At 42.1% G+C, this 109,070-nt stretch overlaps 9 protein-coding genes across 10 annotated transcripts in view; 5 read left to right on the top strand and 4 right to left on the bottom strand.

Moving 5' to 3' along the window:
* Window positions 1-7,070: 7,070 nt before the first annotated feature.
* Window positions 7,071-12,852, bottom strand: unm_hu7912 (un-named hu7912). Its single transcript, XM_080765360.1, has 2 exons — window positions 12,757-12,852; window positions 7,071-10,400 (listed from the first exon to the last, which is right to left on the bottom strand). The coding sequence occupies exon 2, from the start codon at window positions 10,346-10,348 to the stop codon at window positions 7,136-7,138; it is 3,213 nt and encodes a 1,070-aa protein (XP_080621486.1). The 5' UTR covers window positions 10,349-10,400; window positions 12,757-12,852; the 3' UTR covers window positions 7,071-7,135.
* A 10,760-nt stretch (window positions 12,853-23,612) lies between these two features.
* Window positions 23,613-33,614, bottom strand: syn1 (synapsin I). Its single transcript, XM_080764941.1, has 14 exons — window positions 33,519-33,614; window positions 32,611-33,065; window positions 31,048-31,105; window positions 29,702-29,796; window positions 29,436-29,592; window positions 28,993-29,082; window positions 28,394-28,456; window positions 28,139-28,281; window positions 27,962-28,036; window positions 27,340-27,442; window positions 26,873-27,022; window positions 25,730-25,796; window positions 25,046-25,592; window positions 23,613-23,875 (listed from the first exon to the last, which is right to left on the bottom strand). The coding sequence occupies exons 2-14, from the start codon at window positions 32,958-32,960 to the stop codon at window positions 23,740-23,742; spliced, it is 2,034 nt and encodes a 677-aa protein (XP_080621067.1). The 5' UTR covers window positions 32,961-33,065; window positions 33,519-33,614; the 3' UTR covers window positions 23,613-23,739.
* Window positions 33,615-35,958: 2,344 nt separating this feature from the next.
* vgll4l (vestigial like 4 like) lies at window positions 35,959-40,714 on the top strand. Its single transcript, XM_080765039.1, has 5 exons — window positions 35,959-36,151; window positions 37,997-38,120; window positions 38,245-38,494; window positions 39,321-39,402; window positions 39,652-40,714. Exons 1-5 carry the CDS (start codon window positions 36,085-36,087, stop codon window positions 39,966-39,968), a joined length of 840 nt encoding a protein of 279 aa, XP_080621165.1. The 5' UTR covers window positions 35,959-36,084; the 3' UTR covers window positions 39,969-40,714.
* Window positions 40,715-46,306: 5,592 nt separating this feature from the next.
* On the top strand, window positions 46,307-53,630 carry slc20a1a (solute carrier family 20 member 1a). The gene is made up of 11 exons (XM_080765568.1): window positions 46,307-46,484; window positions 47,063-47,628; window positions 47,982-48,122; window positions 48,240-48,325; window positions 48,410-48,506; window positions 50,093-50,212; window positions 51,191-51,400; window positions 51,552-52,026; window positions 52,280-52,465; window positions 52,792-52,876; window positions 53,045-53,630. Exons 2-11 carry the CDS (start codon window positions 47,283-47,285, stop codon window positions 53,198-53,200), a joined length of 1,902 nt encoding a protein of 633 aa, XP_080621694.1. The 5' UTR covers window positions 46,307-46,484; window positions 47,063-47,282; the 3' UTR covers window positions 53,201-53,630.
* A 3,684-nt stretch (window positions 53,631-57,314) lies between these two features.
* Window positions 57,315-78,197, top strand: snrnp200 (small nuclear ribonucleoprotein 200 (U5)). The gene is made up of 44 exons (XM_080766762.1): window positions 57,315-57,578; window positions 58,678-58,841; window positions 58,933-59,104; window positions 59,230-59,422; window positions 60,093-60,148; window positions 60,280-60,378; window positions 60,486-60,638; window positions 60,737-60,836; window positions 60,947-61,083; window positions 61,189-61,266; window positions 64,625-64,798; window positions 65,029-65,166; window positions 65,333-65,488; window positions 65,639-65,809; window positions 65,949-66,142; window positions 66,255-66,378; window positions 66,569-66,718; window positions 67,027-67,269; window positions 67,610-67,798; window positions 68,339-68,536; window positions 68,661-68,813; window positions 68,908-68,988; window positions 69,281-69,364; window positions 69,444-69,550; window positions 69,673-69,791; window positions 69,944-70,098; window positions 70,336-70,525; window positions 70,721-70,894; window positions 71,050-71,210; window positions 71,428-71,655; window positions 71,786-71,977; window positions 72,135-72,313; window positions 72,429-72,580; window positions 72,742-72,850; window positions 73,239-73,347; window positions 73,804-73,993; window positions 74,345-74,509; window positions 74,640-74,761; window positions 74,890-75,033; window positions 75,589-75,765; window positions 76,006-76,166; window positions 76,497-76,578; window positions 76,671-76,763; window positions 77,313-78,197. The coding sequence occupies exons 1-44, from the start codon at window positions 57,534-57,536 to the stop codon at window positions 77,457-77,459; spliced, it is 6,408 nt and encodes a 2,135-aa protein (XP_080622888.1). The 5' UTR covers window positions 57,315-57,533; the 3' UTR covers window positions 77,460-78,197.
* Window positions 78,198-78,352: 155 nt separating this feature from the next.
* On the bottom strand, window positions 78,353-86,798 carry ciao1 (cytosolic iron-sulfur assembly component 1). Its single transcript, XM_080766763.1, has 7 exons — window positions 86,421-86,798; window positions 80,671-80,819; window positions 80,445-80,556; window positions 80,212-80,300; window positions 79,888-80,080; window positions 79,714-79,792; window positions 78,353-78,842 (listed from the first exon to the last, which is right to left on the bottom strand). The coding sequence occupies exons 1-7, from the start codon at window positions 86,557-86,559 to the stop codon at window positions 78,608-78,610; spliced, it is 996 nt and encodes a 331-aa protein (XP_080622889.1). The 5' UTR covers window positions 86,560-86,798; the 3' UTR covers window positions 78,353-78,607.
* A 1,848-nt stretch (window positions 86,799-88,646) lies between these two features.
* Window positions 88,647-92,700, top strand: saxo2 (stabilizer of axonemal microtubules 2). The gene is made up of 8 exons (XM_080765763.1): window positions 88,647-88,696; window positions 89,195-89,383; window positions 89,491-89,693; window positions 89,870-90,231; window positions 90,337-90,561; window positions 91,827-91,949; window positions 92,111-92,232; window positions 92,354-92,700. The coding sequence occupies exons 1-8, from the start codon at window positions 88,659-88,661 to the stop codon at window positions 92,514-92,516; spliced, it is 1,425 nt and encodes a 474-aa protein (XP_080621889.1). The 5' UTR covers window positions 88,647-88,658; the 3' UTR covers window positions 92,517-92,700.
* Window positions 92,701-94,968: 2,268 nt separating this feature from the next.
* On the top strand, window positions 94,969-99,823 carry tmem127 (transmembrane protein 127). Its single transcript, XM_080765194.1, has 3 exons — window positions 94,969-95,797; window positions 96,827-96,991; window positions 98,274-99,823. Exons 1-3 carry the CDS (start codon window positions 95,554-95,556, stop codon window positions 98,582-98,584), a joined length of 720 nt encoding a protein of 239 aa, XP_080621320.1. The 5' UTR covers window positions 94,969-95,553; the 3' UTR covers window positions 98,585-99,823.
* Window positions 99,824-101,269: 1,446 nt separating this feature from the next.
* igsf9b (immunoglobulin superfamily, member 9b) overlaps window positions 101,270-109,070 on the bottom strand; it is a 38,943-nt gene continuing 31,142 nt past the window's right edge. The window contains exons 18-22 of one of the 2 annotated variants that reach the window (XM_080766704.1): window positions 108,417-108,453; window positions 104,812-108,237; window positions 104,141-104,298; window positions 103,226-103,437; window positions 101,270-102,977 (exon numbers count right to left, since the gene is read on the bottom strand). In XM_080766704.1, the coding sequence (XP_080622830.1) occupies window positions 103,238-103,437; window positions 104,141-104,298; window positions 104,812-108,237; window positions 108,417-108,453 (3,821 nt within the window). In that variant the 3' untranslated portion in view covers window positions 101,270-102,977; window positions 103,226-103,237. The remainder of the gene's footprint in view (window positions 102,978-103,225; window positions 103,438-104,140; window positions 104,299-104,811; window positions 108,238-108,416; window positions 108,454-109,070) is intronic. The other variant, XM_080766705.1, reaches the window with a different exon arrangement.

Below are 109,070 nucleotides of genomic sequence, written 5' to 3'. Positions count from 1 at the left end.
TGTACATTTAAGGACGTCATAAACCAAGCCATGAGAAGCTGTTGTCTGTGACCTGTGACATGTGTGGTTCTGAAGGGGTCTTCTGATGTCATGTATACAAGACCCACCCACCCCGGGGGGGGGGGGGTAATAATGTATTTAAGCTAAAGCCTGACTGAGATGTGTTGAGTCAGTACGGTGTTCCATTGTAACGCGTCACTGCTGTCTCCGTATTCGAATACATTCTATTCCAATACTCTGAAACTCTGAATTGTGTCTGTCTCATTATTGTTGTTTCAACTATGTTATAAGTGCTCACCAACAGATTTCTTTAACATGTCATATATCTGTAAATATTCATTATTTTCTTGTTAATAAATTATTGCATTTATACCCGGGTGTCCGTTATGTGTCCATTACCCTTAGATCGCGCCGCTGCGGATTTATTTATTTCCCAAATGGTCTAAAAATGAGTTATTTAGCGTACTTTTACCAATTAATTAGCCTATACACAGACAACGACTGATTAGCCTATTTTGGACGATATGGGTCTTTTCTAGAGTCAGTGTGTTTAGTCTCACTATAGTCTGTGTAGATTACCCGGCGGTGTTGCTGCCCCTCCCGGGAGTCGCGGCTCATGGCTCTTCACAGACGGCACAGAGACAGCAGTCACTCCGCTGAACGTGTCAGTGTTGCTGCAGTGGTGTCAACTGTGAACCGTGCGGGCACTGGTGGTGGTGCTGAGTTCTGACAGCCGAGTCACAGCTTCTTCTTCTGAATTACTTTATCTTTGCCTTGGAAAATACATTTTGCGTTTTGCTGTTTCCCAAAACAAACCAGCGCGCGCTACTGTTTGCTACAAAGCGACTGGAAGCGGACGAGGTTTACAGACATACCAATAGTAGCCAATCATATGCTGATTAGGCCAGTTGCTGTATAGCCTACCTACCCGATCACCAGGGAGCAGCAACAACACACACACACACACACACACACACAATAGCCTTCTATATAATGCTGCGCACATATATTGTATATATTTAAAAAAATTAAATTAAATTAAACGAGGTAGGAAGAAGCGACATTTTTATTCAAACATAGATTAAAAATACTTAACGGCTTCCGCGACACAGGAGATTTTCTCAGAGGTATGTAAGGTACTTATAGTTCGCACATTCGTAAGCCAACACAGGTAAAAATGACGTAAAACCGCGCAGAATCTTTTCTCCTTACGTGTTTACATTGTATTTGTGTGTGCTTGTGTGTGCGTAACTGGTGGCAGCCCAGCGTGAACCAGGACCCAATGGGTAAAGTAATCAAAGTGTCAAACTTTACTACATTTGGGTTCTGCTTGTGGGGCTACCCTGCCACCTGGGTTACGTCGTTTCTGCGCCGTTTGAGGGCTTCTGAAATGTGTGATATTGACCGATTTGGTCGCTTTGATTCTTCTCTTCCTTCCTTATTCATTGACACCTCATTGTACCGCCTATCTGGCTAGCTAGTGGCTATAGCTATGACAGAGCAGATCAGAGGCAAGAACGTAGCCACGCACAAGCCAACCCCGCAGCGGGAGGCGGTACAATAAACGGTAAATAAACAAGGAAGGAAGAGAAGAATCAAAGAGACCAAATCGGTCAAACAAACAACACTTAACGGCTTCCATGGATATGCACGGCTTGGGATATCCGTGGATACGCACGGCTTCCCAAGCCGAGGAGGAAGAAATGCCACTTGACAGTTTTCAAATCAGCCTCATGGTGGTGCTACAACAGGCCAAGTTGCGTCTCACACACACACACACACACCACACACCACACACACACAAACCCAAACAAACATGTTTAAATTACTCCTAAACATTTTGCCAAACATCACACACAATTTCTGCATCTCTTAGGGCCCATTTAACCATATAATGCATTTGGATGGCAAAAATGGCAGATCTGCAAGTTCAGTGTCTTGAATGAGATTTTAGGATATCTCCAATCACACTGTCTACATTTTAGACAGTGTGATTGGAGATATCCTTTAGACTCTAAAACCTCTTTGAGAAAGGTGGTGGGAATTGTATCCAATGAACAGGAGGATGATGTCATCTGTGAACTCTGAAACTATTTCAATGAGTTTGCCACAAAAGATTAATTTCTTTCTTGCTTATTTTGGATAGAGACAGTGAACAGCGACAGGACAACGAAAGAAAGCATGCCATCCAACAGAAGAGCCTTGAATTGGATTTGAATCCAGACCAGCTGCAGGAAGGACTTCATGAAGTAGACCGCTATTACCAGTGAGCAATTTTGTTTCGTCACTTCTAATCTAATCTCTCTACAGATTATGCAAAATTGGTATCCTGACCTGAACTTTTATTTTATTTGACTAAAGACCAGGAAGAGATGGGAGATCTGCTATTGAACAAATAACAGTCAAAACAAATAGTCATAATTTTTCATTTTTAGATTAGCCTTAGCTAATCTAAAAATGATGACTTTTAAAATGATTTTGTTCAGCTTTTAGTGTATGTGCTAACACAAACTTTGTCCTATACAAACATTAAATGCCATTGACAATGAATGGACAATTTTGAGTGTTCGGACATTGCTTAACACAAACATTGAAGACGAAGGTGAGGACGCAAATTCTGATTGGCCGAAATGAGATGATGTACCATGATAAGATCGCCCCTCACTTCACACAGGTGTGATTTAAAAAAATATAGTGCACAAGCAGAGCGTGCAAGTACTGTCGACTGCTACAAACTGTCAAATCTCAGCTTCTCTGTGAAAGAACTTTCGATGGTGACGTATATGTCGATCAGTGTCGGGTGGATTAAAGGAAATGCCTCTATGTATATAATTTGTAAATTGATTAGCGGTATACTGTGGTTACTTTGCGCATGCCCCGTTTGATGCGTATGTATCGTAGCAGCATATGACGTCAGGGTATAACGGGTACAACTAGCTCTCAATGATGACGTAATAAAGATGTGGATTAAAAGGACCCAATGCTAGGGTCTAATTGGTTTTCGAAGGTGACGTAATGACGATATGTTTTAGTGTCGGGAGGATTAAAGGTAATGCCCCTATGTATACATGTATGTAATCTGACACCACTGCCATATCAAGCTCAAGTAGTATTTACGCCATACGCTGGCACGGCGCATACACATCAAACGGCGACATACGCATCGAAGCACTGGACGAATACTTTTACTTGCGCGCTCTGCTTGTGCAAGTACTTAGACCTCACCTGACTAATATTATGGAATAGCAGTTTCTTGAGCTGATGAGAACTCTGGCAAACACATGGACTTGTCGTCAGGTGTCTCTCAACTTGCCCGATCATGAAACACCTACACGGTGGGTCAGTGGTTCTCAAAGTGGAATCCATGAGGGGGTTCCAGCTAAAATTATCAATAGTTTGGAACCAAATGGATGCTTATGGGTCCATTTGGTTCTATTTGTACACTCAGAGTTATGGGGGTCTGTGGCCTAATTCTATAAACTGGTGGTCCTTGAAATTCACTGACCTACAGGTCATAGGGGAGAAAACTGTTACAGGTCATGTCCATGACCCTATTTTTGAGGGGCGCTAGTCATATGTGTCTGAGCAAATTTACATGTTACTGTACGTCATGATGATGTACGATGATAAGAGCACCCCCTCACTTCACACGGGTATTATTTTACAGTCTGTCTATGGTCATGACATTACTAACCTATAGGCCTATCCCTATTCCTAATCTTTCATTGGAACCTGAGTTCACATCCAGCTCATTTGAACCAAATCCTCCCTTTCATTCCATTTTTTGTTTTTAACTCAGCCAACAGAGTTGTGTGCTGACCTCATCACATTTGTGATGACGGCTATGGCTGTTTTCCTCCCAATGAGTGTTTTTTGTGCAAAACTAATGCTTGGAATGATTCATGAAAACCCCCTAGTTTCATATGTCACATGGCATGCTACCTAAAGAATGATGTAATTTTTGCCTTATACTATAGGATGTTAATGGTATGGTCACATATGTTAATAACTCAAATTGCTCAACGTGCAACTTTTAGCAACCAAGCTTAATCTCATCTGCTAAGCCTCTAGATGACATTTGAATCATAAAAGTTTACATTAAACAACATTTCTGGGTCTAATATGGGACCTATGGGGGCTTCCAGTATAGACTATAAAGACAAACATTAAACCTGTGTATAGGAGGGGCTAATGCCCCTCAAAAACACAGTCTCCTCACGTATTAGCATGACAATATATCAGTCACCACCAGAACAAAGAACAGGTGTTTTCGATGAATATAACATGGTTAAAATTGAGTTTATAGTTACAATATTGTGTTCTAGGAAGGACATGCTTCAACTGCAGCTTATAGTTAAAAAGACACATTTCTACCACTTGGGGGCAATGTTTATTCCTCTATACTCTCCTTCCTCTTAATTAATTGAGCAGTATGTGATTTAGAAGCACAACTAGCCTAAATGTAACTTTAACAGATGAAGGGAATTTAGATTATCTGAAAATCAGTAGGCCTTCTTCAGTATAGTAAAACACTTTGCTCAAACATTCTGACAATCAGTAGGCCTTCTTCAGTATCTAGTAAAACACTTTGCTCAAACATTCTCTGAAAATCAATCAGTAGGCCTTCTTCAGTATCTAGTAAAACACTTTGCTCAAACATTCTCTGAAAATCAATCAGTAGGCCTTCAGTATCTAGTAAAACACTTTGCTCAAACATTCTCTGAAAATCAGTGGGCCTTCTTCAGTATCTAGTAAAACACATTCTGACAATCCCTCAAAGAACAAATACCAACTGTTTGGTCTGCTTTTAAATTCCATGTATTTTATTTGGGTTATAAACATCACAAAATAGAAAGTTGAGGAAGGTCTTGCACAAAGATAAATAATGACGTAAAAGAGCAACCTTAGATTAATCAAGCTTTATAATGGAAATAAGCATATATATAAGCATATATATATATATATATATATATATATATATATATATATATATATATATATATATATATATATATATATATATATTGTTTAAGTGCTGTACTACAGAAACATTAGGAACATTCATTTTCTGTGATTTACATTTTAGTGCAAACAAAGTGTTTCTGGCTCATGGCCCAGAGGAATTTATCATTAATAAAATAGTTTATAGTAGATGGTAAGGTTGCTCTTTTTATCTTTTTATTGCATATTGTTTCGGAACATACATTATTAGTTACAATGATGTCTTAAAGTCATATCGTTAAACTAAAATAACAGATCTAATATTCAATATATATTTATAATATACATGTTACATTTCCAAGCATCAAATGGTATTCTATCTTTACCATAATTAACTTCATTATAAGCAATATCCATATTAAAATACCTGAATATAAATAACATGCTTTAAGCAAAATAATTGTTAATTTACAATGGTAGGTAAAATAACCCAAGTCAAAAGCAGTCAAGCCTTAGGAAATATAGCTAATTTATATAGATTGCTTTGTGCCTAATGCATTTCTTTTTTTCTTCTTTTGACTGAAGGCCACTTTCAAACAAAGCAAGTCCACAAGATTGACATTGAATCTGATAAAGTGATGATGCAGGTTGCAAATAAAAATCAGAATCGTGAGGAAAGGTTAATGAGAAGCTTGATTGTTTTTCTCTATTTCTATCAAACAAGAACTAATATATCAATAAGAAAAATAATCACCCACATAACTGTACTTCCGAAATAATACTAAGGTACTACTAAACAGTAGTGATATTACATCCACTGCAACAAGGTACAATATAAGTACTTGATATAATATTTGGTGGCGAAAACAGAAATTTAATGTAACAATATTAGACGTGGCGGTAAATGCTTAATTTATTGTCTGTCGTACGACGGTGTCATGTGGCAAAAATAGCCAATCTAGTTGATCTTTCAGCGTGTGTAAGCGTCGTACGCCAAAGTATAAATCAGGCTTCACTCATTTATAGAGACAGCATGTGTACTTTATAAATAGTATGTGCTTCAAACATTATTTGCACAAACTGCACATATCATACATTACATTTTCATATTTGGAACACCTGGATAACTGAGTTTGTATCTAGTCTACATGCAGGCAAATAACTGTTCAAGTGCAAGAGGATCAAAACAAGGCAAAAACAACAATGGGTAATGTTCAAGTCGTGTGTGTGTGTGTGTGTGTGTGTGTGTGTGTGTGTGTGTGTGTGTGTGTGTGTGTGTGTGTGTGTGTGTGTGTGTGTGTGTGTGTGTGTGTGTGTGTGTGTGTGTGTGTGTGTGTGTGTGTGTGTGTGTGTGTGTGTGTGTGTGTGTGTGTGCACGTGTGTGTGTGTGTGCACGTGTGTGTGTACACGTGTGTGTGTGTACATGTGTGTTCAGTGATATTAATAGGTTTTCAATATAATGGTTCCCAGGACCCAGGGGTGGTATTTTAGATGGGTCCCATGGACATTTTATGAGTCCTACTTCAACGACATTAGAGTACAGTACTGAGTACATTTTTGCATCCCAGGACCCCCGGAGGGTGACATGATGGCGTCCTTTCTGAATTTAGCGAGTCTAAGTATGCAGGCTATTTGCATCACTGTGTGTGTGTGTGTGTGTGTGTGTGTGTGTGTGTGTGTGTGTGTGTGTGTGTGTGTGTGTGTGTGTGTGTGTGTGTGTGTGTGTGTGTGTGTGTGTGTGTGTGCTGCGTGCGTGCGTGCTCGCAGTGTGTGTGTGCTCGCAGTGTGGTGTGCATTTGTGAGCTTGTACAGTGTATGTGTGGGACAGAGAAAGAGCAAGAGGTTTGCCTGAATTAAGTCTACAATTTTGCCATCAAATGAAATGTTCTGAATTTCCACTTCCTTAAAGGTATAACGAGTAGGATGTGTCAGTTGTGGTTCAAAGTTGGCCCCTACTCCTTGGCGCACACCTGGTTGATGCTGAGACATATTCTGAACAAGTAAAATAATAAATGCAGGCAGCGGGAACCGGGGAAAGTCTATGAAGATATAGACAGTGCCAAATACTGTGGGTCTTAAGTGATGATTGACACTAGGAAATTCCTGTTGTTTAATTTGCCACAGTACTCTAAAATATATACAGTATGTACATATAGTGTAACTGACATCATTATTGTTGCTGTGCAGCACTAGGCTATATAATATCATCCAGGAGATGTGGGGTGCCCACCCAGTCCAGAGTTCTTGGCTCTGATGCGGCCATGATCATACACATGAATTGTTTTCCTGTTCTTTTATCTATTGGGTATATGGTAGTAGGAGTGAACCTTTTGTTGCTCTCCACAAACTCACACAGCTGATTATAGACTTTGGGATACTCATGACGAAGGAAGACTCCCCTGGTCCTGAGCTCACGCTGGATATTGACAAAGCACACCTCTCTGGCTTTTCTGCCCTCCTCCCCCTCCTTATCAATATTAGGTGTGCCGGGAGGTGGAGTGAGGATGAGCGTTTCCATGTCATCATTCTTCCTGAATAGCTTTTTCTCTGGGCTGGAGGAGGCCAAGGACACCTTTGCATATTTCCGGACCGTTGGTGCTTGGACCCTTGGCGATGGTCTGTTAGGCACTAGTTCACCAACTGCTATGGATACATTCAAAAGGAAACATTCACTGGGGTCATATTCACTGCCTGCCTGTTGTAGTTCCTTGCAGTAATCACCTAGATTGTCCTTGAAACCATCCAGCTCTCTGAGAGACAAATATGTCGGAGACATGAGAAGGCTCTCAAGCCCAACCTGCAGGAAGTTGTCTGCTGTCCCGGGATTAGCAAAACCCAGGAAAAGAACACCTCTCCCTCTAGAGAGGTAGCCAGCTTTAGCAATTCGAGAGAAGGCTTTGTGGATCTCTGAACTCTCTCTGCAGAACTTCAAGGTGTGTCTACATACACTGCTGATGCGGCCGTACAGACAGTCCTCCTTGTGGATCTCCCAGTCGTCCCTGCGGCAGTTTCTGGAGCAATAGAAGGTATAACAGCTGTGACAAGACTTGAAGTACAGGCAGGCATTGAACAAAGTCTCTATACGCTTGCACTTTCTGTTTGCACAAACCATAGTGTCATCTTCATCCGTGCTGTGGTACGGAGAGCATTCTTCGGCACTCCTCTGTAAACCATCACAGCCGCTATCAGGGTCTTTGACTGTGTCAGGGCTGGATTTAGTGGATGGAAGTTGTGTGTTCAGTGGACCTAGATCCTCCAACTGTGTAGTTGCTCTTTCTTTTTCACCATCTTCACTGATCAATTGTTTTAGTTGATCCAACAGGCCTTCACTTGATTTCCTGCCAATTGGAGGTTTGTAATCAACGACCAGGTCAGCTAACAGTTCGTCCAGTTGTTCTAGACTCTGTTGCAGGGAGAAGTTATTGTTTATCCTGTCTTTGGTCATTTCTGCTGTGTCAGATGACTGCCCTTGGCGCATTACTCTGGGAGATGGTGACTTTTCCCTGTCAATGGCATCCCAGTTGTCTGAATGCACCTCACTCTGTTTGTTGTTGCCTGCACGTATATCATTGTCTGTTATGGTGATCTCAGGGGTTACGTACCACAGTCCACGCTTAGTGTTACTCCATGGATTGCTTGAACCCCTCTCTAGTGAGCTCTCAGAGAGGGACAGTGCAGCATATCGCCTTGGTGAACTGGAGAGGTTAAGTATCACTGGTTGTGGTGTAACATTGGATGCTGCCTGCCTGCCCTGGCAAAGCAGGTTCTCATAACTGCGTCCACGAGGAACTGCCTGCTGTCGCTCATGACGTGGATAAAGAATATTGTCCCAAGATTTGGAATGGTTTCTTACCTCTGCTCCTAGTCTGTTTGTCTCCATATAATTGTTGGCAAACCAGGGAGGCATAACGGGGTCTTGCCTTACTCTTGGCGGTGTATGTTGAGAGGACTGATTGGAATAACCAGATATACTTGAGCGATACCAGTCATCTGTAAAAGCCTGGGATATCTGTGGCCGTCGACGGCCCTCTGTGTGATATGCCCTTGATGGAACATATTGCTCTGCAGGAGAGTTATACGGCTTTGAGTAAACCACCCTGGAGCTATTTAAATTATATGGATAGGCTGGGTGGTCTTCTCCATAATAAGGTCTTGACAATGGAATTTGAGAATAGTATGATCCCGCCTCACTTGTGGAGTACGGTCTGCTGTAGACTGTCTGCATTGGATCATGGGGAGATGGATGGTCTGTGTAATATGACCTGACAGGAAGAGTGTGAGCCCAGCGAGTCCTTGGATCATACTGGCTTGTCATTGTGCTGCCATGGCTGGCCAGACTGGACTGATCATCCTGAAAGCATGTTCGAGAATATGGGTGGACGGGATATCTTACAGGGTCTTCAGTGTAGAAAAACTTTGTGGGTATGTTGGGATTTGAGTAAGCCCTCTGCTCCCTACTCAGATATGGCACTGTAGGAGAGGGCATTCTGTGTATGTCCAGAGGCTGATACGACGTTGGAGATATGCTGGTGGCGTAGTGATACCCTGGCCTAAAATCTGTACTATAACACTCACTTGCAGTGGGTGTCGGAGAGGAGACAATCTGGCGTGGCACATAAAGTCCTCTGCTGCTACTGGAGTGCGAGTATCTCTGCCATGGCTGCTCAGTCCGTACACTAGGGGGCTGCCTGGATGTGTGCTGTAACACAGCAGCATCTGGCTTGATGTCTACACGGCACCTAACATGAGGACTTGTGGCTGGTTTATCTGGTTTGTCCTCTTCAAAACAGTCTGAGACGTATAGGGGAGAATGTGGCTGCAGTTTGATAGGATGAACCTCGTTGAAAAAAGCCCTACTTGAGGTGTGGGGCTCCCGATGTGTTTCTGATGTCCTTAGAGGTTCTGACACAGCCTGAGGTGTGTCCCTGCCCTTCCTATTGCTTGGAGGAGCCACTGAGATCGGTACAGGGGTGAGAGTTGACTTGACTCGGGGAGCACTCTTGGATCTTGTTCTCTTTTTAGAATCAAACCACGTTAGATGGCTGGTCTTGTCTTGGCTGGTGTGCTGTTGAAGTTGTTTAGAATTAAACAAATCAGGGGAAGAGAAACGAAGGTACCCTGGCTGATTGAGTCCATTCCACATGACATCTTTTTCCAGCGTCTGATGCTCGGTCCTCTTGTAAGGGTAATCCATGGAGGAAGAGAAAGCCTGCGGGTCGTCCAGTGACTCGATGAAGTCAAAGCTACGACAGTGCCTTTTGTTGATGATTTCTGGTTTGTCAATCATTTGCAAGTCGCATCGTGGGGAGGACTGACCAGAAACAGAGTGCCCAGTGATGGGATTCAGACTAGTATTGTCCCGATATAATGTAGATTCCAGTATATCAGGTGGATGTGTTCGTGTCATCTTAAAGGAACTCCTCTGGTCCCTGTTCAGTGTGATTCACCATCAACACAACCTGTGAAAAGATTAAAAGAAACCCATTTAGAATACACACTTAAAATATCGTTTTGTATTTAGGTGGTTGGGGGAAACGACTAAGTAACTTCACACTGATACTTGTTCACATTCTTAATATGCTTAAGCCTGCAGTAAAAGCAGATTGTAGTTTTTGGTAACCCACCTTCTATACAGATTAATCAGTCATTTGGGCCACAGATTAACTGAACCTTGTAAAATTGGTTGTGCACCAATAAAATACGTGTCATAGAGTTACAGAAATATTATTACAATCATTACAATGCAAATTACTTTGACATTCAGGTTCCAATTGACCCTCAAATACGAATTAATAATTAATTAAGTATGGTGTGTGCGTGCGTGCGTGCGTGCATGCGTGCGTGCGTGTGTGTGCGTGCGTGCGTGTGTGCACTCGTGCGTGTGTGTAGGGAGCCTAAATAGAAAAAGGTTATATTGTTTTTCTCTTTCAGTATGTTTTGTTATACCCTTGCCTTGTTTCTAAAATAATAAATTATGAAAAAACCAAAACATGTTGGGTGGTTGGGGTGTGATACTGATGTATCATAATTGCCCTATAATACAGAAAAACAATCTATAAAAATCCACAGAAAACATTTATTTTGGCTGTTTACTCAACTACTATCAAACACTAGTGTTGACATATGATTTAATGGAGTACTTGACCGAATACGTCTTTCTATACTGCTTTGATGGATTTCTAATGTGTTCCCACTTCCTGATAGAGATTGTCATACGCACATGCACGCACGCACGCACGCACACACGCGCACACACACACACACACACACACACACACACAGAGGGTTCCTTGTTGGCTCATGAGCTAACCCTGAGTTACCATCTGTTCATCGTGATGAGAGATAACTGACCAACCATATCCCCATCATGTCTCCTCACATCTAGCCTCGATACCCAGGCTTTCATTTCGTATACTCACACCTAAATATCACTTCTGTTCAGAAACACGCAAACTTACATACATATCTTCATTTTGGTTGATTAAATTCCCCTTTCCCCCCATTTTTGACATGCAACTTTTGCATGACACCCACCGGCTATTTGTGAAATTGTGAATGTATATTGTAATTGTGTTGAATAACAAATGTTTTATCTGAATTTGTTGACTTGTAGTTAGAATTATATTGGAACTTGGATTTTCATGTGTGCGAGAAAATAGAAAGATAAATTCCGATAAGATTTTTAATAGGATTTAATATGCTCAGAATCCTATAGGATTTTTTGGCTAGGGGAAATAACAGGATAACAACAATATATCATGGGTAGCCTACTGGTTCCAAAATGGTTCACCATTTTGAGAAGAAGGTTGCAGAAATCTACCTCAATCTTCTGTTTTTCACGCAATGGGAATGTGGCCAGAGCCAGAGGGCAAGGTCACACTTTATTATTATTATTATTATTATTATTATTTGTGAGCAATGTCTTGATGGATAGTTTATTATTAGAGCATATCTTGATTAAGGACTATAGCTTGCAGGTCCTAAATACTATAAAATCCAAATGCTACATTATCTAATTGTTGGTTGGTATATATAGTCTCCTCTGGCAATTAGAAGGATATATCCCACTTTAAGATTTAGATCTAAGTAACTAAATAAAAATATATCAGACTGTTTGCAATGCTGTATTTTCTTTTAAAGTGGGCAACAAGAATCATTCCCATGCAATAGTGGGGCCACTTTGAACTAATCATTGATAGTTAGGGTGAGACCACATGCCACATAACTCTCGTCGCCTAGCTACAGCTCACAGCAGTGAAACCATGAAAACATTCTCCGAGTAGCAAAGTTAAGGGCAAAATCTTCATCCAAAAATGTGTCTAGGTAGGATACACTAGGCTACCGATCTAAACTTAAAGCTATAGACGTGCGTGGTTGATATAGGCCTACCTAATAGGTCTTTAATATGTCTGATGGTGATTTTATATGTCACTAATAAATAACTTCGCTGTCAGATACAAAAAAATAGGCCTATGCGCATGCTTATTCAAAACGTTCGATAAAATAATTCGCATGCAACAATTATGAACGAAGCTGCTTCAACGACGACAGGTCTCACTTAATAGCAATGGCGAAATTCATTTTGAAACAGTACCAAATCTTACACTTCAGTAGCCCTTTTATTTTGTTGCTGCGGCACGGCCCCTGCATCCTTTATGTGGCTGACCCAATGTCTTTGAGCCTCGATGACGACACCATGTTAATAAAGAAAACGCAGGTGCATATTAACTAAATCTCGCCACAATAGAGGCAAATGGCTTGCTTAACTTTTGATATAAGAGATTTCACATTGTAAAATAAAATAAAAGGCCTTACCGTATTATTGTCAAGATTGGTCGCAGGCATTTATCATGACCTATCACTGCAGCTTGCCTCCAGTCAGTCAGTGGGTTAGCTGCTCTGCACCAGCGGTTCCAGACTCAGCAGAGCCATCATCACGTCGTATTTCATCCCGCGCCGGGGTTACATGTTGTCCAGATCACTCAGCACAGTCAGCAGCACTCATCGGTGCCTCTTGTCCTTTATGGCTCTCTGTGATGGAGAGAGAGAGCGCACAGAGGAGGTGTGTCTGCGCTTTGCGAGAGGCGTAATAATACATGCGTGTCTCTGGGGGCGTGGCTGTGCATGCCGTGCGGCGGTGAGACTGAGAAGAGCCGGAGGGGCCGGCGAATATTCAGGCTTGAGAACAGCACTGCAGTCTCCAGTCCAATCAACGCCCAACTTTGATTTATGCCCCTGCCTGCCTTTCATTAATCCATCCTAATGGACAATCGCGGACACACCTGCTTATCAGTGTACGTCTGTCTGTTAGTGTGGGATAATCCTGTATTTTGTTATGCAAGCTATACAGTAGCCTAGCTATATCATCATTGGTTCTCAAGGGTCTCCAGATAAGATAAATGATGGATAGGCTATAGTTCTAGGAACCAAATCACACCCGTGTGAAATGAGTACAATATCAAAAAGGCTTGAACAGTATGCGTCCGCTTGAACAGTATGTTGGCCTCCAGTCGGGCACCCCATTATAAGCATACCACCCCAGATTTAAATACAATATGCAGGGCAGTATCACTTCCTTCCTTCGATGTTCTGGCAGGTAGGTCATAAAGAACTGAAGATCGAATCCCATGCCACCCCGTTGAGGGATGGGTATGACTATGGTTCTCCTGCATCTGTAGCACTGATGAAGATAGTGGTCCCAGTACTTCGGGGCTGGGCTGTACTAACATCTGACAGCCGGAACTGCCAGGACCATCAGGCCATGGTAGAGATAGTTGTCCTTGTCAATGGGTCAGAGTCAGCCACCCCATACAGTTCCAGAGGTAACACCCTCTCGACCAGGTCCCACAACTTCAGGACCCTGTGGTCCAACAACATGACAGCCAGCACCACCAGATCTGGCGGCAAGATGGGTCCCTCAATTTAGGGACCTTGCCGTCCAATAACATGAAGGCCAGGACCACTAGGCAAGCTAGCGACATTATCTTTAATCCTCCCGACACTAAAACATATCGTCATTACGTCACCATCGAAAACCAATTACACCCTGGCATTGGGTCCTTTAATCCACATCTTTATTACGTCATCATTGAGAGCTAGTTGTACCTGTTATACCTGACGTCATATGCTGCGCTACGATACATACGCATCAAACGGGGCATACGCAAAGTAACCACAGTATACCGCTAATCAATTAATATACATATACATAGAGGCATTTCCTTTAATCCACCCGACACTGATCGACATATACGTCACCATCGAAAGCCGTCACTCACCAGTCGCTTCATGTCCAGATTAGGCTTTAAACAATTAATCACAAATCCAACTACAGATTACGGAAGTATTTTAGATCATGTATATTTTAACAAATGTGAAAATATTATTACAGAAATGTAGAGACCTATTACTCTGACCATGATTTAGTATTGATATCACTATAGTCCAAAATTAAGTAAATTTAAAGCAATGTTGACAATTTAAAATAAATAATTAAATCATTATACTGTATCTCCAATTTACATACTTTTGTTTTTCATCAGATATCGATGATTTATTTTTCTTTGAGAAACTAAAAAGGGATCCAGGACACTTCTAAATCGATAGAACTGTATTTCTTTTACCATACTTTCAAACGTTCTTTCACAGAGAAGCTGAGATTTGACAGTTTTCATGAAGCCTATAAGCACCACACCTCCAAATCTCATTAAGATAGCCTACAGTATCTTCATTGTGAGAATTGATGAGGCGGACCCAACCCCAGAGAGCATGTGACTTCCACAGGAAAACTGCTTACCAAAGCAAGTCTAGCATGGATAGACATCACCAAACATACAGGGATGATAAGCTGGAGATCAGACCGATACTTAGCTATGATGGAGTTCGATTTATTACACATGGCACAGCACATACGCCACACCAAATGATGTCCCAACAGCTACATGTGGGTGGCACAGGGGGTTATTTTTCTGCCTGCCTATAAAAGATTGCACATTCATTATGTAACACCACACTGACCACAGTTAACCAAGATTCCATCTGCAACATTCTCTGTGTAGCACAATGATTCAGAATGACAGTGCGGTGGAGCTCACATTGCAAGGTGCGAGCATCCAGCATCCCTGGCTGGGAGTGGGATCTATCAGAGCATGACTCACCCTCTTCAAAACAGAGCTTTGGCATCAGTTAGTGTCAGCTGGCTTTGAGCTGGTGTCTCAGGCATCTTGCAAGTCCCGTGAAGAGGAAATCAATGGCTCTCTGTTGATTAGAGGCCCCCTGTGCAAGGGATCAATCAGGTTTACACCATCACGTAGTACATAGTAGTAACAAAATTAAACAAAAACACAGCTTTGCTCTGCCTCAAATGATCATACGGGCTTGCATGGATTCTGGGATACAACCATTATGGAAAATGATAATGTTCATCCTGGTTTTTAATAGACAACTCTGCGTTTCTTAAATAGTGCTTTATATAATCTCCACTGAGAAATCATTTAAAAGATTAAAGAGGAGGCCTATAGACCCACAGTTAGGTCCATTGTTACTAATTCCAGTCCAAAATAGCCAGCCAGTGCAACCAGCAAACCATTATAAAGCAAGTTTCACTTTTGGTGAATGTCACAAGAGCTCAGGGGAAACAAGGAAAACACATTAGAGTGACATGTTAGACTAACACATTTTCATCATGTTGTGTGTAATCCCAGCAGTGATTAATATTTAAAATAGCCAGATCCAGATCTAGAAAGACTTTTATTCTAAAAATCCAGTATGAAATATGTAGATGCTCATGCAGATACAGTCAGGATGAAGGCTTAACCATGTGGAAAAAAGTAGAGTGTGGTGCTAAATGTAAGGTCTCCTAGGAATTCTCACCCAGTTTTTTCCTAATTCCAACTGAAAGCAGATTAAATTGTCAAAAACAAATTGAACTAAACCACTCTAGTATCTTCTCTATCCAACAATGATGCCACAGACAGCATTTTTAGTAGTTATATAGGCCCTGCGGGGCAATTTCTTTTATAGGGGGTTATTTGTGACCATACCATTAACAACCTATGTATATAAGGCAACATTTCATTATGCTTTAAGTAGCATGTGATGGGGTTTCCATGATTCTGAATCCATTCTAAGCATTAGTTTTGCTCAAAAAACTCTCGTTGGGTTAACCCCCCCCAGGGACAGAATTGATTTACATTCAAATGTCCATAACTTCGTCATCACTGACTCAATTATTCATGTAGGTTTGTATGTATGTTATCTAAAGATAAAGCTGTTAACTGGGAAAATGAGTTATGTTACGTATGATATATGGCCCAAAGCTGTAAATAGTTGATATGTATTTATACTGATAAGTTCCTTTAACGTGGCTTTGGTCTTTAGAACATTACATTGTGTAAAAGTAATATATTGTTCTGGGAAGTTAAAGACATTGAGCTTTGCTCTGGGAAGTTAAAGACATTGAGCTTTTGCTCGCTTATTCATTCTTTGTCAGCTTGTTTGTTCAGCATCTATTTTGACAGCTAAAGAGACAAATGCATTTTCAACCATAATAATGCAATGCCCACTCAGGATCAGGGATTTAAATGTATTGTGACTGTGTAGAGAAGAGCATTCAAATCGCCCCCAAGTAACAATCATAAACAAATTCATGTGCAAGCCAAACCAGTTGGGAGCGGTATCCATGGTTACCCACACTGAGTAGGAGAAAAGAGACTGAATTGATTTCAAAGGGAATGAAGTAAAGTGCTGATGGGAGCCCTCCATGGAGACCATAAAATATACGTCACAAGGATAAGATGAGCGGAGGGGAAAATTGCTTTCAAGTGCATATCAATCTGCATTTGCACTCTTTCCGGATTGCAGCATCCCACCTACGTTGATTCCCCTTTAATTTCATGTCGTGCTTGGTGTGAGGAAACATCCGGTCATTATAATCAGTTTGTTTTCTGTCATGGCCCAGATATTCTCTAGTTTCCAAGACTGACAAATGTAAGTAAACATAAGGTATACCATAAGATCTCCCTCTGGCAGCATTACAATGAGAGGACAACAAGATGGAAGCAGATTCTCGAGGCTTCCTTTGAGTGCATGTAGGTCAATGTAAGAATAGTGAAGATATTATCAACATCTGCATTCAGCAAATGCAAACTCTTCTCTCTTTTGTGTCTTGTCACAGTAAGATATCCCATGGTGAGGCTTAATTCAATTTCTACTACTCTACTACAAAGTAGTCTTTCATCCTTCATCATCTGTCATGGGGAGTCATTGTGTAGATAAAGGCCATGAGTGCAAAGATGTTTATCTGAGGGGTAAAGCCTGAATTAGGATTAACACATTTGCAACTAAAGGAACATTTTCTTTAGTCACTGTTTTAGAAAATGGTAAATCTATGTTTTCACATTTTGTCTGCTGAGTGCTGACTGACATATTACACTAATACAACATATTCTAACACAAAATGTTACGTGACCTTAAAAATAATATAATAATAATAATAATAATATAATTAAACAACTCTTTCAGCCTGATTGATTGCGCAAAATTTACTTTAAATTACTTTGTGGGTTACTTGCAGATCGTAGGTAACAAAGCAGCTTTTGATGACCTCTATATTTGAATATGGATTTTATTGTCCAAATATTTAAATCTTTCATAATTCATACTTCATAGTTCAAGTAATTATTGGGTGTAAATTAGTCAATGGGCAGTCTTTCATCCTTTACTATTGTAGATCTTCAGTTATTCAAGACTGGGCAGATAGCAAATCCTTTGTGCTCAAGTTAAGAAAAGTCAATGAGGTCCTTCTGTCTATGGGTATCACGCACCATCTCTTTCACAACAGGACAATTCAGAGCTTTACTCTGAGCCATACTATTGGTCGAAGTTCCGAGGCTATAATGGCTGATTCTCTGCATTCTCATGCATTCTCTATGCAAGTACAAACACACATACAAACAGACATTTTGTTTCCTTAAGACAGGGTGCCAATGACTGAATGCTCACCAATACAGTTTCAGTTTAAATAGGCGAATGAACTGAAAACAACTTGACTCTTCTCCCCAAATTATATATTTGAAACCCTATGAATAGTTGTGCCAATCAGTCACACTTGCCAACCCAACGCATATAATTGTGCAATTAACGCATATAATTGCACATTCTGCTTGGCTATCAGTAACAGCTATCCAGATGCACCTGTGCTTGCAGCTACGCTACCCAGGGCTGTTTAAATGGGTCATCTCTAGAAATATCTTTCATTACTGAACAAGGCAGTATGGGCCCCTCCCATTTAGCCTCTCCCTGTCAGAAACGGAGCAAAATTATTGCTAGTTGTGTCCCCTGATGCTTTATTCATAACCTGCAAAATAATGAGAAGCTGAATCAGAATTGTGACACATCAGTGGCACCGTTGTATTAGTCACTATACGACAACTCATTTCAGATACAGGCATCACGTCATCACTGCTCCTTATCTTTTCAGCTAGTGCAGGTTAAGAACAAAAAATCCTTATATAAGCTCACATCTCACCTTGTGCTCACAAGGTGAGCCAGGTTACCAGCATCATGCTATTTTCACTGTAATCTAAAGATGTAATGTGAAGTTGAGATCAATGTTTGAAAATAATGCTGACACATGACATTTTGTTGCCAGGAAATTCGAAAGTATAGAAGTTCAACATGAGATCACTCAACTCCTCTTTTCAGAGACAGCTGTCAACTCTATAGGAATTGGATGTTACTGTTGTTATTGCTTTGGAGAATAGTACAGTCTTCTGATCATATGGACAAGAGGTTTAAGCAGCTACACAGGTTTAAAAACTACCTTTCATAATCAGTGGAGTGGGAGCTATATACATCCTATCTACAAATTGGATTTTGCACTCCAGACACTTCTGTCTGCAATGAAAACTTTCAAGGGGAAAATAAATTGATCCATTTGGTAATTAAAATCGAACTCTCACTCTCATTCATTCCTACCAGAGTCTTCATACAACAAACACGCTTCATTATAAAATCTTCACTTGAACAGTGATCAAGGATTGACTGAATCCTTGATAGGCGCAAGATCAGGCAATGAAGCACTGGCTTTCTTTTGGATTGAGAGTCCCTTATTCTCTCCCTTTGCTGCAGCCATGACTGCGTACAGATACAGACTTGCAAACCCATTGGAACATAACTGGAACATAATACATACTACATTTCAACTGCATTTTGTTTTCAGTAGGCATGAATCAAACCATTATGCTCAAAACAAAAGATTGACTAAACAATGATGAGTCTTATCAGGGATGCTATTTGTCACTGCTCTGTTTTGATTAATAGGATTATTCAACCATTGGCGTTTGTGTGTGCTGAGCCACAGTGGGGGACAGTGACTAAGTATTATGTAAGTCACTGCTCACAAACACCACTTTATCCATCCATCTCCAAAAGCCACTACTTGCACTTTACTTTTATAACATCTGCAAAAGACATATTCCAATAATATTTGTATTACTGTATACAGAGACAATAACTTGGAATGTAAACAGTCAGATAAGGAACGATATAAAGTACAACATATCATACTTTATAGGTAGGTAATATACTGAATGATGTCCATACTGCAAGTCCACACCACCTTGTGGTCACATGAGTGTTCCTAACACTGAGCATTCACTGTGTAACATGTAGCATACCATATTTCCCATTCAAGTCTCTCATTCAAATGTGTATAAGTTAAGGAACATCTATTAATCCTTCACCTTCGATGAACGAAAGATAGATTATTGATACATAACTGAATATAGATAATTTTGCGGGCTTTGAAAACTGCCTCCTAAACTCAGATTGACATGAGAAAATTGATGCTTTGCACAAAGCATTACGATCACTCGTCAATGTCAATGCTTTGTTCTGTTGTATATTCAGTTTATATTTTCTGTATTTCTAGCTTGCCTCAGATTTCATTACTTGCCCTGAGTTAGCTCTGTACTTTTTTTCACTCTACACACCAAATAGCTCAACCGTCTGGGCACCTAGACTGCTGAGCCAGCCTGACGGCGTGCCACGGGTTCGACTCCCGATCCCAATGGCCTCTTCCCCCCCCATCTCTCTCCCCATTTACTGTCAGATTACTTTCATTTTTTTGTTTTTACTTTATTGAGTCAATCACGTACAAATACTTGTTACAAATACATTTGTTTCTCACATGTTTCATGTCACTGTTGTTCGCTGACTTTGACCCATTTTTTTTGTGCATACATACAGACAACTACATCCCTTCACCTATTTCAAAACACAAGAGATTAGAGAACACAAAGAAATTAAAAGAAAAAGAGAAAAAACAAGAGGTCAGATTACTTTCAAGTTTCAACCTATCAATAAAAGGCAGTGAAAGTAAAAAAAAAAATCTTGCAAATGTTACCCTCAAAATGGTTTCATGTGTGGTTAAAATGTTCAATAATAGTTGTTCTAAACCATTGTTCTAAATCCTAAAGGCCAGACCGCACCAATGCAACTAGTCACAACTCCTTGGAACAAAAACGTTTTAAGGACAATCCACACCAATGCAACTCTTTGCAACTGCCATTGGGGATGGTTGCATGTATTTGCAACTGCAAGGAGTTGCGACTAGTTGCATTGGTGCAGTTGGGCCTAAAGCAGTTTTCTGGAAAACGTATGTTTCTGTATACAGGTATACCGTAATAACATGTGAAGTTTACTCTGTAGGGCGTAGGCTATGTATTGTTTTCCATATGTATCTTTAAGTTCACTGTTCATGGATTGTGGATGTTATTAATAATTAATTGACATTATTTAATTGTGATTGTATATTGCTTTCTGACTTATATAAAACTTGAGTTTTTAAAAACCACAGTAACAAACGTGAATATGAAACATCAAAGTTGTTAAAAAAGAAATCAGAGAAATCATAGCCATTGTTGATCATAGGCTTTATTGGATATGTGCATGTTTTTGATAACAGTAATTTTCACATAATATAGCTGCATTGCATATAACATCAAATAGATTTGTATTGATTATTATTTTCTCAACATTTAATTCCGTTATCCACCATGATCTCCATTATACAATTATCTTACTTTTTGATTAACAAACGTTTTATACTTTCAGATACATCTATGTTTATTTTCACATCTGGCAGCCATTTACTGAAATGTCAAATAAATACATAAAAAATACAAATAAATAAATAATAATTGCTGCCTTCATCCAAACAGAGCCACTATAAAAATAATGTAAACATTTGAAACCAGTAGTGTCAAAAAAAACTAGCGGTAAATGGGTAAAATATAAATTGCCATCACTGCCAGTGCTTACCAATTTGTTCTCAGAGATGGCATAGCATGGCATGCCTAAAAACTGCCAAGAGCCCTCTGAACGACAGCATTTTAACTATCCATATTTATTAGGATGACTCAAATGCCCAGATATGACACAGTTATGAGGCTTGTCTGATCAATCCGTTTGGCAGTAGCCTATGCAGGGATGAGATGTAACAGTGATGCAGTGACACTGACTCACATTCAAGATTTTAAACAGATCAAATTAAATAAAAGTCCACACGACTTCAGAAAAGCTTGATTTGTAGAAAATTGACCTAAATTTCAAAAAATAAACTATAAATAAATACATACATAAGCCATCAAAAAGCACAAATAACACTTAAAGACACAAATTACATTGACAAGCATAGCCAGCAAGTTGTAATAAAGCTTACAATCAATCATGAGTCTGTACAACACTTGTATTTGGTTTCACCAGTTACGGAACAACATTCACACATTTATGCACCGTTTATCACAAGGGAATACACAAATAGACTCATACACAAAAGGCAGCATAGAGACTTTGCAGGAATATTGGGGCCTGTCAGTTGGGTCTTCACTACAGAGTGTGATATTGCCATACTAGCACTAGTCCACATTGGGACTGACAAAAGCACTCTCTTTCTGGAAGACTTTTTTCAGTGCTTGGAAACTTGGCATTGGAGTTTTTAGGGTTGTCCGTCCGTGCTTTGAAGGTGTGAAGTTTAAAATCCACATCTACTGCAGTGGTGTATCCCATAGTTTCCCTATTACCGGTAGTACATTTGTCCTGACTTCTGAAACATTTAACATTCCTTGGCTGAGCAGTCTTTGGAGTACAGTAGATCCCCTGCTCTCAAGATGTTGAGTGACATAGACTTGCCTTCAATGTACAGTATGGTGCAGCACAACACTCACAGGCGGGTAGGTTACTTTGCAGATCCACAGCAGCATTAGTATTAATACTAGCATTAGTAACAAAATCTGTTATATTAAAGTTAGTTTGAGATTCTTTTGACCAACTTGGGTTAGAACAGATAATATAAATCTGATTATTATTCCAGTTTTATTTTGCCATTTTGACAATTATGCCTCAGTTACAGCTATAAGCAAACTATTTTTCTAGCCCATGTGAAATTATACATTTTATGTTTTAATCTATGATCTCATAATACAAATATTTAAACAATGTTCTTGGCCATCCAAAACATGTTCTAATTTTAAAAGCATCTACTTTTAGGGTCTACCATAACCTGATCTGTTTGCTGTAAACACATTACTGTAATCCTATTAAATACACTCCATTTCTCACACACAATGATTGTAGTATGTCCTACTGTACCGTACTGTACCATCACATAACAAAGCAGCATCCCAGGCCCATGTGATGGCCTTAGTATTGAGAGTGGATGCTTTGTCAACTGCCAACCTAAAAATAGTCTTGATACATCAGTCTGTGCCATTGTATTCAAGTATTATTTTGTTATACTATTTGTGCAATTGTGCATCTCATTCAATATATACATTCTACCTCGTTAAAAACACATGCCTTTCCTTTCATTACCAGCATAACATTGTCATCAGCAACAGTAGCAGCAACAACGTACAATCACCCTGACTTGAGTGTCACAATCAATAGGACATCCCTGAGACAAATCCATTTGATCTGACTCAACTCTTGTAGGTATAATAAGGCATGCTTTCAAGGTGGAGAGTGCTATAGGGCTTTTGTTCAATGTGTATCAAAAAGAGAGGGGCAGGGAGTGGGGATGGGGGTTTAGCAAGGATATTCTCACAACACCTACTAGGCGACTATACTAGCGACTTAAGCTAAAGACACAATTACAAGCGCCAGTGACACAGGTTGGAAATTGCAACCGTTGACTCCTGTTGACATGCAGATATAACATCACCAAGAGTGGCTCAAACAGTCTAGCGTTGGCTAACACTGGACATTCATTATGTGCAGCTGTGCTGAGTTGATGTATGAATTAAGGACCAACTGAAGCTCAAACATAACAATCACTGATTTTACCTGAAAAAAGTGGGAACACTAGTTTGATTGTTATCTTGTGTGGGAGTGTCTGTATGTGTTTTTGTATAGCATAAATAGGTGATCAACTGTGTGCTTGCACACGCTTGTGACAAAATAAGTATGTGAGTTAATTGAACTTGTAAAGGAATGTTTGCAATATATGCTCTTATATATTGTATTTATCTATTCTCCAGACATTTAAACTACATAGCAAAATCCTGAGTGTTAATTTAATCTGAGTGTGTGCAAACACAATCTAATGGACCAATTTGGTTACATTTGTACACTCTCAGAGTAAAATCAACACTCATGAATTTACAGTGTACTTAGGCAGTGGATGTGTGCATTTATTTTCGGAGTCAATGTCCTGATGTCCTGTTGGTCCTTGTTTGTTGGAGAAAGAAGGTATCTGTCCTTCAATCTGCAGTGAGTGGGAAGAGGGCTTATGCCATCTCAGTCTGAGAAGAGACTGACGAAGGATTTGCGTAGATTGCGTATGGTTTCAGCCTTCACCTCATCCTGGCTAAGGCTGGGCCGTGGTGCTGGTGTTTCTGGAATGTTGAAGGTATTGGTAAGAGACTGGGACTTGCTATAAAGAGAGAAAATGGCAATAGAGGAGAGGAAGAAGCTATTAACGTCATGCAGCAAACAATGAAATGGGACTGGAGCTTGTAATGGCAACAGATAGAGAGAGAGCGTAGGTTCATTTGTAGATGACTAAAGAGCATTCCTAAATTGTGACATTCATTATTATTTTATCATTTCAAGGTAGCATTTGAACATGATATTAATAGTGAATGACTTCTGGATGCACAGTCATGCATTCTCATAGTGAATTATTGACAAGTGTTTCTCAATGTTCAGGAGAGCACAATGCAATATAGCTTAGCACTTATTGATTTGTGCTGACTTAACTTCATCAGTAAAATGTATTGTGCCCTCCAGCATGTGTACACTGGCATTGCAATGTCAATAATTACACATTGATATAGTTTTGCATTAATCGCCAGTATTCAGAATTCATAACATAAATATACGTATATTTTAAAAAGTATAAAATTACTTTTTCTAGATTAAAACAAATTGTTAGCGTAATTTTTCCCTCACTCAAATTTCTGGCCATCAATGCAAAGTTACCAAATATTCTGTCACATTTTAAATCATGTGACCTAAATTGAATCAAGATACATTAGTCATTCCACGAGTAATATTTATGACTGTCAATCAATACATTTCACCAGATCATAGTTTTTTCTTTGCTTTTTTAGTTTTTTTAAATTATGTAGCCTACAGAAGAAATGCATTGTCAAAATAATTGTAGTGATACAGTTATGGATATCGTTAATGCCTAATGTGAACTGACACATAAGTAGAGGTTTTTTATATTTCTGACTGAGTGGATAATGCTTAATAATGCAATGGACATCTGAAAGCGATCCTCTGTTTGGAAAGTGTCAAAGTAACACAATAATTCCAGACATTCAGTAATGCATGTTCTGTGAAAGTGCTGGAAAAGCACTGAACTGCAAAAAATATAATAAATAAAATCTATATGCATCACTAAAACATGCTCACTCAAGTATGGATCATGGGGCTCATCCAATAGCAGCAAAGGGGTCAAATTGTGACATGCATACTGTATATACTGATGCAGGCAAAAAGTAAAACTGGAACTTGACCTGTTGCCAGTCGTGGAGTTATCGTCCACAATGAGAGGTAACCCGGATTCCTCTTCATTTAAGCCTATAAAATTACTTACTTCAGCTGTGGTGAGCTGCCCATAGCCTGGCTGTCCTGACTGGTCCTCTGGGGGGGTGGAGGCTTCTGCTGCAGAGGGGGCCGTCCACCTGGTCCACCCTGGCCTTGGCCAGCGGATCGGGGCTGCTGAGTGGTAGCTGCTCCAGGGCGGCCTTGCTGGCCAGGAGGCCTCTGCTGCTGAGAGCCTCCCAGTGACTGCTGCCTCGGAGGCTGACTGGGCCTCTGCTGTGGGGGTCGTTGTTGCTGAGGTTGGCCTTGAGACGGTTTCTGCTGCTGGGAGCCAGATTGTTGCCTCTGCAGTTGAGGGGAGTCTCCCTGACTCTGACTTCTCTGAGGAGAACCCTGGCCAGAGGGAGATCTCTGGCCTTGAGCGGGGCCCTGACCTGGTGGCCGTTGCTGGGCTCCGGGCCCTTGGTTAGGTTTGGCCTGTTGTCCCTGACTGACTGGGTCGCTGGTGTTGGGGCTGGCAGCAGGTTGTTGGGTTTGAGCAGGAGGTTTGCCCTGAGGTGGGGGGCGTGGTTGAGAGGGGGGCCCTTGCTGAGGACCACCTAAAGAAAATAGAACTGTTGTCACATCAAACATCTCACTCTTTTCTAAATACTGCCTTCTACAAAAGAGTCATTGAATCAGAAATAGTGAAGAAAAGAAAGGACTAAAAACTAATTTATTTTACGAATACTCTTACCCTGGGTTGGAGGGCGCTGTGCCTGGGGTACTTTACTCTGAGAGACAGGCTGGGGAGACACTGCTTTCTACAAGGAATACAGGAAGTAAATCAAGAAATATTAGAAAATAGAAAATAGTAGCCTGGGATTAATACCCTTTTCGGGTTTCTCATCCGAAAAGAAATAAGTAATAACATTACGTCATTAGGCGACCGGAACCCCCAGCCGTGCATCTCCAAAATGATTCCCCTAGTTTAAAATGTGTTTAGTTTGGTATATACTAGTCATGTCGCTTATTTTAGTATAATAATCGTTTGGTACGGCCATCTTTAATTCTAACTCGTGGCACGAAGTCCTAGTGAGACTAAACTAATTGATTTGCATTATGTGGTGAACAAAAACAATGTGATGCCAACTGGAACCCGCCACCAGAACACAATACATTTTTTCCTATTTTCTAGACCGGATCACATGGGCCAGTTTAGAAGTAATAAAAAACTTGTGTCACCAGGCTTTCCACCGCGGAGGAAAGCCTGGTGACACGAGTTTTTTTACACAAAACGCATGTTATGTAAGTTTTCACATATCCTCCTCATTTTATTTAAAGATGTAACTAGGATAAGCCCCTTGAGACACCAATCTAAGTCCTCAAAGTCACCCTTTAATCGTGGAATGGTATATTTTATCAGTTAAATGCCATTTGTGGACCACACATAAAGGTTAAGACATCCATGTGTAATTTAATTTTACAGCCATATGAAATTAATTTGTTATTTTGTTTTCCTTATTTGAACCACTATTCTTGGCCACTGGGAGTCGTGTATATAGGGCATATTCTGGCGGGCTCAAGTTGCGCTGACTAGTAGGAGCAGACCGTTTTTTACTGTGTTTGTTGGACACTTCAGCAATAAGCTTTCTTGCAAATATCAGCAATTGTTATGTATTGAGTGCACACTGCAAACATCCAAAACAGTCTAGACCCACCAGCAGTAATATAGTCACTATACACACAAGTAAAATAATTGTCAGAATGAATGACCAGAGGGGGGAGGAATATCAAAAGCAGAGCCTTGGATTATCCCCCTCCAGCAAATTGAACCCTTACTACAGTGTCTATTGGTGCAAAGTCTGCAAACATTCATAACCTCCAGCTGCTTAACCACCTGCACTGGCTGTCCTGTTGTGGAACGGACCAGGGAAGGGCTTGAGGTGCGTGGAACAGTCAGGTTCATCTTATACACCACCAGGTCCGCAATTTGAACACGATCCTCGTCCTGCTGGTCCCCAATCAGTGGCATGGAGCAGTCGTCCACCTATAGGACAGCACAATCAGTTGAATCCCTTTCTCAGAAGCATAATTGTGTTGTTGGCATTGAAAATATAAATAAATAAGTATGTTGTTATATAACATTTTCATTTTTCTTTGGCTTTTAGAAAAATCCACAGGGCAGATATGAAGTTTATACTTTCAAAAATAAAAGAAATAATTAGAAATAGCCATTTTTGTAGATAATCGTTTTCAACTTGGAAACAATTATAATGATTATGCAAAATAATTACAATTATCTCAAATATTTGTGATTAGGCAATTATGTACTAGTTATGACAGGCCTACACTCTATTCCAGTACCTCTATGATGTAGTCCTTGCCATCTTTACCATGTAGGGCCTCAACAGCACATATATCCAACCCTCCAAACACATCAGAGCAGGAGTCGACCCACAGTCGGTACCTATACATTAGAATTGCAAACACTGTTTGTTGTTGTTCATGGTATTTAGAGTGAATACCGAACTACATTGTGCATATTACTGAAGTGGGCACTGTGTATGAACAGGTAGTTGAAGTCAATTCCCTTAGCCAATCTTGTGATAGTCATGAACAATGCATGTAACCATAGCAATAGTACTGACCAAAGATAGCAACTGCTGTAGAGAATATTTTTAGCTCACTTGGCTGCTAAATGAGTTTATCCGTTAGTTTGTCATAAACCGGAAACAAGCTATTAATGTTTTTCCTCCTTTATTTAAGCCAAGCAATTTTTTACATCACACAATGAATATTGACATTAACATGACAAAATAATATGTACACCTGAAAAACCTGAAACTTTCAGGTAGTAACTTACTTCAGTCATGTGGCTGTTCATAACTGAACTGTGAGTGAATTTAACAATATTTAGCATTAGCAATCCCCTGAGAAGTGGCAAGTGTATTGTGCTGCAGTATGAATGTGGACAGTGTGTGCTTACTTATCTGACATAGCCACTTGTTCTAGCATAGATGATCCAGTGTTGGTTTTCCAATTGCCAGAAACTGATGTCCTCCTGTTAAACAAAATTTATATTTAGTCTTCTGTTTGTGTTATTAATAATCTACAACCTTGATGAATACTACAAACCCCTTACTGTATATACAATTCCACTTACATGTAGGCCTTGTAATTGTTCCCTATTTTCTGGATGCGAACATCGTACTTTGCATCAATGAAGGGTTCGGATGTGGCGTATGTCTTGGTCAGAGCAACAACACTGGCAATGTCTTGAAAATCTGATTGATTGTCCACTTTAACCTGAATCAAGCAAAGGTTCCAGTTAGGATACAACTATTGGTCTGTAAAGCATAAATAGAACCCAAAAATAATTAAACACACATATTGAAATTAGTTAGCCCACTGGTCACACCTTGCCCATTCCTGAATGTGCGTGTCCCATCTTCACCACCACAGGGAACCCAGGGGCGGTAATCTGGAACACATACACCACACATCTTATCAGCACAGCACTACTGGTGTTAATTAATTAATTAAAATTCTCATCCATTTCAATATGTAAACAAACATTCTTGGCTACCTCTGCCAAGACAAATGCTTTAGCTAAATTACTTCTGTTTTGTTCTTTTTGTTTCGTGTTGAATGAGGTGATTCATGCTAATGGCTTTAGCAAGCCCTACACTGTAAAATTGTGGCTGCAGGGAGGGGGTGGCGCACTGCACTGGCGCATTCTTACCGTTGTACTGACAACAGAACGGCAGAAGAATAATCAAAGACTTTGCCTCTACAGAGAGCCCTAAAAAGGATACAATTCCACAAGAATGAGACCAGCTGCCAAATGAGATGGAATATTGATGAGAAAGCAACAAGTTGCCCTCCCAACATCTTCAGTGACCCAGGGAGGAGGATGAATTGTCAATATTTATGTCCCTTTTAGGGCTGTTTCAGTCTTTGCCAGGGCAGGCAGGAGGGGGGAGGAGAAAGGAGCAGAGCAGATGGCAAAAGGCTCACCATTTCCTTGTGGTTTGGATAGTAAACCTGCTCAATCAGTGGGAATTCCTCTGGACCTAGTTCCTTGTACAGTCTGGACATCTGCGCAAACTGGAAAGGTACACAGCTCTTTAGGATGTATCGTTTTTTTAGTCCAAGTATTGTTCCTCAAATATATATATCCCTTCAGCTGAATCCAATATGCAAATAATGGCAAGACTTTAGTTTACATAATATATTATCCTACAAAAAAAGTATTAAAAGTACACAAAAATACTGTAGGTAATTTATGTAAATCTCTGTAATACTCTGAGGCACTTAATAGGGTTCAGTTCAGTTTAATTACAGTACAATTAATTAGTACACAAAAACAATAGCGTTTCAGCCCTTCTGGCTTTAGTTTAACCCCTAATAAAGGGTTTCAAATGACAATGCAGGCAGAGCTTCATCCATATAGTACTTACCACCCATGGTTTGTCACAGAAGTTATAGACAGAGTGCATTGAGTTTACACTGGGCACCCCAGCATACTGCAGTCCAATCACCATGTTGCGATGGTCTCCATTCCTGTCCATACTGTAGGCATGCTGTCTAATCAGTACAAAGTCTGGCTTAATGGACCTGGGGATAGAGGACATTAAGGTTTTGTGAAAACACCAAATAGTTTTAAATCAGCATTCAATCCAGACTTATTTTCTTGACTAAATGGAATAATCCAACACACACTTACTTAGTAACCTTATGTCCGTTCCTGAAGGCATCGATGTCCACACTATAGGTGCCCGTGGTAGCATGGGCTAACAGGTTGATTTCAGAGAATTCTGCCTAGGAGGACACCATACAAATCACGAATTAGTTACAATAACAGGGTTGGAAACTGATCTAGCATATAATTATTTTGTGAATCAATTAATTCAGAGACCATAACAGGAATAATGAATAAAGACATTGTAAAGTGTGCCCAAAATGACCGTGAATGCTCAAAAAAGACAAGCGTTCACATTTTGGCCAAGTTGTATATATATTTACACTAAACAGATTATCCAAATACAAAGACATATTAGATCAATTATTTTAATAATTTCGCCCCCAGATTAGAGACGTTTTAAATGGAGTTATTGAATGTCAGTGAGAAAATAATGGAAACTCAAACATAGTTAACATGAAAGAGGAAGGCAAAAATAGAAATTGTGGAATGTGCCAGAGGCAGTGAAAAAAGATCTTACAATGTTCAAAGTCTCCTTTGCCAAGCACCTGTTATAAGATACATGACAATGTGAGGACTCAGAGAAGTCTATTCTACATATACCACCAGCACGTGTCTATGTTGGAACCTATCCTTTAGCACCCTGGGCAAGACCTAAGCTGAAAAGACTATCAGCGGAAGTTGCGGGTTTTTAGCGGAAGTGAAATCGTTGATGCTTTACAAATCAGTTTACATTCTCCGCGAATGAAACAAGTGTTGTGATTGGTCGGGAAAATATCGTATCCGGGGGAAATACATTTGACGGCTGTTCCGGAGGATACAACCGCCCATAGCTTCTCTGCCTTAGGTTGTGACCAGGCTTTTCTTTTCGCAGATAAGTAAGCCTGAGACCGAGGCTACTCCTTTAGTAATCTTCTAAATAGGTTATTGACTAATTGTTTGGTTAAAAGATCAATGAATGTACAGTATCTTTCTCAATCATTGTGATGATACGTTTTGCATTGGATACGTTTTGTATAATGTGTCAATATATAATTAATTACGTATCATTATAGGCTATTTGTCTTCTACTGTCTGAGATTATCATGAGAAAGCATTGAAGTGTCGAAATGAATAATCAACACAATAATCAATTGTGTATTAGTGGACTATTATTGGACTGGTTTGTGATGTATTTATCACCCTGAGTGCTCTCTCCATTTGAGGGCAAATTAGAAGCTTGAATTGCTCTGAAATATTCAGATGAATGTTTACAGCACACTGTATTTATTTATAAATAAACTATAGTTTAGAATGACTTGCAACTACAGTAAAATAAATACAGATTTTCAGAGTGTAAAAATGTGAAAATAAATGCAGATGCATCCCACCTGTTCCACCCTAATGTCAAATTCTCCATGGACCTTTTTCCCTTTGAAGACTTTCACCCTGAATAAAAGAAGACAATTTGATTTGCATATCCTGCTGATTCAGCAGAGTAGCCCTGCCCCTACGCACAGAAGCTCAATATGTCCCTCAGTCAGGGAGGATTTACATCTGACTGAGCAGATGTTTGGTTTCTAACGTGGGATTAGACCTCTCACGATCATGGAATATTACCTTTTGTCATACAAATAATTGAAGTAACCATTTTAGTAACCGTTTTTCAATTGAACATTGGAACATACCAATTATACATTTCCCTTTGGCTTTTAGGCTTTGCAAACAATTGCACGGGGCAGATATGACAAATAACCTAAATATGCAAAGAAATGACTGACAATGACCGATACCAATAATACAAAGTAATGTACAATTTAGTCATTGTATACTAAAAAAAATATGGAAAAGACCAATTTACAAGCTCACATGTCGCATAGATATGGAAACGATTATAACGATCATGCAAAAATGACGATCGTCTCAAATAATTGCAATTAGGCAATTCATTGTGACAGACCTACGTGGGAGACCTGGGTTCACATCCTGGTGCTTACCATAGAGGCTCTGGGATGTGATTTGTGGGGGAGAGCTGCGGGGTCAAAGTGTGGTGAACAGAGTAGCCCTGCATACAGTATAGCCAGGGGAGAATCCCCAGGCTATACTCCATGCATACAGTATAGCCAGGGGAGAATCCCCAGGCTATACTCCCTATACTGCATACAGTATGGCCAGGGGAGTGCAGTAGATGTTTTGTTTGAATGTTCTGTTCCAGGTATAGTTACACTGAAACCTTGACATTTGTTTAACATAAAATGTTATTATTCATAGTTCCCTTTGTGTGTAAAACAGGAATAAAACTGTAATAATAAAATAAAATAAATCATCGTGGAAAATCACTGACGATCACAGATTTCAGACAATTTTAGTTCCTCTTGCTGGTAGTTTCCAACACCATAGCTTATTTCAGCAAGTATGTTGTATTATTTTACCTAATGGGCCAGATGCATGAAGTAACATCCTATTTAGACATTTTCATTTCCATGAGTACATTGAACTGCCACAGTGGGAGTTGCAGCCATATACGCCTATTAAGCTGTGTGTGTAGGCCTACATTGTAATGTGGAATAAAGCTTCGTATACACAAATGTGATGTGTCTTGGCCAGCCATGTTGCCAGTGCCACTGCATGCCACTGGTGGTAGCTATTGTAAAATGGCATGGTGACAGCATTAAAAGATGGTCAATTTTATATAAGATGATAACCCTGCAGCCTGTGATTAGGCTATCATAGCCATTACGAAAGCCACCCACTCATTCGTTTATATGGCCAGTAAGCCTACCCCAATTATTTGGGGAGATTAATTTGTTTGCAACATCCCATATAGGCCTATTGGATAGATGTATCAAATGACCTTCTATATATGCCACTGTCTACACATGTCATCATGTCTAGAGAGACAAGCCAGGAGAAACAGGGTAACCACTGACTCACTGGGAACGCAAACTCCTTACCAGTCCGTCTGCTGGTCATCTATCACCAGGAGTAGCTTAGCACTACTTGAAGCACCTGCCCTGTCTGCTGCTTCGGTTAATGTCGCAGCTGCAGCAGCCGTGGTCTGTTTGACAGCATTTGATATGGAGGAGAAAAAGCCAGCTCCTCCACCGGCAGCAGCAGCACCGCCACCAGCAGTCTGCTGGCTGATAGACTGGCGCCTCTCCGGTGGCCCAGGCGACACTGCAGGTGCAGCAGCAGACGGGCTCTGCTGCGGCGGTGGGTCGGGGCGTTGGAGATCACTCATGTACCCATTGGGCAGGTTGGACATAAAATTGCTGTCCGAAAGTCGTCGACGGAGGAAATTCATGATGGTGATTTACACCCGTCTGAACGGTGTCCAATAAATCCTTCTGCAGTAGCCTAATAGGTAAAATTCCAACTTGTGTTCGGAAAAAAACCCCGACTATTCCATCTGAGGAAAAAAAATAAGAAAGACGAATAAATGAATATGAATGAAATACAAACAATTCGTATTAATCCCTTATCCCTATAAATGAGACCCCGAGTCTCGATTTTATCAGCAGAGCTCTTATAGCAAAGATGTCGTGACAAATGTGCTCCTGGAATTAGGAGAGCGAGACAAAAACTACATCGTGGTAGAAATGTGGTAGAAATCTTATAATAAAATAAGGAGGGTAACTCACGCCGCGTTGCCTTAATTAGTATGCTATAAGTTTTTTTTGTATTTATATGTATTTAAATTAGTGAAGCTCGTCCATTCGCGAGCCCAAGGAGGAACTGAATCTCTCCAAGAGTTGATGCATAAACAAAAAAAAACCAACGTGACTCAGCCTCACTTGTCCTCTAACAAGAGAGGGCATCGGGTTGATACCCGGCATGCATGCAGGAAACCTAACCTACCTACCTTTCCTTATATCCGAATGAATGATAACCACCGCATCACCTTCTCAATCCTTCTCAATCCAAAGGCTCGGTGCAGTTTTTTACCGTGTGTCCTGCGTCACTCCCTATAGGCTAACATCCTGAGGCAAGGGTTCATCTAAGGTTGTGAATCTGTGATGGGTGGTGCTGATGATAGAGGGATAGATAGGGGCGTTACTCTACGACTAGCTATGCATGAAAGAAACGGCATGTAGCATGCATGGACATATAGGTAACACTCCTCTGAGATAAACCAGAGGCGTTGTGTAGCTAGAATATGAGTTTTCTATTGCCTCTGGGTTGGGATCCAACCTCTACCTTAGCCTTTTTTTCCTTCTTCTTCTTCTTTTTCTAAGCATACTATGAATTAATTAATGAATGAATGAATACGGTATGCTAAACCCTTTAATTCATTTTGAATCTGACTGTGATTTATTTTGCAATAAAGCAGGCATTGATGGATTGAGGTAGTAAGGTCAGTATTCAACATGTACATCATACAAATAATAATGGATAAAAAGCAGTCTAAAAACCTGTGCGAACTGAGTGGTGTGACTGTGTGTTACATGCAGTGTTATAATGTGAGTGGTCTGGTGCCTTGGAGCCAAGCACAGCTGTTGAGTTGAGCAGCTGCATGGTCAACAGCCGGTGCTATACATACAGGGGTCAAAGGTCCTACTCAGGCGGACATACGGACGGACAGACATTTCTGGGCATTGGAGACGGTGTGCCACCGCTCAAAAAGTATGTACTATTAGAAATTAAATAAATCATTGGAGTGTGCTGAAAACACTGTTATGATTGAATCTAGGCCTATCGATACAATCTGAGTCAGGGGTATGGCTCGATAAGCATTTAGCTTCCCCCTGTCTCGGGCATCTTGGACTCTCTATAATGTCAAATGGACCTGCACCATGGACTGGATTGTGGTGTTCATTGTTCATAAATTGCATACGCTGTATTTTCAGCTTTGGACAAAAAAACGAACAATACATAGCCTATCGTATTAGCAATATTGTACCGTATAAACAGTATTGTTTTTTTTGTCCAAAGCTGAAAATAAACTGAATTGAACTGAAAACTCATTATCAATGTCAAGCTTGTCAGTGCAATTTACGCCCCAAGGAGGCACTGCTGAGCTTGACTCTGTGTAATTTGTCCAAGTGTAAGTGCTCTCATGCCATGCCAGCCAGATCTTTATTTTCTTGTGCTGTGCCAGTGCTACACCAGTCTTTCCGCATAGCAAAATTATATCTCGCAGTTGTTATTGTAAAATAGGCATAATTAATCCAAAATGGAAAGAAAAGGGACTCATCAAATTGTATGCAGTGCTGAGGTAGTGTTTGTGTATGGATTTATAGCAGATGTGTTTATAAAGATGGTTTCACAAATTCATCACAAATGTATTGATCACAGATCCAACATCATCAGTTTATTTTCCTCCCACCTGTGTCCCACCTTTGTGTGTGTGTGTGTGTGTGTGTGTGTGTGTGTGTGTGTGTGTGTGTGTGTGTGTGTGTGTGTGTGTGTGTGTGTGTGTGTGTGTGTGTGTGTGCACGTATGCGTGTGCCGGTGTGCGTGTGTCCAGAGTCCTCAGCATGCTCAGGCAAGATTGTTCTCATGGCTGCGGCATTTTCAAGACTTAGGACTCTTTGTCTGGCTATCAACAAAAGCCTTTGGATTACTGATGAGGCTGGCTCACAGTACAGCTGTGTGCGTGTAGAGGCAGGTCAGTGGAATGACTGGAGCTCCGGTGGGCTAAGTGCTCGAAAAAATGCAGTTTGGTGAGATTGTAGATTAGTTGGGAAGGAGGGGCAGGGGACAGGTGCTGACTCCCTTGAAGGGAGACAAAAGGCACACTTAAATTTCTCTATAGTTCAAGGATAAATCTCCAAAATTAAGGAACAAGCAGAATTCTGACCACACAGTAACATCTCAGTCCATTTTTAGTCCATGCAAACTTAATTAATTGAATACACAGGGCCACAATGGAAACAAGCCCATAGGGCTTTTAACACTCATTGTAAACCGTACCTCTGTAAAAACTGTTCATATTCAACCAATCAATCAAAAATATTGTCTACTGTGCAGGAGTTGTTGTAGTAAATTATAATAAATTATACAAAAATGTGGTCTGTGACAATAACACTCTAACTTTGGCAAATATTGGTCAAGGTCAAGTCATAAAGTCGGTGTTATGGTGGTACTACAACATTTATGAATTGGTTGAACTGCAGTTTCTTTTCTACCTCTTCTTGAAATACCTGTGATCACCGTCTACCTGCAGCATAATAACAACAACACGGATGAAAGGGGGAGCTTTTCATTGGTTCTGAGGAGCAGCCAATCTGATGACAGCAGGGAAAGACTCACAAGGAAGCCATAGCACCTTTATACCTGATACGTTACCTGGCTGAGCTCAGTCCCAGCATTTCATTACCTTTCCACAGTGCAGTCCCTAACTGAGGCTCATTGTGTCCTGTAAAGCCACAGCAGTGAAGGTGTTTTTCTGTACTTGACTTTATTCACATTCACAAACACACGGAGCCATGGCTGTGGCAAACTTTCACTACATAACTCGGATGAGCAGTGGCTTCAAAGTCTACATTTTAGAAGGTATGTATTGGCTTCTTCTTTTTTACTTATTTATCTTAACCACAGTAAGACCTGTAACCTTGATCAAAGGATCTAACTTGACTGTATATTTCTATATAATGTGTGCTACATCATAATGGCTATATCTGATGTATATAATATAATAATGGGACTGACAGTGTGACTTGTGCTAAAGTAAAACATTTTATGTGCATGTATTACATTGTTTTTGTGTAAATAGCATAATGTGAAACTCAAATAGGATTATGACAATTGTTTACCATTAAGCATATATTACAGTATAGTCACACAGCACACACCATTAAGGTGAATTGGAACTACTGTATGGTGTGCTTTCTAAAACATTTCTACACATTTGCGCTTCAGAAACAAACAGTTTACAGCTTTTCATACAATTTTCTGTAAAATAATTCATAAGGTCATTGTGTTTTTAAAACTCCTTCAGCTTGCTACATTTTAGCTTGTATGCATATAGATAATTATGTTAAAAAGCCATAGAGTAGAGGGCATGGCCACATGTTCCCTCTACTAATGGGGAAAAAAAATTACCATGCCCGAGGCATTAGAAAATCAGCATAGGTGTGGTTTACCTGCCCCCCCCTCCACAATGGTACTGTGTGTGTGTGTGTGTGTGTGTGTGTGTGTGTGTGTGTGTGTGTGTGTGTGTGTGTGTGTGTGTGTGTGTGTGTGTGTGTGTGTGTGTGTGTGTGGGTGTGTGTGCGTGTGTGTGTGTGTGTGTGTGTGTGTGTGTGTGAGGGAACAGGTCATAAGCACTGGAGTGTTTGGCCCATAGAGAATGTGGATTCAAAGAGTACTGTGGAATAGGATGCATATGTACAACGTGAATAGACAATCACCCATTGTTTTAGTTGAACATAGCATGGGTGAGAGTAAGCATGTTCTTTTATGCACTGTGAGGTTAATATGAATACAGTTGAGAATCATTGACCATCAGCAGCATATCATATCCTGTTGTGTGTGGTCATTTCCCCCTCACGTTAGTGGAGAAATACTATACTGTATAGTATATGCATACAATACAAGACTGGGCTACAGCTGTGTTTCTATGCCATTTGCATCAAGTACTTATAATGGCTGTTATGAAGTATCCTACACTTATCGATTGTACAAACAATAACAGTAATGGACAGCAGGATGACCTCGAATCAGAATCGATTTGGATTTCTATATAATTATATGGCGCAAATAACACGTACAAATTGAACGTGAAATTAACATGCAATTAAATAAATGCATAGATCTCACACTATGCTGGTCTATGGCATTTAAAGACCATTTCATAGACCTTTATGCCCCATTATAAAACATGAAGGACATTATCATAATCACCTGCTATTGTGTTTCAGCTTGTGTCACTAAAGATTTAACTTGTGTATTCATCTTGGTTCTTCTCTCAAAAACACATGTAAATGAAGGAAACAGCTGACACACTTTTTGGGACCCTGTTGTATTGAATCAGATGATCATCACACTCACTTCACTATGCATGCATGAACGCTAACACTATGTAGAATAACAACATTTACCGTTACAACGGATCAGCTGTGTAGTGTTGTAATACTCACCCATCAGGTTGTTCTAGTTTCACCACTTAACGGAGTTTACAATTAACGGTGACAGAATGTTTTCCCACGAATATTAGTCATGTGGGTAAATGTCATGGATAAAAACAGCTAGCGGATTGGCCCCAATATGGCTTCACTGACCTCAGCTGCACCAGTATAGGCATATTTGGCCGGCCAGTCATTTTACCCAACTTCTTGGATCCAGTGTAATGCACCATGCTTTCTTGAAACCATTCTAACTTTGTGACCATTTCCCCAGGTCAGCCCAACCTCAGAAGTGAAGACAGATACAGACATATGACTAATGAGCGGGTGCGAGTCCCAGCCGTGTACCCCATCAAACGCAAGCGCAGCCATGAGAGAGCCCTCACCTTGGAGGAAAGGTGGGTGAAACCTGTCCTGTTTATTTACAATTGTTAAATCGGTTCATAATCCTAAACAAACCAAATTGCTAATATGAATAGACTAGTTTTTTAAGGGGTATTACAATGAGTGCTTGTGTTACAGGCGAGAGAGGGCGCTGAGCAGAAGCAGGGGACGAGGCCTCCAGAGATCAGCGCCAACACCAGCTGTGTTCAGTGTTCCACAGAGCCCTACGTCCACCTGGAGCCCTACGCCCAGCCCCACCAGCCCTCTGCCCAGCCATATGTACTATGCACCAGTCATGGATGAACCTCTTGACCTCATCAAGAAACCCAGAAAGGAACCAGCGAACACAGACGAGAAGACCAACAGCACCCCTGCCAGTCAAATCCAGGTAACATTTTGACAGGAGGAACTATAGCTAAGTGATGTTCATGCCTTCGAGAGAATGTGGTTCTGTAAGAGATTAAGCATAACTGGGTCTTTGTAACCCAGGAATGGTGGGTACTGTATTGTACTTGTCTCTGTGTAGCTCCAGGCAGCCAGGGCATTTGTATCTCTCCCATCTGTGTAGATGGTGAATCCAACTGCTCCGGCATTCTATTCCCGATAGCTGCAGACAGGCCCTTGCTTGCCCAAGCTATGCAATCCAGCCGGATTCGGGAAGAAAATGTGAGCAATGGTGGGAAGAATGTGTTCAGCAAGAGCAAACAAACGGCTCTCTCTGTGACCTGTTTATTGCCACCACAGTGGGAGTGATCAGATGCTCATTAGCAGAACCAACCTGTTTAATCAGTTTTGAAATCACTCACTTTTCACATTGAACTTTACAACAACTCTGCACAAGTGCACAATATTATGGAAACAGCAGGATTCAGTCTATACTGAATTATGTTGAACATTTGAAAATGGCTTGAAACATCAGTGTACACTCTACAATCCGCAGTGTTCATTGTAACTCTAAATTAACAGGTTTTGACTGTGTAGGTAGGATAGAAATTAAATCACGCCTGTGTGAACTGAGCGGGAACTGATCGAGGCTGCTCAACAACACCGATGCAATACAGCTGCCAGCGCGCACACACACACACACACACACACACACACAGTCACACACACATGCGGTATAGGTACCGCTCAAAACATAGAAGTGAAACAATAATGGTGTAAGAATTTCTCATATTCATGCCTGTCTGATCAAACATCTGTTGCTTTTATAGATGCGCCCCTCTGTGATCACCTGCGTCTCCTCAATAAGAAACCCTGCCTCCAGATGTGAGGTCAGCAGCAGCCACTCATCAGGTCAGTACAATAGTCTATCAATGAACTAACCCCTCAATGAATATTAACAGAACACTGTCAAAGCTGAGTGTTCATTTAACTCTGAGAGTGTGTACAAAAGTACATTTGTACATTCTCAGAGTTACAAATGGTTAAACTATCACTGAGGATTTCACTGTGCAATAATGCATAGCGTTGCTGATTACACAAGTCTGTGGTCTTCACTAAGGTGTGTATTGACTTTTGTCATGGATCCCTTCTTTCCCCCAGTGATTTCAAAGAGCAACTATGACCATGTGGTTGACGAGCACTTCCAGAGGAGCCTAGGGGCAAGTTACCAGAGAGCCAGCCGCTCCCAGCAGCTGTCCATCAGTGTGTCTGTGGACGACCACTTTGCCAAGGCCTTGGGAGACAAATGGCTGCAGATTAAATCTAAGTCGTCCTCCTGCTCCTCGTCCGCCTCCACGCCACCCAGCAGTCCAAGCGTTACTCACTCTCCTCCTAGCTACAGCCAGAGTCCAAATCAAACCCATAAAGAGTCCTCGAGCACTTCAACGCCAACCTCAAGTCGCTGGTCAATTAATTAAAGCAGAGATGACCTCTCATCGCCTACCGCACCCTTGTGGGGTAAAAACAGACTTTGGGACTTTTTAACATTTCACTGAGTGCAACTGCTTTTCAAAGAAAAGTGAAAGTGCCAAGAAAGCACAGAGATGTCTAATAGTTGCAGGACTCTGACTGTTGAATTGGACCGGTTATGGCATTCATTGTAGAGTCACTGGTGCAAACAAATGTAGCATATCTTGGGGTGTCTGTTTTGTTTCATTTCTATACTCTGCTTGTAAGTAGTGTTTGTACCTGAAACCAATGGTTATATGGGATGATGAGAAAATCGACCAGATAATCCTTTACATTTCTTACATTTTGTGTCATTCATTTCAGCAAAAGCCGCCACATCATTGTACTATATTTATATTGTAATGCAGCTAATTCCAATCCAGTCTAAATGGATACTTTGGATAGCCTATCTGCTGTACTAGTGTGCTGATGAACTGCAAAGACTTAAGGCCTATTCATAGTCTGGATTTACGGTGGTGAGGTGACCACCGTTCCGGTGGTGAGCTGACCACCGGAGCTGAAATAACGTTGAGCGGTGGTGAGTAAAAACAGAGAGAAGGGCTGGAGCGGTGGTTTGCTCTTTACCGCGGCTCGTGACGTTATGTTGTAGTTCGGTGGTCACCCCACCACCGAAAATCCAGACTATGTATGAGCCTTTACTGAAACCCTTTATGAAAGCTTTGAATTTGACCGGATATCATTAAAAGATTGTCTTTGCCACTGTCAAACAACCATTGTATATTGTCATTTATATTATTATTATTTATTTTTTAAATGTGTTAACTATAGATTACAAAATACAATGTAGCATACTTTTGGTAAGACCCACACAATTTAGCCATTTCCGTTTGAATTCTTAATGAATTTATTTCTTTGGAACCAGACAAGTAGCCTACGTAGCTCACTGTAGTAGGTCAGGTAGTCAAAATAAACAAAGTGCGGCTCAAACATAAAAATCATGAGCTCATATGGACATCTGTCTGGCAAAGGGGCAGGGTAGTTTTTCCCAGACAAACTAATTCTAGCAGTGAGTCAAGAGTGTCGGCTACACATCCGGCACCCACGTCTACATGACGAACACGCAGAGACTCATCGTAAATGAAGGAAAGGTGAGCAACTCTGCTGGGTTTTTTCCCCCCTGGAGGACTCAGGGAATGTGGAGTTCATGTCCCAGCAGGCACCAGGGCTTCTGCTTTGACATTCCTGTCTCCTGAGAAAAGGACTATGTGCGATCCTACAGATCCTGTTTGGCAAGGGGTAGGAGGGAGGGAAGTGGGGAGGTAAGGGTAGGGCTAATATAGGCCTGAGCATGAGAACCGATTGTGCTCTTTGCTTGCTTATTTGCATGTTCTATCTTGCCTAACTTTTAAAATCATAGACAGTGTTTAAACATTTTCCAGAGGCAAGGCCTTTTAAATCATGATGTGTTTTTTTCCTTTTTTCAATATGTCAGTAAGCACTGGGAAATAACCTGAAAGCCCTAACAACTTTATCAATTTAAGAAAACTTCACAGAACTCCTGGGAAATCTTTGATGCTAGTCGTCGCCACAGTATTAATTCAACATTGGCATTGGCTCGATCATTTAGTGATGGTTGAGGCTTCTGCATTAACCCAATGATAATGCACATCTCATCAACATGTAGCACACATTAAGCAGTTAAACCATTAACTATGACAGGAGATCTACAAGGACAGAATATTCAAATGTTTTATGAATATTGCTGATTATTTGCTTGTGCAGTGCTGAAACTGGTATTTCCACTTGCTGTATACATTCTTTAGTAGGTGTAACCTGAACAGGGGCATTGATGCCATCTAGAGGCCCTTAGGTAAAGTGTTTACAGGGAGTGATCTTGGTAAAATGGGTTTGTATTACATTAGAAGTGGGCACCAAAACAAAATGGGCACAGGAGAAACTGGGCATTAAAGCAGAGTGAGTTCTGGGACTAAAACAAAGTGGTCACAAGTAAACTGGGCTCTAAGAGTGAGAAGACTGGGCACTAAAAGGAAGTCATGTGTCAACTGGTAAATGTGAAGTGTTAAGCATTAAGCTTATTAATATTCTTAAGCGTTAAGTCGCATCCACACAGAATGCAAATTCAAGCTTTTTTTGGCCTTTTATCTGGTGTCCTCAAGTTTTACCTAGACTTACCATAATATATATCTATCGATAAGTATCTACGTCTCCAGTAAAAAAAACAACAACATAAAAACACAACATTGAAAGTGGTTACTGTTGCAAGATGAATGACAAACAGGATTGCTGTTTTGAATTGTATTTTGTTGTGTTTTGGTGAGGCAGAGGGAATATATGAGAATGAGTTAGTGTAGCTACACATCTTGTGATTTTACCCTCAAGCTTAATCAATGTAATTATAGAAGAGAATCCTTGTATAGGAGGTTTTGGTCTAATGAAAGGCTAAGATTAAGATCAAATCAAATTATTCAACACCTGACCTTACTGGGTCAATCAATGTCAAATAAATCATAAAGGTCTGCTAAATAGTATTTCTGCTAAAAAATGTTGTCTAATTGTTTTGACAAATTTATAGCATTGCAACTCAATTCTGTCAATCACAGCAGAGGGCACTGTTGCCCAATATGTGCAAGTGAGTTGTGAGGTTTCATAAAGTTGTGAATAAAACACCAGCTTACCGGTATGTGAATTTTAGCAAAAACATTTTCTCATGCTTCTGAAGAACACAAAGCACTTTATTCTTCAAAAGTCGGTGTATTTACAAATCAGTGCCTCCAACATTAAGGGAAAACAACATTTATCTCACTTTTAGTCTAGGAGTAGTAATTAGGTATAGGCATCTCAACAGAAATTGGCCAAGCTTTCTGGGAACTTTTCTGTGCTATACCTGGACTGTAAATAAACAGATCAACATCTATATTCAACTATAAACAAAACAGAAGATTTGGTATTTAACAAAAATACATCTTCTAATCTTAAAAGTAGATGATTACATGGGATGATTGTGATTGAATATGTGTCAAAGAGGATAATGGTTTTGCACAACACAAACAGTGGTTTCTATTTACTCCAGTGCTCTCTATTATAGTACCATACCTGTTTTGTTTTTTCAAAGGCAGCGCACAGACAATTTTGCATGGTCACAACTTCACAAGTGCCTCTTAATAACCTACTTGATATATTTGTCTGAATATGAAGCATTATTATTAGCTCATGTCAGTTTATTGGTATTCAACCAAGTGTTGAATAACTTGTTATTCCTCAGAACAGGAGCAAGGTGCTAACACAAAAAAATGTACAGTCGCAAAACATCTTTCTTTCTTTCTTTCCCTACACAAGAAAACATTAGGATCCCCCTTTGGGGTGTACAATTGGGAAGAGAGAAAAGGGTTGGGTTGAGAGAGCATATAGTGAGAGAGCCTGTGTCTGCACTCTGCACAGGGTCGAGAGAGCATGCATATAGTGAGAGCGTGCGTGTGTGTGTGTGTGTGTGTGTGTGTGTGTGTGTGTGTGTGTGTGTGTGTGTGTGTGTGTGTGTGTGTGTGTGTGTGTGTGTGTGTGTGTGTGTGTGTGTGTGTGTGTGTGTGTGTGTGTGTGTGTGTTTGTGTGTGTGTGTGTGTGTGTGTGCATGTCAATCAAAGATGATTCTGGTGTCACTGCGCGTCCCTGACAACCTTTGCTGTGTCTTCCCCCATCTCTCTCCCTGTTTCCTGTCAACCTTCTGTGATCTATCAATAAAGGCAAGTGCCTGGAGAGCAGCTTGTTCGTGGCCTGTAGCTCACTTTCTCAAAGTTGGGCCTTGTAGCCTGAAGAATACAAGAAAGGTGGGCACTACCTTTCTTGTATTCAGGCTACAAGGCCTTATATAGCACCTTTTCAGACAAAATCACAAAGTACTTAACAACATAAAACCAAACCAAAGTGAATCATAAATCATAAACTTTCAATTTTAAAATGGTATGGAGCTAGCAAACCTGAAATCCAATGGGAGGCTGTTCCAGAGTCTGGGGGCCGTGCCTGAAAAAGCCCTGTCACCCAGCTTGGTCACCAACTTAGTCTTAGGGACCTCTAGCAGGGCTAAATCAGAGGGGCTCAGGTGACAAACTGGCACATGGGGTTAACAATAAAATGTTAAAATCTATTCCAGATTCCAGATCCTAGTCCCAGTAATTAGTCTGGCAGCCACGTTCTGTACCAACTGCAGGCGGTGTGAGGATCCCTTGCTGAGTGTTGAATAGAGGACATTACAGTAGACCAGCATTGACAACTTTGTGAAGGTTTGGGGTGGAAAGGACTGGGCAGATTCTGTGAATGTTTCTTAAATGGAAAAAGTATGTGTGAACCAGAGTAATCTAGTAAGAGAGTAATGACACTCCCGTTGACTCTCATTGTAACAATGGAATGCGGAAGTGCTCATTCCATATCAATGGAATAGTTCCAGCCATAGGAGCAATGTTTTGAACTATCGCCCATATGTACCCGCTTTGCGGCGAGATCAAAGCATGTCACCACTCTCTTACTATATTACTCTGGCGCGAACCATAGATTTTACCTGGGCCTCAACACAGAGGTCAGAGTCCAGTAGTACACCCAAATGTTAGGCTATACCAGTGTGACATTAGCTGACATGGAGTTGAGACAGTTGTGTAATTGGGTTCTAGAGGTGAGAGGGGGTCGTCCTCTTGCTCCGTCTTGGCGTCGATCACCAGCTCTTTGTTCAGCAGTAGACAGAGCTCTACACCAAATCTTTTAGCCAAAATTTCAACAAAATCTCTACGCATCGCCTTGTGAGTGTGCCTATTAGCTAAATAGCATCGCTCCCCTGCACCCCCCCCCCCCCCTCCACTACACCACTCAGGGACACTTAGCCAGGAGAAGAACCAGTGACCAACTGATTACCACTAAGCTACGTACACCCAAAGGAAATTCACATTTTAAACCGGTCTGTCTGCCTACAGATGGATCTATTTATCCCAAATACATATTTTTATTATGATCCTCTAATGCCTACAGTCTCATGTGCCCTCATGACACCTGTCACACCTCTCACTCCAGCATATAGGCCTACTGTGCCCGTTACATTCATCTAGGAACAGGCACATGAGTCATCATGACAATACTTAACCATAAGGATCGCAACGTGGAAATGACACTTGGAGAGCCTGCTGCCAATTTAAGTTAATATTTAACCAGCAATGTGGTATTGCAGTGAAAAAGGCACTTTAATATGCTATTCCTTTTTTCTTCATTTCAATTGCAATTGTTTTTAACATGGATTACTATTCTATCAAAAACAATTTAATTGAGTGACAGTTTATCGCCTTGAGGTATAGTGAGCCTGTGTCATCTTTCAATATGCTGTCATCAACATGAGACTCCTAGACAAACATGACAAAGACAACTCCTAGATAAACATTAATTTCATTTCATTAGACATGGCCTCAAACTAAACATAATTTCAACAAGCATATCAAATAGAGAATTTGACATCCACTAAAGCACATTTGATATGATGTTAATATTATTTTCTTTTCTTGTACTTTTCATGGGATACACCCAATCTTTGGGGTAATTTAAATGATTAAATCTAATAGAACAGATCTATGAGTCATCTCTATATGGGCCTGTCCACCAGGTCAAAATGAAAGGTCAGTATGTTCCAGGAGGGCAATTTAAAGACTAACTTGTTAGATCTCATAGATTCCAACCACCACCAATACTACTGTACATATAGCTTTACTAAATAATAAGTAATGAACAGGAACCCATCAGCAGTTTTGGGTGCAGTGTAGCATTTCAGCACATGGCAACATCTGCTGACTCATATATGTTCAGACACTTTAGTGGAATTTCATGTAACAAAGCAACTAACTAATATTAAATAGAAGATTGATCATTAACCGTTTTGGATCTTGGGTTACAAGTTCTCAAACCCCACTGTGAGATTCCCATAACAGTCTGTAGCTTCCATGTTGCATGCAACATTTCCAGTCATACTTACTGTAGGCCTACTGAGTTTATTTCTAACAGAGAGGAGAAAGAGAGAGTTTACTGAGTTATGTAATATTTAGGTAAATGTAGCCTAAAATGTGGCATTAAACCACAAATGAAAACAACCCCACTTTTTGGAGTTGTTTGTCCCCAGAGGCAAGCTGACAAAATCCTCTTGTTTGAGGAACGCAAATGAAAACTGTAATTTTATTTTCTGTCAACAGACAATAAGCTAAATATTAGCGGCAGCAATGGTCTCGTGGTTGAACTGGAAGGGCGTTACATATCCCATGTAAACCCTCCTCCAACCAACCCAGGGAATATATAACCTCCTGTACAGCTCCAACCTCTAAGCAGCAGCCTTAAAGCGAATGAGTCTGACGCACTTGCCACACTGAAACATCTGTCGACTTTGCTCACAGACAGAGGCGTGCACTCTCTCTAGCTACAGATAGAAAGCGGCGTGCAGTGGACCCATATCACACCGAAAGAAAACTTTCACTGTGGACTTGCAAGTGAGTACTAGTAGTCTATCAGTTAGTATATTTTTACTCCCATTCATCACTAAGTTGTTATGTAGCGTAGGCCTACCTATTTGTCGTCGTAACTTGCTGATGCGCGGATGGCTGCCTGTTTACACAAAAAGAAAAATCAAACACTTTTCAATTATGCAATGCAAGCGCATTGCCAAAGCTAAGAAGATTTACAGAGTTCGTGACCAAAGACAAGACTGAATAGGCCAATTAATCGCCCTCTCCGCATTATGGTTCGTTCGTTCTTTGAAGTTTTAAGTGGCTTTGTGATTTTATTATGCAAAGCATTTCAGGGCTCTAATTGCACAATTCTAATTTAGGGCTGCCTGCCACGGTGTGCCAGTGCCACCACGCATTTAATTGCTGTTTTTGTTAAATTTAATTTTGATTAAATCAGTTTTGAACATTTTGGTCATTTTCCATGCCTTCATTGCCTTGTTGGATTAAGGCAGGTCTAAATCCAACAAGTTTGCTCATGTTCATTTATAATCAAGTCTAACATTACTATTCTTTGTTTCAAGCTCTATTCTTAACTACCTAATATATGTTCTTTTTTGCAGCATCTATCATCAAAGGCTGACTCACAATGGCTGAAGTTCCTCTATCTATATCATGTCATTTTATAATGATGCCTTCAGACAACCCCTGTATACCTAGATAGCATAATCAAGTTCAGCTTTTTACTAGAAAGAGTATAATTTATACACACACTACCTCATAAATCACTGTCAAGCTATACTGAAATTGGCTGAAAGACATTTTTTCAGAAGTAGCCTAACAATGGATACTACTACTTTAGCTACCATCGCTTCCACCACCATGGCTGTGGCTTACCAAGCTGACATGTCAAGCTACTTGTGGCTTTTAGTGGTGGGCTTCATCATAGCCTTTATCCTGGCCTTCTCTGTGGGAGCCAATGATGTGGCCAACTCATTTGGCACAGCGGTGGGCTCTGGTGTGGTGACGCTGCGCCAGGCCTGCATCCTTGCCACTGTGTTTGAGACCGTGGGCTCCATTCTCCTGGGAGCCAAAGTCAGTGAGACCATCCGCTCGGGAATAATCGACGTCAGAATGTACAATGGCTCTGAACATGTGCTAATGGCTGGATCCATAAGTGCCATGTTCGGTAAGTGATTGATCTTCTTCTTTGGTAGGTTATTGTCGACTTGTCAGAATCCACAAGTTACTATAGTAATTGTGTGGTGGACGTGAACAAAACTACTGTACCATGTTCTCCCTCCATAGTCATAGTTACCTTCAGCAAGGTCCTGCACCTCCAATTGGAGCTTGTCATAATGCAACTTCCTAAGATTTTCTCATTCTGTCTCATTCTCAAAGACTTGGGCAGATCATTGTTATAAAGATGTTTTGTTTACAGTCCTTACAAAAAAAATGGATAATGTACGTTTGATCAGGTCATTTTCATAATCATCTTGTGGGACAAAGTGAGGCTATACGTTGTCATTTTTTGTGCTTCAGGTTCTGCTGTGTGGCAGCTTGTGGCTTCTTTTCTGAAGCTTCCCATTTCTGGAACCCACTGTATTGTCGGAGCTACAATCGGTTACTCCATGGTAGCTAGAAGTTACCAGGGGATCAAATGGATGGAGCTGCTCCGCATTGGTAATTACTGTTGGTTTTTCCCATGGCTTGGAACATTATTTAAAAAATAATATCAGGTTGGCATTGTACAATTAAAAGCTGGATATAATAGTCTGAATTATTTCCATTTTCAAACAGTTGCATCCTGGTTTCTTTCACCCCTGCTGTCTGGAATCATGTCAGGAATTCTCTTCTATTTTGTTCGCAAATTCATCCTGAACAAAGTAAGAGTCAATGTTGTCTATACAGTATACTGAGTTCTCTACTGTGTGCAGATCCTTGTCTCAGTCACTCCATAACTTCCACAGGATGACCCGGTGCCCAATGGCCTCAGAGCTCTTCCTATATTCTATGCTGTCACCATGGGCATCAACCTGTTCTCCATCATGTACACAGGAGCTCCAAGTGAGTACAAAGACAGGCGTATGTCATACACACACTCTACACCCCTGGTTCTCCGGAAGCACTCTCTCACTGCACTGCACTACAGCAGCCATTGAAATCCCTGGAGCAAGAGTTTGCCTGGCATGAAGTCTGAATAGATGTGTTGCTGCAGACTCAATGGAGTGCTCTTCCCACTATTGTTGATGACTATCATCTTATGACAAAAGCAGGTGACAAAAATATGAAATATTTCATTAATATTTCAACCTTGACATCATTTATTTTGTCAAAAATAAGTTTTCCACTTGGGAAACATGAGAAAAAAGTAAAAACATATTTGTTTTTATGTTTACAGTTACAAAGATATTAAAAAAACAATACAAATACAATAAGATATGTATAGAAAAAAACAGACACTGATTAAAAACACTAAATAAAGAATACGCATTCAAGTAAAAAATAAAAAGATAGACTAAAACTGAATGAATTGATCTGAGAAAATATGGGCATTAAATGGACAATTTCCGCTCCTTTTTGTTTCATTTGCAGGATTGAACTTTTCAAGAAGTCAACTGGCCTGGGCCCTTCACTGAAGGCTGCAGGCCGGTGTGTGTATGGGTCAAGGAATAATGCACACCATTACACCCCCTGCTAGAACTATCTCTCTACAACACATTTTTGCACTCACACATTCAAACCACATTCTAACTTCCTCAAGCTGAAATAGTCATTCAGAAAACTCATTATACCTCATTGGTTTCATACATTAGTGAACCCTTAAATTCTTGATACAGTGTTCCATCTCTGTTGAGGGCCAGGCCTCACTGAAATAAGTCTTGTTAATGGCTATTTTCTTTGGCCATAATATCCCCCCGTTTGGCCCTGTGTTGGTAATTATTGTGTCATTGTCTACATGGAAAAAAGGGTAAGTTGTCCCTAAAATATTGAGGATTAAGTCATCTTCTCAGGATTCACCTCCATAGGAAAGGACCACAAACCTTTGCTGATGGACTGACTTCAATCATAAATCTTTATTTAATTAGTGCCATGTAAGTAAATTGTCCCTGTCATGAAACATTAATTGTCACTACTCACTACCAAGTCAACCAGTTAAAACAAAATGTTACCTAATCTGAATAATAACCACACAACAATATATTTTGCAATTATATGTACTAGATCTAAAGCCTAAATTGACTAGATACTAGAACTGTACTTAACTGAAACTAGTACGTGTACTCCAAATTATCATTGTGCTGCAATGTCTCGCTGCATAAAGGAGATAAAGAGAGTGAGGCATTGTATCACATTGATACAGTCGGGCACTGCATGGCAGCCATACTAAAAGTTCAGAACTGGCAGTTGAGACTTTTTGCATAACCTCCGACAAATCATGTGATCACCACTCACGAGACGGTGAAAAGGAGTTCCATCACATGTTCCTTGATGTCTTGAATAAGTTATGAAAGTTATTAATTTCTTTCTTTTTACTACTAAAAGAACACCAGGCAATATTGTTTATGGATTAATTAGAAACATGTTTTTTTTTGTCCCTTCTTGTTTGAGATGGTGTACTCTCTCATGTTGTTGCCCTTCTCTGTACCTAGTGCTGGGTTTTGACAGAGTGCCATGGTGGGGTACATTGTGCATTTCGTTGGGTTTTGCTGCTGTCACAGCTGTGTTCGTGTGGTTTATAGTCTGTCCGCGCCTCAAAAACAAGATCAAACGTGAGTTAACAAGCTTTTTTCCTTTTAAAATCTTATTGGAGAAAGTTATTTGCACTACCTAGTGAAACTTCATGTGATAATTTAGCAAAATGTGTGTTTATTTGGTGGCAGTTTGGCAATTCAAGGTGAAAAAAATGTTAATCTCTGAAATTATTGCGAACGCAGTGAGCACTTACTACGAGTAAGACGCGCGAACGCGGGAAGCGAACGCAGATCGTAAATTGCAATAACAATTAGAATAAATGGTGTCCATATATGGGCACAAAAGGGGCCAGGTCCACAACAAACAAATCACTGGCCCCTTTTGTGCCCATATATGGAGCTGAGTGGACCTGGCCCCTTTTGTGCCCATACATGGAGCTGAGTGATTGCTGATGCAACACACTCAATATTTGGATAGCGGGACAGACAGACAGACAGACACACAGACACACACACAGACAGACATGATCTGCTAGGTCTCATAGTAAGTGCTCACTGCGTTCGCAATCACTGCGTTCGCAATGAGACCTAGCAGATCATGTCTGTGCGTGTGTCCGTGTGTCCCCCCTTTGTGCCCATATATGGAGCTGAGTGATTTGTTTGTGATTTATGCAACACACTCCATATTTGGACGTATAGCTGCTTTGGGGACTCCTTATATGGTTATGGTAACTTAAAAATAACTTAACTTAAATAAATAATAACTTAAAAATAAATCTTAAAAAAAACCCAAATATGTACGAGCTGCGTTCGCTTCCCGCGTCTTACTGGTAGTATTCACTTGAAAGTCATTGTAGTAACCAACAATACATTTGCAATTACAATCTGACAAACCTGAAATTGTGTACAAATTAAAATATGAAGTGTCGCTTTAAATTGACGCTCCGGATTTTGCTGTGTTAATATTCATGCACAAATAAATTGGCCTCATCATTGCTTCCCTGCATCTTGCTGTTTGGTGGCTGGAGCTTTAGTTTACACTAGTTTTTACAACAGGGAAAATGGCTGCTAATCCCTGTGAAACTCCACTGATGGAGAAGAACTCAACCAACCCACCCAAAGAAGTGCAGCCATCCAAACCCAGTGACCCTGGACCTGAGACTGCTCCAGCAGACACTGAGAAGGTGGCCTTCAGCCTGGGAGGTTCAGAAGATGCTGATTTGGATGTCAATGAAATGGACACCAAAGACTTAGATATTGGCAATGGTGAGATTAATTAATTAATTTTAAAAAACAGTACCTTTGTGTATTAAACTAATGTACGAATATTGTTGTTCACAAATGTAAATTCATTATAGATTATTGTTTTTGCGAGCTTTACATGTGGAATATTAATTATGTGATGTTATTTCTATAGCACTAAATGGCACTTTTGGCCCCATGACCATCACTGATCCCCACAGTGGACTGTCACACACAATACATAAGGACTCTGGGCTTTACAAAGACTTGCTTCACAAGCTCCACATAGCGAAGGTTGGGGACTGCATCGGTGACAGTGACACAGAGGAGCGGCGGTCCATGCGCAGGAACAACAGCTACACCTCCTACACCATGGCCATCTATGGCATCCAGGGGGACCCCAAGTACAAGGACAGTGACAGTGGGCTGCAGAGTAGGCCAAGAGTGGGCAGCTACAGCAGTTACAGCTCAGCAGCGACCGATGGCGGGCCAGTCAACGATGGGAGCGGAACAGTAGAGGCCGGCAAAGACCTTGCTCTGGAGGAGGATGAGCTGGAGGTTGACCAACCAGAGGTCACGTTGTTGTTCCAATTCCTACAGATACTCACGGCATGTTTTGGCTCCTTTGCACATGGAGGGAATGATGTCAGGTACAAAGCAGCTATAGTATTCAAAATTGCTGCACTGCTCTGTGAATTTCATATAATCTCATTTGTATTTTGGGCCATTTGGAATGTTACACTGTAAGATCACTGGTCCCATACAGGATTTTTGCAGTGTAATCCAGAATGACCCAAAAAAACTGTCTGGAACTGCTTCAATTCTTAGATCACCAACATTATATGCAACCAACTATAAGGAGGGCAAGGGGTACTGTATCATGAAAGCTTTCTTTTCCATCAGCAATGCGATTGGCCCCCTGGTGGCTCTCTGGCTACTATATGAGAGTGGTTCTGTGGTCTCCAATGCACCCACACCCATCTGGTTGCTTCTGTATGGTGGAGTGGGCATCACCATTGGTCTCTGGGTGTGGGGTCGGCGAGTAATCCAGACTATGGGCAAAGACCTCACACCAATTACTCCCTCCAGGTACTGTACCATACCATATACATATGTACAGTATCATCAACGTCTTCATTCAGTATCCTCAACTTTCATGTGCTATTTTATCATTCCACAGTCATAACACAATTTTCTGACATTTAGTTGGCCTACTGTACCTTCGTGAATGCGACGATGCTGTCGGATGCTGGAAATAGATCTACAAGCTCATGACGTGTTACGTTGTGACACGTTGTCAACTTGTAGACTGGCTGGCTATACAGAGTAAAAATTAAGCAATACACTATTAAAAGGGCAATACTTTTGACTTTACAAACATGTCTATAATTAATAACATGTTTTATTCAATCCAGTGGATTCAGTATTGAGCTGGCGTCAGCACTCACAGTGGTGGTGGCCTCCAACATTGGACTTCCTGTCAGCACAACTCACTGCAAGGTAGTGTACTGTGCCAGAATTATTATTATTAATTAAAAAAAACACTAAATTGGTTCAGGTCTTAACGTGTATAATGAAATATCTCTGGCCAACCTGTATGAGCTGGAGTGATGAACCAGCTGAAATCACACGTTGACTTACATACCATGCTGCCATGTCTCAATGCAGGTTGGCTCTGTGGTGGCAGTGGGCTGGCTGCGGTCCAAGAAGGCAGTGGACTGGCGTCTGTTCAGGAATATCTTTATCGCCTGGTTTGTTACAGTTCCTATCTCTGGCTTCATCAGTGCGGCCATCATGGCCCTCTTCATCCATGTCATATTGTGAACGTTCCGCTGATCTGACAGAATACTGATGGTCTATGACGCAGTATACGTGAATAATGTTTTTATAAATGAAACTATATTGAAAGACTTAATTTCTTTTTCTTTTTTTTCCTGTACAAACTAATCACAATTGTAGCCTATATAGACTGCACCAAGATGATGATGATTATGATATATCATTGTTTGTAGTATTTTGCTTATTGTCTCATAAGGAAGATACTCTGTAAATGGCTTCTGAATGAATAAACAATGCATGGCAGGACCTAAGAATGCAATTCAGAGAACCAGACGTTAACTAGACTTTTTATTTTATTTTTTACTTTTCACATGAAATCTATATTTATAAAAGTATCCTTGATCAATTAAATATATTATTGAAAGAAGTGTATCTTTATAAGAACCTACATTGTGAATAAACATTAATACCAACAGCTTTGTATGTTTTTGTTTTTGTAAATTATTATGGTGTAATAATGCATTTCACTGTAAATTGACCTATTTGGTGACTACAGATATCACAAAACCTTTTACAAAATGTAACATGATATATTATGAAATACGTTAAGTATAAGTTTTTATTTAAATTATCTAATGGAAGCACTGGCCGGCGGGCAGGCGGACAACGGCCACATCACTGTGCCTCAGACATAACCATAAACAAAATTGATAAGCCCATATTTAGGCACCTGTCCTGGATGTCAAGAGCCACAGATCCTATACCGCTATGCCCATAATATACATATATGGTCATGTGCATATATATAGTAGGCTATTAGTAGCCTATGCCCTATGGGACTGACCGACTTCAAACTGCGTGTAAATTGGCAAGGACTCGAGGGAATGAGGTGCCCGCGCCACTGCGCGCCAGTTGAGTCATTTGGATATGCGGTGGTCCAGAGTTTCTGATCGACTGATTGTCTATATAGCCATATATGAATATCCAGTTGTCCACAACCACCGATCCAACTGATATACCCATATATGGGCATGCCAATATACTGTATGTAATGGATCTACCATAATTACAGGCCTTGTGTTCTTTCACCCATTCTGGACAGGAACCCTTTTTAGTGTTTTAAGGATTATGTTATACTTTAGCTATTGAAAAATATCAGATCTACAAGCTCGAGCTTGTAGATCTGCTATTTTTGAAAAATCTTTGCTTCTGAGGGTGGGAGGGGGGGGGGGGGGTCCCTGGAACAACATATTTTCAGATGGGGGTCGGCAGCCAATTACATATATTTTTGGGGGTCCTTGACATAAAAATATTTGAGAATATGTGTTTTTCAAGAAAGGATTTAGAAGACATTTGTAAAATCATCTAAAAGCAGTAGCTAAAAATAGTAATGAAAGTAAACACACACTTGGTTTCTGAGAACACAGTACAGTAACTGTTGACATAACTGTTGCCCCCTAGGTACTATATGTGACTGTCCACAATGAACTTGTACAACTCTTTTGTGAACACAGATATTTGTCTTTTAGATATGGAACAATATGTAAATATCAGAAGTTGTCCCTTATCTGCCTTACCTTTAAATCCTGCCATGCCTGTCAACAATCCGTCATCAATAACCTCGTTTGACTCCATGGACATATATTACATAATGTTGTAAAGTGATTTCTTTAAGCTTCCTTTAAATCATGCCATGCCCTTCAATATTGAATCACCCATCTAATTTTGGAATCCTTACATTCATTGACAACAGGAAAGACACAGCCCATATTCACTCCATATCCGTATCCATATGCTGGCCAACTTAAAAGTTTAGCCAATTCCAGCCATATTTTGAACAATACATTTACCCACTGACTCCTTGTCTGAAACATTCAGACTGACAGACATCTCTGTCAGTGCAACCAATAGTGACTGTATTGGTATATCCATCAGGGATAACTCTATGCTTTTCCATTTTGCAATGTAGGGTCGGTTACACCAATATACCAAGGGTCTTAGCTGAGCTGGTAGATAATAGTCCCTTAAAGATGGGAGAGACATGCCTCCTCTCTCTCGGGGCAGTTGTAAGGTAGAAATTTTCACCCTTGGAATCACCCATCTTTAATATGTTTTTTGACTGTCCAGTTACATGCAAAACGTAAAACCACACATGGAATCATTAATGTTTTCCTCATCAACAGAATATCTTCAACTTAATGACCCTAGTTAGTTTAGTTGGTAGAATTTGATCTACCCTGTCCTCAAGTTCTCAACTAACACTGTTCTCTACAAAACCAACCATCAGTGTAATAACCATAATGTATAATCATTGACCCACCTTTATAACTTGTATGCTACAGTTAACTTGCCATCTATGTACATAATTATGTGGCCAAGGCTTTAATAAATTAAATTAAATCTTTATGTCATACACAGGGAGGTCCATATCACAATTTAACAACACAATACAATAACAGTTTTTAAAGAGAGAATAGACAGCACTTTATTTCATATAGGTTTTGGTTTTATTGTTTCTTATTGTTTTCTTATTGTTATGGAAAGCAGGACATGCACCTGAGAAAGAAATGGTAAGGTAATTTATAACTAATAGATGACTAATGTCATAGGCTATGACATTAGTCATTAGCTATGACTCATATATGGCTATCATGCTATGAGATCCACATGGAAGACATGCATGAGGTCATTCTTGCTTTGTTGTGGCAATAAAACGTTTTCTAATATTAAGTCTTGCATGAACTGGATTCAAAGCAAAGCAACGTTATTACATAACGAGGACCAAAGGAAGCGCACATCCATATACCTTCAAAGGCAGGTACTTGTTCAATGTTATTACATAACATATTTCACATAGAGGGTAAATTCAACATCACTGTGACACTTTCAGCAATATCCAGTGAACTATCCTTTAGTTCTTCACATTTAGGGAGACATACAGGCCGATTAGTCATCTTCAAGTTAAAATAGTCAGCTTTGTGACAGCTTTGCAGGGGGAGAATTGTTCATACCTGAATAATGTGACATTCTATTATTGTAATGTATGGTTGCCTCTGGAACAACTGGGAATCTCTTTTGTAGGCGGATGTCATCACACACACACGCACGCATGACGAGCGCGCGCGCGCGCGCACACACACACACACACACACACACACACACACACACACACACACACTGATCGATTTAAATTTGTATTCACAGTTAATTAGTCATACAGATCATACAGTTAAAAAAGGGGGGGAGGGTGTGTTACTACTGTGTTAAGCCCCTCAATATGTGATCAAAATACATTGGAACCCAATTAATTTGGGCAAGATAGCATACATGTTTATCACAAGTACAGAGACATTATGTATCATCAATTTGTAGTAGTAGAAATAAAATGTTTTGAAGAGAAAATGCTAATGCGTGGAAAATCTAGTTTGATGGAAATAGGTTTGGCCAGGGAAAATAATCTATGATTGTATGACATAGAGTTAACCTCTTTAGTTACAGGCCAAAAGGTACTGTGGACTGGTATAGTACCACCATGAGGCTGATTTGACAAATGACTGGTGGAGAGACTTCCTGACTTCAATGAATTGAATACACAGGACCCCAATTGAAACAAGCCATTGTGCTTTCTTGGTTTCAATCCTTTTAGCATTGTTGTATTCCTATTAAACTTAGTCTGTACATTCTTTTCCTTTTTGTAGCAAACTGTTTATCAATCAATCAATCAATCAATCAATCAATCAATCAATCAATCAATCAAGCATGCTGCTCTACTGGCAGCATGCCAAAATGTTTGATACTGCAGACAGACAGACAGACAGACAGACAGACAGACAGATTGATTTTGGGGGGTCCCATCCATGGTGCCAATATTAGGGTCCTTGATATGAAAAGGCATGAGAACCACTACTGTACACTCACTTTTATTTTAGTAAGAGGCAATCTTTTAGTGATCCAAAGTCAAGCTGGTATGCTATAGTTTAGGTTTGTGCCACGTCTGCTAGAATGTGAAATATTTGTAAATAACTGCAAATATGTTAATTCTAGACTTTGCAATAACTTGCATAGAGGGCGCTAGTACCATAGTACTCACCATAGAGTTATATCGTTCCGCTGACCTTTACCACGGGGAAGCGGAAACGCCAACGGGAGTCGGGACGACTTGTTGTGGATGAGCTGCTCGTGTGATCGTGCGATTCAAACGTATGGGAGACGCACAAGAAATGATCGCAAAACCACATTTTAGAATCAATTTCAACTAAGTTAGATAGGATCGACGGGGCTCACGCTCCCCGACAACAGACGCCGGAGATAAACCCTGTGGCGCGGTTCGGTTTGCTGTGAAAGTGCGGCAGGGCAACGTATCTAGAACTATTCCACCATGGCGGATGTTACTGCGCGTAGCCTGCAGTATGAGTACAAAGCCGTAAGTACACATCTCAGTCTCAGTTACAATGTGTGCACTTCGTATGTCTATTGTTGTTATTGTTTGTATTATTATCTATTGGACTGAACTAGCTAGCGGTTAGCATCACACGAATAGTCGTAGTAGTTTTCTAGGATCTAGGAAATAGCCTAGCCGAAAAGTGTAGCATTAGTTAAACTTCGTCGTACGACCGTGTCTCACTCGCACACTGACCTAATAATTTAAATAACCGATCAACAAGTGTTTTTAGCGTAATTTATTTATTTTTAGGCAAGCATTAAATGGCCACTTCACCCCTTTTGCAACCAGATCTTATTTTAATGGTGTTTGGGAGGCAAGAAACACTTTCCTGGGGTTTTTATGAGGGTAATTTGCGTTTTTAGATATTTTAGTATTTTAAAGTGTCTGTGATGTCATGGACACATTGGTCTTACTTCTTGCTGGATTACTACAATGACCATAATGCTTTGCTGCACTCACCACCTTGTGGAGAGGGAGAGGGCTGTCGAGTGTCGAAAGGCTCATTCATAAGGCTCATACATAGTCTGGATTTTCGGTGGTTAGGTGACCACCGAACTACAACATGACGTCACGAGCCGCGGTGAAGAGCAAACCACCACCACCGCTCCAGCCCTTCTCTCTGTTTTTACTATGAATCGGCCTATAGTCTGGATTTTCGGTGGTGAGGTGACCACCGGAGCTGAAATAACGTTGAGCGGTGGTGGTGAGTAAAAACGGAGAAGGGCGGTGGCGGTGGTTTGCTCTTTACCGCGGCTTGTGATGTCATGTTATAGTTCGGTGGTCACCTCACCACTGAAAATCCAGACTATGAATAACGCTTTACTGAGACCATGTAGTCCAGGAAGGAAGTGAGACCAGTGTCCATGACATCACTGGCACTTTGAAATACTAAAATATATAAAAACACGTAATACACACAAAAACCCAAGGAAAGTGTTTATTTTCTCCCAAACATCATTGAAATAAGATCTGCTTGCAAAAGGGGTGAAGTGGCCCTTTAACCAACAACACCCTCGCATAGGCTCGCAAGATGGAGTAATCATGAAGTAAGCTTGACTCTGGTTTCATTCCGTTTCAGAACTCCAACTTGGTGTTGCAAGCTGATCGCTCTCTGATCGACCGCACACGACGAGATGAGCCCACGGGAGAGGTGCTCTCTCTGGTGGGAAAGCTTGATGGAACCAAGATGGGAGACAAGTCACAGAGGACCAAACCTCAAATGCTGGAAGAAAGACGTGCAAAGTCAGTTACACACAGACCTCATATAATGTTTTTTCCCCCTCTGTTGTGAGAACATGATGCCTAACCCCCCCATCCTGTTTAAACCATGTAGGAGGCGAAAGAGAGACGAGGACAGGCATGATATCAACAAGATGAAGGGTTTCACCCTGCTGTCTGAAGGCATTGATGAGATGGTGGGCATCGTGTACAAGCCTAAAACTAAAGAAACCAGAGAGACCTATGAGATCTTGCTCAGTTTCATCCAGGCTGCCTTGGGAGATCAGGTCAGACACATGCCATGATGCCCACCTGTATACCCCAGCATATGAACTGGTATTGCTGGCCAAAATATATATATACATACATATATTAAAGGTTGAAGGTTTTTCTGTGTCTTTTTGTTTTTTAGCCACGTGATATTTTGTGCGGTGCGGCTGATGAAGTACTGGCAGTGTTGAAGAACGACAAGATGAGGGATAAAGAGAGGCGCCGTGAGGTGGAACAGCTTCTTGGGCCTGCTGATGACACACGGTACCATGTGTTGGTCAATCTGGGGAAGAAGATCTCTGACTATGGGGGTGACAAGGAGCTACAGAACATGGGTATGTACCAGCTTTTAATAATATTGTCACTGTCGGGCAGAAACCTTGTTTTTTCGTCAGTGAATGCACGACAAACCATCATGCAAGAATGTCACGTAAAAGTAGTGAAAATATTCGATCTACAAGCTAAGTTACCTGAACAGTATTGGTTTTGGACATACAGTACAAGGTGTCCACCCGACAGCAAAGATATATAGAGCTACGTGGTGAAAAATGCTTCCCAAATAGCACTACAGGCACATTAAGTCAAAGGCAAGGGGAGAAACATTTTCCCATATACTTTCAGCAGAAACTATTTGACATTTTACTCAGTAAATTATGCAATCCATAACTTTTGTTTTTTATGAAGCTCAAAAAGCTATTTATGTCTTTGTTAGCTCAGGAGTACTAATGTTGGGACCTGGGTTCAGATCCCAGATACGACATGAAAGTTAGTATTGCAGCAAAATTATATAAAATTCAAATTTTCATGGAAGCTGGAAGGTACATTAATACAGTCAAAATGAGACAGATTATTGTATACTCATCTGCTACTATGACTGTGTTATGTTTGACATTCACAATCTTCCAAAGAGAGTATGTCTCCGTTCCTACAGTCCCAGTCTAATACACACAGAACAAGCATTGCATTTTAATGATTTACTAATATTTATATATCTTTTTTCCACAGATGACAATATTGATGAAACGTATGGTGTGAATGTGCAATTTGAGTCTGATGAGGAGGTAAGTTGCTTGGTCCAAGAATTTCTGTTCTCACTTCTGTGTCAGCCAGGACCTCTGATCCTCACATACAAGCCAATGCACATGTTGAATGTAAGTTCAAATGTCTTTACATTTTGCTTTTCCATTTAAAGGAGGGAGATGAGGACCAGTTTGGGGAAGTGCGAGATGAACACTCTGATGAGGAAAGTGAGGGAGAAGAGGCAGACGGCGGCTGCACCCTTACAGCCAATGTAAGTGGTGTATTCACTCATTCCTGCACAGAGAAGTGTGGGTAATCATCATGCAAACACATTTTTCTCAACTACTAAAGTAATTCATCTTTCTCTGTACCCTCTAGCTTGGTGTCACAGGTGATGTTATGAATGCTAAGAAAAAGGACCTACACCCCCGTGACATCGATGCTTTCTGGCTTCAGCGCCAGCTGAGTCGATTTTATGATGATGCTATTGTCTCACAAAAGAAGGCTGACGAGGTCTTGGATATCCTCAAGGTATTTCTATCTATCTGTCCGTTAGTTGTTGCTGTGATGAACAGATGGATAGCCCTTGAGATCTCTGCTGAAATGACCTCTGTCTCTACATTTCTCAGACTGCCAGTGACGATAGAGAATGTGAAAACCAGCTGGTGTTATTGCTGGGCTTCAACACCTTTGACTTCATTAAAATCCTCCGCCAGCATCGCCGCATGAGTATGTCCTTTGATTAAGTATAGGCTGTTGCTTCTGGGCTGTGGGATCCTGTATGCCTTATGATATGTGTATAGTGAATGAAACCTGAGATTTCTTCTTCTACACTACAGTCCAGTATTGTACCATGTTGGCCAGTGCTCAGAGTGAGGCAGAGAAGGAACGCATCACTGGAAAGATGGAGGCTGATCAAGAATTGTCAAAGATTCTTTACCAACTGCAAGAGACTGAGAAGGAAGACATTATTCGGGTAAGCCAGATAATGTGGAGCAAGAAATATTTGATATTCATCATGTAAATTAAACAGTTTGCTCAGCTGCATCTCTATAATATGTGGTCTTTTTTGTATTTTCAGGAGGAGAGATCCCGCAGGGAGAGAGTGAGAAAGTCTCGTGTAGACGACTTGGAATCAATGGATATTGATCATGGAGAGGTGAATATTAATTTGCACACATTCCCCATATATCATGTTTTTTGACAGGTTTTGTTTTGTTTGTTCAAAATATGTACACACACACACACACACACACATTACTTGGGTTTCTAAAATTGGTAAAATATCACAAATCAAGATGGTTTGTCTTTATGTAAGTACAAGCGGCAAATGTTGTTCTATGTTGTACAGACGCAACATGTTCAGGTTCAGGTTCAGGTTCAGGTTTATTTGTCATTTGTATAAATACAGAGTATACATACAATGAAATTTGTTTTGCTCAGAGCACTCACAATCTTACATACACAGGACAACAAAAAGACGAAAAACAGGAAAAGAAAGTGCAAGTGAAATGAAGTGCAATACAGTTCGAGGTCAGCTGTTCAGCAGCCTGACTGCCTGGGGGTAAAAACTGTTACTGAGACGGGTGGTACGAGATTTGATGCTCTGGTAGCGTTTTTTGGAAGGGAGTAGTTTGAACAGGGTATTTGCGGGGTGGCTGGTGTCTTCCATGATGTTATGGGCTTTTTTCATACAGCGCGTGGTGTATATGTTATGGAGACTGGGTAATTCTGTAGTGCCGATGATTTTAGCTGCTGTTTTAATGGTCCTCTGCAACCTGTTGCAATCCTGAGCGGTCGTGTTACCGTACCACACTGTGATGCAGCCAGTTAAGACACTTTCGATTATACATCGATAAAAATTCACTAGACCTTTAGTACTTAAGCCAAATTTTTTAAGGCGCCTCAGAAAGTACAGTCGCTGCTGCGCCTTCTTGAGGATGTACTCGTTGTTGAGTGACCATGTAAATGTGTCTGTGATGTGTATGCCCAGGAATTTAAAGTTATCAACTATGTCGACAGATGACCCTTTGATGGAAATGGGGGTGTGGATACCTTTGGACTTCCTAAAGTCTACAATGATTTCTTTGGTCTTATTGGTGTTGAGTGAGAGGTTGTTATTATCGCACCATAGAGTTAGATCCTCTATCTCCCTCCTATAGGCCCTCTCATCACCGTCGGTTACCAGTCCGATCACTGTGGTATCATCCGCAAATTTAATTATGATGTTATTCTCATATCTGGCGACACAATCAAAAGTAAACAAGCTGTACAGCAGAGGACTGAGGCAGCAGCCTTGGGGCGCACCCGTTCTGGTGAGAATTGTGGATGAGGTTCTCTCTCCTATGCGCACACACTGGGGCCTACCCGTCAGAAAATCGAATAGCCATTTACAGATGGAGCTGCCCACACCAAGGCCACTGAGTTTCAACACTAATTTAGATGGTACAATAGTGTTAAATGCGGAACTATAGTCTATGAACAGTAGTCTGACATAAGAGCTTTTCTTTTCTAGATGTACCAGGGCAGTGTGCAAAGCAAGAGAGATTGCGTCGTCCACAGATCTATTTGAACAGTAAGCAAACTGTAGGGGATCAATAGTAGCGGGAATGATGCTCTTGATATAAGAGATAACCATTTTCTCCAGACATTTCATGAGAACAGATGTCAAAGCAACAGGTCGGTAATCATTGAGACAGGTAACAGGTTTTTTCTTGGCAATGGGTACAATTATTGTTTTTTTAAAACACAATGGCACCACGCACAATGACAGGGATAGGTTAAATATGTCTGTATAGACCCATGACAGCTGGTTATAGCATGTCTTAAGGACACGACAGGCTATCCCATCTGGCCCTGCAGCTTTATGAGCATTAACTTTTTGAAACGCTTTACTCACAGTCCTCTGCGCCACCTGCAGGTCCACCACCTCAGGTGCGCTCTGCGCCGTAGCTGGGTCCGTGTTGTGAGCCTCGAAGCGGGCAAAAAAGTTATTCAGCTCGTCCGGTAAAGACGCGGAGGTGTCAGTGATATTACCTGACTTGGGTTTATAGCCCGTAACCGCCTGTAGTCCGCTCCACATTCGCCGCGAGTCGCAGCCGCTGTAGTTGAGTTCTAATTTGTCCCTGTACTGTCTCTTTGCGGCTTTGATAGCCTTTCTCAGTTCGTACCTGGATCGCTTGTAGAGATCGACATCCCCGGATTTGAAAGCGATGGTGCGCTCCCTCAATTTGATGCGTATGTCATTGTTAATCCATGGCTTCTGGTTGGGATAGGAGCGAACGGAACGTACTGGAATGCAGATATCCACACAGAACTTGACGTAGTCGCCGACAGAATCCGCATATTCATCCAGACTCGTGGCAGAGTCCTTGAAAATGGTCCAATCTGTCGCATCAAGACAGCCCTGGAGTTTGGTAGCGTGATCTGTGGACCAGCACTGTACCGATCTCACTGTGGGCTGCTCACACTTCACCTTCTGCTTAAAGGCAGGGAGTAGAAGCACGGCCAGGTGGTCGGATTTCCCAAAGTGAGGGCGCGGTAGCGCTCTATAAGCAGCCTTGATGGTGGAATAACAGTGATCGAGAGTTTTATTCCCTCTGGTTGGGCATTTGACATGTTGGTAGTACTTTGGTAACACAGTTTTCATGTTACAGTGGTTAAAGTCCCCCGCCACAATTGATACGGCCTCCGGGTGTAAATTCTCCTGTTTGCTAATGACGCCATACAGCTCATCCAACGCCTCGGCTGCCTTGACTTCTGGCGGAATGTAAACAGCCGTTAGCAATACACAGGGGAACTCCCTGGGGAGATAGAAAGGTCTGCATCTTAATGTCAGATGTTCTAGTACTGGCGAGCAGTACTGTGAGGCAATAACCACATCGGTGCACCAAGTGTCATTAATGAGGAAACAAACACCACCTCCCTTTGACTTGCCCGTGACCGTCCTGGAACGGTCAGTGCGGAACACGGAAAACCCCTCCGGTTGTATCGCCCTGTCGGGTGTGTTTGAGCTCAACCACGACTCTGTGAAGCAAAACACACAGCAGTTCTTTATATCCCGCTGTGAACGTAAGCGGCTGTGGAGGTCATCCAGCTTGTTCTCATCGAGAGACTGAACATTAGCGAGCAGCATACTGGGGATCGGGGGTCTGGTAGGTCGTCCTCGTAACCTCACTAGGACGCCACCTCTCTTACCCCGTCTGTGTTTGTTGCTGCTCCGTGGCGGGGTATCCGCGTTGCTATTGTTGTTGTTGTTGTAAAGTTCTCTCGGTAAATACCGCGGCTTCCAATCGCTGGGAACATCCAATCTTATGTCCAGTAATGTCTTACGGTCATAAACAAGAGTGCACGAAGAGACAGAGACATAAAACATGAAGACAAACAATAAGATGAGAGCTACTCTGAGCGTGTCGCCATAGTACGGCGCCATCGAGCTGACAGCTGGGTTGCCAGGTCTGAAATGTGCATTTCCTGTCAAAAACCTGTCATGATGGTTTTCCTTTCTTGTCCTGCAGTCAATGGCCCCTCGACAGCTATTGGACCTGGAGGACCTGGCTTTCACCCAGGGAAGCCACTTCATGGCCAACAAAAGGTGTCAGCTGCCCGATGGCTCCTTCCGTAAGCAGCGCAAAGGTTATGAAGAAGTTCACGTTCCTGCTCTCAAACCCAAACCCTTTGGTGATGATGAGGTTTGTATAATGGTTTATATGGGACATAAACGTTTATATACTAAGGCCTGCTAATGCAGCATTTTACATATATACTCTCTCTCTCTGCATAACTTAATTATTTTGTTCAATGGTGTCCTGCATCAAACATGAGCAAAATATAAATTGATCAGTGTTAAAATATCATTAGGAGCCAGGCCAATAAATGATTGCTTGTGTCTAAGTGCATCATATTGATATGCTTTTATTAGGTGCTTCTTCCCATTGAGAAGCTTCCCAAGTATGCACAGGCTGGGTTTGAAGGATTCAAAACCCTGAACCGTATCCAGAGCAAGTTGTTCAAGACCGCCATGGAGACGGATGAGAATCTCTTGGTGTGCGCACCTACGGTGAGAAAGCTTACTTCCGTAAAAAGATAATTGCATTTTGTTTTCAGGGGAGCAAATGTGAATCTAACCTGATGAATATTTAGTATAGATCTAGATCATAGTAGTAATGTTATCGTGCATCCCCTTACATTGCCTGACCCCTGTGTATTGTATTCCTTGACTGCAGGGAGCGGGTAAGACTAATGTAGCCCTAATGGCCATGCTTAGGGAAATCGGAAAGCACATCAACCTGGATGGAACCATCAACTTGGATGACTTCAAGATCATCTACATTGCACCCATGCGCTCGCTGGTACAGGAGATGGTTGGAAGCTTTAGCAAGGTGAGCCTCTACCAACCGTTAGATCTGAAAATGATAACATGCTGGAGGTGGGGTTTTTTCTTCCTCTTTTTCCTGCTTGGGTCATATATTCTTATTTAATATAACATGTAATTCATGTGTTCCATGTATTTATTTCCCCCTGATACCCAGCGCTTGGCAAGTTATGGCATCACAGTCTCTGAACTGACGGGGGACCACCAGCTTTGTAAAGAAGAGATTAATGCCACTCAGATTATCGTCTGCACCCCAGAGAAATGGGACATCATCACCCGTAAAGGTGGAGAGCGCACCTATACCCAACTAGTGCGCCTGATCATCATTGTAAGTGTTGAACACATCTTGCACAGACCGAGAAGACCCAGTAGAAAGTATTAAAATACATTGGTCATTACCATTTTTTTGGTACTATTGTTTACATATAAATAAATTAAACTAAACCTAAAACTGTTATTATTAACAGGATGAAATCCACTTGCTCCATGATGACCGTGGACCCGTCCTGGAGTCCCTGGTGGCAAGGACCATCCGCAACGTGGAGCTGACCCAGGAGGATGTACGACTGCTGGGCCTCAGCGCCACACTGCCCAACTACGAGGACGTGGCCACCTGCCTCCGCGTGGACCCCGCCAAGGGCCTATTCTACTTTGACAACAGGTTAGATCAAATCAGGCTTACAGAACACATACCTGCTTTATTGACACACTAGTGTGTTTGTGTTGCCGAGGTGTGGGCACAAATCTAATGCCTGCCTTTTCTTCCCGTGTAGTTTCCGTCCTGTGCCCTTGGAGCAAACGTATGTTGGCATCACAGAGAAGAAGGCCATAAAACGTTTCCAGATCATGAATGAGATCGTCTATGAAAAGATCATGGAGCATGCCGGAAAGAACCAGGTGAGGCCTACCTAACCTACAGTATGCACCCTCAAGGTAGATGACATACTATAGGCTCTTAGTTTGATACTTTTATCCAAAGGGACTCCTGAAAACCTCTAACCATTCCAGTGTTAGTGCTGACCTCTGTGTTGAGATGCAGCTGTATGTCGGAGCAGGGTGTCTCACAAAACATCTGACCTTCTCCCAGGTACTGGTATTCGTCCACTCCAGGAAGGAAACGGGAAAGACTGCCAGAGCAATCAGAGACATGTGTCTGGAGAAAGACACCTTGGGACTTTTCCTCAGAGAGGGTTCAGCATCCACAGAGGTGTTGAGGACTGAGGCAGAGCAGTGCAAGGTGAGATCCATCTAACGGAAGATTTCCAGCATATCTTGGAAAAGTTTTCAGGTTACTCAAATGTCATGGCTTTAAAAGTATTGACTAAGTCTTGACTGAATCCTGAGTTTAAAATCTGTCTGGTCATACAGGCTTGTATTTTCTCCCAAGTTTAGTTTGTAAATGATTATTATATTTCTGTCTTAAAATATCAGGAACTATTCTTGTTGTAACATGCAGACACTAAAGTAAAGTAATATAAGAATATTACACCTTAAATGGCAGTTCAGGATGGTTATTCTGATGCATATCCTTGCTCTTGAATCTAGAATCTCGAACTGAAGGACCTTTTGCCCTATGGCTTCGCTATACATCATGCTGGGATGACCAGAGTGGACCGAACCCTGGTGGAGGATCTCTTTGCTGACCGGCACATCCAGGTGCTGGTGTCCACGGCCACTCTGGCCTGGGGTGTCAACCTGCCAGCACACACAGTCATTATCAAAGGCACCCAGGTGTACAGCCCTGAGAAAGGCAGGTGGACAGAACTGGGAGCTCTGGATATTCTACAGGTCAGTCTGAGTAGACCTAATCTTGTAGCACTTGTCTTTAAAGTGTCACTTTATGCTTATTCGCTACTGGTATTATTTTCTTTTTCTTCATATTATCTATGTAAGGTATGTTTTTTTACTTGCTGTCCTAGTGACCGTTTTCTTAGCACTCTAATCTAATCACTTGACCCCACTTACCCTGAGTGACTGCCTTGTGTTTCTTTAGATTGTCTAGAGTGTCTGCTAAATTGTAATTGGCTGTAATCCTACTGGATTCTAAAACTTTCAAAGTAAAATCTTGCTTTGGCTGCAAGTTTTTGTATATCAGTACTGTAAATAAATGCTACTTTCTTTGTTTCAGATGCTTGGTCGAGCCGGCCGTCCCCAGTATGACACCAAAGGAGAGGGTATCCTGATCACGTCCCACGGAGAGCTGCAGTACTACCTGTCTCTGCTGAACCAGCAGCTGCCTATAGAGAGCCAAATGGTGGCCAAACTGGCAGACATGCTCAACGCCGAGATAGTGCTAGGCAATGTGCAGAATGCCAAGGTGAGTCTGTGGTCGACAAAGTATATACTTCAGTAAATACTCCACTATTCAAAAAGTAGAAATTCTGAGGTACATTTCATTTATAAATCAATGCAGTTTTTTATTTTGAAAATTAGAACAACAGACCAAAATGTAAAGAAAGTTCTGAAATTTAAAAATACCGGTAGTAAATATCAGATCTACAAGACCACAACCCGTCACACTTGTAGATGGGATATTTTCACTATATTATTTGAAATTGGGCATTGGTGGTTAATTCATAATGTATTTTTGTAAGTTTGGGTCCTAAGAGTCCCTTCCTAAATGTAGAGAAGTCAAAAGTACAATATCTCTGTATATATTTCGGCAGTTGAATTGAGCAAATACTGGGGCATTCTGGCTGCTCAGAAAGTAGGTATTTTGGTCATGCAACTATGACATTCTGGGTACGGTTCCTACCTCAGGAGCTTTGTTGCATGTCATGCCTCCCTTCTGTCCTCTCTTTTCCTCTCTCTTCACTGACCTCTTAACTGTGTTAACATATTCTTCTTTCATTGTCAGGATGCAGTGAACTGGCTTGGCTACACCTACCTATATGTGCGCATGCTCCGCAACCCCACCCTGTATGGGGTTTCCCATGATGACCGCAGCTCAGACCCCCTGCTGGAGAGACGCAGGTTGGACCTGGTGCACACAGCAGCCAACATCCTGGACAAGAACAGCCTCATCAAGTATGACAAGAGGACCGGCAGCTTCCAGGTAACCGCATTAACCGCATTTCACAACCCAACACCATTTTAGATGGATTTATTGTTTATGGGATCATGGTACCAATAATGAATTCATGGATTAATAATCAACTAGACTTTGTCATATTTTAAAGGTTACAGACCTGGGTCGTATCGCCAGCCACTTCTACATCACCCACGACTCCATTCAAACGTACAACCAGCTGCTGAAGCCGACGCTTAGTGAGATTGAGCTCTTCCGTGTTTTCTCACTCTCCTCTGAGTTTAGGAATATCACTGTTCGAGAGGTATGGTACCATCAATGTGGGTTTTTATTTGGTAGATGTAAACATGACATAAAACACTGTAGTAGTAACCTTTATTATTATTACTGTGTTTCAGGAAGAGAAGTTGGAACTTCAAAAGCTGCTGGAAAGGGTTCCTATTCCAGTGAAGGAAAGCATTGAGGAGCCTAGCGCCAAGGTATTGCTTGTGATTGGCAATGTTCCCACCAAGCTGTGCAGGCATAAGATCATGACCAGTTCCCAATTTCAGTACGAAGAGAAAACTGGTGATAAGTAATAGCTCCAGTCCACGGCAATGAAACTATTACTGTTTTGCTGGCATTTTATGAATTGAATTGTGGTGAAATAAGATCTCATGCTCAGTCTTATAATAGCTTTTTAAATGTACCGTAATTCTTGTCCTCTATGCAAGTGTATTCCCATCGTATATTATCATAAAGCACTCAACCATTCTTACTGTATTATTGCAGATCAATGTCCTGCTCCAAGCTTACATCTCTCAGCTCAAACTGGAGGGCTTTGCTCTCATGGCCGACATGGTGTATGTCACACAGGTAAGGCTGGACCTGTAGTACCTATATTCACTATTCACTAACGACAGTTGGATGCTAACAATATCTTTTGTCTTTTCAGAGCGCTGGAAGACTGATGAGGGCCATATTTGAGATTGTGCTGAACAGAGGCTGGGCTCAGCTCACCGACAAGACCATGAATCTCTGCAAGATGATTGACAAGAGAATGTGAGGCACTCTTTTGCATTACCTTTATTTATTTATTTATTCAAACACAATGCTATCCTTTTAGTTGCCAAAGCTGGTTCTATATGCTTTTGTAAGTTTTGACGTGGTCCTGTTGCGCACAGGTGGCAGTCCATGTCCCCTTTGCGGCAGTTCAAGAAACTGCCTGAGGAGGTAATCAAGAAGATCGAGAAGAAAAACTTCCCCTTTGAGCGGCTGTATGACCTCAACCACAATGAAATTGGTGAGTTTTGCCCTCCTCCCTTTACACACACATACACGCACACACGGGCGTGCGCGCACACGCAGATGCATTTGCCAGTTCAGTACTTATTCAACAGTTGACTTCTGTCTTCAATATAAATTGATATGCTAACTAAGGCTTTTTGTCTTAAGGTGAGCTGATCCGTATGCCAAAAATGGGGAAGACGATCCACAAATATGTTCACCAATTCCCCAAACTGGACTTGGCTGTTCATCTGCAGCCCATCACCCGCTCCACACTCAAAGTGGAGCTGACCATCACTCCTGACTTCCAGTGGGATGACAAGGTCTGTTACAAACCTAGTTATATATATTGCGGTTTATATAATACATTTTATCATGATGTATTTCAAATTAGTTCAATAAGCTGGAGCTTCCTAGGTCACCAGCAAGTAATAAACGGTGATGGTCAAAAGTTCAAATCCTCAGCAGATTAGTTCAAGGGACATTTAATAGCGTTGGGTAATGGATCTCGTTGATTGTTCCTGGAATGCTGAGTTGCTGACACCCTCTTGCCTCCTTAGATCCATGGATCCTCAGAGGCCTTCTGGATACTGGTTGAGGATGTGGACAGTGAGGTCATCCTCCACCACGAGTACTTCCTGCTCAAAGCCAAGTACGCCCAGGACGAACATCTGGTCACGTTCTTCGTTCCGGTGTTCGAGCCTCTGCCACCACAGTACTTCATCCGTGTGGCTTCAGACCGCTGGCTTTGTGAGTATTGACTTACAAAAGTCACTTTAAGATCGTTAACATTGTTAGTTGTTTAGGACCTTTCTCAGTACTAGGTAGAAGCAATGTTTTATGTCTGATACCGCAGATTTGAGACTGATTTGGGAGAGAATTAGTCATACCCTGCCTTTGGCCATATATCATTAATTGTAATCTGCAAACCTTTTTTGTTCTCAGCCTGTGAGACTCAGCTTCCAGTGTCTTTCCGTCACCTGATCCTACCAGAGAAGTACCCACCGCCCACTGAGCTGCTGGACCTGCAGCCGCTGCCTGTGACTGCTCTCCGGAACTCTGCCTTTGAGACGCTCTACCAGAACAAGTTCCCTTTCTTCAACCCCATCCAGACACAAGGTAACCCTAACCCCAAAAATACACCTTTTAACATAACATTTTTAATATGATTTTGCGTCTCTATCATGACCCTGATAGACAAACTGTACCTTCTCCTGAATGACAGTGAAGAGTTGCACTCTTACTTCCGTGCAATATTGTGTATTTTCCTCCAGTGTTCAACGCGGTGTACAACAGTGACGACAATGTGTTTGTGGGAGCTCCCACCGGCAGTGGGAAGACAATCTGCGCTGAGTTTGCCATTCTGAGAATGCTGCTGCACAACCCAGAGGGCCGCTGTGTCTACATCACACCCATGGAGGCTCTGGCTGAACAGGTATTGAAACAGCGATGAGGAGGAAGGCCGTGCTGTTATCAAAACCAAATTGGTGTCTCTGTTTTTATAACACCAGTTATGCAACCGTTTTATCCCCACATCCAAACTAGGTGTCTGTCTACATCGAAACGTTCCATTATGTAGACTGCTACCGTTACACTTAACACAGTTCATCATTCCTTGTATATTTTCTTCCTTTTTTTTTAAAATCCTACAGGTGTTTGTTGACTGGCATCAGAAGTTCCAGGACCTCCTGAATAAGAAGGTGGTGCTGCTCACTGGAGAGACCAGCACAGATCTGAAGCTTCTGGGGAAAGGTGACATCATCGTCAGTACACCTGACAAGTGGGACATCCTGTCTCGCCGCTGGAAGCAGAGGAAGAACGTTCAGAATGTCAGCCTGTTCGTTGTGGACGAGACACACCTCATTGGTGGAGAGAACGGGGTAAGATTGTGCTCTACGGATGTGCGAGGAGGAGGGAATTACTAATAATTACAAAGAGACTAAATCCATTTATCCTTCTGTAAATTGGCGAGTAATCCTAAGAAAATACGTGCCATTCTCTGTCCATTAGCCCGTGTTGGAGGTGATCTGCTCCAGGATGAGGTACATCTCCTCCCAGATCGAACGTCCCATCCGCATCGTGGCCCTCAGCTCGTCTCTGTCCAATGCCAAAGACGTGGCCCACTGGCTGGGCTGCAGCACCACGGCCACCTTCAACTTCCACCCCAACGTCAGACCCGTTCCTCTAGAGCTCCACATCCAGGTGCGACTAAAGTCTGGTTTATGCTTCGTTCTATGGCAGTGTCTGTTATGGTTAAATCCCTGCAGCAGCCATGTGACCTATCAAATTGCCATTAAGCAACACACTAAAGCTGAATTGGCAAATTCTTTCATGTAAACCTGTTCTTTCTACTCCTCAGGGTTTCAATGTGAGCCACACTCAGACTCGCCTGCTATCCATGGCTAAGCCAGTGTATCACGCCATCATGAAGCACAGCCCCTCCAAACCAGCCGTGGTGTTCGTCCCCTCCCGCAGACAGACTCGCCTCACCGCCATCGACATCCTCACCTTCTGTGCCGCCGACGTTGTCCCTCAGAGGTTGGTCACAACTGTACTAATCATGCCTATAAATTAGGATTGAATTGCCTATAAGACTACAGTATGTTTTCAGTTAATACATTCAATGCTGCAATTAAATATGATATTTGTCTAGATTCTTGCATTGCACTGAGAAGGACCTGGCTCCCTTCTTGGAGAAGGTGGCCGATGCCACACTGAAGGAAACACTGGCCAACGGTGTGGGCTACCTGCACGAGGGTCTGTCCACCACCGAACGCAAAATAGTTGAACAGCTGTTCAACTCAGGTATGACTCCACAGTCTTATACACCAGTAGTTCTCAAACATTGTCATGTCAAGGACATAAACTGTTCCTCATTTTCTGGGGACCCCCTGGAAAACAGTTTGAGAAAGGTTAATGATAGTTTCTGACATCCTTTCTCATCTCTGTTCTCTTCTCTCTGACAGGAGCCGTTCAGGTCGTTGTGGCGTCCCGTTCGCTCTGCTGGGGCACCAACATCGCCGCACACCTCGTCGTGGTCATGGACACGCAGTACTACAACGGCAAAATCCATGCGTAGGTCTTCCCACAGCTTAACCCATTCTGACCTGAGATCAGATTCTAAAAATGTCTTCTAAATCCTGACTGTTTTCTTGAAAAAGCTGTTTTTCCTATGTCAGTCGTTCTCAAACACTTTCATCTCACTTTTCACGATTCTTCAAAAATAGCAGACCTACAAGCTCGTAGCGCGCCACTCGGTGGCGCGCTACGAGCTATGAGCTCTAGATCTGCTATTTTTAAATAGCTAAAGCATAACGTAATGCTAACAACACCAAAAGGCGTTCCCGCCTAAAATGGGTTAATGAGCTTATATAGTCTTTTTGGCTTCATAAAGTGGTCACGTATGAAATAACTCTTTTATATTGTGTGTAGCATACGGTGACATTCCCCCTCCTGTGTGCAGATATGTGGACTATCCCATCTATGATGTCCTTCAGATGGTGGGCAAAGCCAACAGACCAATGCTGGATGATGAGGGGCGCTGTGTCATCATGTGTCAGGGCTCCAAGAAGGTAACACCGTTTTCTCATCTTATATCAATTTCTATATCTTTCTCTCTCATTCCTATTCTTTATCTCTTAATGTTGATGTTTTGTAAGACATTGTCGGCAGACAGAAATATGTAAAAAACAAAAATATGCTGTCTGACATCGTCTTGTACCTGCACCAAAAAGTGTGAGGTCGCAGATGCATGTCCTTTTTGGTTTCCTGGTTATTACCATCAAAGGACGTGGCCATGTTTCCCCTAAGTAATAGAAACTTCCAAATACGTCTCACGACATTTGAGATTAGTTTCAAATGTAACAATGTAACTCTTATGAGTATAAAACCTTTTATTCGGGCGACCTGATATTCAAGTGGTTGTGTGTACTACATGGGCTCAAATGCCTGACAGCGAACAATGAATGTACAAAATACACAATGAATTTTCATTTGTAAAGATCCACTCTTTTTGGCCTTCCTGACAGGATTTCTTCAAGAAGTTCCTTTATGAGCCGCTGCCAGTGGAGTCTCACCTTGACCACTGCCTCCATGACCACTTCAATGCTGAGATCGTCACCAAGACGGTGGAGAACAAGCAGGATGCTGTGGACTACCTGACCTGGACATTCCTCTACCGCCGCATGACTCAGAACCCCAACTACTACAACCTTCAGGGTGAGACAACCAGGAAGTTAATGGGGATATGAATAAAGAATAAAGACACTGCACATCCGAACATATAAAGGGAGATGTAATTTAGTCTGGGGTGCACCAGTAGCTGACTAAGTAGTCTGTCCACCAAATATGACTCTTGCTATGGAGAATATTTAATGAGGCACAGAAGCGCATCAGCTGCTGCAGTTGTAAATGGCTTACAACGTTCGAACAAGTACAGGATAAAGTTTTTGTTTTGTTTATTATACTTTTTCAAAAGACATTGACAAATAGCCTAGATAACTGCCGATCCCGAAGAAAAGTGAAATGTCCGATATTGATTGAGCTTTCTTTTCTTCTCTCTGTCTTCAGGCATGTCTCATCGTCACTTGTCAGACCATCTGTCAGAGTTGGTGGAGAACACACTGCATGATTTGGAGCAGTCCAAATGTATCAGCATTGAGGACGAAATGGACGTAGCTCCTCTCAACTTGGGCATGATCGCTGCCTACTACTACATCAACTACACCACCATTGGTTTGTGGCAACAATTAATATCCACAGCACTCCCTGTATAACTGATCTTATTAGCTGCCAGGCTAGTGTAATATTTCCTGTTTATCTCCATATTGTACATACTTACGTTATTTCTTGGTGTGCTTTGCAGAGCTGTTCAGCATGTCCTTGAACGCCAAAACAAAGATCCGTGGGTTGATTGAGATCATCTCCAATGCTGCCGAGTACAACAACATCCCCATCAGACACCACGAGGACGCACTTCTCCGACAGGTGAACAACACGCTACGCTGACTAAATGTCAGACGTGACATCTCACTTTGCATTCACATGACACCAAACATGGGTACCAATTTTAAGTCAACACTAACTTTGTAGTTTGGACATTTGTTATATTTCAGCTGGCCCAGAAGGTGCCCCACAAACTGAACAACGCCAAGTTCAACGACCCCCACGTGAAGACCAACTTGCTGCTGCAGGCCCACCTGTCCAGGATGCAGCTGAGTGCAGAACTCCAGTCAGACACAGAAGAGATCCTGAGCAAGGTGAATGACAAAAAACATATGGCTGTTCAAGTGTGAAATGCAAAAATACAATTCCAGAGTAATCATGAGATGCAAATATTTAAGTACAAGAACCTGCACACATTCCTTTTGTTCTTGTGCTAGTAACTTTGTTGTTTCAACCTAGAAGCCTTAAAAAAAAGATGTGCCAGTTAATTTGTAGACTAGCAATCTGGAAATCCATCAGCAAAAAAGGGAAAACGGCATCCGTTTTTTTCCTTTGAATTTATCAGGGGCAGTGCTCAATAGAATGTGGATGACAGGATGTTGGCCCGTTTGGTTGTATGTGTGTTTTTACATTCCTAACATGCATAACGCTGCCGACAGATTCTGCTGCGGACAGAGCTCTGAATCTGTCTTCAGAGATTAGTGATTCTACACAGCAACAGAGAATATTTTTTAACTGGGGTTGGTGACAGGAGGTTGCAGCCTCTTGGATTTTCGGAATTGTTGCACGCGACCCAATAGTGTTTTTGAATTGATTTATCCATTTATTTGTATGTACTGTAAACTGTATTTCATCTGTGCTGTTTGTAGGCGGTGCGTCTGATCCAAGCCTGTGTAGATGTACTGTCCAGTAACGGCTGGCTGAGTCCTGCGCTGGCTGCCATGGAGTTGGCACAGATGGTGACCCAAGCCATGTGGTCGAAGGACTCCTACCTCAAACAACTGCCATTCTTCACATCTGAGCACATCAAGCGCTGCACAGATAAGGTAATAAAACATAAAAGAAAAATCAATGCATTGCTTCAATTCAGGGACTTAAAGTGCAACATTGATACTTGCATGCACAGCATTCTGGTAATGTTTTGGCTATATTAAAAATAAAATAAATGTTTAGATGGTTCCACTGATGTTCAAAATGGCCTGGATTGGATCAGAATAAACGAGTTGTGGATGAGAACCTGAATTGCATGGAAGCTGACCGCTTAACCTTCTTTGTCTCTTCATTAGGGTGTAGAGAGCATCTTTGACATCATGGAAATGGAGGATGAAGAGCGCACTGCCCTGCTTCAGCTCTCCGATGCCCAGATGGCTGATGTGGCTCGCTTCAGTAACCGCTACCCCAACATTGAACTATCATATGAAGTGGTAGAGAAAGACAACATCAAGAGGTACTTTAGCTTCTTCACCACAGACAAAAGACAAAATTCTGATCATTGTATTTTATTTATTTATATCAAACATGACATTGGTAGTGGTACACCACAGTTAAAGTGGTTAAATATGGTTTAGCATCTCCATAATAGTTATTAGTTATAGTAATGTTTTGTTTTTGTGTCATTACCATGCGTACATGATAAACATTTTAGAGGAATCTAATAAATGGCATGTTTCAATGGCAGGTGTAAAATGTAATGCAAATGAGTAATTTATAAATGTATGAGTACACAGTTTAGAAAAGACAGTTGGTAAAGCGTCAATTATTTCATCTTTATTCACAGTGGAAGTCCAGTTCTGGTACTGGTTCAATTGGAAAGAGAGGAGGAGGTTACTGGACCTGTTATTGCGCCTCTCTTCCCCCAGGTATGTTATCATTGAAATGGCTGTGATTGTTAACCAAAACCTTTTCTATAAGTAAAACATTTTATTAATGACAATTGTTTGTGTTCTTTCAGAAACGGGAGGAGGGCTGGTGGGTGGTTATTGGTGACCCCAAGTCCAATAGCCTCATCTCTATCAAGAGGCTGACGCTTCAGCAGAAAGCAAAGGTCAGTCAATCACATCCACTTAGGAGGTTGTACCATTTGTTGCTTAAGCGATATTACACGAGTGTGTTCTTTATCGTCATAAATGCACGCCTGCATTTATGACGTTACCCTTAAAGCTAAGATTTTTTTTTATGTCCCAAGAAACTAGTGGCTAGCCTAGCCACCGAGTCTGCTGTGCTCTGGGACAAAAACACAGCTGTAATCTTTGTTTTGAGTAGGTGTTCCTTTGCGCTGGTTATCGTTTATGGTTATTTAAATCTGGCCTTTGTTCACAGTGGTGTATATTAGGCATAATGAATCAGTTCATTATGAAGCAGTGCTTTTTAGAAATGCACCAAACATCTGGCATAACAAACGGGTCTACAGTAAACCCTACCGTTGGAAAGTGGTATTGATTGATATTGGTCGATATGACCCTGTAATAAATAGTTATAGGCCAAAAAGTCAATATTGGGCATCCCTAATAATGCTAATGATAGAGATGGTGTACGTTATATTGCATAGTTGAGGATATTCAAAAGTGTAACGTAATTTCTTGATGTCCTGTAGGTCAAGCTGGACTTTGTAGCACCGGTGATGGGCGTTCACAACTACACTCTGTACTTCATGAGTGATGCCTACATGGGTTGTGACCAGGAGTACAAATTCAGCGCGGACGTGAAGGAGGCTGAAAGCGGAGACAGCGACTCAGACTAGCCTGTAATCTGATGACCCTCATGTCAGTCTCAAGTGGGATCAGTAGATGTTCTTACTGTAGATATTAAACCAGTTTCCTGTATTGTTGTCCAAGTAAGCCATTACCTTCTTAGGCTGTGGTTATAACATTTTCTATGAGTGTTTTGTTTAATGAGTTTAGATAATGCTTTTCTTGTACACCAGTCCAGAAAAAAATACAAGATAAATTCTTGTAATGTACCTTTCAATGTACCATGTCGTGATTCGTGAACAGCTGTCCATAAAGGCCCAATCAGAATTTGTGTTAATATTGGGTATAATGCACATTGATTCTTGAGTCAGCTGAATACTTAGCATTTGCAGGTGGTTTGTGCAACAAACAAAATAAAACACTTCTTTCCAGTGTTATGGAAAAACATGAATCCATATTTAGGGGTTAGTATTTTGTATAAAGCCCCTTTCTTAGGGCCGATTCATACTCCTATTTTACCGCTGTTTCGGCGCTGTAGTGCCGAAATGATTTTGGCTTGTCAGATATTTTCAGTAGCACCGAATAGGACGGTACCCGCCCCCCCCCGAACCTCAAATGACGTCAAATTGTAGGCTCTACAGCGCCGAACCGACTTTTATTCGGGTCTAAAATAGGAGTATGAATCGGCCCTTAGTCTTGACTGAAAGCCAATAAAATGCATTTAACTATTCGGATTCTGGATGGGCCTTGATTTCAAGTAAATGTGTTGTAATTTCTTTTTGCAATAAAGATAATCCAAGAATTGACTTAATTTTTTACCCCGGAAAACAGGCCAATTGTATCAACAATTGACAAAGCCGGATCCACAATCTGCAGTAGTGGGCAGGCACTTTCCACTGAGCCACCCGAGCAACTTAATTGTGACTTTTAATATGTAATTCAAAATAACAAGCAATAAGATTTAATGTAATGTAATATATTTTCAATGTCACTGAAATGGCAAATTTATACAAAATGTAATACATGGACGCTTAAAAGAGCAGTACTGAAGTAATGTTCTTTAGACAACTAAAGTGGTCTTCCAATTTACTGAACAAAGAATATGAAACATTAACGTGGCAACTTCAACGGCTGAGACATCTTGGTGTGTTCAGTGCTGACGAACAGTTTGTCATGAGAAACCAGATTGATTCAATGTTTAGCCGTCAGTTTGGTATCTCCAGATTGCAATATCTCCATCATCACTGCAGGAGGCCAGGATCCCTGCCTCCTTTGGGTGCCAGTTAACACAGTTGACATCTTGGTTATGGGCCTTGGCTGCACAGGCAGCCAGGGAAAACACGGGTTGATTTGGATCAGTGGGCTCGTCTTCCTGAAACACACGCACTGAATCGTCTCCGCACGCAGTTGCCAAGGCACCAGTCAGATGACACCTGAACAAAAATGGGCACAAATTTCTGAAGTTGAGTACGTTTATTTTTAAATTGTATATTTTGTAAGCATATCCCAGATATGTTTCACAATTTCACCTTCTATCCCATACCAGGGTTTATATTCTACCCCAATACTCGGCCTTACTCACATACATTCATAGATTTTTATTTTTGAGGGCTCCTATATTCAGCTATTAGTGTAGATTACCGTCTTACACAAACATTAAATTCACTTTGACAATGAATGGACGAGAAAATTGGCTAGTTTCGTCCTATACAAAGATTACATGTGTCTGATGTACGATGATAAGAGCGCCCTTCACTTCACAGGTGTGATTTTTATTCTCTGAGTAACATTTTTCGACTGAACTTCATAATATATGAAAGGCAGCATGGCCCTGTTCTACATATCAAGTTTAGTTTATGCTTAAAAGATAGGCCTAACCTTGCCTCACCAGGCTTTCAACCTCGGGGGGAAAGCCTGGTCTCTATTCCAAAAGTGCCGTGTGAACCGTTCTGGAACGGATGATATCGTCATGTTGTAGTATTGTTTTGTAGTCATCAGGCAGGAACAATCAAACGGATCTTCCTTTTCCCTCAAACCGGAAGAATAACAATAAAAGCTCTCGTAGCCTGTCGGTTTGAGGGAAAAGGAAGTTCCGGAAGATGGATGACTACAAAACAATACAACAACATGACGTAGCGATATCATCCACTCCCGACCGGTTCATAAACCCAAAAGGGAATGGTGCCCAGGCTAAGATAGGCCTACTTCATTGTCCTTCAATGCACTTCATAGGTACTAACTGAAGGACATCCTTAAAGTCATCAACATGAGGCTGAGCACAAAAAGATAGTATGGTTAGCTTACCAAGAGATGTCATACACTGCCCGTGCATGGAAGCCAGAAAGAGTACAAACACACTTCCAAGCCTTGTCTGTGTTGCCATCTGCAGTTCAACAAGAGCAACAGTTACAAACATGAAATGTTGAGGAGGAAATACCAAACCACCCACATGTTCGAAGTTCCACATAGATGTATTACCTTCCGACTCGCTCTCCTTCCAGATCTTCACCGTGCGGTCATCACTACAGGAGGCCAATCTCTTTCCACCTTGCTCAAAGGACAAACTCCATACGGTGGATGTGTGTCCTTCCAACGTGGCCCTGCACTCCCAGTCGTCATCCTCTTCCTTATAAATGCAAATGTTGTTGTCGTAGCTGGCTGAAGCCAGGAGCTGTAGGCGAAGGATAGACATAAACTGAACAATGGAACTCACAAATGGCTGGTCGTCGCGACGGTAGTGGTCAAGATGGGAATTATCGTCCATCATGTACAGTATGTGTGTTGTACTACATCCTACTGTACCTCCTGAGTAGGGTGCCATTCAACATGCTTGACATCCTGTGTGTGGGAGTTCACGACAGTAACACACTCGTACTCATCCTCCTCGTCCACTGTGAAAGGCAAAGGGAAGCGATTTGTTTACATTTTGTGCTGCGCTGCAGAGATATTTTTAACAGGATTAATGGAGGTGAATAAACTCTTTTGTGGATGATAAATGTGCATCGTCAGGTAGTGGGAAAACACTCGATAGTCACCTTCCCAAACCCAGACACTCTTGTCTCGGCTACATGTGGCCAGCAGATTCCCTGAAGGTGCCCAAGCCACACATTTGACCTCGTTTTCATGTCCTTCCAGCACAGTCAAACACTAGGACACAGACATAGGTACATTATTATGAGCAGGTGGAACAATTTCCATCAAAGTGCAGTCTGTTGATGTCAAACCATCAACTAAGAAAACATTTAGCGTTTTAAATCTGACCTCAAACTCATTATTTTTCTTTTTCCAGATACACGTGGTTGCATCGAAGCTGGCAGAGGCCAGGTAGGTCCCACATGGGGACCATGCCACTTTCCTCACAGTGCGCTGGTGTCCATCCTGAAGGACCGTCTTGCATTCCCATGACTCACCTAAGCAGGATGGGGAAAGAAGCAAGGGTACATTCAATGTACGACTACTAAACAGATCAGGTGGGAAATGAACTTTCTGAATGAATGATCCCATTCTTTACGTCAACATTTATTTTTATAATTGATTTTCACATGAGTAGCCTGCCCTACACTACAGCAGTGATAGCCTGCATCTAGCCCTAGAACGGCTCTTGTTGTTACATACAGTATGTACAGTATTTCACATAATTAAATGATCACAGGCATTCTAGGTCTAGCCTGCATCCTAAGTCACTAAATTGAGAAAGGATGCAATCATGTTACCCTCCGGGCCGGGGGTCCTGGGATGCAATACTGACTGTAGGACTCATAAAATGTCCCTGGGACCCATCTAACAGACCCTATTTACATCACTGCTACAGAATAATTTTCTACCCTAAAATACAAGTTCCCTCATATTTGGGTATTTTTCCTTTAGGTTAGCCTAGCCCAAAATTTTAGATTCTCGTAGAGGTTTTTTAAAACGAGAATCTAAAATTTTGGGCTAAGGTTATCCCATTGAGAGCAAGCTGTTTTTAAAAGAAGCCCTGATTACAGCATGAAAAGGTACTACTACAGTTATAAAATACCCAAAACAATAACAATCGAACCCGTTTCAAAGAGTCGGACATTTAATAAAGCAGTGGTTCTCAAAATTGGGAGTCCAGTGACCCTCGGGCCAGGGTTCCTTGTAGCCCCTCTCGGAACCCCCTGGGTCAGCCCAATCCGAACCGAACCGGGCCCATGGTCTGGGTGTTGTGTGTAAAAGAGTGACACGCACACACGATTGAACCAGAAACAACACTGCTTTACTTAGTTCCTTGTCTCAGTACAGAACAGACTTCCTTGTTATTTCCCGCGCTGTGTATCACGTAGCATCCCATAATAACCAGTCTCTTAAAGGCATCTCAACCATTATATAACACAGTGTCCATATTATTAGAACATAACATTTCCCCCCCCCTCAAAAGAACAAACAGCATAATCCTCCCCCCCAACTGAAAACCAACCATAACAGTCTTTCTCTCTTTTTTTTTTTTTTTTTAACTGAAAGCATCATCAAAATAGCAGAACAACAATAGGAATGCAAAATGTACTAGACAAGAGTCAGTCATGAAAACACTGGCAAACTAAGCATGGTAACTTGTGACATAGTCCTGCAAGGCAGCAGGGCGAACCCTGACCCGAACTGGCCTCGGTTCCGGCGCTGCGGGAGGAGGGACAGGGGGTGGAACGGGGACTGGAGGCGGGCCAGGATCAGCGCCCATGGTGTAGGGGAATGGTGACAGGGTTGGTGCTGTGGCCGTGTGCCCGGAGAGGGGCGCAGGGACCTTCTTCAGCCTACCAGCATGCCACCGTGAGCCGTCGTCGAGCAGGAACGTGGCAGGGCCCAGACGGCGTCTGACCTGTCTAGGCTGGGACCAGAATGAGGCCATCTTGTTGTGTCGTTGCGGCCGTCGAGTCCTGACCCAGTCGGAGACTTGAAGAGATGGTGGCTTCGCCCTGCGTTTCTTGTCCACCTTCTCCTTCGTCACCTGCTGCCGTGCGGCAACAGTCTCCCGGATCTTGGCCAGGGAGGGCCTGGGAAAGTTTCCATGCGGTGTCCGGAGCCTGTGCAGTGGCAGTTCCAATTCTCGGCCGAGCATCAGAAACGCTGGTGACACTCCAGTGGTGGAGTGTTGGCTTGCTCTGTAGTGCAACAAAGTCTGATTGAGTGCCTCTTCGAATACACAGCCTTGGGTCAGGTGTGCACGGATCCCGTTCTTCAGTGTTGCGTTGAAACGCTCTACTCCACCATTGGCCTGTGGGTGGTAGAAAGCGGTTCGGATGTGTTTGACACCCCTGCTGGCAAGAAAGCCAGAGAACTCTGCAGATGTCATCTGAGGCCCGTTATCAGTTGTCACAGCCCGAGGCACGCCCCAGCGTCCAAAGAGGCCATCCAGTACCCGAATCATGGCGTGCGACGTCACTGTCCCCACCGGCACCACCTCCGGCCACTTGGAGTGGAGATCATAGATGACCACCAGGAAGCGCTGGTGGTGAGGAACACCACGGCCATGGATTTCCCCACAGATGTCCAGCTGTACATGTTCCCAGGGGCGGGAAGGCCAGGGAAGTGGCTGTAGGGGAGGGGTCGAGGGTGGCCCGGTTTTCCCACTGAGGAGGCAAGCTGAGCAGTCCTGGACCAGATGTTCTATATCTCGGTCGATGGCCGGCCACCACACGAGCTCACGGCACCGCTGCTTGAGTTTCACAATTCCCAAGTGACCTTCATGTGCCATCGACAGCACACGAGCACGTAGAGTGCTTGGGATAACTGTGCAGAGCCCCCTTGAGACACACGTGTCTGCCCAGCAGGAGAGCTCGTCCTTCACTCTAGAAAATGGCTTCAACTCTTCAGGAACGCGGGGCGGCCAGCCGTTCCTGATGTACGTGCACAGCTTGGACAGTATCGGATCCCTGTCCGATTCAGTTTTCAGCTCCTCCAGTGTGATTACTGGCTCCAACGGTGCATAGAGCGCTTGGATGAGAGACGGTTCTTCGTCGTATGAAGGGACAGAAGGAGTCGGGGCTGGGATGGAGCGAGAAAGGAGGTCTGCCACCACGTTGTCCCTGCCTGGTGTGAAGATGAGGTCATAATGGTACTGTCGGAGACGTTCCGCCCAACGATGGAGCCGGAGAGGCTTGTGACCTGAACCTGACGTCGAGAGTACAGTTGTGAGGGCCTGGTGGTCTGTCCTGATGGCGAAATGACGGCCATAGAGATACATGTGCCATCGTTCACATGCCCACACACAGGCCAAAGCCTCACGTTCGCCCACAGAGTACCGCTGTTCTGTGGGTGTCAGGGCCCGAGATGCAAAGGCAATTGGCCTCTCCACACCATCGTGAAGCTGAGACAGGACGGCTCCAACTGCAGCGGCGGAGGCGTCGCAGGTGACGAAGGTGGGGCTGGGGAGGCTGAAATGGGCGAGGACCGGTGGTGAAGTTAACTGTGTTTTCAGCATGGAAAAGGACTCAACGCACTGCGGTGACCAGACCCAGGGCTCCTCCTTCTTCAGGAGTCGGCGGAGAGGTGCTGTCGTGTGTGAGTAGTTGGGCAGGAAACGCAAATAATAAGCGGTCATCCCCAGGAACGAGGCGACCTGCGTGGCGGAGGTCGGTTCTGGGATGCGCTGTATTGCCTCAACGTTGGAAGAGAGAGGTGCAATGCCCACGGCTGAGAGGTGGAACCCAATGAAGTCTACAGTCGGCACTGAGAAGAGACATTTCTCGCTGTTCAGGGTCACGTGATGCTTGGTGAGAGCCTCAAACACTCTGTGTAGACGGGCATCGTGAGTGGCTTGGTCTTCCCCGTGCACCACGATGTCATCGAGATAAAAAACTGTCCCTGGAACCCCAGCGAGAACCGTGGACATGACCTTTTGGAAGCAGCTGGGGGCAGAGCTGAGACCAAAGGGCATGCGTGTGTACCTGAAGACCCCAGCGTGTGTCACAAACGCTGTCAGGTCCCGGCTGGCTGGGTGAAGGGGAACTTGCAGGTAGCCCTGGCGCAAATCCAACTTTGAGAAAACCGTTGAGCCATGGAAGAGAGTGGTGAGCTCCTCAGCTGTGGGTAGAGGGTATTTGTCTGGGATGACAGCTTTGTTGACCTGTCGCAGATCCACACAGACCCGGAGACCACCTGATTTCTTCTGTGCGACCACCAGGTTTGAGATCCAAGGCGATGCATTAATTGACTCGATGATGCCCTCCTCCAGCAGTGAGGTGAGCTCGGCGGTGACACCCTCTCGGAAGGCGAGTGGCAGCCGCCTGAGGGGCTGAATAACTGGTTTCACCGCAGGGTCAACTAGAGGCCGGTGAGCAAATGCTGCAAAGCAGCCCAGGCCGTCAAACAGCGCTGGCCACTGCTGGTGAGTCGTCGGGGAGACATGCAGTATAGCCCTTCCACTATTGTCCATTAGAGAGAAGCCCAACTTCATGAAGAGATCCAGGCCAAGGAGGTTCGTTCCCCGCCGTGCAACATGAAAGGGAAAAGAGGGAATGTGTGTCGTACCATAGCAGACAGGTAGGTCAAGGGTGCCCACCATCTCAATGGCAGAATTTGCATACCCCCGCAAGCTTGTGGACGGGGGTCCTAGCGGCATGTGGGAAAATAATTTCCTGTATGTGTCCAGATTCAGGAGCGACGCTGCGGCCGCAGTATCCAGGATGAGTGGTAGATCAACCTCCCCCAGCTGTACTGTGCAGGTCTTGAACGACACATGTGTGGAACGGATGTTACTAATTTCTGTGTATCCAGAACCAGACTGGGGAAACCTGTCCTGCTGTGACACATTGCCTGGAGCCGAACGACAAACTTTAGCAAAATGATTCAGTTTAGAACAGTTTCTGCAAGCCTGTCCACGGGCAGGGCACTGTGATGCCCTAGTTGCATGGGAATTAGATCCACAATTGGCGCAATTGCGTCTGGGGGCCACACTGGGGCGCTGTCTACTCATATGTTGCACAGGCAGGCTGCCGTCGTCAGTGGCCCATGTAGTGGGCGGGGAAACCTGTGACGACAGGTCCGTGTGGTGCAGTTGTTGTGCTAGCGTTGTGTGTTGATAATGAGTAGCAGGGCTGGCGGTGGCTAGCAGATTAGAGCATTCTAGAGCAGATTCAACTTGCAGCGCTATTTTGATTGCATCAGTCAATGTCAAATCGTCTGGTTCCATTAATAGTTTCTCTCGTGTTTTGTCACATGACGTGCCTTCTATCAGCTGGTCTCTGATCATTTGGTCATGCAACGCTCCATATTCACAGGCTCGTGTCAGCTCACGTAGATCAGCCACAAAAGACTGTATGGACTCACCGGGTCGTTGGTGACGCTTTCTGAGTCTGTAGCGCCGTATTAGGACACGTTGTTTTCCAGAGAAATGATCCGTCAGCAGCTTGACTGTATCGGCGAATGTTGCAGCCGATCCGATCGCTCCAAGGACTCGTTGGCCCTCGGTACCGAGGCAGTGAACGAGGAGAGCATTCTTCCGCTTGTCGGGAAGCTCTGCGTCGGAGAATCCGAGAGCATCAATATAGGCATTAAAACCTGTCAGCCAACGTGTCCATGGCACCGCGGGTTCCCCGGGCACCGCGAGAAACACTTCGGGTGGGGGAAGGCTGAATCCAGCCATTCTCGTCGCCAAATGTTGTGTGTAAAAGAGTGACACGCACACACGATTGAACCAGAAACAACACTGCTTTACTTAGTTCCTTGTCTCAGTACAGAACAGACTTCCTTGTTATTTCCCGCGCTGTGTATCACGTAGCATCCCATAATAACCAGTCTCTTAAAGGCATCTCAACCATTATATAACACAGTGTCCATATTATTAGAACATAACACTGGGTCTCAAAAATGTAAGAAACTTCAGTACCATTGGGTTCTGCTTGTAGGGCTAGCCGCAATTTGCAACTCTAGATTGTAAAAAAATGGAACCTAATGGACCTTGGACCCGCAAGGTTCCATTTGTATAAGCTCAATGTTACGGGGGTCCTTGAATAAAAAAAGTTTAGAAGCACTGAATGAATGAATCAGCAGCACACCTTCTTTTCCCCAGATCCGGACGGCCTTGTCGCCTCCACATGAGGCCAGCAGCGTCCCGCCAGGGTTCCACGCTACGAACCAGCAGCGAGAGTCTGGATGTGCGATGAACCTCTGAACGAGCACCAACGCGTCCTTCATACTATCTATCTATCACTGACTGACAGCTAGATAGATACCCGTTAGCCAGCACAACCCTGCCAAAACCTTATCTACAACGCCTGTTTGTAAAAGTACTAATCTTCAAAAACACTGAATTATACTGTCTGCGAGTTAAACGCGGAAAGAAAATCTATATAAACGAGAGAGAGTTCACCACTTCACCATTATTATGAAATGCCTAATAATTTGACAAGTTTTGTGATAAATACATTTCACAAACTTCCGTCCTAGAACTCTACCTCTTCTGAGTATCAGATGTCCTAGCTTGGCATTACTGCCCCCTGTCGCTGGGGAGAATGGAGGTAAGCCTGGGTACAGAAACTCTGAAGCCAAGCTGTTTATTTATCCATCAAACAATAAGATGTTATTAACGTATACGTTATTGTCTGGTGACGCGAGGTTAGCAGCTTCAGGACTATCATATTCGTGTAGTCGTATTAAAATTAGTCTGACTTTAGCTTTCATAATCATATCTAAATTAAATATCATGCAATTTGTCAACATCCACAAAATATGTCCATGATAGTCTTGATCCAAGGCTAGCTGTGAGTGAGCTAAGTTGAGTGTGATGTGTCTTCTTTTCATTCATATAATAGTCATAATAATATTAACTCTTGAACTATAGCGTGCCATACTACGTCGTGCCATGCTATGGCGTGCCATACTACGGCGTGCCATACTATAGCGTGCCATGCTATGAAAAGCTGAAAAAAGCCTTGAATTTTAAAGTGTCTGAAAAGATATTTGCCAGTCCACCTCCCTTCTTCGCCTCGAGAACAGAGTGAATGAAACTGTAGTTTGTTTTTGTGATGCCTGTGAGCAGTGAGGTACAGTAACCAAACAGCATTCTCTCTTCAAACCACTCCTTGTCTTGGACACTCTATTTGAAATAACAGTAGAAATGTTGTGAACCTCAACCTGTACAGTGACTGAAACACCAGGCTTTCTAGAAGCATGGGTCCATATACAGTATGTTTGTTGCTACGCATATTGAACCCTGTTATGGTACTTTGTTAAAAAACTTTAGGTTTAGTTATTTGTTTTATAACAATAAGGATTGGATTGGGCATGTCACTGAACTAAGGAACCATCTCCTTAAATCCTTATCAGCACCAATCCATCAGTACAATTATCAGCAACATTAGTAAAATAATTTTTTAATTCGTCCAGTCATCATTTATTTGAGATGTAATCTAGGTTTGGAGTTTGTTGTTTGTTGACTATATGTTTTGTTGGTGGTGCAGGGGTTCTTGTTTTTTTCTTTCAGACCGTTTCCATTGGTGGCTGAAGCAGAACATTAATGAGGAAGAATTCTCAAAGAGGAAGGTGGCCATGGGGATATAAATCTGTGAAAGAAATCAGGACATAAAGCCAAAGGACAAGAAATATTGTGTCTGGGTAGGTGCACGGAATGATTGCTTGTTTCTTTATTTAAGTGTCATGCTTCTGAAGAAGAAGTCTCCAGAGTCTTGCTCAAGGACATTTTGACACTAACTCTGGGGGAGCCCGGGATCGAACCATCCGGCTGCTCTACCGGCCACTCGACCCCCTGAGCCAGATCCCGCCCACCCTGGTTAACCTAGTTTTAGATGGCCTTGCACAGACTTGCCTAATTGTAGCATGTGCACACACATATACTGTACAGTAATTGTGACTACATGCTATAGACCTCTGGCCTTGAGTGTGTGAGTGTCTGGGTTCTATTTCTTCCTTGTGTTTATATTAGATCTGCTACATCTGTGACAGGATACAAAAGTAGACCCATGTGGAACACATTCTGACATTTTTCCAATATCAGCGACACATGCCAGTTTATTATTGTAATAAATAAGAAATTAGAACAACAAATATCAAGTTCAACCCATGAGTTAAACTTGCGTTGTTTCCCCTTTAACCACATCCACTGTTACGCAACATGCATCGTAACATAGCAACCAGAGGACGCTCGGTGGTTGTTTGGATACCGCTGCTGCTGCCATTGAAACAGTGTGGCAGGCTGCATTCAGGCATACCTCAGCACGAGTTGAAGATAAGTTTATGCGCTGTTCAACAGGATATAGCCCATCTGTCGGGAAAACATGAAAAAGCTATGTATATGTGAGATATGTAACTGTGGGTATGTATGTGTCATATTCTTCCTATGCCGATTAATGTCATTCTTTTTTCATTTTCATCTTTTTTAGGTGTTGTCTTGCCATACAATATGTAGACAGAACAAATATCAGATTTAGCAGTCCATTATTTCATGCAGGCAAATAGGTATACATATACGAATTATGATGACATTGGCTGCAAAATGTATATGAAGTGTATGTAAAGAAATAGCTGCTTCTGCTGTGAACATTCAGATTTTACTATCACAGCCATAAAGACACTCCTTGAGCAAAGACTTGCCTTGGTTACCTGTAAATAACAAACTGACAATTGCATGCCTCCCTGGTGAAAATAAAAGAGCACTGCAATTGTTTTTTGTTGTTGTTTATGTTTAAACAGCATTGATATAGCCTTGGATCTGCTCCCAAAACCTGACAGTGGGCGGCATGCCTTCAGTGATCAGAAGACACAAGACACACATATCAGTAACTGTTTTTTCTGTTCTTTTTATCTTCACCAGCCGTCACCGCTGCGCCCACAAGCCTACTGCTATATATGAGAAGGGGAATGTGAGCCCATGTGTGCTGACGGAGTACGTGGACAAATTTCCTGTCTATGGCATCTACAACCCACCCCAGAGCATGAAACCAAAACAAAACCTGGACCATGCCAAGAATAAAGTACCAATGGACGGAGTAACAACATTCAAGTAATTAAGCGCCTCAGCGCCTTCTGACAGGCACGAAACTTGAGATCATGAAACCTGAGATCTGCAATCGTCTGTAATCCCTTCTCTCTCTCTCTCTCTCTGGATAGGACAGACTTCATACCCCATGAGATAACACGACGCCTGCATCGCCAGCAAACAGAATATAAGCCTAGTTCGGCGAAGATTGATCTAGAGACAACATACAATCAACACTTCAACCCCTATGATATCCAGCCCTTTGCCCCATTTAAACCCAGAGAGAGAACAGGTGCAATGAAGGGAAAACTAGACACCATCCCCACCTACAAAGGTTATACATTTTTATTAAATGTTGGTTATTCTCACAGGGAAAGGCTGTGGCAAGTGGCACTGACAGACTTTCAGGAAAATTATATATATTCTAGAACTACAGAATCTATCAAATTGGCTTTGACTGTGAGTGGATGAAGTGAGTTTATGTTCTAACAGCTGTTGTGTCCTTTTTAGATGACTACAGGCAGTGGGAGACGTGTAGGAGGGAGACGAATAAACCTGATCACATCTATCAGCCTCCTTCGGACAAGTTTGGTGGCACGACCACCTTTCAGGATGATTTTATCCCCAGAATTGTGGCTCCACGGGAGAGCTTTAAACCCTCCAACGCCGTGAAGCCCTCAGAAGTTCCCTTTGATGGTGTGACCTCAAACCAGTTGTCTTTCATCCCCCATCCAATTGAGTCGCGCTACATCAGGCCTCCAGACATGTACAAGCCTAGCAGCGAGCCCCTCCTGGACCTCACTACACACCGTCAAGACTTCCAGGGTCTTCGTGGAGAACTACCCCAAAGCTACAAGCCTTGCCCTAACAAGGTACTGTGCTCAATGCTGTGGTTGACATAGCAACAGGTATACACTATACAGTACTTTGATTCTTATAGTCTACTATCCTCCCCTCTCCTCTCCTCTCCTCTCCAGTATTCTGTTAATACACCTTTCCAAGGCAGCACGGAGAACAGGGACAAATTTAAGGTGTGGCCAGTCTCCTTGCCTCAGCTCCATAAGACAGATGAATATGTCAGTCCTATGGAGCACATGGACCTGAGTACCACCACTGCTGCAGACTATGTCAGACACCAAATACAGCCATTTATATCTGCCAGGCCATACTTAACTCCAAAGAGGTCCTCTGCTCCTTTCCAGGTAATTGTGGACCAATCATCAATGTAAAAAACATCACTGAGAACTTAAAGTAGTGCTCCATTGTTAAATCTGTGGATGTTTAGTAACTTTGGCTGAGGTTTGGGTTGTATAGCCTTTCCATGATGTAGCTAACTATAAATTGATGATCCACCGGACCACCACACTGTGGAGTCTATAGGGATCAAATCCGCTGCGGTGCATCCGAACACAAGTAGCTGTGTTTGGGGGAAGGAATCCAGGTATATCCAGTTTGACATCCGCCATCTATAAAACCAGCATTTACTTTCATTATAAAATTAAAGTTAAATATTTCCAAAATTCACACCCGTGTGAAGTGAGTGGTGCAACTCTGTGTGGGGGTCCCCGGGGGTCCCCGGAAGTTCCAGACCCACAGGAACGTGGCCTGGGTGCCGGCCCGGTGCCGGCCCGGTTCCGGCGAGCCACCCCGCCCCCGAAACGGTAGAGGGGGCGGGATGGTCCCCGGAACATCCAGACCCCCATCCAGTGTGTGTGTGTGTGTGTGTGTGTGTGTGTGTTAGGGCTGCGCAACAGTGACACTTGGTTGTGAAAACCAACCAAACGCTATTTTCGTGCTCGGACAGACCCAGCCAGCCAGGCACCCTGAGACATAGCTGTCTATAGGAGTGTCACTGATATAGGTCCAGTGGGAGACAAACATTAGCAAAAACATCTCCCTTACCTTCGACTGGGCAGCGATAACAAAGTGGTACTGTACTGTACTGTACTGTACTGTACTGTACTGTACTGTACTGTACTGTACTGTAATGGCCCTCCTCCGCTCTGCCTGTGTGTCTGTGTCTGTGTGTGACACTTGGTGGTCAACAAACGCTACAACCCATTTTCCGTGCTCGGACAGACTCAGCCACCCAGCCAGGGACAGACCCAGGGACCCAGTGACACACATAGCTGTCAATAAATCAAAAATATCAAAAAATTATGCTGCAACTCAAACTGAAAATGTATACACTGACAGAATCAGATTTATTCAAATGTGTTTGAGTGCTTAAAGTGTGACTTTTAGATGTTGACTGTAGTGGTATAGGGGAGTAGTTGTTGTAGTTGTAGTTGTAGTTGTTGAATGTTGATGCCCGAGCGACAATATCACTGTGAAGACAATCTGTGGCGCTTTTGATTTGTTGTCCATTAAGAAAGTCATACAGCATTTACTGTTAGATTTACTCTATGTATATTCTGGAATCATGATCGAAAAGTATCATACACTGATGTTCTCTGTGTGCCCCCAGAACTGCACGACCATGCGTGAAGACTTTCAACCCTGGTTGGCACACACAAGACGGCCTCTTGTGAAGATACATGACGAGATATATAAAGCCAGTGGAAAGATGGAGGATCTCACCACATCCAGGGCAAATATACCAATTACTCTTTACATTTAAAAATAAATGTAGTGTATATATAAAAAGTAACAATGTTCTCTCAAACTAGTAATCTAATAGAATTGTGTATGAAAACAGTTAAATCACAGAGAATTTTCGGTTCTGTTCCGTCCTCCTCTCCTCTTCTCTAGGCCCACTATACACCCCATGAACTGAGGCCTAACATCAGCTTCAAGCCAACCAACCAGCCTATGAGAGCAAGTGTTCCAATGGAAGGCTTTACCATGTATCGTACAGCGTTTACGCCAAAGAGGTTCTCCTTACCATACAGCACGCACACACCACATCATCACACACTGACATTTGTCTTTTGACCTTTTGAAGTAAGTGTATCAGGGCTAACTGTAGTTTGTTTATTGTGTGTTGCTTCACAGGGTCACCGTGTGCCCTGCAAGTTATGAGTCACCCCCAGGCTATGTGTTTCAGGAGGCCGATGAGAGGGGACACAAGTACTTCAGGAAGCTTTCGTCCAAGGACAGCAATCAGAATCACGTGGATAGAGTGGTCCCCGTGCAGAAGGAAGTGGCAGTTCTGTAAAAATAAAATGGGTTATACAATATTTCAAATTAACCTCTATTTAATACTCTCTAGTTTGTGACCATGCATGCTCCACTCGAGAGCATCAGAGGGTTAAGTTGAGTCTCATGTTTTGTCAGTGCTCCCTGTAAGCACTGACCTGCACTTTCAAATTGACAGTGGATATCATTTTGAGAAAACTTTAAAAAAAATTAACTAAATATCAATTAAATAATCACTTTTTGACAAATTAACGTTTGACATTCAAATTGGGGTTAATGCACTAAATCAGACCTTTATTTTGCTTTAAAATTGTTTACAAGTCCACTACTTTCTTTGCAGTAGGTATGTGCCATGTGCAATAAAAAATGTACTTTATCAAGCAACTATTTTTTGTCAATGGTTTGTGACATTTTCATGTGCTGTGACTCAGACTGATGATACCATTTGGGCATTTTAGCAGACTCTCATCAATCGTGACCTACAAGATCAGAGTAGCATGAACTCTAGTCAATAAATGACAGGGGACGGGGGTGGGGGACTGATCACCCCTTGCAATGTTTTTCTGCTTTCATAATGTTTGGAAAATGCCTATGTATAAGCCTGCAAAACATTTAGGCTATGCGGAACAATGAACACCATTAAAGGGCCACTTCACCCCTTTTGCAACCATATCTTATTTGAATGATGTTTAGGACAAGAAACACTTTCCTGGGGTTGTGTAATAATGTGTGTTTTTTGATATTTTAATATTTCAAAGTGGCTGTAATGTCAATTCCTTCCTGGACTACATGTCTCAGTACCCAAAATCTCGGACACTCACTCACTTATCACTTACACTTGCTCACTCCAGCATGGCATGCTACGGTGAAATTGGTGACCTACTGAAATATGTGACCATCTTGTGGACTTCACATAACTTTCATGGAGGTCTTTAAATACGTGGCCTAAATAGTGCTAGATAAAACTCTGCTAATAAACAAACAAACCGCAATGATTTATTACATTATGGGATGTCTACAGCCTGTCACCAATTTCACCGTAACATGACCATGCTGGAGTGACCCAAGTGTGAGTGAGCGAGTGGCCGAGATTTTGGATATTGGAATTCAGCTATCCAGTCAAACTCTAGTCAAACACACACTGACTACTGTACAGATATTTTTTCTTAGCCTGGCGTGGTCAGACTCATTCACTGACGCTTACTCCCCGCATATGGCAAAATGTTCTGGCCATATAGATCAGATCTAGCCTGGCTAATAAGCCAGACTCAAATCACAGCAATTTTATTTTGCCAACGGCTGATTCGCGTCTGGCTTTAGCCAGGCTACATCTATCTGGCCTTCACAGAAGCCTTGGAGGTGTCAGCTGGTGTTGTGTGAAGCAGTTCGGGCCTGTGTGGCAAAGGGGCACCAGGACTTGTTGTATGGTTAAACAACTGTTGAAAATATAAAAATAAAGTATCAAATAAAAAATAAAAAGACAGTCATCCACTTGCAGCAAGCTATACACCTTGAAAAGTACAGTCATGACTCTTACTAAACACCAAAACGTTGGCTTGTTTAGTTTACTGATTTACTGTTGAGTGAGACCCACAGTTTGGAAAACACTGCATTAGATCAAAGGGTCTCCCAAACAGAAGGGAGTGAAACAGATCGTTTTAAATGCTGGCTATTCCAATAAAGTAGAAAACAGGAGGGGGGTAGACAAAACAGAAAAGGATGAGGTGTTATGTTAGGCTATAATTGAATTGCTACTATTTGTAATAGTAGCAATGTGTGTGTAAAGGGTGTAATTACAGAGCTGTCTGGGTGTTATAAATATTGATTTGACAATTACAATTGCATTGCTATATCACACAAATTATGTTGTTGTATTAATACTGTTGGTATGGTAGACAATATATTAAGTGGGTTTCAAGTGTGGTAATCTGAACACAGCGTCTTTACACTCTAGTGAAATAGTGCATTTTATATTTAATGTAAACATACAAAGGTGAGGCAGTCAGCAGGTCACAGCGCTGTAGGGCTTAAAACCCTATGTCCAGGCAGAAGTTTGGATAGTACTTAATACTACCAGTGCTTTTTTTGCGTTGCAACACCATGGCTTTACTTGCATGTGAATTATTTTGTTTTGACTGTACTATTTAATCAATCAATCAAACAAACCCATTAATTATAACACAGAGATGCTATTAACTAAGCTATCCATGTAAACATGCTCTAGGAGTATCAATAACAGTTAATGTAGCAGAAGAGGCAATTTATTGAACACAGTTTTGCACAATGTTAACATCCCAGATTGATTGAAATATGAATCCACTGTGCTGATTACACCATGATAGGAGGGCCATCCGCCAGTGCCTGGTGCTGGGAGTCTGGGGTTAGTTGTATAATAACTCTATGGTTAGTACCCGGACCTTCACCTATAGATGGCAGCACCGATTCCTCCGATTTACTGCGCCCACTAAAGATGACCCCACGAAGAAGAATGGCATGAACAAGGAAGAGAGAGCTTTAGTGGAAAATCAGCGGACGCTATCTTTTGTTTTTTATTTGTCTGCTGTTAACAATTCAATTAACAAAGAACAGGACTTCTGTCAAAGTGTTTGTTTGCTAGATTTGCTCCAGTTACTATCGTTTCATTTGTTTCTGTAAACGTGTTCTTCGGTGTTTTGTTCGAGAGAGAAAACAAAACCGAATGCACAGCTGTTCCGGTGGGGGGTAACGTAACGTCGGCTAGCTATGCTAAGCTAACAACAATACAGCAGCAGGCCTGAAGAACAACAGACACTTTTAAACGTCATCGTTTAAAGGTTCGTCGTCCAGAAGAATCAAGATTCCTTCAATATACAGTTAATATACAGTCAGGACGCGGTGACAGTGGACATTATACTCTGTATATACTTGCTACGTCCTGTCCATAATCCCACAGGCTAGCGACCTGTACTGTTACTGGCTCGGAGGGGAGCTTTTACTTAATAGAAGCCTGGTGTCACCGTCAGCCAGGACGGCATTATTATTAATACAACAAACAAAACAGAAAGTGTGCCACAACAATGTACGCGCCGCCGGGTCCCACTGTGCCTGGAGGAGGCCGCAGCAGGAGGAGAGGTGCCACCTCTCTGCCCAAGCAGCCTGAGCGGAGCCTGGCGTCGGCCCTGCCGGGCGCCCTGTCCATCACCGCCCTGTGCACGGCCCTGGCCGAGCCGGCCTGGCTCAGGGTCCACGGAGGGACGTGTCCCAGGCAGGAGCTGGGGGTGGCGGACGTCCTGGGCTACATTGACCCAAAGCTGCTGGACGGTTAGTAGTAGTAACAATGTCAATAATATATATATACTTAATTATACACATAACAACATTGATTGCTTGAAATTATTATTTCACAGTATGCAGAATGGGTACATTTCAAACGTCAATACAAAAACTTACTTAGTGGATGATCCATCTTAGGGTCGACTATTTTCAATTAATCAGAATATTTAGAGATGTACAAATATACACTGTAAATCTGGAAATTTGGAAAAATACAAAACTGGAAATCATCATATAATGAACCGTGTGAAGTAAGTGGTGCAACTCCGTGTGGGTGTCCCCGGGGGGTCCCCAAAACATCCAGACCCCCAGGAACGCGCCATGGGGGCCGGGCCGGTTCCGGCAAGCCGCCCGTGTCCGAAACTGTTGAGAAATGACAGAGTTACCGTGTGGGGGTTCCCAGGGGGTCCCTCTACTGTACTGTCACACCCGAAATCATATATACAGTTAATGTGTGTGTGTGTGTGTGTGTGTGTGTGTGTGTGTGTGTGTGTGTGTGTGTGTGTGTGCGTGTGTGTGTTAGGCTGCACAACAGTGACACGCTATTTCCGTGCTCGGACAGACCCAGCCACCCACCCACGGACACACAAAACTCCTTAATGAAGTGGTTGCACCACTTAAAAAGGGAAAAACATTATGGGGAGGGTGGGGTGGGATGGAGCTCAGACTTCATTTACTGTCAGACTCCATAAAATACATCTATGATCGTCTTGATCCAAGGCCAGAAAATGCCCATAGTTGGGGGTTGCAAACTTCCTGAAATTGAAATAATGATTTCCAAGGGGGTCCCCAGAATAAGATCAAATCTCACTGTACATGTTTTGTATATTATATTTACAGTATATCATGTATATGAGCTTGTAAGATGTGTCGTTGATTGAGTCCCAAAAACGGAAACAAAGTGGGTCCCCCCTTGTTTCTGTATTTCAAGGGAAGGTTGTAAATTCTACCCGTAGTTGATGAATTGGTACGACTAGCAGCTTAATTTTAATACCTTGAACTTCTACTGTTTTCTAGACTACTGTGTAAACCCCCAGACCATCTTACTGCTGCGGGTCATTGCTGCATTCTGTTTCCTGGGCATCCTGTGCAGTCTGACTGCATTCCTGTTGGATGTGTTTGGACCGAAGCACCCTGCCCTCAAGATCACGCGGAGATACGCATTTGCACACATTCTCACAGGTATGATTCTGTCTTACTTATGGATGGAAATACAGTGTGTGGGCAAGTATATACTTGCCCTGATGAAGACTTGTTTGAGTCGAAACATGTTGGCCTTTTAAACTTTAATAAAGTAGCTAGGCCTACTCCCCCTTTTTATATCCACCCTCTCTTTTTTAACCTTTTTGAGTGCTCGGATCGCTGCTCTTTGTTGCACTAAATAAAAACATGTGACCCTAGCCATCAGCACTTGGTTTGACTGTGTTAAAATAATGTGTATGCTTTTAAATGTAATGTACATGAGTTGATCAAGTAAATGTATACATGAATATTCATGTTATCAGTTATCACCTATGAATCTGTATAGATAAATGCTAACAAGAGTGTGGATATTAGACCGATGTGTACAGTGACAGCTCACTCAGCTGCCGACAAATATAGTGATTTGGGCAACGCGTTTACAACAGTTAAGATATCTGTCATGGTTATGGAGTAAATAATGTTCGCTGTCATAAATCGCTGTCAACATTTTGATCCAAAGATCTTAATCAGGAATGAATAATTTTCTGCACCTGGGCATTCAGGGTTGTGTGTGCACTGTGCAACTGCCACTTCCTTCTGCGTGGGGACCACTCTATGCACATGATTCTGTCCTTGGATGAAAGCTATCCGAAGTACTTGTGTCCCCTCTCATCGCCCTTCTGAAACACATAGCCTGGGGGTGACTCATAACTTGCAGGTCACACAGTGATCCTGTGATTCTAGTGTATGACACGTCCTAGTAGTCCATGTGTGAGTGTGCCTGAATCATTGTCAGGCGATCAAAATCAACATCTATTGAATGGTGGCAAAAACGGCCGCTGACAGACGGGTCTCCTGGTTTGAAAACAAATCCAGATACCAAACTTGCAATATGAAGAACTGCCCTAATGTCTCTTTGCAGTGGTTCTGCAATACATGTTTTAGTTTAAGATCTCAGAATTGTTTCCACACATTCTCATTAACAAAGACTGTCAACCCTTTTCTATGGGTCTGAGAGTTTAACACAAAAGATACCCAGCAACATTTATACTCGCAAGTTTATCATCAGGGTGAACCTTGGCCAAAATGATAAAACAAAACAAAACCATTAAGTAGCTGTGATGAATCCGCTACCTGAACACGGCTAGAAAACGAGAACAAAACGGTCATTAGCTAGTAGCTACATAACTGTATCATGCTAATGAGTTTAATTCTTCCACCATATCAGCCAACCCAACATTAAACATTTTCCCCCCTCCTGTCTGTTTCTGTACATCAACAGTGCTGCAGTGTGCCACGGTGATAGGCTTCTGTTACTGGGCCTCGGAGCTTATATTATCTCTACAGCAGCAACACAAAAAGTACCATGGCTCCCTCATATACGTCACGTTTGCCATCAGCTTCTACCTGGTGGCGGGGGCCGGCGGAGCCTCTATTCTCGCCACGGCCGCCAATCTGCTGCGCCACTACCCCACAGAGGAGGAGGAGCAGGCACTGGAGCTGCTCTCAGAGATGGAGGAGAGTAGTGAAACGTATCCTGCTGATTATGACATTGCCAATCAGTTTCAGCCGCCACCTGCATACACGCCCTAAATTGTAGCCAGACCTGGCCTTGTTTTAATCGCTCTAACTCACGCTTCCCTATGAGCACTGCTACTGGCCTCATCAACAAATGTGTACACATAAAGGTATGTGACTTTCTATCCAGTGGATATCTCTGCAAATACTCTTCCTTTCCGTACTGAACACAATGTGTACAACGAGCGCATATACCTTGATTGTTGGTGCTTGGGTGCATGAACGCTTTCTTTAGTGGCGGCAGAAATTTGGGAGTTGATTATTACTTTCACCACTGAAGCTTATAGTGATGCATGTAAATGGCTCTTAGGATTTGATCCTTACATGTAAAGCAAACCTATATGGGGTGCTGGTTCAACATGATTTATTACAAGTAATTGAAGGAATGGTGTAGATGCCACATCCTGATCAATGCCAAATTCTGAACAAACTTGGGTTGTCGACAGTGTGCCATGGCAGTTGTAATAGCCCTCGTCGGACATGGATGGAATACTTAATTATTTGTATGACTCAATACGCTTTCATTTGTACATGATTTGACTTTTTCACATTATTTGAAAACGTCACCAATGTAGAAATACACTGAAGATTGTTTTAGACATTTCATTTTTATATACATCATATAAAATTTGACCGTTATTTATTCACTGGTTGTCCCTAGTTCTGTTTGTCTTCCTTTCATTTATTTGGTTTGTAGACATGTTTCTTTACCCCCTTTTAATCACATATTTGAGATGGCACTAGGAGGAAATCAAACTAATCATGTAATTTTAAACCGGTTTCAAATCATGGTCTGACGTATACGTTTTGCTATAGCATTATGGAGGTTTACATCCATAGAGAAAAACGTGATTTACATAAAGGCAGCATTTACTACCACATAAATTGTTCTTGTCACGTGTCCATCTGTTTGACAAATCATATTTGTATTCCGTTTTACCTACTGTGGCTGTACACGTATGTTTTCTATGCATGAGTTTCCCCTTTGTTACATTTTAATCCTTTTGGCAGAATCCTACATGAGTGAATGCCTGATATGGGACATACCAGCCAAGGGTTAAAACTTTTATTAATATTGTAGTGAAACTACTAGGTAATATATTGTTCTGTTGTTTTATGCCATATCCACATTTTGTTTCTCAATCTGTTGCTGTCCTACTTTCTTTGATATGTGAAAATGTTGTGTAAAATATTGTTGATTGTTTATACATAATGATGGTCATAATAAAAAAAAGAAGAAAGAAATGCCCAGCATCGCCCCTGATGTGTGACAAGACTTTGAAATTCCCTACTTTTGTAAATGATGTCTTATAAAGTAATGTTGCAGTGGAAGAGTTTGCTTGTTTTATACATGGCCGGAGCAAGAACATTTTGTCAGCCTATCAAGGCTGGCCTATACATACATAGTCTGGATTTTCGGTGGTGAGGTGACCACCGAACTACAACATGACGTCACGAGCCGCGGTGAAGAGCAAACCACCTCCACCACTCCAGCCCTTCTCTGTTTTTACTCACCACCGTTCAACGTTATCTCAGCTCCGGTGGTCAGCTCACCACCGAAAATCCAGACTATGTATGAGCCTTCACCAGTTGTCTTTTCACTCTTAAAACCCATTTAGACCTAGAACACCCAGCTGGGAACAACTCCGTAGTGCTATACACTGTATAGCAACATTAATTTTAAATACAAATTTGAAGTCTTTCAGAAAACTTGGGTAAGGATTTAGAAGGTGCATTTAGAATCTGTCTCAGGTCTAAATGGGTGAAGTTAAGTCATACTGGCATCATCTAGGGTCTTGCTCTCAAAACAAACATTTGCTCCTCAAACTCATCAGTCTGTCTGCTTTGTGTACCATCACCACCAAGACTGGTAACCTGGGAAATACCAACTGGTAAGCAGTGGTGGAGAAGTACTCTGATCTTTTACTTCAAATAAAAGTAGCTATACCACAATATTAAATTGCTCTGTTACAAGTACAAGTCTTGCATTCAAATTTGACTTGGAAGTATAGGCTTCAAAATATAGGCTATGTACAGTAGGCCTAGCAAAGTAAAAGTACTGAGATCTTTCAAAAATAGCAGTTCTATAAGCTTGCATCGTGACGTGTTGTGACTGATCTTTTTTTCAATTTCCACTACTTTTACTTCTACTCCACTACATCTCAGAGGCAAATATTGTACTTTTACTCCACTACAATTATTTGAAAACTTTGGTTACTAGTTACTTTGTAGATGTAATCATTATCACTGAACATTCAACATACATTATTACCCTGTTGAGTCCTACATATACTTTGAATATTTTCAAAGGATGTTTATGCATACATTTTTAAACATTAGAAATCCTGTGAAATGGAACATTTCATGCATGTGCTTTTACTGTTGGGTACTGGGTATTTTTTGATGCCTTTGTAATTGTACTTTTACGCAAGTACATTTTGAATAACAGAATTTAACTTGTAATTTATTATTGCATTGCATTAATACTTTTACTTATTTCAATAATGTGAGTAGTACTTCTTCAACACTGCAACTACTCTAAATACATTAAAAATACTTGAAATTTGTACTTGAGTGGTACTAACTTTCCACCATTGCGGGTAAGGCTTAGTTTATACTCTTGTGCAAGTGGGATGTGAGAATAAGATGCCTCTATTGCATTATTTTCATCAACACTCATGACAATGATAGTCTGGTACATTCTGAATAAATCAGTTTATTACAAACATACGTATAAAAGGACAAAAAAACAAGTGACACAATATAAAAAATTTGCAGTTTGTACAAAACATCCAAAATCATCATTAGAAATGCATACTATTACTCACTCACCATTTGAAGCTATCCAGTTGGATTATTTAAGCAGAATACAAACTCATTCTTTCCATGTAGCACTAGCAAAAGACAGATTTATTATTGATCTCTGGGTCGCTGTGAAACAGTCCACCCTTTAAAAGTACAAAATAAACGTTTTGTCATTGCGCAAGAAGTAAAAAAAAAAAAAAAAAAAAGATCAGTAGGCTAATAACGGGCATAACATCAATAACAATGAAGACTTGCAATTCAAACAGAATTGAAAGCCAGCTTAATGACATATTCACAGTGTTGTGTTCACATCAATAATGTGAAGTGTAAACATTGTTGCATATATAATCCCATTTTAATAAATACACAGAAATCCTCAAACGTGCCAGAAAATGTATCTAACCAAAGGTACAAATGAATATGAATAGAATATGTTCTTACAATAAAATAAAAATCCTGTTTTATTATAGCTTGGAAACTTAACGTGGCAATTACTAAAGTAAGGCAAAATTATAGTTTCCCCTTTTCAAGTTTTTGGGAATAAAATATACAGCCAAAGTTTTACCACTTCAGGTGGAGCAAAGTAGCATTTTCTCATATGATGAACTTATGAACATTTACTGATAATAATATACAAGGACAGGGTTCAATAATGTTAGAATACATATAAACATTTATACATAGTTTGAACATTGATTGTTTTTTAAACGGTTAACGTAACAAAGTAAAAACATTTTTTTCTATACAATTACAGTGTTTACTGGATTAATGGACTTGTGTAGAATATTACCGTACTAACTTCAGATAGTTGTCTGGATTGTTCTTCAGAAATGAAGATTGTTGTTAAAATGTGAACATAAGTACCTCAGAAACGTATTTGCTGCCATTGATACTGAAAACATGGACATGAATACAGATAGATGTTTTCACTGAGACCACAGAGCTACATACTGCACATCGTTGCTGTCAGGTGGAAGACTACCAAAACCATTCCTTTTTTTAACGTATTATTTTCACTACTTTTATGATGAAGTATGGCTTCATTTTTATCTCCAAGGTAGAAGGTTTCTATCCGACAGCAACAATATAACAACACCTCTATGTTTGACATACTTCTGTGAAAAGAACAGTGGACAATGCTAGATTTGACAGAATCACCTTAAAATACAGTTGCCATTATGGCATCGATCCTATAGCTTGAAAGTACGCCTTTGGCATACCTTTGTCATGCTTTTGTGTCCAAACACATTTTAGACAAAGGTGAGTTTGTCCTTTTGAAAAGGGGGGCCTCTGAGGGTGATTGTCAAGGCATACCACATGCCCCTAAATACAATTATATCCGTTTAATCATTTCACATAAAACTCATTTATATGCAGAATCAGTAAAATATTATCTTCAGTGAAGTCCAAAAAACATGTTATGTTTCAGTCTGTTGTAACAGATCAAATGATCAATTTAAGATTTTGTAAAAGACAACCTAAAACGACGGGTCAAAACATATAACAAAGCTCCTGTGGGGTGGACCTCTGTGTCCAGGACCGCAGCGCTGTCTTCTTCTGTGCATTTGAAATGATAACTATTTGGTTTCACTCTTAGAAATACCTGCAAAAGGACAGACAGAGAGCAGAACACCATGAGAAAACATTGCCCTGGAAGGTAGAATTATTTTTAACTGGCCAATTCTTTATCATGATTTAATCAGTTTTAACAGACAGTCAGAGTCCACTCCACATATACTGTACATTAGATGGCATGGTAGCAGGCAACCACAGTGGCAGGCAAACAGGCAAACAAGCAGGCAGACAGTGAGAGGGCGAAAAGATGAGAGGACACAGGCAGTGTAAACGGACCGAGATAAGCTGCTAGAGCAATGCAGAGCCGGTGTCAGAATCTGAATCAGGGCCAGGGGTGAAGCATGGCTCACAGGAAACAATGGATTCCTGAGCCCGCCGGTACTCTTGGTACTCCAGGCGGAGAGCGTTGAAGCGGGCCTCGCTTATGGAGCGGCTGTACTGACAACGAGGTGGGTTGGAAACTGGTGGGCTGAGTGAGGGAGGCAGGCCTGGGAACGGCAGCAGGGATATGAGATGCATGGATGGGCAAGTCATGGGTGAAGTTCACAACAACCACAACACAAGGGCACAAGATGAACACATGCAACGCCAGGAGGTACAGTATACACAAGTAGGGCCGGGTAATATAGAAAGATGTTTGTCGTTCATCATCGCTTCAGTGTGATTGTATCCATGGTTATTATAGATAAAGTCATACTTTATACTAAAGTAGAAATAGTTAAGTGAACCGAGTTAGCCAAGTTGGTCAACTGACATTATAGAGAATGTCTTTAGTTTTTGCCCTAGTCAATATAAGCCTAATATTTTTAGGTGCATATTAAATTCCAATGTTTGGTGCCATATTTAAAACAAAATAAGAAAAACTATCAAAATAAACTAATTACAACTAAAATGTAATTAAAATGTAATAAAAACTAACGAAGAATGCAAAATTATAATAACCATGATTATATCAAGTTTATTTTAGTTTTAGTTTTTATTAACAATCTGTTTCTGAAATGTCCGTTTAAAATGACTTCATGAATTCATTACAATTATCATTACCATGAGGTCCAATATGATGACGGTGATCCATCCATTGTAATATACTAAATGTATTTCCATATCTCCCAGCCCTACAAACAAATTAAATGCAACACCATACACACAAGGCACATACAAAATGAGTAGGTCAAAAATAATAAGTCTCACCTTTCTTCTGCCGGTCCTGGAGGCCACCAGTAGAGTGAGCATGATCATATCTATGCTCCCCCCAGCCCTTCCCTAGCTTCATGGCCTCCAGGACGTCCGCGTCCACACAGACATCAGCAGAGTCCCATTCATAACTCTCATCTACTGATGTGTTCCTTCTAATGACAGATACACAGAACAAGTCAGAAAACAGCAATCAATGACAGTAAAAACAAAATCACACCTGTGTGAAGCGCTCTTATCATCGTACATCATCTTGGCGTAAAATAGACACTATGCCTAATTACTCAGACACTATGACGTAAGATTCTCCATTCATTGTCAATGGGAATTTAATATTGGTGTAGGACAAAAGTAGACACTAAGCCGATTTGCTCAGACACTATGATGTGATTGTCAATGGGAATTGAATGTTTGTATAGGACAAATATAGCCGAATTGCTCAGACACTATGACGTAAAGTTCTCCATTCAGTGTCAATGGGAATTTAATGTTTGTGTAGGACGGAAATCTACACTAATAGCTGAATATAGGAGGGGCTAGCACCCTTCAAAAATAAATAATTATGTATAATCGGTGACTTATTAACATCGACAACATCCAAAACCCCTTCTTCCAAGAAGACACCGCTGCATGAATGTTGCCATTGGCCGGGTGTGGTGGCGTTTCACCTTTTTGCTCTCCTCTCACGTAGTTCCATCTCAGCTCTGTATCTCTCACTCTCTTCTGTGGTTTCTGGCGAGCTGAGCAGGGTGGGCGTGATAGACAGAGACTGACGGAGGAGACCAACACTCCCCCTACCACTGCTTTGGCTAGCGTAACTAGCCCTTCCACACTCTCTGTCTCTGCTCTCCCGGAACTCAGTCTCTCCATCTCTCCCAAACATCCGCTCTGCCTCTCTGTGGCCCTCTACCTCCCTCGGAGGGAAGGGACCATGGTAAGGCGAGGGCCAGCTGTTGCCCCTGGGAAGGTAGGACCTGGGGGGGACCCTCCTGGGGTCCATGGGTCTTCCACCGTCCCCTCTAGAGCCTGGCCTGGGGGGGTACTGAGGTACAGGAATCTCCATGGGTCTTCCACCGTCCCCTCTAGAGCCTGGCCTGGGGGGGTACTGAGGTACAGGAATGGAGGAGGGCACGGGGACGTATTGATACTGAACAGACCTCAGGGGTTCTTGATATGCGGCAGGCCACCTGGGAGCCTCGGGGAAAATAGTAACCTGACGTCGTGGATCACAGGGTTCTGGCCTACTGGAGGTTGCCATCTGTCTGGGTGGGTACATAGGAGTGAGGTAGGTAGGGCTGGCTAAGGATCTTTGTGAATAATGAGTCCTATCTAAACTTCCAATGCTGGGTCGTCTAAATGGGGCATATTCCCTCCAGGAGGGGCCTGGCCTGGGAAAGGAGGATGGTGTGCGGCCCAAACTATATGACTTGACCCTGACATCTGGGTTTGGGAACGCATCCCAGTAACATTTATCTGAGATGTAAGTCCTTGGACTCTCAAAGTGTTCCCATTTCTGTGAGCCTAGGCTGATGGATTTCTTTAGGAAAGGACGAGGCTGCCCCATACCTGAGAGGGTTCTACATGGACCTATGCTTAAAGTTTTCTTTAGGAAGGGAACAGGGGCTTGATATATTCGTGATGCTATTTTATTGGTTCTGCTGCCCTGAGAAAAGAGTCTTTGGGATTGCTCTGTGATGGATTCACAGCTTTCTAGAAAACTCGGAGAGTGTTTTGAGGCAAAATCTTCCACACCTTTAGTTGCACTAAACAATGTGTGTGCTGAACTAGAGCCAAGTCTGGACTGAGGCCTGTCTGGACCTCTAGGAAGATGTGATTTCTGATAATAAAGTTGCTTGCTAGATTGTTCTGGACCCGGGGATTGTGGTTTTCCTTCATCTGGGAATCTTACTTTGAGCATTGAATCCCTAGCCTCCTTTTGAATGGACTGCCTGTAGCCTGATTTAAAACTAGCATCTAAACTTCTTCTTCTAGCTTCTACTGGATCAACAGAGTGGGTTCTCTCAAATGAAACCACCTTTTGGCTTGAATGAGGTTCTTGGACGTGAGCCTCCCAGTTTCTGGGAACTACATCTGGCTTGGCTACTACAGGTTTTTCTGGCTTTACTCCTGGACTATGGCCACTAGTGTCCGAGAGTTCATCTTCTTCAGCCTCATCCACAGGCTCATCAACACTCATCTCAATGAAACCAGGGAGGCTGAGATATTCCAGAATTGCACTGGTCTGCACTGGAGACATTTGGGGAGATGGGGCTGTTGGCGTGGCTTTGAAGGAGTCTGTCATTCTAACAGAGAATTGAGACTGGTCACTCTCACATTCCTCTACAAGAGTCAAAGGAGAGATGGTACTGGGACTGTCAGAATAAAGCCACCTATCACTCCTCCTGGAGCGAGACCTCACACCGTCTCTCTCCTGCTCTGCGTAAAACCCTGAACTCCTGCGGTCATCCGTGTGTTGGCCGCCTCTGTCTTTGGGCTTCACAACCCCTTCATTATGTTCATAGGGTAAGGTAGAATAACTTGTGGGACTAGGATACCGTGTATCCCTATAGGATGCCCCAGTTCTCTCAGGCTGACAGTATGATCCAGCATCAGTGTAAGGCCGAGCTCGACTTTCTGGCCTTTCACTGTCTGCTGAAACAGTGCTGACAGTAGGGTCCCAATGTTGAGTACCATAGGCGTATGACAACCTGGGCTTTAATGCACCTTCATAATGATGTGTCCTCTCCCTCCAGACTTCCTCAGTCATGGACCTCCTGCGACATGATTCTGGGACTCCAGGGCTCATTGACCTAGCTCTGCTGGGAGTTCCAAGACAAATAAGGGGACTTTGTGAGGCAACACTGGGAGAGAGCATGGGGAGGGATGTGTTCTGAGTGACTGGTGATTGTGAGGAGTCAACTTGTAGAGAGTACTCTGAAGTTTCTCTGATACCTCGGGAGTGAGGATGTTGTGGCCTGGGTGTGGGGGTATTCTGTGAGCTCTGTACCGGAACAAGGCTGGTGGCAGAGGTAACAGGGCTAATGTCCCACGGTATATGAGTGGCGGGCAGCTGGTCCATGGGACTGCTGGTGTTACCAAAGTAGCAGGCTTTCCTATAATCAGCCACCCGGCTTGTCTGTTTCTGTCTGTAGGTAACACCCTGTGGTTTCCATATAGTAGGCTCCTCTTCTGATTCGGCTTCATCCCTGCGAGGACTTTCTGTCTCGGGGGCTCTTGTTCTCCTGCTGACGGTATAGCTCTCCAGCTCCCGCTCCATCTTTTCTCTCTCTCTGGCCAGTTGAAGACACTTGCTAATACTGTCCTTCTCTAGTTCACTGTCAAGTTGGGACACTAGGGTGCTTTCATTGGTAAGCGGACTCTCTCTTTCCATTGGCTGGTAGCCCAGAAGCCTGTTTTTCCTGCCTAGACCAGGGAAGAGGTCTTCGCCGCGGCCCGGTATACGGTGCCTCCTCAGGGATCCGACAGGTTTTTTCTCACTGCTATCTGAGTAGAAGGTAGCTCTCTCCAGCAGGGCCTCGGAGCCCTGCTCATCGTCAGAGTAAAAACAGCCATGGCGGGAAAGGTGTCTTGTCATGGTCATAACTCCCCCAGGGGAGGATGGGTGCCTGCTCAGCCCTGCGACATCCACAGTGAGGGGTGAATCTTTCCTCTCGTCCCTCTCAGAGCTTAAGGTGCTAGATTTCGGAGAGTCTCTGAATGATGTCCGGTTGCTGCCTGTGCCACTCCCCCCACCGTTACTTGGCAGAATGTCCTTCAAGTTTGCCTTGTCGAAAGGGCTGGAATGCTCCTGCAGGGGTTGAACAATGAAGCGTCCATCTGGGCCTCTGGAGATGGACTCCAGGGCTGTTGGAGAGGGAGCCTGAGAACCCAGGTGGCTCTCAAAGAGGGTGTAATGGGGTGGAGGGGAGGAGTTGGACAGTAGCTGTTTCCGCTGATCCTGGTATTCTCCACGGCTGCCTTTGTCAAAGGAGGAGCGATCTGACTGGGAGGAAGAGTTGTTGGGGAAAAAGGGAAGTGGAGGGCATAGCTTGAGCTTTAGGACGCTGTCGGGGCTCCGAGGAGGTGGACGACTTCTGCGGATACAAAGGATTCCAGAGTTAACATTTACTCGAAAGAACTAAGAAAAGGGCATTGCAGAATCTATCTTTTAATTACAATGACTGCACTTGTGAATAACAGATACAGGACAGGAATAATGCAGTCAGAGGAATGGAAATGTATTGGAAAGCTACCGCTGAGGATGGATACTTACTCTGCAGACGGACTCTTCTGGAAGGCAGAGGGGAGATCTAAGAAGGTCAAATAAAGGAGGATTATTGATTGCCAGCCTATCTGTTCAATTAGGTACAGTACAGTACCGTACAGGTAAATAAATATATAAAATGGGCTATAGCCTATATCGTACGGCATACTATAGCGCGCCGTTTTTCCTCATTTTTGATGATTTGACAAAAATGAAAAAATTAAAAAAACGATGGGTTATAGCCCATGTTTTTTTAAATTTTGAAAAAAAAAGTTAGCCTCGTTTCTCATCATTTTGGACCATGGGCTATAGCCCATATCGTACGGCATACTATAGCACGCCGTTTTTCATCATTTTTGAGGATTTGAAAAATAATTTAAAAATTAAAAAAAACGAAAATATGTTGCCTGGGGCCTCAAAAGGCCTAGAACCGGCACTGTATAAAGATAAGATTTATTTAGAAAGATAAATAAATAAAACAATGATCCTGTAACAGCAATACAGCATAGGGCTAAACTTTGACTTTGCACTGTGACCTTAAAGGAAAAACGGTCTTGTACGGTCTTGACTCCAGCTCTAACTCTGGATTCAGTCTACCACTTGGCTATCAGATTTATTACAGGAGCTAAATAGGACACTGTATGCATTTTTAAATCAGTCATT

The sequence above is a fragment of the Protomyctophum bolini genome (assembly GCF_963924005.1).
Source record: "Protomyctophum bolini genome assembly, chromosome: 6".
Classification (NCBI taxonomy): Eukaryota; Metazoa; Chordata; class Actinopteri; order Myctophiformes; family Myctophidae; genus Protomyctophum; species Protomyctophum bolini.
Note: the sequence above shows the minus strand (reverse complement) of the source record. Positions and strands in the feature narration are given on the sequence as shown.

What these genes read in the sequence shown, in the direction of transcription:
- vgll4l (XM_080765039.1), top strand. Translation starts at nt 36,085, where the DNA reads ATGGCTGTGGCAAACTTTCACTACATAACTCGGATGAGCAGTGGCTTC. An exon ending in CAAAGTCTACATTTTAGAAG is followed by an intron (nt 36,152 to 37,996) that starts GTATGTATTGGC and finishes CCATTTCCCCAG; the next exon opens with GTCAGCCCAACCTCAGAAGT. An exon ending in CCCCTGCCAGTCAAATCCAG is followed by an intron (nt 38,495 to 39,320) that starts GTAACATTTTGA and finishes TTGCTTTTATAG; the next exon opens with ATGCGCCCCTCTGTGATCAC.
- unm_hu7912 (XM_080765360.1), bottom strand. Translation starts at nt 10,348, where the DNA reads ATGACACGAACACATCCACCTGATATACTGGAATCTACATTATATCGG.
- tmem127 (XM_080765194.1), top strand. Translation starts at nt 95,554, where the DNA reads ATGTACGCGCCGCCGGGTCCCACTGTGCCTGGAGGAGGCCGCAGCAGG. An exon ending in TGACCCAAAGCTGCTGGACG is followed by an intron (nt 95,798 to 96,826) that starts GTTAGTAGTAGT and finishes ACTGTTTTCTAG; the next exon opens with ACTACTGTGTAAACCCCCAG. An exon ending in ATTTGCACACATTCTCACAG is followed by an intron (nt 96,992 to 98,273) that starts GTATGATTCTGT and finishes GTACATCAACAG; the next exon opens with TGCTGCAGTGTGCCACGGTG.
- snrnp200 (XM_080766762.1), top strand. Translation starts at nt 57,534, where the DNA reads ATGGCGGATGTTACTGCGCGTAGCCTGCAGTATGAGTACAAAGCC. An exon ending in CTGGAAGAAAGACGTGCAAA is followed by an intron (nt 58,842 to 58,932) that starts GTCAGTTACACA and finishes TAAACCATGTAG; the next exon opens with GAGGCGAAAGAGAGACGAGG. An exon ending in CTATTCTACTTTGACAACAG is followed by an intron (nt 66,143 to 66,254) that starts GTTAGATCAAAT and finishes CTTCCCGTGTAG; the next exon opens with TTTCCGTCCTGTGCCCTTGG.
- syn1 (XM_080764941.1), bottom strand. Translation starts at nt 32,960, where the DNA reads ATGAATTTCCTCCGTCGACGACTTTCGGACAGCAATTTTATGTCCAAC. An exon ending in TTGACATTAGGGTGGAACAG is followed by an intron (nt 29,797 to 31,047) that starts GTGGGATGCATC and finishes GTGTCCTCCTAG; the next exon opens with GCAGAATTCTCTGAAATCAA. An exon ending in GGCAGCTCACCACAGCTGAA is followed by an intron (nt 23,876 to 25,045) that starts GTAAGTAATTTT and finishes CTCTCTTTATAG; the next exon opens with CAAGTCCCAGTCTCTTACCA.
- slc20a1a (XM_080765568.1), top strand. Translation starts at nt 47,283, where the DNA reads ATGGATACTACTACTTTAGCTACCATCGCTTCCACCACCATGGCTGTG. An exon ending in AGACTTAGATATTGGCAATG is followed by an intron (nt 51,401 to 51,551) that starts GTGAGATTAATT and finishes TTATTTCTATAG; the next exon opens with CACTAAATGGCACTTTTGGC. An exon ending in ACACCAATTACTCCCTCCAG is followed by an intron (nt 52,466 to 52,791) that starts GTACTGTACCAT and finishes TATTCAATCCAG; the next exon opens with TGGATTCAGTATTGAGCTGG.
- ciao1 (XM_080766763.1), bottom strand. Translation starts at nt 86,559, where the DNA reads ATGAAGGACGCGTTGGTGCTCGTTCAGAGGTTCATCGCACATCCAGAC. An exon ending in AGAAAAATAATGAGTTTGAG is followed by an intron (nt 80,557 to 80,670) that starts GTCAGATTTAAA and finishes TCTGTGTCCTAG; the next exon opens with TGTTTGACTGTGCTGGAAGG. An exon ending in GCAGTGTATGACATCTCTTG is followed by an intron (nt 78,843 to 79,713) that starts GTAAGCTAACCA and finishes ATTTTTGTTCAG; the next exon opens with GTGTCATCTGACTGGTGCCT.
- saxo2 (XM_080765763.1), top strand. Translation starts at nt 88,659, where the DNA reads ATGAAAAAGCTATGTATATGTGAGATATGTAACTGTGG. An exon ending in AGGATCTCACCACATCCAGG is followed by an intron (nt 91,950 to 92,110) that starts GCAAATATACCA and finishes CCTCTTCTCTAG; the next exon opens with GCCCACTATACACCCCATGA. An exon ending in ACAGCGTTTACGCCAAAGAG is followed by an intron (nt 92,233 to 92,353) that starts GTTCTCCTTACC and finishes GTTGCTTCACAG; the next exon opens with GGTCACCGTGTGCCCTGCAA.